At 40.2% G+C, this 122911-nt stretch overlaps 3 protein-coding genes across 3 annotated transcripts in view; 2 read left to right on the top strand and 1 right to left on the bottom strand.

The window, feature by feature from the left end:
• Window positions 1-1670: 1670 nt before the first annotated feature.
• Window positions 1671-50121, top strand: CCDC73 (coiled-coil domain containing 73). The gene is made up of 18 exons (XM_063160558.1): window positions 1671-1805; window positions 8277-8348; window positions 11691-11762; window positions 12530-12565; window positions 14304-14378; window positions 16155-16193; window positions 21366-21501; window positions 22949-23028; window positions 28446-28574; window positions 28932-28991; window positions 31481-31585; window positions 36104-36214; window positions 37726-37857; window positions 40636-40671; window positions 42173-42341; window positions 42695-44224; window positions 46908-47032; window positions 49664-50121. Exons 1-18 carry the CDS (start codon window positions 1674-1676, stop codon window positions 49841-49843), a joined length of 3219 nt encoding a protein of 1072 aa, XP_063016628.1. The 5' UTR covers window positions 1671-1673; the 3' UTR covers window positions 49844-50121.
• Window positions 50122-50633: 512 nt separating this feature from the next.
• On the bottom strand, window positions 50634-65195 carry EIF3M (eukaryotic translation initiation factor 3 subunit M). Its single transcript, XM_063160559.1, has 11 exons — window positions 65076-65195; window positions 63655-63787; window positions 62558-62696; window positions 62073-62196; window positions 61568-61662; window positions 57037-57120; window positions 55664-55763; window positions 55165-55246; window positions 51962-52105; window positions 51353-51413; window positions 50634-50925 (listed from the first exon to the last, which is right to left on the bottom strand). Exons 1-11 carry the CDS (start codon window positions 65115-65117, stop codon window positions 50805-50807), a joined length of 1125 nt encoding a protein of 374 aa, XP_063016629.1. The 5' UTR covers window positions 65118-65195; the 3' UTR covers window positions 50634-50804.
• A 51445-nt stretch (window positions 65196-116640) lies between these two features.
• WT1 (WT1 transcription factor) overlaps window positions 116641-122911 on the top strand; it is a 34794-nt gene continuing 28523 nt past the window's right edge. The window contains exons 1-4 of the mRNA XM_063159489.1: window positions 116641-116778; window positions 116906-117605; window positions 121778-121900; window positions 121981-122083. Coding sequence (XP_063015559.1) covers window positions 116641-116778; window positions 116906-117605; window positions 121778-121900; window positions 121981-122083 — 1064 coding nt within the window. The remainder of the gene's footprint in view (window positions 116779-116905; window positions 117606-121777; window positions 121901-121980; window positions 122084-122911) is intronic.

The following is a 122911-nucleotide window of genomic DNA, read 5'->3' as shown; positions in this document are numbered from 1 at the left end:
CATTTGTTTGTAAAAATCTTACCCTTAGCATGATGAACAGTGAAATCAAATGGCTCTGTGCTTAGTTTATTGTGCATAATATTGGCATTTTTAGTTTTGTAGTTATGATCATCTCCCAGTACTTGATATCAGACGTTTGTGGTAGTTCTTCATGTAGTGGTACAGCATGTATCAGTAAGAAAACATTTTGTCAGTAAGAAAAAATTTTGAAAACTTGAGTGAAAGAAACAAATTTTTTTAATGGGCTTTTGGAAGAGTTGGACTTCTTTTATTCTAAGTTCTTAGGCTAAAGTAGAAATACTAGGTTTTTTTATCCTAATATATTGCTTTTAAAAAACTCCAAACAGCCTCAGTGTACAACGTCTGCAGATTGCCTGCACAATGCGGGATTCATGTTGGCACATTGACACAACAGATTTGTTGCCTGAAGTGCTACATGTTTGTACATGTTTCCTATTCAGGCTTTATTTGCTGCCTCTTCAGAAGTCCTTCAAACATACACATTTTGACACTGACAAAAGAATTTATATACCTCATATTGAACAGCTCAGTATTAGTCATATGTTTTAAAATGAAAGACAAAAATGAACCTGATTGTTTTGGTTTTAGCAAAACCATTGCTTTACGAACAAAATAACTTTTGTGGTGGGGCAGCTAAACAAGGAGTCAATCTATTATCCATGACCAAGCAGCTTAAATGTGATCTATGTTAGAGTTTTATTTAGACAACAGAAGAAAAAGTGGTGAGCCCTGATTTGTAGTTGTTATGGCCCCATGATACAGACCAGGTCTCTGCTCTTCCTGCAGGAATTCCTTCCTAAGGGCTCTGTGGCAGCAGCCAGGTCAGCCATAACTCCTGTGCTCTGCCCCTGCCTCCGTAATTCTTGGTGCAGAAACACAAGGGGGTGTGTCTGGCAGGGATAGCATCGGGTCTTCCAGTGCACTGCTGACAATTCAGTCTCAAGGATTAAAAAATATCATCTGGGAAAAACGGGGGAAATACCTGTGATTGTTACATTTTTGTGATAAAGTGCTGAGTGTTGTGGTCACCTCTGGTGTCTCTAACAAACTTGCTTTGTCTTTGCAGAGACACCTGGGGCTCCTGTTTGTGTAATTCCTTGCTTCACAGCAGTTGATGCAGCTGGCTCAGAGTACAACATTTTGATATAGGATTTGTAGGAAAAGAATGAGAAAGACATCTTGATAAAATTCAGATGCAGAGACTGCAAGCATTACCTTAGGTCCCTGATTTCAGACCAAAGATCTCTTTTTAAAATTGGGCCTGCCTAAATGTAGGCAGCAACTTTTTCATGGCATGATGTGTGTTGCAGCACCTTCATGTCAGTGCAGGGCAGTAACTCTGGGGAAAAAAACTCTACTGCTTCTGTCTGCTCATCAAAGTTTTTGCTTAAAACTTAAACCAAGCCAAGATACAGAGAGGAGAAGCAAAGGAATATTATGAATTACTGATAAATGTTTGCTTTGTTTCTACAGTAGTACACATTACTTTAAAATAAAAATATTGTTAATTACGTAGTATCTATAAGTAGTAGTTTTACTCATTGTAAAAAGATTCTGCCTCCATATTTGAAAGTTTTGCAGTTTGAGTATTCTCTTACAGATAAACTGGGGAGGAAATGCCTGTCTTTATTTTGCAGAAAGGAGCTCAAAGAATGGATGAAGACTTTAAAACACAGGCACTTGAATCTGCTCTTCCAAGTCCATCAGAGACTTTGCTTTCCATTCGACTGTTAGACTTTAAAACGAGTTTATTGGAGGCAATAGAAGAGCTGCGTATCAGAAGGGTAAATTTGTTTATATTGGCTTTGGTCTTTCTTTGCCTTATTTCTGTCTCTCTGTAGGTAATCCTAGAAAATCCTGCATGAGTGTGGCTAGACCTCATGCTGTATTTTAAGTGATTCACCAGCCAGGGTTTTGTGTAAAAATGTATTGGGTGTATTACAGACTTTCCTGTAGACAGCACAAAGGTAACAGGTTTGGATGGGAATGAAAACAACATAAGAAGTTGCTAGAGTTGATAATCAGGCTATTGGAAAAGCTACATTAAATTACTGTATTTCATTATAATTCTTCTCTTTAAGAGCAGTCTTTGGTACAAAATGAAAAGAAGGAATCAAAGTGTTTTCCAAGTCCCCAAGTCTTTCTCGTTTCATAATTGATTTGCCATTTGCCAGAAAATTAGTGATTTTGGTTCTTTGCTTGTGTATTTTGTGGGCAAAGAGCTAGATTAAAACCACAGTATTTCACCACTTTTACATTGCTAAGTCTATGGAACTAGACCCCTACAATAAATAGTGTATTGGGTATTAGGGGTGGGGGTGTTTTGTTTTTGAAATTATCTTGTAGTAGTACCAAGGTAAAATTGCTTCTGTGCTGGTAAAGGCAGCTGTTTTTTCTTGTAGTTAATTTGTCACTTGTATTTTTCTGTGGTTACTTTTTCAGTTGTGTGCGTGTATACATTTCTGTCTATTTCTCCCCTTAGGGTTTCTAAACTGTTATGTGTATTGAAAGACCTAAAGTGTATTTTTTCTTCATCTGATGCATTTGACCTGCTCAAAAGATGCGTATTATTAGTTTTAAAATATTAGTATTGATGACATGCTTGATTTATGCTTATTTTCATCTAAGTGAAATGCTATAATCCTCTCTTTAAAAGCCATAAACAAAAGAATGACTGCCATTAAAAAGGAAAAAAAAAAAGAAAGAGAGAAGGGCTGCATGCAGGTTCTTTATTGGTGTAGTACTGTTAAAGCCCCCATGGTGTGATCCCAGACCTGTGTTACAATGGTCTAGTCTAGTCAAACTATTTTAGTATTAAAAGTAAAGACTGAATACTTTAACTTTATTATTAGACATATTATTATATCTAATAGTTATTATTATTATTGTTATTATTATAATATAATGATCAGAGTATCTTTTGCTTATAAGACTGCTTAGCTGAATTTACATGGTTAACTCAATGTTGCACTTTTAATGCACACGGTCAGAGCCTAAAGTGTTCATGGAGAGCAATGGGATTTCGTAATTTGGCATTTTTTTCCTTTGGGTTTTTATGCTTGCTTTGTGTCTGCTATACTACGAGAGTTTGTGGCTGTGATTTTGTAAAAGTTGTCTCAGAAGGGTGAGTAATTTTTTGCCTTGCAATTGTTTTTAGTTTCAAAATTGATGCAAATGCTAAGAGCCAATTTCATAGTTAAGACATGGTCCTAAGTTTCTAAAGTAGCTGTGCTTTCCTTTACCCTAAAAATTACATACATATGTATATATTTACGTGTTTATTTAGAAATTTAGGTAAAAAAGTAAGCATTTGACAGACAGCCAGATTGAAATCTTGGAGTGTCCATGAATGCATTTTTGATTGGTTTTGATAGTTCAGGGCTCCTTGCTTAGTATGTTTGAAGCTTGGAATATAAACATAGGTAGTCTGAAGAAGCAAGAGTTATTGAGTAATGTGGCTTATGCCTAGTGGCATTCATTTTTATCTTTTCAAGTAGAATTTTGTATGGATGTTTTTGCTTTAAAATACCCCTAGCAAACCCTATCCCCATTTTAGCTATGAATTTCTTGCAAGCTCAAGCACGAGCCTATTTTGTAAATTTTTAATCAGCCCTGAGAGAAAGGTAGTGCATAAACCAAAATACAGGGATGACTTAGAGAATTACAGTGCTTGTCTTGCACTAACATGCTAATTTTTCCATGGTCATGAATGAAACACAAAATCTGTGTCATCTGCTCCATCAGAAAGTGGAGTAAAAGTGAAAATTCTGCAGGTTTCTTACTATTTCTTCCACTTCCTTCCCAGGTTGCTTGTGAGGTTCAGTAGACTGATAACCTGAGGGAGACACTAGAGCCAGTGCCATGGATTTTACTCTCAGCTTTGTCTTTGACCTCTGGCTTGGCCTCAGATGAGATTATTTTACATCTATTTGCTTCTGGTTTTCTTCCTATTCTTGGTCTTGCTTGTCACTTCAACAGGAGACTCTTTGGGACAGGACCTGTTGTGTATTTTGAGTTTATTAAAGTGCCTGGAATGCTTGGTTAAGCTGCAGTACAAATTCAGATTAATAAATTTGTGGATGAAATTATCTGTGTGAAGCTAATAAAAAGCAAACTCTTAAATGCAGAAATATTTTGAGAGATTTGTTGCAATCCTTACTCAATGTCATGATATTGTAGGCAAACTCAAAAATAGTTCAGAAGAGTTGCTCAGAGTAAGGGACTGTTTATCTGTTCCATTTTCCAGAGGAAATCCCAATCCTTGATAGCTGTGCAAGTTTGTTCCTAAAGATTAATTGCTTGAATGATTATACTTGATGCAGTTCTTTTGGCTGTTCACAGGGTCTTTGTTCTCCATAGGAATTGACATAATATGAATGTGCAAGTAATTAAAAGCCACAAAAAATTGTATTTCTCTTTCTCCTGCCCCACAGGGATTACTTCACAACCCAATAGTTGGAGTGTCTTCTGTTTTTTCCAGTTTGCTTTCCCACTCATCCAGCACTGACCACTGATCCTTCTGTGCTGGATATCCCTTCAGTTACTTCCATGTCTGTCAGTCTTGCTCTGGAGTCACCTGAGTGCCTTTTCTTCCTAAGAGCCTTTTCACTGGATTTCATACCTAAGTGTAAATTAGGGAATTTTTTTAGTAAAATGACAGACACAAGGACAGCTGGGTATTGGGAAAAAAAGTAAGTATGTGGGTTTAAGAGAATAAACAGCACTGAATTTCAGATCTCATGACTGTGACATCCTTGGTATTGTTGTTTGAGTCAGCAAGCAGTATGTTAGATCACAATTTCTCTGTGAATAATGTGGCTTTTGGTTAGGAGCTGATTGCTTGCAGTTGGAGAGTGTTCTAAGTATCAATGCAGACCTTTCCAGGAATATATTTTGATAGAAGAGATTAAATATAGAGTAATTTTAACTGTGCAGTGGAGTCAAGGGCAGACCAATGAAATTTACAAAGGGGAAATAGCGGTTGGTACAAATTTTTGTCTCTGCATGTGAAAATGGAAAGTTTTTGAGAATAGATTCCAAATTGGAATCTATATAGGTTGCTATTATTTTTCATAACTATGAAAATCCAACAATGTTTTATCAGAAACTAAAGGTAGAATAATGCTTCTATAAATATCTTCTCTCCTATTAACATTTGTCCTGGAAAGAAAGCTTAAGAACAATATCCATGAGATCTACGAAAAATTGTACTGGTCTGCTTCATTCATGAAGGAATTTCTAATTGTAGTATGAAAGAATCAGAAATTGTAGTTTCTGTGAGTACTGTTTGACCTGCATGAAAACTGGATGTGCAATTTTGTAGGAGGGAGAGTGTAAGTTTAAGAAAGATAATAAAAGTACCTAGCAGCAGTTTTGGCTGCTTGGACATGAGCCGGCTGTACTCTGTTCCTAAATCTGTTCAGGGTCAGGAATCGAGGGGGCTTGACCAATCCACAGCCCATCTTGTAAAACTACAGCCTGAAGCAAACACTTTAAAGAAGGCTTGACACTTTCTAAAGGTTATAACGAGTAAATAAACCATCAAATTACTCCTCTTTTATTGTTATGGTAGTCTTTTTTTATAAAAACACTTAAATCCATGTAGTCCTAAGGCATCGAATAAAAAATGAGCACTTTTAAGGTTTGGTGGGTTTTTGATCCCTCCTCAGAGTTATATACAATATTGTTCTCCTAAGTATAACAAAAACGTTTTTGTTTTATTAAACAGCTGATAGAACTTCTAAAAAAAAAGAAAAAAGTGCTTCACACAAGTTGTAGAAGCTTTCAGTTCAAAATGGGTAAATTATAAATTCCTTTGGAAGATGTAAAAATGATGGATAAGGTTTATAACTGTTGGCGATTTCACGTGAGAACATTTTTATCATGTAATTGTCATTCTCAGTTTAAGTATTTATGATGTTTATTTTCTCAGCCATAGCTACATACATGCACATTTTTGATAGCTTCCAGATACACCTTTATAATTTGGGAGTAAGTTGGAGGAGTGTTGTTCACTTAGAACTTCGCTTCTTATCCTCTTAAGTGTTCAGAGCAAAAGGCCTCACTTAAAATTGAATTTAAGGCCATTTTCTTACCATTTTGAGAAAGACTTTTGCTAATAATATATAATTTTAATAGTATTTGTTGCTTAATAACAGAAAGGATTGAGGATCACACTTTTTAAAAGCTTCTCATTTGGTTTTGTCACTCAAGGGAAATTAGGGAATACATTTTCCTTGAATACTTATAGAATAGTACCAGAAAAAAAAACCAACATTGCAACTATGCAGCACTATTTATTAAAGCAGAACTGGAAATAACTGATAATATTTTAAGTTCTCATTTTATTTTTTTTTTTTTACCATAAGTCATATGAAATCTTTAGGTCTCTTCTCCATCGGTATTCTACCAGTATATACCAGAGAAGTGAAAGCTTAAGGACTTTTCTCTGGTTCTCTGTGAGCAAATTTCAGTTTTAATGCCTATTCAGTATTTTATATGTAAAATTCACATGACAGCTGAGGCATATATTTAGAATCTCTGAAAGAATCTTGAAATGTTTGGGAGCAGCCTCCTGTGGAAAGAAGTGTGCTTCTCCACACACATGTGCTTGAAAACTGTCTGCTAATCAAGAGAGTCAGTTTTGACCCTAAAATACTATGAAAGATGTCAATGTCAAAAAACTATTTTGAATCACTTGGGACATATTTTGCTCTTTTTGGTTTTGTTGATAAGTAGTGAGACTATGAATCAAATATTATACTGAGTAAAAAAGGGTTGTAAAATCTTCAAAACTGTCTTGCATCAATTGTTGAAGTGTTGTAAATATCCTTGAATCAGAAACTTGGAACCCTTACTCATATTGGGCTTCAGAAAAATTGTAGTATATTTTATAGCCAAAAAATTTTGTGTAATCTTCTTCACTTGGGAAGGAGAAAGAGCCTCCATTTGTCCTTTCAGTGAGTCAGGAAAGGTGCTGCTTCATCCAGAGGTGGGATTTTTTTGGTCTTATGGCAAATAATAGTTGTTGATGGTATTGCAATTCAGTATAATTGTACTTAAACCCCAGTATTAAGAGAATGAACCTTTTGAGGTCTTCTTTTATTTTTTATTAAAGAGAGATCCATGGCCTTTTTTTCCCCAACTTGTGACTGTTTTGTAAGGTTCTAACCAATTTTTGAGGTGTGAGTCACTTCAAGAGTACTTAAATTTTTCCAACAATTAAGATGGTGAGATTTAAACTATAGTGAAGGTGAACTTTAAAACAGCATAAAATTTGCATAATATATCAAAATGCACAGTTCAAGTATTGGGAGTATTCTTTTACCCTCATACAGTGAGCTTGGCCCTTGCTGGCCCTCAGTAAATGTTATTAGTTCAAGGATTCATCAAAAAGAAGTCAGGCTTACCTTAAAGTGGTGGCTTTTCCAAGCTGGCCATCAGTGTGCAGAGCAAAGGCAGGAAAGCAGCCTTTGGAAGTTCAGTGGCACATTAGGGCAGCTCTCCAGGTCCTTGGAGGATATTCATTATTTTGACTGTGTGCAGAAAACAGGACAGTGCTGAGTTGCTTATGACATACATCAAAAACCTGAATATTGTTCTTGCGGGAAGTTGTGACTCTTCATAAGGAAACCTTTTGTTCTTCTTTATTTTGAGTACTGGATTTGTGAAGGAAGGCCAGTGCTCATAAAAATTGGACTCCAAAGGGAAAAATTAACTTGAATACCAGAGTGTTTCAGGAAAATTTACATACATATTTAGCAACTGTGATTATCAGAAGATAAGTCTCATTTGTTATCAAAAGTAATAGTTTGGTTCTTGACAAAATGCTTCTGCAAGAACAGAATCTGTAACACTCCCTGTGGATCATGGGGGAAACTCTGGACTTTAGTAATGGTCTTCTCAGATTCTCTGGTAGCTCATCTTTTCAGAAATATGTGTTGATTACTGTTTCAGTTTCTTTTGGTAGGACAGAAGGCTTCTTGGCACAGAAGATAATGATAAATATTTCTCTTTTTCCATAATAACAGAAGTAACCACTGACAAAAACTTTTCAGTTGTCCTAGGAGATGTCACAAAGAATAAAGATTCAGATGCTTTGAGCTGAATATTTAAGTTGCCCCAAAGATTCTGAGTAATTAATTATGATTATCTGTATCATTGACTACAAAGGATTCTTGTAGCACTTTTGCATCTTACTGAACTTCTCTTCATTTCGGTGTTTTGACATTTTTTAAATGTTTGTTTTTAACTAGGAAACAGAAAATAATTATGAAGACCAAATAAACAAAATTGTTATAGAGAAACAGGAGCTTGAATGGCAGAAGGTAACTTTTCTGTGTGCTTGTAGTGTTTTACCTGCTGAGATTTCATTTAAATGTGTTAATATAAATTGTGATTTGTTACAATTCCTCTTTTTAGAACTATTTTTATTTCAGTAGTAGAATGTTCTAGCCAGTAGCTTATTACTTAGTCATGAACATCTGTAGCTTTTATTTTGATTTGGATTGTGCCCAGCTTAGCAATGTTTTTAACAAGAAAATATAACAATATTTGGCATGACTTGCCAATCTTCAGTCAAAAGAGATGGAAATACTGAAGCAGGAAGACATTTAGCTAATCTGAGGCATGTTGACACGTCAGTGTGGGGGAAGATGTGTAGCAGCTTCTCTGTATTCTGCTTGACTTTGGCAAGCGCAAATACCAGTGCAGCAAACAACTCCACTTGCAATCTTCTGGAAGTGGAGATTTTTCCAAAAAGTTATTTCTGAACATGAACTTGTATGTTATCCATACTCAGTGGTAGTCTGTCAGCTTTTAAATGTTGAGAATTCAGCAACATAAGTCTGACATTCTTCTCAGAGTTAGGGCTCCTGAGGTTATGCTTTGCTAGGAAATGCATTCCCTTCTTTAATACAATCAAACCCATGACCCCTGTCACTAGGGCACAAGATAAAAGGCTTCACTCCGTATATTTTACAACCCCAGAAAAAACAATAATTTCAGCTCTATCCTTGATCTTGGGATATTTAACATCTTAGTTGTAAAGGAAGGCTATTTCATCTTGGAGTTCATCCTAGCCATCTTAAATTAATAATCCTAACTCTGTGCTTTTCTTTCTTGAAAGATATATATGTGCACACAGAAACAGGAAACATTTTCTATTTGTAAAAGCAAGAGTGCTTTCAATTTGTAACCCTTCTTTGCTTTTCTTAACCTAGCTTTGCAGTGCTTAATATTCTGGGTTCAAAAGGGAGGATTTCCACCCATTCTAAGACCTTAACAGCAATTGAATTTACCATTCATAAAAGGATGGGACTTACAGGTAGTGAGGTGACCTCTGTTCCTGTACTTTGCACTTAACATTGGCACATGGCAAAGCTGATCAATGAGTGGTAGATTTTGGGAACTTCATGTGAGCAAATTTTCTGGAACTTCAAAGGAACGAGCTAATATGAATATCCAATCTTGGCGACTCCAGTAAGATGAAAATTCTTAGTATTACATTTAAATTGAATTTGTGACCTGATTGTTTCTGAATGCAGAACCATACTGACCACAGCAGTAGTTCAATAAGTAGACATCTTCCTCCGGTTTATCAAAGGTTCTGTTTTACCATTTCCTTCATGGATTTCCCTTCCAGTCAACATTTCTGTCATTCATTTTATTTTACCTTAAATTTAGCTAACTAGTTTGAAATGAAGACATTATTTCAGCTAAGTCATATTACAATATTACAATTTATCTACATTTTATAAATATACTGTGCCTGCTCATGAAAGAAATACTCTCAAGCAGGGAAAACAGAATAACTGGAGAATATATTCCTTTCAATCTAGTGGTTATACTCATCCATTATAATATTAAAATATCAAAGCTGATTTTTTTCATATTTAAAAAAAACCTCTGCATTTTTCTTCAGTCTTACTGCATCACACATACATGCTATATCTGGAAAATTTCTTCCAAGCCTGAATTTCTGACAGAGATAATAGAATCATTTTATCTGATAATCTGTGTGTGAGGCTTGTTAGAAAATGAATATTTGTAGACACTACCCTGTGATTTTGAAAATAAAATACCTCACTTGAATATACAGTACAAAAAAGTAGTATGTTATAAAGAGTTCAGAATTGGGTTTTTTTTCCATTACATCTATGATAAAGTTATATAAAGGATGATTGTTTACTGAAACCAGACTTATACCTACATAATTTATTCCATGATATTGCCTTGAATTCCTGTATTTTGTAGTGCCATCTTAATTTGGCAGTGCTGTGGATATAAAATTTTATTCCTGTGGTGAGCAGAAGTACTGCAGTGGGAGTAGCTGATTTTTTGTGCCTGCAGTACTTTTCTGCCTTGCTGCTTCACATGCCTGTCACTCCCTGGAGAACCTGTCCTTGGACACAGGGCCAACCTCAGGAAAACGTTCCTCAGGACTTCTGTGTGCTTCTGAATCCTCATTTATGTGCTGTGCGTTGTTTGGTGCGCACAAAACAAAACTTCCTCTACTCGTGATGAGTTAAGTAAATGGATATGGAACACCTTATCTCCATGGATCCTTGTCTCTACCAAAAGGCTCTTCTGTACAAGCTCTTGCTTGTACAATATGAAAGCAACACCAGCTTGCTGGAGAAAACAGCAATTTTGGAAGAGACTTTATGTTTAAAAACTCAATTTTTATTAAGGCAGAAGAAGAAATTTGACTCCTTGTGTGTGAAACAGATTTTCAATTTATTTTCTCCCATTCATTCTTTTTAATTGTCTCAATTTATATTTATTATTGTGCAGTCATTAGTGGATTAGTGTGTTTCCTGCTACACACTCATATTTCTAAGCTAAACACTCATCTATATTTTGAGATAGCTGTTCAAGGACAGAGCCACTTAACTATTTTTACCTAATATTTCAGTTTTTAGAACTGAAAAAACCTGATCTTGCATGCATACCTTCCATGGTAAAGGTGAAGTGTCTTATAGAGAAGCATGATGCTTAAAGATGTTGGAGACTTCCATCTTGTAGAGTGTAGTGTTAGCCTATGAGATTATAATATGAAATAATAATACCAAAAAGTACATCTTCACTCATTTTCTTGTTTTTGTGGATGAGAGTAGTGGCAGGCTGTAGGGTGATAGAAGTCTCATACTATTGCCTTACACTTAGTTATTTCTGGCTTCTTTCAGGTAGCTTGTTAAATGACTAAAATCTAACTATGAACAGAATAACAGGTAGTTAATTTTCAATGGGATTCTATTTTTAATGGGTATTAAAATTCTGTTGTAACTACCTGGACCAGTGTCAAGGTTCTGTCCTGAGCTGGTAGTGGATGTGGATTGTTTCTGCAGACTGATGGGATGGGTAGGAGTTGCTCACAGAAGTCCTAGTAAAAGGTCTCTATTCCAGAGGGGAGAATTGTTACCGGTTAAGAATGAAAGAGAAGCTGCTACCAAAAAGACAATTACCAGTTTAAAAAATGCTTTTTTTTTTTTTCTTAGTCTTCAGACTTTTTTAGTCAGTTGTGTCATTCTAGAAATATTTAACAATAAATATTACATATTTATTGTTAAATAAAGATCATAATAAGTCAGCCTTTTCTTGAAATACTTGATATATGATTTGCTCTAAGATAATACTTTACTTACACTGTTGTTATTTCGCATGAGCAGGAAACTCTGCAGCATCGGACTGACACACTGCAACAACAAAACAAAGAAGCTATGGCAGCTTTTAAAAAACAGGTAACAAAATACAGCCTTTGGCTTTGACTGTGGGATTTTAAAATACAGTGGCATCATAGCAAGTTATCAGTTAGTATGAAAATATTTTTCTATTGCGTATAAAATGTTAGAATATACAGCTCAGGACAGAGCTCATTTCCTTTCTTCTGGCCACCCCATTATGTTTGTATTTTTGTAGTTCTTTCCAGATGCCCCTCCTCCTGGCATTTTTCATTTTTATATTTCAAAAACCTCCTGGAGAAGATAATGCTTCTTCTAATACTTTCCTTATTTTGTTTTGCTTTGTTTGGTTTTTCCCCTCTAGTTTAGCATGACCTCTGCAAGGGTAGATTCATAAACCATGGTAAAAGATCTGCCACACAAATTATCCTGCCCAACATTTAAAAGTGTGTTTCACTCTTGTGTTTTATTCTCCATATTACAGTGAGCAAACACAAGAGCTGAGAGACCTTGCAGAGAATGTTCATAGGAGCTGAAACTGTTGCCCATGGTGATGAAGAATTTGTCATTAATACTGCATCACAATTGTGTCACACAAAAAAGAAGCTGACAAGCAATTAGGTCTCTCCCTTGAAAAAATAATTTGAGATTCACAGACTTCTTGTAGAGCTGTAGAGTTCTACAGTTCCTATAGGTAGAAAACCCCAGGAATTGTACTGTGCAGGTTAATATAACTATATTGTCTTGTTGAATTGCATGAATAAAATTATTGCCATGTGCTGCTCTGATTTTTTTGTTTTGGGTTTTTTATGTGACTGACAACCAAGTTACAGGCAAGGATGTTTGCCATGGAAGAAGAAAAGGTACTCTAAATTATTTGTTGTTTGTCATCCAAAGAAGAGCATAAGCAAATGACAATGAAATAAAACATAGCAAACATACCCTAAGTATAAACTAAGTATATTGCAATTACATTATGTTTTTTGCTATGGCCTTTGCAAAAGAAATGTCTTTGTAACTTCGTATTTCTGGTTTTTTGTTTATAGACTCGTGAAGTGTCACTGCTTATGCTAAAAATCAGTTGAGGAAAGAGTGTTCTTTGATAGTTCCATATTGCATTTATTCAAAATTTACTTTATCCTAGAGGGCTGGGGTAAATTGGGATAATCAGCCTTTACAGGTAGTACTGAAAAATAGCATTTTTAGCTGCCTTAGAGAGTCAGATTTTAACAGGGATTTTATTGATTTAGCTGAACTAAAGTTACTAAAGGTTTCCGAAAGTACTTGACCTAAACTGAAATAAGATGAAATTTTAGCCTGAATTTATATGGATTTTGTTTGCTATGTGAGTTTTTATACCAGGCTGAATGCCTAATTCTTCCTTGGAATGAAGGATTTACATTTGGTGTACAATGAACCTGTTTTAAACAGTGAAGTCAGTGGATGTCTGCCTCTGTTGTTTCATTTAAATTTCCCAGCGGTTTAGAGCAGATGAATATGCTGGATGTGGCATAAGAACTGACATAGAATTTTGCAAACTGGTTAAATGGCTTGGAAGTATATATATAAAAAAACTTTATTATTTGCTGCATTGCTATTTATTGCTATTTATTTTATGTTTTCTGGTTGAGTAATTTTCTTGACTGGGAGTTTGGATTTTTTTTTCATTAAGACAATTCATTTGTCCACACATACCCACTTATCCCTCTCTGATTTTTATTTTCAATGATAGGTTCAGAATTAAATTTTATGCTGATTAATTTTTACTTCTATTTCCATTTAATTGAGTAGTACTTTCAGTACTTTATACCAAAGTAACTGAAAGAGTCAATTAAGCTCAGGACAGAGTTGAGAAACCAATTTTTGCACCAATTTAGATGATATGTACTGTGAGTGATCAGGGTGGTTTTGGAGGATTGCACAGTCAGCACTGTATTGGGAATCACTGGAACAGGCAGGGGTGCTTGAATTGGATGTATTTGTGTTTTCTGGCATATTCTCTGCTATTTAGATTCTGGTCTGCATTGGATTGGCTGCAGCCAGTGATTTTTGCCAGATTTAATTCTACTGAAGTCCTTTGGCTTTCTCATGTGCAAATTTTATATGTTTGTCTATGTATGTATTCACACACACACATATGCATATATATATGTATATATATAATGTACTTGCATGTATTTAGTGACTAGCAATAGCAGCTTACAGTTCACTCTTTGTGGACTGAGAAAAATGAGCAGGTTGTTTCTATGAAGATCCTGCAGATAAAAAATGGATTTACCTGATACTTTTTGTTTTAAAATATACTATTTTGTTCTAAATAACGTATTAGTTCTGCCTTTGTCAGGCTTTTCTCTCCCAGAACAGCCAGTTTTAAGACTTGACGAATAGAGTCAGAAGTGGTGAAAATACTCTATTGTGTTTTCACTTTTCTTTTCATAGCAATATTTGTGTGAATGTTAAAATTATTTAGCTGAATTATTCATTAATGGATTGTTCTGTCGTAGCGAGTTACCCTTTATTTTTGTAACATTCTTTTTGATAAATTCTTATTGTAAATGCATTTACTCTGCCCAAATCCTGAAGTACAGCTTTTGTTCAAAGGGAAAATACCAACTTGCTGTAGAAACAAAAGAAAAAGAAATTGATGGACTGAAGGAAACATTAAAAGCCTTACAGGTAAAGTATTGCTTTTGTAAAATCACATTTCTTTGAATGCAGGAGTTTTGGTTTTAGTTTTTTACTAGTAAGAAAATTGTTGGTTTTAAGAGGATCTTTAAGGCCTTATTGCTTAATCTTCCTAGGACACCTCACTTTGTAACACTGAGTTTCTGTTCTAGTCTTCAGTGTCACTACTGCTTTAGGTTAACCTTCCAGCTGATGTTCTTTTCCTCCAGAAGACAACTCAAAAGTCCAAACAGTGTGTGAAATATGCTTTCTTTTCATTTCCACAGTCTTCCTTTTCCTTCATTCTTGTTTTTTTGCTTCACACCTGTCTGGAATCCCTGGTTTTGGACTCGTAAACAGAACTAAGTATTCACCCTGGGCCTCCCTGTTGCAGAGCTCAGGGGTTTCCTCTGTTTCACTGGGAGGTTTCTGTACTTACACTTGATCCGTGGCTTAAAACCAAGGCTAATATATTGAAAATAGATCAGTAGCATTGTAATGCATTGCCAGATTTCAGGTGTTACCAGGAACTAATGATTTTTCTACCCACAACTGAGTGGAATAAAATTGATGTTGAAAACAAAATGGCTGTAATGGATTATTACTATGATTTTGAAACTTGTGATGGTTCCTATTAACATTCTCTTATAATGGAATACATTTACTTGGTAGCAGACTGGGTTTTTTTGTCTCTTACTTAACACTGAATGTATTTTAGGAGCAAAAGAAATTGATTCTCATGGCTGGCCTTCTGAGCAATAGCTCTAAGGATTTTGTTGCCTTGCTCAAACCTTGGCATAGCACAGATGATGTAGAATATCCATCCCTGCATGGTCTGCTGAACATAATATGTGGACAGCAAGAGTAATGAAAGATCCCACTGGCCTTTCTTTTGTAAGACAAACCACAAATTAAAAAAAAATAATCTTAAATGTTGAGTGTTCACAGATCAAGCGTCTGTGTCACAGTACAGTTCAGATCTAGGAAATTCTGCTGTGGCTTGAGGAAGCAGGAGGTCACAATGTGCTCACAGGGAGATTGTTTGGAAATGAGCCTAATACAATAGGGAAGAATTTTTAATTCAGTTCTGTATTCTTCTCTGTAGAGTCAGAACCCTGCCTTAAAATTATTATTCTCTAAGTTTTTTCCTAGAAATAATATCTTCTGTATAAGATTTGTACACTCTGAATTCTTTGACAATACCTTGGGTTTTTTTGTATGCAAATCAAAGTACTCTGTCAGTGGGGTATTAAATAGTGTTGATATCTTCTAATGGCAGCCTTATATTATTAAAGCATGTGAGATTGTTACGTTATATCTTTATATGCTACCATTTAGAATACCTACTAAGATATTTTTGTTATTTTTTCCAACAGGGAACACACTTCTATTCCTGTACGAGTTGAGGGAATACTTTGATTTCTATCTTTATCTTCTTCTCTATTTATTTCTAAGGGTCTAGTTTACAGACTGTGGTCCCTTTGCACGTTGTTTTCATGATGCCTGTCAGAAAACACGAGGATTTATGCACTTTTTCAAAACTCCTCTAGTAACAAATCAGTGTAAAGTGATTTTACATAATTTAAATATTGAAGTAACATTATGAAGTAAAGTGAATCTAATAATACATGAAATTTTGCTATCAGTGATTCAAAACCACCATTACTGTATTGGATGGATTAATAACAAATGCAATTAAGCCATTGTTATAACAATGCTTAATTATGCAGGTTTTTGTCAGAAAAAATGTAAATACCATTTAATGAATAACACTCTCTTGTTTTACAGATTTCAAAATACACTTTACAAAAGAAACTGAATGAAATGGTAAGAAAATAATGAAAATGCAAAAAGAAGGAAGAGCTTTAATGAAAATATATGCTTGGGGTATAATCCACTACCAATTGACTTTAATATGATAATTATTACAAGTAACACAAAGAGGTATCAGCTTCAAATCTGAAAATCGTACAAATGCAATGGTTTTAGATTTTTATAGTGTGATAGCTACTGTCCAGCATGTGGTATTTTTTCCTCACCGAATTAAAGTAGAATTGGTCCATTTTTTCTCTTTATAGATGAAAGATTTTTTAATAGACTGCCATTTAAATAATGTAATTTTATTATTCTGACAGGATCTGGCATTACATATCAAAAAGTAGTAGAGAATTCCTAGAAGTTTTGGTTTTGTTTTTAAGAAAAACTGGTGGTTTTCTTCTCACTCTTTTTTTACTCCTCAGAATTAGTTCTTATCATCAGGTTCCCTGAACAGTTTAGATTTCATCCAGTGCAGCTCTCACTCCCTTTGACACAGGGCATAAATTTACCCAGAGTGACAGCATAGTGGCTCTGAACCCTGTTGTCTGTTTTAGGAAGTGAAAGAGTGAGCCACAGAAACATTGCTAGGCTTGATTGAATAAATGCTGTGAAAATTCTGCTGCTGCTCAACTGGAAAGAATAAAGATAATATTGTCAGACCATTACAAACTGTGATTTTAATTAAGAAGCTCAAAAAAGTAGAGTCCAGTTTAGCTTTAAGTACCATGACATTTGTACTGAAAGTCATCTTCAACGCTACAGTGGTTTAACACAAAATATGGTGAAATTGAATAATGTGCCCTCTGACCTGGGAGATAAGGCTACAAGTTAAAGATCAAAGGCAACATAAAATGTGTTTGGTCTCACTTCACTTTTAACTTGTATTTATTCCTAAAATGCAGCTGATCTAAAAATGTGTTGAAAATATACAGAATAACTGGACTTGTATTTAGGTCATTTTACATATTATCTTTCTTTCATAACTTACAAGCTCAGTCTTCCATCTGAGTGAGAATATTTAAACGACAATACCTTTAAGCTGGAAATGCATCTATGCTGCTTAAAGAAATATAATTTTTATATTCATAAACTTTTCATTAATTGATCATTTGAATATTTTGAAAGCATTTGCTTTGAATCAGAGTATGGTAATCTAAAATGCTATTGAGTGGGGCAGGATGCTGGAAATCCTCTTTTGCATGTAGCACTGAACAGAACATGTACAGTTGGGACTTATTTAGGGAAAATGCTCTGATACGAAATCATGAAAACAAAATACCCCACAAGGTAAACAAAAGTGAAATTTTTCCTGTCATCTTTTGTAGTAGTGGGTGAATGCAGTTTTAGACCAGGTCAAATTCTACCAACTTTACTCCCTGAGTAGTTGCACTGAAATAAGTGGCACATTCAAGGGATCAAAGGAGTAGGTGCCCATGTAGACTCTTGGTCATCACCAATGGCAAAGTGTTTAAAAATCAAATGGGTGAAATTCTGAACCAGTCATTTATCTGAGAGCCATTTCAATTTTGTTAAAGACAAATTAGCTCATTCTCTGGTGTGTATTTTGAGAGTAAGGAGATGTGCTGCTCAGTTTCTATCTGAGAGCCTTAGAAACCCTGCCAGTCAGTGAAGAAGCTTCTGTGTGTGCTGGGGACTGGGTGTGCCTTACTGATGCAGCTGTTTATTCTGGTTTTGTTCCTTTCATTCTGTTCTTTTAGAATGGTATATGCAATGTCAATACTTGACATAAACACCATGTTTTAGGATGCTGTCCAGTTAAGTTTATGCAAAAATTGTAGTGCTGATATAATTCTCACCATATATGCTATAATTTTGAAATAGTGGAAGGTTTTGTTTTGTACTGAAAGGCAGTACAGAGAATTTTTTTGTGTTTTATTATTTGTTTGTCTTTATGATTGTCTTCCCCCCCCCCAATTAAAGTGTTGATTCTTGCATGCAGTGCAGTTGTTTTGCACCTCCCTGCATATGGACAGTAGCACTTATGCAGTCAGGAGGGATTACTACAAAGCCAATTCAGTTGATAGAATACACTTGAGTGTGAGCTCTGTATTGTATTTGTTTTCCTGCTGCTGAATTAGGAAGTAACTGGAGGAAAATGGTCAGGTGTTGGTTTCCTGACAGACCATACACTGGAGAATGCCAGGACTCTCTGCACATGGCATCTGTGCTTGTCTTCTCTTACTGTTTTTATTGGAAACTAAATGTCTGTGAAATCAATGAGTGAAGCTGCAGTCAGATGGTCTAGGTTGATTAAACCCCACCACAAAAAAGAGGGAATTTAGATCCAGATAATCCACATGGTTCCCAGCAGACAGGGAACTGTGTTCCCACCTGAACTGTGCCCAGGAACTGCTGGCACAGGCCAAAATGTGTCAGGGATATTTTAACAACAGTACAGGCGTTTCCTGAGAACTTCCCTGCCACCATTGAGTTTTCTAATACAGGTATAGTTGTCGAATGAAAAAGGAATTACTGCAAAAGAAAAGTTGGTTTGTTCATAATAATCTAAGATAGGATGTTTTTGTTCCCTTTCTGCATATTTTAGGAGTTTGCCTGTAATCATACTATGTTGTTTAGAAACACAGTGAGGAGGCAATGATACAATATAAATTCAACCCAATTATTTTTAAGTAGAAAAATGGTGACAACTGGAGGAACTGTTGTGAAAAAAGATTCCCATTTTGAAGATCTACAGTTGGTAGCCCTTAGCATAATTTTCATGTGATCTTGCCTTTGGTCTCCATGCCATTACATCTTCTTTGTTTCTCTGACACTTTCACCTCCCAGTTACCACCTTCTGCTTCACTGAGTACCTCTGACTCATGACTCCATTTCTAGAATATCTTTGAGATATGAGCCATTCCCTCTTTGTGTTTCTCCAGTCACCCACTTGACCCTGAGCTATTTCTCGGGTCTAGTTCCACCAAGAAATCATTGTGCCTCAACAAGCCATATGGCCACAATCAATTCCACTCCCCATCCCAGCTTATCTTTATTACTGGTGAAGGGCAGGGCAATAATTCCTGTTCTTGCAGTATCAGACATAAGGAAGAAGAACCAAGATTCTGTGGGTCTCACTCCAGCTCCAGGGTCATCCACTCCCTATCCTGCAGTGTCTCCTGGTGTTTCTTGATTGGCTTCTATGGAAGAATGTTTTACAACCTTTTCACTGGGAGGAGACAAATCACATACTCAGGCTTTTATTTCTCTGTGCATTAAGCCTGGAGAGCAGCCTGCCATCAAAAATTCTATTTAGGCAAGTTTTAAGCTCTTAATAAAACTCCTGTAGATGGAGCAGACCAGCCCGATGAAGTAGCAAAGCATATTTCAACTTTTTGAGAGAGGAGAGACTATCACTACTAAAGAAAGGAATTGGGGTAACACTAGGAAAAAATCCATATTAAAAACTACAAAACCCCTCGGGTCTTGCCACAAGCTGTTCAAGTCTCAAATTAGGGCTGTCTCCCTGTTCATCGATCTCTTAGAATAAATATACCTGAGGGAACTACCAGGAAAAACAAAGAAAATCTTTCCTCTTAATGTTTTCGTTAGAAAATTCCCCTCCTAGCATTAGTTAAGCACAGATCTTCAACAGTTAATTTATGATTAGGAAAAACAGAAAGTATAAGAACATTTTCAACCTACATTCCTCACAGTGATTTCTGTAAGTGGTGGTGTTTCTTTACCAGTGCTTCCATTATGACTTTCCATTTGCCGTAGTGTGTTTAATTTCATACCTTATAAAACATGAGAAATTTGTATTGTATATCCTGTTTTGCTAGTCTTATGGTGGTCATTTCATTTGATTACCATCAGCTTTTATTATCCTCTGATGCCTGGACATGTATTGCATTTGTTACTGTGTGGAAATGGAGCCCTGCCAAAGCCAAACAGTCTGGGCCAGATGCATCCTGGTGTAACTTGAATTTACACACAGGAATGAATTTGGCCCAGTTCATTTTAATTGCTGTGTTGCTCTGTAGATTAGAAACAGATTAGGTATCTAAACAAATCGTTGTCCTTTCTGAGGAATTAACTTACCCCATTCTCTTCAGAAAAACTAATTTCAAAATTCACCAAATAGTATCTATAAAACTGTTAACAAAAATACACTATAAAGAAGAACACAAGATCTTACTGTTATAAGGATAACAAAAAAATTGTCGCTGAACAGTTTCCACAAAATGAGAGAGATTGGTAAAATTCATTAAATATATTGCACTTAATTACCACATGGTTTTCTTTGTGGTGTTACTTAGGCTAACATGTGAATAGAAGTAAAATGACGTGTTAGATGCTTACAAAAGTAGTTAGAAACTTTGCCTACAACTATACAAAGTGATTTCATCATATTTTATGATATTAGAACAGTTAGTTGACACTGAGGAAATAAGAATTACTCACTGAAAGGTTATTTATATTTTTCTGGGAAGCATGGGGTGTTAATCTGCATTAGTCTCACTAGTCCAAATCCAAGTCACCTCTATTCTAGAAGTAGTTGACGCACTTGTGATTTTTAGCAAGTGTGTTGAAATTCTTTTATTTAGGTGTGTCAAATGCACAAACTCTCTCCTAATTGCCCTTGGCTGTGCCACTTTTTACAAGCTCATGACTGGAATGGGTGAAGCTGTCAGGAGTCTCTTGGGGTGGCTCAGAGCAGGGTCAGTGGAGCCAGTGTCACAGAGCCATGGCTGTTGATTTTTAGTACCTCCTTGGATAGATTCTGTAGCCTGCCTGTGCAATCTGTTCCAATGTTTGCCCACCCTTACAATGTCTTTCCCCTCAAGTGTAAATGAAATTTCTTGTCTTTCACTTTGTGTCAGTGAAAAGGAGTCTGTCACTAAAAGGAGCCTGGCTGTGGTTTCTTTATTCCTTTGACACACACACCTCCCCTGGAATATACACATTTATGAGCTCCTCTCCAGGCTGAGCTGTCACACGTCCCTCAGCCTCTACTCAAATCTCAGATGCTCAAATCCTTTGATTATCATCATGATTTTGTCTCTCTTCCTGCTATGTGAAGATGGGAAAGGTCATTAGATATGAAACAGACAACTGAAAGATTCTGGGAATGATTTTGCATTTATGCTGTTATATTCAAAAGCAGCTGGAGAGCTACTTACTGTCATTAAATGGGTGCTTCATTTATGTTCCTAACAGGATCAAAAATTGCAGATGCACTTAACAGCAAAAGAGGAGCATCATAAGAAACTGAATGAAGTTGAGAGGTGTTATGCTACTATTGCATCTCGTTTTGGGTTTGTGAAAGGTGTTCATGGCAAGCTGGAGCACAGTGGTATGTATGTCTTAAATACCTTCCAGCACTTGCTTTTGCTGTGCTTTGACAGCACTGAGTTGGAGACACCTGAAAACTCAGAAAAATGGCAGCTACTCTATGCCAAGCATCAAACATCTTGGGAGGTTCCTCAGTGCTCTTTGCTGATCCACTGCTACAGTGTGACCACACAGGGAATTATATTGAGGAACTATCAAACAAAAAAAACACCCCCAAAACACCAAAAAACCTTTTCAATTACTGAATCTCACTAAATTTTTCAGGTTTCTGCCTGAAACCAATTTTTTTTTTCAAATCTAATTTCAATAAAGTGATAACATATTCTATGTATATTTGTGGTATTTCAGTACCTCAAGTTACTTGTGTTCAGTTCTTTAAATTTTAAATCTGGAGCATTATTGGCTAACCAATGTCCTGCTGATTGTACTTCAAAGCAGAGAGTGAGCACATGACTTTTGCTGAAAGAGAGTTTTACTAATTTTGGCCTGCTTGTTGTTCTGGGGGGGTATTCCTAAGTTGTATCAGAAGATAGCTATTACATTCATCAGTATTTTAATTTTTTAAGCACATATTCTCATTCAAAACTGCAAAATTTCTTATGATGCTGTAAGGCTCATGTCCATCATTCCCCATGGACCATCTCTAGCAGAAAAGTAGAGGACATTCTGGGTGTCTGCAGTTCTTGTGTTCAAGTGTGGTGACAGAAAATAATGAGGAAAATATTGAGGAAAATAAAGAAGAAAGATTAGGGATGAAAAAAGAGAAATCAGAAATCAGAAAAGGATAAAGGGGAGCCTGACAGGATGAAAATACAAAGATTGAATAGAGCTGTCTGAAAAAGTACAGGAAGTAAATATCTTCAGCTTTTCATTGTGGAATTTCAAGCAATTTCCTAGTGATATCTTCACCTGTTTAAAGTTTGAGAGAAAATTCCCTCCCTTTTCAGCAGGAATAGAAGTAATTTGTAGAATTTTTTTCTCTGCTAGCCTCTGCTTTTTTTCTGTCTTCCATGGCCTATGTGCACATAACTCTGTATATCTGTTAACTCAGTTATTAATTTGTTCTGTGCCCCATTATGTTCTGTGTTAGTCTGAAAGTAATTAAACTCATCAGAAAATTACAAGAAAATCTTTAAAAAATAAAACCAAGATTAAAAGTCCTACTAAAATGGCATCATAGAATACTAAAAATTAATTTACAGTTAAAAGAGGCAGGCCAACATACAGAGAAGTCTTAACTCATAGTTTGAGGTACAGACAACAGGTACCACCTGGTATAATCCTCCAATATAGTATCAAACTACACAGAAAAAGAAGTTGAATCATATTTGCAGTTTTAGGTTTTTTAAAATGAATTATATGCACATATATTGAAGTTAGAAATCAAATACTTGTTCAAATGTGAAATTATTTGTTAACATGCTTTAACTTTTTTTTTTTTTTTAAAGTGCAGGAAGCCATACAGCACAATAAGAAACTAGCCTCAGTGAATAAAAGACAAGAGACTGAAATAAGTAATCTGAAGGAAGTAAGTACAGTGCACATTTCTGGATGGAGAATGATCCCTGTGGGTCCCTTCCAACTCAGAATATTCTGTGATTCTTTGGGTCTTCCAAAAGCTGCTGATATATTAATAGAAGTAGTGGACAAGGAGCAGAACTGTTTTTCATTCTATGACTAATGGCTAAATTAGCTTCCACAGACACCTCAGTTAAAACTGGAGCTGCTCTGAGAATTTTCTGTAACCTGTGAGGTTTTAATTACCTCCACAGCATCCTTCTTGTTTCCTGCTAATTATTAATAACCTGTGTTCTTCCTGTGCTGTGCTGCCATCCCTTTTCCATCTGTGAGGAAGGTAGCAGTGGTGTTTTCAGTTCAGTAGAGGTACAACATGAAGAGCAGTTGCCATGGTGGCTTGAACACAGGATAAAATGTGTAACTGAATCCCTCAAATGGGAGAGTTTTGTGACAAGGCTGCTGAGACATCAGGTTATAGTTTACAAGGAAGTTGTCACTAAGCTCTTTTCTCCTGCCAATAGTCAGAAACTCCTCTTTGCCAAGTACATTTTTGATTTGCTCTCTTGAACACAGGTAATACTGGGAAAAGTAACATTCTTTCCCCTTTGAGCTGTTTCTTAAGAGCTGACAAGAGAAAAACAAATGGGCATTCAAAAGTCAGAATTGTTCTGTAAACTCAGCATCTTTCCACACCACATCTCTTCTTTATATCTCCTTGTCTTTTTATTTTCCTCCTTTCAATTTTTTTTCTCCTTTAGATTCTGTAATGATTTTATGTAGGGATCAAAAGCATGAGTGTCTCAACTTGGCCTAATGTTAATCCCCAGTTTCCAGATGATTGCTTTGAATTACCATGGAATCTCTGCCAAGTTTGTGAATGTTTTTGGAAACAAAAAAGGGCAAGTGGAGAAGATAATTTGTACATGAGGAAAAGGGACTATGACCATTTATATTTGTGTTATATTGGTTGAAAAACTGATGCTTACCTGTTTACCTTTGTTTGAAAAATGGGATTTGAAGGTACAAAAGTACTTGAAAATTCTCCCTGAATCTACTGTTCTTTCTTTTCTTCTTAAGAGCATGTAGCCTCTTATTGTTAAGGTTCTTTGGAGTATGATTCCACTAAAAGCCAAACTTTAAGTTTATCTTGAAATATAGACATTTTGAGATTTTTAAAAATTTATTTCATTCTTACCTTCTTTAGTGCTTTACTTAATTTTCATATTTATTACATGGAGATATTGCCACAGTAAAAATTAATCAGGAATTCAATTTGGATTTTTTAGTTACATACTAGAATGTAACATGCCAAACCTCAGTGTCAAAATGATCAAGTTTTGAAGTGATCAAAGATTTGAGAACTCTTACCATCAGAAAAGCAGGCTGAAATCCACAGTTACAATGAAGCAGAACACTGGGAAAATTCTCAAATTAATTTCTATATCACAATGAGGTCTTACAGAATTTAAAAATGTTTATTTAGCTACATAATTCAAATGATAGGTTATATATAAAAACTGTACATGTTTATCTGGAATATTTGATGGATGGAAGAGAAACAGAAAAATATTGGAAGGTGTCACTGGGGATAACTTTCCTCTGTAGGAAAGCCATGTTTGTTCAGAGCTGATATCATCATAACTCTGAAGATCTGAGAGCAGCTTTGTCTGTGCATTGTGTGCACTCCAACTGTGCAATTCCTTTAAAAAAAAGGGAAATAATTTGCATGTGACAGAAACTGGAGCATGTGACAGAAACATTTCATCTAAAATGCAACATATCTTTATTGTAGTATATTGTAAATAAAAAAGTGAGGAATTTTAGAAATATTACAGCATCACATTAAATTGGATTTGTGTCTTTGGTGAGAAACCAAGAATAATTAATTACTTAGCATTCTCTGAGGGTAAGTAATTTGAGAGGTAAGAAAACAGAAATGTTTAAGAAAATTTTACTTTATGAAATTTGTGAGTAACATAGGTGTGAGAGAGATATTGAGATATATGTACTCCAGCAGTCAAACATATTATTTGATCCACTCTTTTTTTAGCTCTACTCTTGATTCTTAAGGTTATGAAGAGTTATGAATTTTAAATAAAATACTGTTAGATAAGCAGAAATAGGGGGCCAACTGAAACTTAATCCAGCTTCCTCAGTTCAGCAGGAAATGCCTTTATTGTATTTATTTCTGAATTTCTTACTGGTTTTATCTATTTGACCATTCTTTTCTGAACAATCTGAACTGGGATATTTAGAAGAATTTTGAAAAGGGATTACCAGGCTGTTTTCACTTGCTACATAGCTGAAAGAAGTAATGATATCAACAGCACAATTTGGGACAACTTCTGAAGCTGGTTTTATCTGCCTTGGAGACTTGACTGACCTCTAACAGCTCTGACAACTTCTGGGTTCAAACTTCTTTCCTCTGTAGCCTCAGTGCTGGAATGGGAATGACTATCCATGGTACTAAAATCTTAATTTTGTTGTCAGCTCTTATCACAGCCATTACTTTCACTCAGACCTGCATGATCTCACACATTTGTTCGTAATGGGAATGTGAAGTTAGTGAATACTATTTAACATTTATAGGTAAAAATAAACTAATCTCCAATTTTAATGAAATTGCAAATGTATTATGAAGGTGTTAAATATGTACAGCTGAAAAATTAAGTGAAAATGAGATCTGTTATGCACAGTTTTACTCTTCTGGGATTTCAGGAAAGAAATATTATTTAGAGAGATTGTAATTTTCTCTTGGAATTGCCTGCTTCAAATCCAGTTACTAAATTGTAATGTAATGGACTGTGGCAAAATTTCCTTTCAGTAACATTTGTTTTTGGATCTGAACATTTTGATATTCAGTGTGGTAGGATTTTTTTCAACCACTGTGAAAATGCTTGCATTGATATCTGGCCAAGAAGGAGGTTTCTGTCATTCTGCTGCTTAAAAAACAACTCTACTGCTCAAGACCCAAAAGAGCACAAGAAGGTTGCAGCAATCTGGGAAGAGAGCCAACAGACATGGGTGTAATTTTGAGTACAGGTTAACTTTTCATAGGGTATCAGTCCTGGGAAGTGGTTACATCTGCCTGTGCTGGCTGCTTTTCCAGTCCCACACCATTTCTTTATGCTGGGACATGTATTTATATGGGCTCAAGGGAGAGTGGAATTAATATTTTGTATTGAAAAAACCTAGATTTTATTATAAAAAAAAAGGCCAACTGAAAGCCACAAACTCTAAAGCCCAAAAAAACCACCCCAACCAAAAAAGTGGAAGTTTTAGCTTAGACCAACTTGGAGAAGTAAAGAAGGTTTAAGGAGCAGGACTGGGATTTTGGGACACTCTTGACTTACACTGGCATGAAATGTTTTTCCAGCCATATCCTTAAGCATTGGTTACTAGCAACAGCTCAAGGGAATGGGTTTAAAGCCTTCTCATTCTCTCTCAGCACACCCCAGACCTGATAAAATTATTTTTCACATTCAGCATACTTTCTAGATTTTTGGATACTACTTGTGATTTTAATAATGAGACAAAGCTACTAGAAAAAAAAAAAAAAAAGCAAAGACTTTGGGGTTACATTGTAATTAATTTCAGGGTACAAGAAAACACATGTATGTAGGTAGAAAACAATTTTTAAAATTCTTTTTGCAGCTACAAACCTTGTGATTTCGGTCACCATGTAAATCTTTGCTATTAGTTTAGGTGATTTCATTTGTGGAGATTTTTTTGGGAGTTTGTGTTGTGTTCTGGTTGTTTGTTTTGGTTTTTCTGCCTACAACTTTGTATTAGCATATTTGGATTTGCTTCCAGATGGGTTGTACTTGCCATTACAAAGAAGAAAATACAATAATCTTTTCTGCCTCAAGGGCATGACTTGTGCTTTCCCTATGACAAAATAAGGTTTTTCTGCACACTATAAAGCCTGACTATTGGGAAACAGCTGGCATCAGATCCATGGCAGGCTTTTGCACCTGCTGTGGCACCCAGGCTGTGAGCTGGGCTCTCTGTCCTGTTCATCTGCTGCTCTGTGCTGGCTGCCACCGTGCACCTTTGCTCTTGCACAAAGTTGGAGCTGCTGGCACCTTCTGCCACTTAGAGCAGGAACCTTGCATGGTTCATTCTAGGAAAAGCAGTACAGCTGAGATATGTCTGCATTGCCAGAGATGGGGAAAACCTAACTAGCTTTCAGAATAGAATAATTGTAAAGCATTGCTGGCTTTCAGTTCTCTAATTGATTCTGCAGTTACACTCAGGACTTGCTAGATCATTTCAAATTTATGGCTAAAATTCATGAGAAATAAAGCCTCTAGCAAAAAAATGATTTATTTAAAAGTGCTACCTCTACTTGTATTTTCCATAAAACTTTGTGAATTTCAGTTGCAATGTAATCTTTTTTTCTTCTTTTGTACTGTTCTATGATTTTGTCCAGAACAGTTAAACCACCAGCTTGTGATAATTCTGTGTGTGATAACCGAAATTCCAGTTTTGTGAAGAAAAGTTAAACAGACCAAACTTAGTTGTTAGATAAAACTATGACCACTCTGAATGCTTGGTTCACCACTATGGCATCATGGAGAATTCTTGATGCTATCTGTGAGCAGCATTCATAACCTCTGCTATTTGTCTGAGTAAACGTCAGAGTGCTCAAGGAGAGAGCGATATTAACCAGACTACCTTGCATCAGGATGGGAGGGGAGGGGGAGAGCAGGGCACAATATTTATGGCTCCAGGAACTATAAGTTGTAATTTAATGAGATCAAAGCCTTTGCTGTTTATTTGCTGCACTAGGAGATCTGAATAAACTGGTTACAAAACAGACACCAAAAAAAAAAAAAAAAGCCACAGGATATTTAAAAGAGGATAAAGACTATAAAATCAAAGGCATCATGTTGTAGAAGCTTCTAATATAAAATTAATTTAGCATTCTCTTGAGATTAAGTAATTAATGCTTCAGGAAGAGCAAAGATCCTCCAAATTTATAGCCAGTTCCTGTTTTTACCAGATAATCAGTGTTCTCCCTTTTTTTCCTCCTCATTCCCAAGAATGTACACCGTAGTTACAAAAGTAATTCCTACTGTATATATGGGTAAAGAACCCATAAAACCCATTGGTTTTACCAATACCAACTCAATTTCCACTTCTAATATACCTCTTGGAAGTGGAAGTAATAAAATTATTAAGTAAATATTTCAAAGAGATTAAAATTGGCACAATAACATTTTACCTGTGAAAATAAAGTTTTAGTCACTTGTGACAAGTTTGAAGTTTAGTAAGTCAGTCTTACACATTTCAGTACCTGTAATTTATTCAGGTTTTTCCATACATTGTTTCAAAATGGGGCATGATAGTTTAAAAGATTTGTCTCTGTTTTGAATTGCAATGCCTATGCTGGATGAACTATTTATACGTGTTTCCTGTGTTAAGGAACTGAAGAAAGTAACTACAGACTTGATAAGGTCCAAGGTCACCTCTCAGTACAGGGTGGGAGAAGAAAACATCAATCTTGCATTGAAGGAAAAACAGTTTCAAGAACTGCAACAGAAAATCAGAATGGTATTTTGGATTTTAAACAAATTAAAGTTTTGGTGAATATTTTCTGTTCTTCATTCAGCAAACCTCCTGGCAGTGATCTCTGAGGGATACAGATTAGTGATTCCTTTCTACTATATTGCATATACATTATAATTAAACTGTTTCCACTATAGCCTTTTCTAGGGAAATAAATGTGCTATGAATATCAATATAATTTTGTAGTAAAAAAATGGGTAAGGAGACATTAAAAAATAATTCCATTTCTTTAAATAACCTCATGATGATTCACTATATCACATTAAAACAATATTGTTAAAGAAAATAGACAGTTATTTTAAATGCCTTTTACTGTTCTTCATGCCCTTTTCTTTTTTGTAGGAGACGGCAGTCAGTGAAAAAGTTCAAGAAGAAAACACTCACATCAAAGAAGAAAAGCTGGTGAGTTGATAATACAGCTTCACTATTTAAAAATCTTAAAAATTTAAGAATGTAGGCGCTATATTTCACACTTAGGTTTCTTATTATACTAAGCTAAAAAAAACCAGCTAATTTCACTTTTTACACTTCAGAAATGTTTAATACTGGCCTACGTGGTATCTTACTGCTCTAAAAACTGGTATCTTCAGTTTTTAGAAGTAGTATTACCAGAACAAAGTCCATTGTTTGACACTTTATTCTGAGTCTTACATTTTGTCTTTGAATTCAGATGGGAGAAATTTGGTATTCTCATGAAACACTTACCTACATGTGGGTTCAGTATTAATAAGCAGTAAATAACATGCTGTTCTGCTTTCTGGTTACCTACAATTTATTCTAACATTGCTGGTATTGAAACCAGCTAAAATGGGAATAGTGTGTCAATGGTGCACAAAGGAAATGATGTTCCATTTAGACTATTAAGCCACGCCTTTACATCCCTGAACAGAGTTAGGAGTGTCTTCTCTTGCTGACTCAGGTATATTCCAGAAAAATCCTTTTTAAAAAAAGGCTATGGAGTCAATTATCAAATGTAGCAAAAAACAAAAAAAAAAAGTTCCCTGTAATAACAACATAAGGCACTGCTTTACAGAACATTAAGCATGAAAAGGGTGGTTGGTTTTTTTCCTTTTCTTGAACAGTTGCAGAACTTTCACTCAGGAACAGGTCAGAGAAGTGTATCATTCTTGGTGCCAGGGAGGGACAAAAGCAGTATCTTGCTGCCATGCCCATAGAGCACTCATCCAGCAGCACTCTTCCAATTTATAAAAGACTGCTTGCATTTTGAGCTTGCTTTTAAAAAATACTTGCCAATAAACACATGGAAAAAAATGAGAGACGTAACTCAGGCCTCATTACTCTCCCAGGCCTGAATGCACTAAAAGGATTTCTGTGGAGATGAATGGAGCATAATTTGTGGAGCATATTTGCTGTGTTATCTAAGAGAAGGATTCTGGTTTGCATCTCTCTCCTGTTCTGTGTGAATTGCTAAGTTTTGCTTGGTAGCTTAGTTTGAACTTATGGAGGGGTTTGGTGTAGTCTGGATAGGGCTCTCACGAAGAGATGAGCTTCATGTTTCCTCCAAGTGCTTGGGTTTGGAGACATGGATTTCTGTGTTGTGGAGCACTCATAATTCACCTTGATTAACTGAAATGTTGGCTTCAGTGGTTCTTGGATTTAGGCTAGAAATACCATCTACATTACAGCTGATTTGTACTAAAGTCTAAGAGAAGCAGGCTGGTCTATTGGAGAGAAAACTGTCCTAGATTTAAAAGATGTGGCCAACTCTACTACTGACCTGTTGGATGACACTGACCAAACCATTCCACAGCTCTGCAGTTCAGTCTTCTGGATGTAAAATTGAACTAAAAATAAATTAAGCTTCAGTGAAAAAAATACTGTTTATACATGCTTGAAAAGCAGTGAGAGTATACTAAAATATTGATTTTGTTTTTATTAGATAGCTGTATCTTTGTATCTGTATCAGTAGAACCAGAACTAGTATAATTTGAAAGCACTTTACAAGTATGTCAAAGTACTTTGTTGTAATAATATGTTCCTTTCTCAATGTATTTTGAAGCAACTGAGCACATCTAAGATTTCTTTCTGCCTGAAACTCAGGGTTTTTCCTGTGCATGTATTTTAGTAACTCTGTAAGTGGTCTTGAGGGGGTGATGATTGCCTTGTCTGGGTCATTCACTCCATCTTTCAAACCTTGGAAATGTGTTTTCTAGTGTTCAATAAAAAATGACTTAGTTTCCAGCAGGACTTCATGGCAGCACTCATGGCATCTTCATCAACTCAGATCAGCTCACTTTGGGTGTCTCTTTTTTTACAATTTCCCCTTCATGAAGTAACAATACAGTCTTGAGAAAGGTAACACCAAAGTTTAGACCCTGACAGTAAAATATGATATAGCTGCACTATATGATGAAAAGCTGATGGGTGGTGGTTCACATCTATTAGGATTTAATTCAGGAGATACAGAATAATTTCATGTTAGAGTGATCCATTTATGGAATAATTTCTTTTGGATTTTCCATATTTTTCTAACCTGTGATATGGTAAGATAAATTTATTCTGTTTGTCCTGAAAAGAAATCACAGTAGGCCTGGATTTGATATATTTTATCCAGATTTGCACTGAAGAATGTATAAAGATTGGGTGGATTTCATTTTAACTGTAGGAAAATTTTCTGAAAAAGAATGTTATAATAGTTTATAGTAATGTTAACTTCTCCAAGGTAAAAGGTCAGAAAAATGGGGTGGTGTTCTGATTTCTCCCTACAAGTTTTCCCCAAAGTTGAGGCTGAAGTACCTCTTTTTACAGACATGAATTTGTCAACACTGACAGAATTAGAAAAAATTAATACAAAAGACATAAATTATCTAATGTTTAAACTCCAGAAACAAAATCTTACTCATTATATTTATTCTGTTTGTATTAATAAGGAAATTCTCAGCTCTCTACAGTGCGTGCAGGAGCTGCTTCAGCGAATAACCCAAACGAATGTTAGAATGGAAAGTGAATTAAAAGCACTGAAAGAAGACTATCAGGTCAGATTTTTCTCAATTAGACAAGCTGTTACTATCTGTTATGTATTTTTAAAGTCCAGGGCTGTTAAAGACATCTGTGTGCCTTTCAGAACTTTTGACCTCACTTCCATTGCTCCCTCAGCTCCTTAACTGTCAGCACGAGCCTTGAAGCACAGGCTGTGCTTTCCCTCTTCTCTCCCCAAAGTAAATCATGGTTGCCATTCTCAGCAGCCATTTCTAGAGGGCAAAACCAGAACAGGGTTGCTTTCAAATACCGAAATCAAATTATTTTATGACTTTTGTTTCTTGTAATTTTCATATAGGTACACATTTCTGGGCGACATTTCAAATTTCAGATCTTCATTCATAGCTGGACCTTGTCCTCAGTTCTATTAAAGCAGAGGGCTAAGAAAGAGCATTTTCTTTAGCCCTTTCTTGCTGTGTTTTCTGGCATCATATTTATGCTAGAGGTGGGAAGTAGTCACGCTGGAGAGTGTGGAGTTGCAGCACTCCTCAGTTCCTCTTTGTCTTGGTTTAGGGAAAATTTTGGGAGGAAACTTTTGAGGTGGTCCCTTTAGAAGCAACTTTAAGTGGCCTCTCCTCCCACCAGTTCAGGAGACATCAATTTCCTGTGAGAAAAGTGGAAAAAAATTTGTTTATTTAACAAGCAAAGTACTCACAAACATGAAAAAATGAATAATATTAAACAGTGAAACTTCTCATTGTTTTGAAGAGATGGCAAATTCAGAAAGTCTTTCTGTAATTCAGAGTCCCTTTTGGGGGTGTGTCTTCAGCTTTTCTCAGTCTCTCCGGGGTCGGGTCTGGTGTCCACAGTGTAGCTTGGGGTGTCCTGAACGATGGACTTGGTGTCATTGGACTGAACAGTTCCAAAAAACTACTGGCCTCAGCTAATTAAAAACCCCAACTAATTAAAAGCAAAGGAGAGTTCTGTTCTGTTGTTTGTGCTGCAGGCAACACAGTGGTTGTGGATTCTTTGTTTCCTTTTTCTGCCAAGGTCGGGATTAAATGTGTGAGATGGTATTTCTTATTGGGACTCAGATGTTTATGGGTTCTTATTCTACAGTCTCACAAACTGTGAGTTCTACAGCACTTCACTCTAACAAACTAAAAATGGAGCTGCATCTCCCTCTCTACAAGGCCTTTTAAGGATAAACTGTCCAATTAAGAAATGACACCTAAATTATTTTTACTTTTGACCCAATAACCAACCATTCATAGCCCACATTGTGAACTTTTTATCCAATTACACAAAACCACCCAAACCCAAGGAGAAGGTGAAGAAGGAGGAACAGCCTGCACCCTAAACCCTCCATCTTCCTTTATATATATTACTATATTCTAAAATCTTAAACTATAAGTTTTCTAGCCTGTGACATTACACACTTCTATTCAAACTCCACACCCACAATCCCAATTCTGTCACTCAATTTTGGAAGCTTCTCCACAGCCTCAGGTCAAATGCAGTGTTCCCTTGGGGGTCAGTGCCTGCCAGCACAGAAAGTCTGAAATTCTCAGTAAGCAGGGTTGCAAGTGGGTGAGAAGGATGCAGGGGAGCAAGTGCAGTTTCTGCAGACAACCTGTGTGCTGCTTCTCTCCCCCTTTGCTCTCAGAACCAGTCTTGAAGGTGCAGAACTTACTATCCAGTGTAAACAGAACAGATGACTGGGGATGCAAGCATCATAAAGTCACTTTAGGACACTCTTTCAGCATGTAAAAGCTCAGAACTGTTCAGATTCCTCATTTCAATAGCAGTCAGTGCACTGAAGGTTAAGGTCATATCCATTCCCATCAGATGTACCCTTCAGGTACAACCACTGATAGGACTATTAAAAATTATTATCTACTGTTTGCCTGGACATAACCACAACTGTTCCACTCTTTGAAGCCAAGGTTTTGAACTAGGAGTTCAGTAATTTCAAGTGGAACTTCCAGTGTGGATATATACTCCTGTTTCTAAATAAATGCTTCTATGCTAATTTGAGATAATGCACTTCCCTTAAGACTTTACTCTTAACAGGTGTGAATGGTTTGCCTTCTGCCACATTAGGACTTCTGTATTTTGGTGAAACAAGTAAGGTTGAAGGTGATGTATGTTCTCCATCAGAAAGTGGCTAAAGCCTCCCTAAGAGTTAAAGCAACATTTTAACAAAGATTAACTGAACAACCCTCTGGCTGTAGAATTGCCTAAAGTAGCATGATTTTTCTGTAGCTTCTGTTATTTGTATATTGGGCCCAGTGAAGCAGGATTACTTGCTATTCATATAATCCTGTTTTTTGTTAAAGAAAGAAGGTAATGTGCTTTTCATTTTTTAAGACAATTGGAATTGCTTTTTAGATTAAAACAGAGGCTGGAGATAATTAATATATATATAACCTTACTGGCATAATACAGGAGCCCTTTAGTCCTTTGTGTCAGGACTATTGAATAGCAAGTGTATTTTAAAGTGCTTTTTTCTGATAGCATTTCTGAGCCATTGTTTCCCCTCTCAGATAAAGTTTATAGTATGCCTTAAAGCTCCAGCTAAAACAGTAAATGGTATCTGTGAATCTTCTCTTTGAAGACTGCACATAAATGTGTACAAGTATGGCTTGTTTTCTTCTTGTTAAGGTATAGATGGAGGACAAGTCTCTCTTTTGCAGCCTGTGCAGGCCAAAAATTGATTTCTGTTTGCAATTATGCTAATTCTGATGAGAGCCTGCTCTGATTTGGGTCTGTTTGTATTAGACATTGGGAAGTTGTTACTGTTTTCAATTGTTCTAACTACAGCAGAAACCACTGCTGGTCATCAAAGCTTCAGTGCAGTCCTCAAAGGTAACTCCAGGCATAAATACTTTAGATGAAATGGATGTTACAAGGCATGCCTTGGTTATGCTTATATACAGGGATAAAAAACTGATAAATTGATGTAAATAGACTTGTTTTTCAGTTTGATACAATTACCATGATATTCCTAAGAAATGAGACAATATTAGCTTCTTGTTTGACATTTTTGCAATCATTGCCATGATGTTCCAAGGAATGCTGGCTTCTTATTTTGCATTTTTGCTTTTTTTTAAAATAGGGAGCTGAATATATAACTTATAAAAAAAATTTCTTAAACAGATGACAGAATGCTTGAGAATGCAAGGAATTCAGGTATTCCCCTGTGTGTACAACTGGCTTTAACATGTGATCAGTTCCATACATCTGTAACTTCTGAGATTTTGCCCTAAGAGCTATGCTGTGAATAACTATAATCATCCATCACCAAGGAGGTTGCATTTCAGGTGCAAGTAAAAGCATCCTTGGAGTTAAGAGTAGCTTCATCAAAGACAGGAGGTCTTGAATTTCCGTTTTATACAGCTGGATGAAAGATGCTACATCAGAGTGGGATTATTCAGACAACGTATTGCTGAATTGTCCCATTTTTGGAAATACATAATCTGTCAAAGAAGATCCATTATATTCTCAAGCACAATTTTCCCATGTGTACAAAAGTGCAGGGTAGTTTGAATTTTCCTAGTGTTAGTACCTATAAAATATAATTTTATTAGTAGTGTAGCTAAATTAACATAGACATTTTAAAATTGGTGCTAAGTGAATCAAAAAGTGGACTCATCTTTAGTTAAAAGATTTAGTAAAAAGGAATTGGTTTGGAGCATTGCCTCCATAACATTTTTCAAGTGGCGTTTAAAGAAGCTCAACAGAATCATAAATATGTAGCTGGTCATACAGCTCATACATTAAAGTTATGCTTACATTATGAAATATATTTGTGTCATCTATTTAGCAGGTAATGGAATGCAGGGACTCTTACCTACCATATTGTTTGCTATAAAAATATGATAGGATAAAAATTCCAAGAGTACCTGATATGTGTGTGAAGTTGCTGCTGATTTACACAAGACTCCTTTAATTTAGCACAGGAAAGCTGAAAGAGTTAACCCAAAACTCTTGCAAGTACAGTTATGGTGGTATAAAACTAAATATTACTGTTATTTCAATGCACTCCTATTTCAGTGACCTAATAAAAATAAATTAAAGCATAATCAGATATATACTTCATGTTGCAGTAGATATGTTTTAGAATGTAAAGATTGTGTAGTTTATAAGAGAGGTTAATAAACAATTTAGGACAGAAAAACGGATTATAAAAATATTTTTTTTCCTATCAGTGTGCAGCAGTTTTTTCTTTAAATATAGTGACTCTGGATTATGCTACATTTCATATCTCTCATCTCTGGACTTTATATTACTTTTTCAGCACATTAAAACTTATGCAGTGAAACTGAATAATGGCAAGTGTTTTTATACCCTTTTATAGCCATTTCTTTTTTCATAACCTCCCCCTGTTTCCTGTTAGCTAAACTATAAGCACCTTTCTGTTAATTTATGAAAATTATTGTTGAGATAGCACATTATCACTGATCTGTATGGCACTTGCAGCATGTTAGAAGCAAAGGTCCAAGCAACATAAAACACATCAAAATTCATTAATGTGGTATTGATTATTTTTTGGATAATTAATTTTATTGCAGGCCCTTGAAAGAGATAATGAGCTGCAAAGGGAGAAGGCAAAAGAAAATGAAGAAAAGTTCCTTAATCTTCAGAATGAGCACGAGAAGGCACTAAGAACTTGGAAAAATGATGTAGGTTTATTAAAATAAATGCTTTAGTATTAAAAGTTTTTTGGAATAGTTATCAAGCATTTCAGGTAATCCCTAAAAGCCAAGAAAGTACTGCAGAAATAATGCAATATAAAAACAACTAATTTCTTCTCCAGTGATACAGATACTTCTAGAAATGAATATTTTTTCAAGGTAAATTTATGTTGACTTCTGTGCTCCAAAAGGTCAGTGCTCTTCCTGCAGCTCTGATTTGAAAGGAATTCTTCAGCGGGGACTGAGGGTGAAATGGGATAAGAAAAGGTGTGTCTGCTATGTCCCCCTAGTGAATTCCCCTCTGTGGACACCTAAACAATAGTTTGTCTTCTATATTTGACATTCTTTCTATTACCTCATTGCTTTTCAAGAATACTTTGGCAATTATTTAATCCAAAACAATTAGCAAAACATTGTATCTGTAAAAATTGTCTGCAATAATAAATGCATGTTTGGATGTAGGAAAGATTAATACCACTTCAATAAGAAAGCTCTGCTTAATGTGTGGAAACCAGACTCTTAGCAGCATTTGTTTAATGGTCTGTCTTTTTTATTTCTATGTGCTTGGCACTTGCTGCCAGAAAGGTTTTGATTTTGGTAGATAGATTTCCAGGGAAACTGTAGGGAAATAATGCAAAGTTGTCCTTGTAATCCTGTTGCCTAAGGCTCACTCCTTTGAGTGCAGCCACTGTGGGGATGACTGCAACCATGAGACCACAAAATAGAAGAAGAGAAGAATAGAGAAGATCTGATTTCCCTGATTCCTTGGAGAATTTTATACCATCATTTCCTCTACAGACGTGAGAATTTGCCCTGCTTATTTCTCAGGAATGTTTGCATCTGTTCTGTGCAAGATAATTGTTATTCCTTTTCATATTTCTGCCATGGCTAACTAGAAATTTTGTCTCCTAAAGTAAATAATCAAGGATAAAGTTAACACTAATCCAGAAATCCAGAAATCTTTGTAAATTAAGTGAAAGTATTTCTGTAAAATTGTCCTTCAGTTCTTTTTACAAATTGTAGTTTGGGCCATTCAGTTAGTTCTAAATACAAAAATTTAATTGTTACATATTTTCTGAAGGAGGATTGGATACTTGAGGCTATTTACAGAAGTAAAGGACTAAGCAAATTATTTGCTGTTGTGGTTTCTTGAAATGTAGGTAGAGAATGAATGTTGAATATTTCATTTATCTTTGAGCCAAAAAGGAAGAAAGCTACGAATACAAATCTCACTTTTTTGGAGTATGGCTACAGGTGAAATGGTGAAAAAAAAATTCCCAAACCAGTTAATAAAAGCTATAATCTGTAATGAAAATGTGGTTAAAATTTTGGTTGAATGAAAGAGCTCGATTACTTTGTACAAGGAAATTCCTTAGCATACTTTCTTTTAAGGATGAAGTTTCATTTGCTAAGCTGTTCATGCCTTTGAAAAATGCTGGTTTACCCATTGGAACATGCAGTAAAGTGTCTGTGTGCTCTGTGTACTGCAATTATTACAGGAGGAAAACATGAGAAGAGAAATACACACTATTAAAAATGAGCTGAATTCCCTTAAAGGACTTCATAGACATCTTGAAGATTATCATCCTCCTCCAGGAAATCAGCATTCTGAGCAAGTGGAAAATCTGCAGGTAAGTGTCTTTACTAGCTGCAGTGTGTCGTGTAAAATGCCAGAGAACTGAAGATATGACAGTTTTTCTAATCTTGTCTGTCATGTCCACTCATTCTCCTTTGACATGGCTCAGCCTAAAAATTTATATGACAATGGTATCTAAGTATCACTGAAACTTACTGTACCCAGAGAATGTTCTCCTCTCATCAGAGAGGTGCTTGTATCACAGAAACCTGAGACACTACTTCATTCATAAATTTTTACCTAACAGACAGCAGTTAACTTAAGCCACCTATCTTTACTAAACCCTATTCCACAGACACACTTTCCCTGGGTATTTCTCAAATACTGGGGCAGATCCAATTGGCTTCATATGTATCTAAGTTCCCTGGAGGTGTGGAAGTAGATCCACCTCTACTCAGAGGAACTGATTTCAGCTCCTCTAAAATCTGAAACATGGGACAGATCAGAAGGTTGTTTTTATCTGTACTCAGGTTATCTAAGTGCTTCAGTTTTACTTTAAGAAACACCAACCTTTATGTCACATTGCACATTTAGGAGCCATCAAAGGCACAGCAAGCTCATCGGGTGGTGAGTGCAGGAGGTAAAAGACTTATGCAGTGCAGGCTGAGCCAGAATTGAGCTTGGATTGTTGGCTGAGCCAAATCCATGTTCAGCTCTAGGTGCAGGGCACATATGGGAAGTGAACAAGTGGTTAAGCACACAAAGATGGGCTTTTGGAACAAAAGGAGGAACACATAGCAGCTCTGTTATATCCCATGGTCCCTGCAGCTGTACATACAGATACCACAGATCCATGTTATATCCCCTGCAGCTCTGTGTTATCCCAGGATCAAACTGGATTGCAAATTTGTATTCCAGTCTTCTGTAGAATTGAAAAAATTGGGCAGAGTCAGAAACCATAAGAAAGCTTCCCTGTGCATTGAGTGTGTTCTGTTGTTCAGTTGAGTATTTTCCATTAACTTTAACAAGCAAGTAATGATCTAACTTCAAAGAACGGAAAACTCATTTTCCATGTATACAATCTTGTTTGGAGTGTTAAGAAAATAGAAGGATACTAGGATTGTAAAAACAGCTAACTATTGTAGAACTAGTCCATAATTGTCAGTAAAATGGCAAGCACTAAAAATATTTTAGTGTTACGGGGCTTGCAAGGGTCTTCAGGGTGAAGAGAGAGACAAGAATGTTGACCTCATATTCAGAAGGCTTGATTTATTATTTTATGATATATATTACATTATGACTATACTACAAAGAATAGAAGGAAAGTTCTCAGAAGGCTAGCTAAGCTAAGAATAGAAAAGGAATGAATAAACAAAGGTCTGTGTCTCAGCACAGAGTGAGAGCCAGCTCTGCCGTGAGGGGTCAGTAAATCCAAACATCCACCCGAGACCAATCACCGATGCACCTGTTGCGTTGCACAGCAGCAGATAACCATTGCTTACATCTTGTTGCTGAGGCCACAGCTTCTCAGAAGGGGGAAAATCTTAAAGAAAAGATTTTATGAAAAGATGTCTGTGACATTTTAGGATTTGGAAGAATGTAAAATCAATGTCTTCTCAATGCATGTACATAAGTATGTTTATAGCTAACATACACATACACATGGCTGTGGTCTGGGCTTAATAATGCAAGGGAAATGAGATTTGAAAGGATTATTTCTTGTTCCAAAGCTGAACTCTACAAGGAATGATGCAAATGGTGTATCTTAATAATCACAGTTTCCTTGAATGGAAATGGAATATTGATTTTGTTTAGGATGCAGAATCAAAGTGATTAGGCATTCATGATAAACAGTACTGGTGCTTACTAAGATAGCCTCATGGGTCTGAAAGCAGAAAAGCTTAAAGCATATGCTCATAAATGCAAAAGAAGTCAGATGTCTTCCAAATATACATCTTACACTATCTTATGGCAAATTGCCACACCACTTTGTATTGTACAATCATTAGATTTCTAAAGCTGGGCAGGTTGGACTGAGTGGAACAGTGCCAAGAAACTGAAGCTGCAGCAGATCATATTGGTTATCCTGATTTGTGGAATTTCACCTTGTATCACTAATGAGTCAGCCTCTAGTGACACATAAAAGGGAAAGGTGTTGCCTTGGATTTAGATCTTGACTGTGGTTCCAAGTGTTCTAAGGAAATATGCTTATACTTATTTTTACACCCAGTGCAATCTGAAATCCCTGTGGTTATTTGTGGGGCATGAAATTCAAAATGTACTTAAACTTCTTCACACTGATCACCTCTGGAATAGTAATTAAACAAAAGACATTTTTAAAAGAAAGGTACAATGTCAGACCTCATTACAGACTTGGATTGCAATTTAGTTTAACCTTACCATGCTTCACATTTAGTTTGATATAATTTGTAATTCATCTGTGTACCATTAGAGAATAGGGGTACACCCACCAATGGCTTGCTGGAATTTTTTGTGGGTGTATGTACAGAGAGATCTGGTTTTCAGAAGGGTTTGAATTGCATACTATGAAATAGTCTTTTGAGGGGAAACGGATATTTAGGGATATATGTGTTTCTTAGTTAGATTTTACTAAATCACAGGCAAAAAATTAAAATCCAAGTTTAAAAGTTTTGTTATTTAGGTATTTTAGTTTGTCCATCTTGGACCCATTTTTAAAGGGCTGAATTGAATTTAGTGAAAAGAGCTATTTGAATTTATTGAAAAGTAGGTTTCTTCAACCCATCTGAAAACCTGGAAAGGAAACATGAAACCTTTCTGCCTTTCTATGAACACTTCATCCTGTTTGTTTCAGATGCAGTCCCCAGCTCAGCCCACACCCACAAATGTGGTAAGTTCCACTGCAGTGGCTGTCTTCCTTCTGTAGAAAAGACTAATGTACACAATTATGGAGTGGTGCTTGGTGTTTCTGTCTGAAAAAAAGAGCTCCTGGAAACAACAGATTGTAAGCTAATTACAGATTTCAAGAAAGAAAAAGGAATTTTCTACTATTTGTATTCAATAAGCTTGAAAGTGTGATGCCAGGGCTATATTGACAAAAGAAGCAATTTTAATTAAAAACCTAGAAAAGAAGATGTGCAATATATATAATTTCCAAGTGTGACAGGGAAAATAATGATAAAACATGAGGAAAAGAGAAATTTCAACTAACACTTCAAACTGAGGGTGGAGGAAAATGATTTTAGGACCCTCCTCTATTTACCATGACTCCTCCCTCCCCCAAACCAGGAAAGCTGGGAGCCTCAGGGTGTTCCTGTGAGCTGCAGGAAACTCTTTCCAGCAGATTTGTGTTCTACATCCCTACTCTGCCAGCACTGCAACAGCCCCATTTTTTAGCAGTGCTGCCTCCCTGCCTCCCTCCACTCTGCAATATTCTCTGTCCTCCCCACACACCCAGTGCCCAGGCACAGCCCTTGTAACTCCCTCCCACATCCCAGCCTTCCTTCTGCAACACCTCCAGCCACCCAAGTGTCTTCAGCTCTTCCCCACATCTTTTATGGCCTAAGTTCCCTCCCACATCTGCCTCTTTTATATCCTGTCTTTAGGGCAAGAGCCAGCACGTGCTCCTGTCTTCAGCTGCCAGACAGTTGATGATGATAAAGGATGCGTCTCCTTTTGCTTTTATTTTTGGTGGGATTTTATTTTCTTCACTATTTAGGCCCTAGTTTCCACAGAAGTTCACTGACTGCAGCTTTCAAAACTGAACACAAATACACAATGCAGTAGTAGACAAGTGATTTAGACTTTTAAGTAGACAAATCTTTCAGGCTTCAATTCTTGTTGAATTTTACTCAAATCGAAGTTGAAAAGCTATTTGGGAGGGAATGAGAAACTTAATGTCAGGGATTGTAAATTCAGAAGCCTTGTGAAATGAAGTTAAAAGTCCTGGGCATTTTGCTAGAAAGAAAAGTTGTTTATATGTGCTTGTGCTGTTTTTGTGTGTATGTTGTTTATGTGTTTGGGTGTAAACAGCAATCCTGCAGGATTTTTGCACATGGAATCACTGAGCAGGTCACTGAGTGGGCCAGCAGAGAGAGGAAGTAATCCAACCACCACATGTACAGCTCAAATTCCTTCCACTGAGGAATTCTGTCAAATGTATAACTTTGTGCACTGTAATATAGCAGGACCTGAATTCTTTCCTACTCTTCTAGGGTATTAGTCTGCTTTTTTCTTTTCCTCTGTTTACACTTAGTTTTTGTGCTTCAGGTCTTTGTTTTCCATCAGAATGTAAAATTAATTTTAAATCTCAGTGCTGAACTTTTTACCTAATCAGTGGCTATAGTAAATTACTAAAATACCTATGATTTTTTTGTTCCTTCCTATGCTAGAGTGGTCAAGAACACTCAAAAGACAGTGAAATACACGCTTTTCAGAAAGAACATGAGTTTATGCAGTCTGTAATAAGAAAATATGGTAATTGTGGAAACGAAGAAGAAACTGAAGTAAAAAACACAAGGGACCAGTCTTCAAGCACTGAGGAATTAAAGAGAGATCAAAGTAATAACCTTCCATGGATAATAGAGATAAGTAGTTTTGTTAAGAAAGGCTAAATGTTTTCAGATGTAGCATATGACAAGAGAGGGCTTAAGTCCTGAATTAAATGGTCGTACCTAAAATCTACAGGATGTTAGTATATTCTCTGCTCTCTCAGTTCATAAATATTTTGCAAGTGACCACAGTGCAATACTTACTTTCAGTAGCTTTTTGACAGGCTTGTGTGTGTAATATAAGATATCACTATCGATATCAATGTTGAGTCCACCTCTTTGGAAATTCTGAACTGTAAAAATAAAGCATTACATAACCTCTGGGTTATCAGTCACTAACTAGAGAATGCCCTCACTCTACAGGGTCCCAAGTTCTTGAGAACAGTTTTAAGGATGAAATTAATGTTGCTAGCCCTTGTGAAGCAAAGCAAAGGGAGGCTTCTCCCAGGAGCACCCTCTGCACAGATACTGATTTAATTACCCAAGGACACACCTGGGAAATGCACGGCCCTGGATGCAGAGAGGCAGAAGGAGCAGCACACAGAACATTACCAGATGAAAACAATGCAGATTCAGATCAAAAGGCACAGGACAGCACTGAGCCCTTGGCAGCACACCCCACACAAACAGGGAAGGACTTCTTGGGCAGTGCTGAGACTGTAAGTGCTGACAGGAGAAACAGAGGGCAGGAGGCTGACACCAGCAAGGAAGAACTGTGCAATGCTGCAGGTGAATCAGCTTGTGCCAAGGCAGATGCAAACTCAGACACCAGACAGCACAACAAAAGTGTCCTTACACCTGAAGCACCCAAGGCTGAGTCTGAAGCTGTTCTTTGCACTGAGAAGAGTGCTCTGCATGAGAGAAATACAGACAACCACCAAGCTAAGGAGTTAAGTTTTGGCATCCTACCTTATACTAAAGAGAATTCTCAAGCAGAATACCAAAAATGCAGCTTGCTGAATAGTGACAATTCTGTAGGCAGTGAATTACATAAAACAGAAAAAAACTTCAATCTGAGTGGTTTACATAGAGATAAACTTCCTCTGGAACAGACACACGTAGATGCTGAAGGCAGAAATGATGACAATGCCAGAAACATGAACAGCACTGGTGTTCTGGCAGCTGATACTCAACATCCACCAACTGTTTGTTGTGATAACACAAGTGCTGATGATGCTGCTGCAAAAGAATGCAGAGATAATAAATCTCTTGTAGGTACTTTGAATTTATGCCCCCCAAAAACTGAGAGAGGAGTAAATGCAGATGACAGGCACAGCAATCAACCTGAACAAAGCAGTGCTAAACAAACAGGAAATGCTACAAACACATGGACTTCCAATGCTGAAGCCAAATCTCCAGTAAAGGCTGATCGTCTCGAAATTGCTCGCAAAACCCCCCCAGCAGATAGAGCATGTGCAGATAAACTAATTCCACATAAAAATGTTAGCAGTGGTACTCAGATACACTCCATCAAAACTGGACATTCCCTGGAGATTAATGCTTCAACAAATAACACACTGTTAAAAGAGAAAAAAGACTCACTGAGTGGAACAGTTCCAGGAATGAAGCTTGCTGAGGGTCACCTGAAAGAACCATGCTCTTTACCCATGAGAACATCTGGAAATTTAGTAAACATAAGTGTAAGGTCATCCTTTGATCTTCCAAACTCAGATAAAAAAGCTGAGAAAACTCCACTATACTTGAATTTTTTAGCTCTCAGTTCTTGTTCAAGAATAAATCAAATGAGAGGTCAAGCTACGTGGACTTCAGCTTCCAAGGAGCCTTCCCTTTTGAAAGAGAAACCACCATGCTTAGTGGAAAACACAAACATTATTTCAAACACACAGAGTCAAGATCTCAGTGAAAATGGGGACAGTGGAGAAGCAGGACAAGGTAAGAAAATATAAACATTAATGTTCTGAACCATGTGGTGCTTAGAAAAATTATTAGAAGGTGAAATGTCTATATCTAAACTTAGTGTAGAAAAATGTAAGCCTGACATTTTAGTTATATCATAAAAAGGTGAGATTGCTCTGTTTATGTTATAAATGCAACTAAACAGCTTTAGTTAGCTTGTCAATCAATTCGTTGATTAAATATTTTTTTCTCATATTTCTCTTTGTAAAATAACAGCAGTGCAATGACAAACTGAATTTTGACAGGCATTGCTAACCCTAATGTGGAACATATTCTATCAGGGCTCTGCATGGATCAGAAAAGCATTGAGCAGCTTTTGCAAATTATTCCGTGTTCTCATTTTGCATCAGAATCAGGGTAGATTTTGAGCCAGTAGATGCTTCTTTGAATGGATTTTACAGAAATTTATTTTTTATTTTATTGTACATCTCTAATTTAGATGGACCATTAAAACCATCTGAATGTGCTGAGTGTGTGAAAGGACTTTATATTCTGACTTTATATTCTTTATATTCTGGAAAACATGGAGCTTGAGGTGCTCAAGGAGCATTTTAATCCCCTACTACTGACACTTGGTTATTATTTGTTGAGCAATATTTTGCACATAGAAAAAAGTAAATATGAACTTTATTCCATGGGTTTTTAAATCATTACTGAGATGAGGAAAAACTGTATTTTAGATTTGTTTTGCAGTAAAATGAGCTGGTAGATTACCCCAAAACTGGAGCCCTGGGTGTTTCCCAAAGAGCAGGATCCACAGGACAGGGTGTTTGTGTCTGTAGAGTTTTTGTTGGTGCAGTGTTTTCACCTTTGGTCCTTGAAGATACCAAGAGCAGAATAGACTCCCATCCTTAGTTTTGCAGCCAGTGGCAGACAGAAACCCAGCAGTCTGGTTCCTTTACATTGCTCTGTTATGAATTTAGCTCTATATGTAATATTGTTTCTGTCCTTGGTCTCATGCTTATGGATATTTATGTTCTGATGCACATTTTTTGAAGTTCAGTTTCAGAAATGCTTTTGTGCCTAAACCAGCAGTAGTGGTAGCAAGGTACCAGAATCCTGATGTCAGATGGCACATTATTTCTTTTAATAATGTGAATTTTGGTATCTGTTTCAATAAAATGAATGCCTAGTTCCATGATGTTCTGCATGTATCTTTTCTGTAAGAACAGACAGAGCTATCTAAATTTCTTCCCTGTGAGTTCCTCCTCCTCTTCTCATCAGAAACCTTTCTGTATGCAAAGTGCTGGAAATCCAAGTGACTCAGAGATTCATCCAAAGGAATTGGTGGGCAGCTAACTCCAGTCCCTCAGTTGAGTTTCCTCAGTTGAATTCCAGCAAACCTTCATGATGAGGGTCTTGGTCTGTGTCCCAGATGTGCCTCATGCTGCCAAATTGAGATAGGTCCCTCCTTGAGGCTGCTGCTGTCTGGGAGTGCTGCAGAACCTCCCTGTGAGGGCTCCCACAAGTCACTGCAGCTCCCAGTGATTGTTGTGCTTGGGGTTTGTGCTGTTTTGTTTGCAGACCTGCAGTGGAATCCATGTGGGCACTGGACCTATATTTTAAATCTTTTTATTTATATCCTGTATGCTATACTATATACTGACTGGAACACAACCCATTTAGGCATATGGGAGAGCTAGAGGTGAAGAGAATTGGTGAAAGAGTTTAGTAAATCTATCTGAGGGAATTCCTCTTACTGCCTAACCACAGTGCAGTTTACTATTTATATGCTGGCTCTCAGAAAGCAGAGACTCCACATCAGTAAATGAAGGAAAGAACTGGGAATGGGAAAGATCTTCCTGGCAGATGCTTAAAAAAGAAAAACACATAACCATTTTCCTGTTCCTCCCAAGAGAAAATGTCAGTATTCTGAAATAATTGTTACATGACCATGAGGTAGCTGCATTTTCACAGCAAAACAAGGTTTTACTGTCAATGCAGTGATCCACAGGCATCTGTGCAGTGGCAGAACAGCTCCTGTTTGCATTGTGAGGAACTGTGACAGAATCCTTGTGCTTTCACCTTGCAAGGAATTTGATGTTGGTTGCAGCAGAATCTGCTGCTGCTGCATGAAGCCTCTGAGAGACTGGAGGCTTATACTTGTCTGTAATTAATCTACTCACCTGCCTTTCCTACCTTTAGTAGGTGGCTATTGCCTGACCACCTGAAACATCAGAGCCATTAACACAAAGACTCCTCATTAAAAATAGTTTCTGATTGTCTGAAAAGCTTTGTATTCATGTCTTCTTTTATTACAAGTCACCCTGGAATATCATATTATAATGGCAATAATTATGCATTTTATTATTGTTGTCAGACAGTCAGTTTAAAGTAATAGTGTTTGAAAAAACATATTCAGTTAGAATATTTAGAATACATATACTTACTATAAATCACTTTTCTGTCATTAACCTAATATGTGAAAATGACAGAAAACATTTTTTATCAAAGTAGAAATATACCTCATCTTTATAGAAAAAAATAAATGAAGCATGTGAAAGAAAAAAAATGAAGGGCAAAAGCCTACAACAAAGATCCAGGGATTTAAAACAAAAATATTTGATTTTTTAAGATCAGAGGTAAACCAGTTTAGTCATTCACAATTAGTGCCTGGAGATTAAATTGCAGTTGTTACCATTTCCTTTTTGTCAATCAGGTTCTAGCAGTTTGAACAGAGCTGCCAACACTCTGAATGCCTCCAGTATCCACCAGGGAGAGCCTAGTGAAGAATGGAATGCTACAGCAAAGGCTTTTTATGATTCTTCTTTTCCCACAGAACATGTAAGTCAATTAAAAATATTGCAGACCAGACCTCAGTGAGCTAATTCCACAGATATTTGTACAACTGTACCCATCTGGATACTTTAAGGCTGAGTCAATCTCCGAAATAATATCAAAAGGGCAACAAGACACCATTTTTCACAATTAAGGTTGATAGAAAGCAGCAGGAAAAAGTCACAGCATATGAATCAAACAGATGCTAACCAGTCTGTTTGGGAGGGGAGGAAGAGGCTAGTCTATTGTGTACCCTAATAAAAATCATCACTTACAGTAAAAGTAGAAGTTAAAGTAAAAAAAAAGGGAAAATAGTGGAATGTAAAAGTATAAAAACATTATTTCCTCTATTACTTGATAAGACCATGTCATTTAAAAGAATCCATGGAAGAATAAAAATTCAGCACATCTGTGAATTAGAGCCTATCCATTTATCACACACTGTAGTTATGTGATGCCCTATTTAGAGTAATGTTATTTTATAGGGTAACATTACACAAACCTGTTGTTTCCCAATGCCTCATCACTGCATTTTCAGATGTGTGTTAGACTCTGGAGCTTGAACAGCTCTATTAGAATTTGACCCAATGTTGAATGTATGGTTCAAAAGTGATACAACAATTTACAGCTGCAGCTGACCTTTCCTTTTTAGAAGAGGTTCTAGAGGTATTTTTATTTCTCAGGTATTTAGGGCTGTCTCTGGATGAGGTGTACAATGGTCTCAAGTGGCAGAGTTGGCTGACCAGCAGATAATCAGGTTTTGATGCCATCCACAATCCTTGACATTCACAAGACTGATGTTTGAAATTACACAACTTTCCTGGCTTGGCTTTACTTGTGAATGACACTGAGGTGCATTTTTCACCAAACACAGTGCTGGTATTTACTGTGTGTCTCTTGCTTTTTCTCAGAGGTGGAAACAGGAGCTGAGTGAACTCCACCATGTAACTACTGAAGCTGAAGTAAAGCTGTGTTTCATTATCTGGTTGTGGTTCTGTCTGCTTTGTCACCTCCAAACTAAAGCTCCTGCTCTGCTAGCTAAGAAAAAGCGGAGATGGACAAGAACAGTGCCTTTCTGGTTTCACCTTAGATTTTCTGAATCCTTAATCTACGAAATCTCAGCCTGTAATAGTGCACTCCTTCCTTTCTGTCTTGGTGTCATTCTAATGCCTTCTGTTCTCAACTTTTTGTCATTTTAATGACCAAGATAAACAAGCTGTTGGGAGCTGCTTCCTTTGCTTTGACTAATATGTATGATTGCAACTGGAGCAGACTTAAGCCTTCTACAATTTGGGTAATCTCAATCAGTCACAGTACAATACTCTAAAAGGGGATAAAAATTATAGAAATTCTACAAGTGCACTTATAATTCTAGTAAAAGTATTAAGAACTGATTTAAACATCAGTCTGTCCATGCTTAAGTACCACAGTAAGGATGAATAAGCACTCCCAGGTCAGTTTAAAGATGCAGTTTTCAGCACAGGACAGGTTCAGCCCCACATGCTATTTATTCCATAGGGATTTTCACTAGTGGCTTGCAGTGCAGTATGACCTGTTTGTTGCTGAGGCCTTGGGGAAAAGCATGAGGGAATTAACAGGTTGAAACTTTCACTGCTCAAATGGAGAAGTTATTTCCTCACCACAAGGGAGATGCCAGTCATTACTGACCTGAAGTACCAGTACCTTCAGCCTGCATTGTTACAAATGCAATAGTGAACAATTTGCATTAATTTTATTGTTCATATTTTAAACTTTAAGAAATGCTTATACACTAGTGAAGGTAAGCGTTGGCACAAAATTAATGTGCTAAAATAAAAGTAGGTCTGATAAAGACATAGAAAGGCTGGGGCACAGTTGCCCAATATTTAAAAAATGACTGAGCAGAGGGGGAAGGTCTCCTCTTGTAATCCTTGCACAGGAGCAGAGTCTGAGAGGTGACCTTGCAGCTCACAGAGCCAGTGCTGCAGGGGAGCTGCTGGTGCTGCATGCTGCTCCCCCAAGAGCCACACAATCCCACATTACAGGTGGGAAACTCATCATTCATATGCAAGGGTTTTGCTCATCAGGCAAAAAACCTGTTTCCCTACTGTGTTGCCATCTGTCTTTGATTGGGATAGAAGTAGCTAACAATAATATATCAAAGAGTAATTAAAACTATCAAAAGAACAAAAAGATCTTTAACATAAAAAAAACCAATCTATTACAGACTGTGCATTACTGATGTTTGCTTTCTAATCCATACAGTGAAGTGGAGAGGGAGTTAACACTATAAACTTCATGATTTTGGGTTTTGTTAATCAAATGCTTGCCTAGCAATAGAAATGTCAATTGCAACATTAAACTCTTTAATTAAGCTATTTATTTTGCTAATCTGCATTCTAATAAAAGCTTGTCTTATTTAAATCACACTCTTGATCCAAGTCTTATGTTAAGGTTTGGTTTATAAAAGTGTAATTGTCATTATCAAATTTTCTAAGTCAAATACAAGGCAAACACTTCAAATTAAATGTGTTTTCTCCAATTGATTTATTTTCCTGTTAACATTTCCTCTCTTAATGCTCAACAGAATCCAACAATCTGAACCTCTGTATGTGAATTTCACTGGGTTATCAACTGCTAACATTTGTATCCTGTCAGGTTAAAGAAGGATTTGCTGCTTTTGTCACTCCAGCAAGAAGTGACAAAGCACTCAAAGATGAGGACAGCTGCTCTCTTAGGAACTCCAGTATACAAAACCAAATAGGAGGAATTGAGAAATTACTGAATTTGGAGAGACTTCATTCAGCAAGAAAGAGAAAATATGAAGAAGGCCAGTGAAGATGAGCACCAGGAGATAAGCATGCTTTTAGGCACAGACAGATCACTTCCCTAACCCAGACTGTAGAGGTATTCCTAGAATATGGTATATATGTGTAGTTTCATGTTTATATAACATGTTAACAGTTCTTATGTTCCAAAATGTATCCAATTCCTACTCCTAATGTTTGTTCTGGTTCTGCAATCAAATTCAAGTTATTATTGGCTTTGCTCAAAGTTAAAAAGTTCATCAGTTAATGTTTTTATGTATGTTTTGTAAAATTAAATAATCAACTGTACCCTTCTCCTGCTCCTCAGAAGTTTTGGCTGAAATAGTTCAATTCATTTTCTCTGACAGACTACTCACTCAGTTTTCAGGCAAAATCACCTCCAACTGTTTTGGGATGCAATGGGTTCTGCAAACATTTACAACTATGTCCAGCAGTTCTAAGTGGCAGCAGAATCTTCTGCTCACCTTTATTGCCAAATTATTGAAGTCTATCTGTTGTAGTTTCTGTATCAGTGAGGTCCCTTCCAACACTGAAGGATCAGGTATGACTACAGAAATAAGGCAGCAGGATCTGGTTTCATGAAGCTTCACTTCTGTTGGTTCACATTTCTTCTCCCTTATGTTGAAGGGAAATTTTCTCTTACTTTAGAAATACTTGCACTATTATTTTTCTGACCTCCCTCACTTCCTCCCCACACCTCTTGCAAAGAAAAGTCCCCATACTGTAAAATGAACAAAAGAAACATAACCAATATTGCCAGTTTCTTGTTGCTGATTATGTAAGAAAATCAACAGAAGACATTTTCCCATGTTAGTTTTATTGCCTCTTTTTTTTTTCCTTTCTTGGTGTGGCAGTTTAGAATATTTCGCTTCTTTAGGCCAATTGCATACATTTTTTTGGAAACATTCACAAATTATCAAAGTTTTGAATAAAGTTCATCTATAGCAATATTACTAGGTCAAAAAAAATTCTTAGGTGTCTGAGAGACTGAGGAGACTGTTTTTCACTTGATTCAAATTTTGTTTCCAGGTGTTTAGAGTGTCATACAACTGCTGCCACTGCTGCTTTCCAAAAGTCCGATGTGTGCTGTGACTGGAGAAGTAAAACAAAATTGGGAGAAGGTTACTAGAGATGTCACACTCACCTAATCATTTTTCTACAGCATTACTTTACTCTCATGAGCAAATAGGAAAATTCCAATTTTCTCTCTAGAAAGGGCTTCACTTCACCAGTTAAGAGAATTCTGTAGCCTTCCCAAATATTTAAAGCAACAACAGTCATTAGTATTCCTGTCACTAGTAGGTCATTAAATGAAATGTCCTGGAAAGTAGGACTCTTTCATTAAATAAGCTAATCACATTCAGTGTGAGCTTTAATAAAATTATGATAAATAGCAACTATTTAACTAGCAGCAACTGCTAGGAACAATACCTTGCTTCTGGTTAGAATATTCTACAAATGTAAGTGAAATAATTAGAACACATGAAGTTCTGCAAAATGCCATGTAGAATTGTCTTACCTGACAATGACTTTCCTCTGTGTCTGATCTATTTTGCAGTACACCATCTTTGTCTTTACAGCTGCAAAAAACAATGCTGTTTTGAGCAACGTTTTCATGATAGTGCAAAGGAACTAAACTGCACAAAAATGGTTCAAAATGAGATCAATACAAACGTAAGAACTCAGCAGTTCACCCAATCTGTTTTGCTGATGGTTTTAATGGTCTAGTCGGCAGAAAAACAAAATGATGTAACAATATGAAGGTCCTGCACGAATCCTATTGTTTGGTGCCAATCTATAAAAGCAATATCCTGTACAGATTTTATGAACTTCTCTCCCCTACAAACACATCCTGTTTTAATGACAGCAAACAAAAGCAGATGACAAATTAAACCTGCAAACAATTTATTAGTCCTGTGAAGAATTACAGGAGATACAGTTCCTGTCACTGAGAAGAAAAACACTGGTTAGAACACAACAGTTGGGCCTGTCTTTAAACATGAAGTTGTGCAGCTTTAACTTGTAAAAAGCACAGGAATCAAAATTAATATTGTTAAAATTTAACATTAGCTGAGAAGATTATAAAGGTCTTGTTGATGAGCACTGTGTGCAGAACCACAGTTCTTACCATCAATGACAAAAGCTTCTACATCATCAGCCCCGATCTGGAGTTCCTGCTGCATTGTGTCAAATGAGATTTCTTTATTCTCTACAGCCATTCCCATGAAAGTAAGGAGCCTCATCTTGGCCATATTGTGTTCATGCAACAAGCCTGAGGAAAAGTGGTGATAGTTTAATTAATGATTTAATTGTAGTTCATACAAATAATTTGCTTTTCATGTTATTTTTAATATATATGCATCCAATAATTTAAATTTTTTTTCACATTGAAATATATTCTACTTTGCATTGTCAACAGTGTTTTTGAGGTGAAATACCAAATCCTGCATCTGCTTTGTCTTTTGCTAAAATGGCAAGTTCCATTGTTAATTCATCAAGATTCAGTTGCTTTTAGCAAAAATGTATTATCTACAAAATTTTTGGGTTTTGAGCAGTAAAAACATCACCTAAACAGAATTTGAAGTGGTAAGAGTGCAAGTGAAATTTTCAGTTGCATCACCTGGAAGAACAGCAATGCAACAAAATGGAAAATCCACAGCTGGTTATGCCAGCACTCTTCTTAGAGCCTCACCACTCATTCTCCTGTGGTTTCTGGAAAATGAATCTCACAGTGATTGTTCCTGAGCAGAACACTGTGGTGCCAGAAGAAAGCATTTTGCTACCGAATTTATCTGTCCACAGCAGAAAAGGCATCATGAGGCTCATGTAAGCATCCAGTGTGGCTCAGAAACTTGCTGTTTAAAACCAGCTGAACGGATACTGAGGTCAGGCTACAGCTTTTACATGGCTGCATAAATGCCAACACAAGGAACTGAGCCAAGGCCTTGCATGCCTAAATGAGAGACCATTTTCCTGGAAAAACATCTGGGTCAAGCAAGTTAAGTCACTGAAATGAAACAAGGCATTTCTTAGTGCCAAGGTCCATGAGGTACCACCTAAGATCCAGCAGAAGTTTCTTAAAAATGAGTGTCAATCTTTTTGTTCTAGAACGACATTATAAACATTCCCATAGCTTCAGTAAATATGTAAGTTTGAATTTATAACACCCATACACTAGCAGGGAAGCACATTAGTGCAGGACATCATGTTGTGTTAATTAGCTGTAATTATGATGCAGGTTCCCTATTTGGCACTGATTCAACAAAAACGAGATCACCATAATTCATATGAATGAGGAGCACCAGCAACTATACCTAACTGGGTTTAATGGAACCCTACAAGCATCAAAAAATCAATTAGCACACATTAACCCTAATTAACAAATGCAAATGAGATGCTGATTAACTTTGCGAAGAAGACTGCTGATAATGCCAGATTAACTGTGGCCATGTTAGGGCGATGCAGTTGACACAGATAATGCTACTGCTGGCCTAAGTTGTCAGCATTAATAAAACAACAAATTGTAACAAACTGATGCTGCCTGTGGGAGCCTGCTCTGCACAGCTTTCCTGGGCCACTTCTGACTGGTCCTGGTCCAGGAGGGGTTACAACTACAGCCCATGCTCTACTGCCACTGGAATCCTGTTCTAAACAGCCTTTAAAATTTGGCAAGTTATTTTTTAAAAAATGTCTAAAGTATGGTTTAAATCTGATTTAAATCTCTAAATCTCATTTAGGAATAGGTAATTTTTGAATGCCTCATCTTAAAACTGCATTGTTGTCTAGACCAAACTGCCCTTGTTTATCAAAGCCATGCCTGAGCCACTCAGTTCCCAGCATTTCCATCTGTGCTAACTCCAAATCTCTGCTTGTCCATTGCTCAAAGACACAGAGAGGTTCGGGGCACACCACAGAGAAATCAGCATAAGTGGAAGGTAAGACTGTCTTTCCAAACAGTTGCACAGGTATCTAAGGATTTTACTGAGATTTTATCAATCTTAGATATATTGAAAGTTCACACACTGAATTAATTCATGGAGAGAAGCACAGACACTGGGAGGCACAAGAAACCACAACAACCGAACGTAATACAATTAATGCTACATAGATGTGCAATTGATCTTCCATAAATTTATTCAAATGTTGGTGTAACAGCAATTTCAGCAAATTTCTGTGAACAAGTACCTAAAAGATAAACCCCAAACCCACTTTCCCCTGAGAAAGAAAAGCATAAGATGTCTGCATAAGTAATGTTCAGATACACGTGACTAAAAATACACTTCTCCTGTACAGACACATTTACAAGCTACCAAAAACTTGCTGCTATATTCACCAAAAATCCTACTGGTATTTCCATTATTTTAATACCCAAAGTACCACCATTTTAAAGCTCCGAGAGCAATTATTCTAAGAATTGCATCACACTCCATTAAACAAAATAATGCATGTGTTAAAAAGCTGCACTAAACTCTGTTTTAGCAAAACTATGGCTTTCCTCACATGCATCCAAGGCAGTGTTTAAGTGTCATTTGAAAATCAAAGTTATTAAAAAAATATCATATTTTTATGGAAACATTTATTCATTACCAATATGTCAAAACCTTAATGCAGTAATAAAAAAATCTGCATCATTGAGCAATTTCTGCATTGTCACTGACCCCTGTCCTAAAAAGCTGGAATATAAAAAACGTAATTTTAATGCATGCAATAGCTTATGAACCAGTGCTCCTTTGAAACAGTCAATTACACATCAACGGGGGAGTGTCAAAGTGTTAATTACTACTCCTTTTTTCCACAGTGTGTAAATAAAGAGGGTGCTGACATTAACATTCCATCACATTGCTTCATGTGATGAAACAAATTAACTGGGACAGACTGTGGCTTGCTGGCTCTAATGCATCAGCACAGGCAGACACACACACACACAATTTGCATGCTTTTATCTCACTGCTCAGAGGTATTTGCTGTTACAAAGTTATTCATCATTAAAAAAAATAGGAGATTTATACAAGCTGGTGGTTTCCTCAATGTAGTTGTGATCTTTGGCCTAGCCTGGCGTATGAATGTGTTAAACCTTTCAGGAGGGGAGTTCTAAGAGAAAAAAACAGTGGGTAAAACCACAGTTCTCTTCCAAAGCTATAAACCAGCTTGTTTCCAGAGAACAAACCATGCTTAGATGGCCAGCTCACAGTCTACAAGGTTATCATCTACAAACTTTGATCTGTTTTGAAATTTCCTTGCTTCAATACTTGGATTCAAATTGAATTACTCTGTGGCTTCCACACCTTAAACCATGTAAATAGTCAGAAATGTAATGATCTGAAAACTTACCCAGGGAGTCAATGAAGTCTTTGTTGTTCTGATAAAACTTGACATAGGACGCTAGTTTAGCACTTACAAAAATTGTCAAAAGCTAAAAGATGGAAAACAAACATGAGAACAGTTTAAATATTATCTTGGTTTCCCTCTTTGCAGGCTGGACAGATACTGACAGAAACTATGGGTATTGAACAGAAAAATAAGCTGTTAAGAGCTGAAATTCTGCCTTCTGGCAATAGATGTGGGCAGTCTGTGCTGAGCTTACTTCCTTTCCCCAGACTTAAGATTTGCTACAGAACTCAAGTGAGGGCAGGACTTGTAACTGAGTTTCTGAAACTTTGAAAGAGAAACATTTCACATGCAATTTTAATTTTAAAGACTGTAAAAGAAACAGCACATTGCAGCTCAGGATTACTGACACAGATAACTGTTCTAATGAATTTCAAAAGACACATTAAAACAAAGCAGTCTACTGTTATCAAACCATCTCACTATAAACAAAGTTACTTACATCATGAATAAGTTCTCCTTCCAAAAATTTGACTGGTTTTAAGGCAAGAAGATGATCAAAGAGAAAGGTATTTGGATCCTTCAATGCTCGTACAATACATCTGAGGAGAAAAGGAAGATGCTTGCTTTCAAAGCAGTTCACATCTTTATGACTAAGATCAACTCAATTTGTTCTTCCTTGCTTTCTAGGAAACAAGGGTTTTCAATTATTATTAGAAATAACAAATGTCACATTCCAGTTTTAAACTTCGTTTTACAGATGGAAAAACCAAGGAGCAGGAAGCATTAAAGTAGTTTGTCCAGTATTCCAAATGAAATGTGCCAGGTGGTCAAACCACAGATCACCCTACAGTTTTCATCTATGCATTTATTTCCAGCATAGCCTTTGTTCCTAGGAGGAACAAAGGTACTTCTACTGTGCTCCTAAAATTTCACAGAATTAAGTTGTTTTGGAAGATTTAATTATATTTGAATACGTGACACAAGAGAGAAAAAACCCCAACATCTAACAGTGCAAGGCCCAGGATTTCTCAGCTGCAGCTGCAGCCTAGAAGCAGGAACTGCAAAGAAAGCTTTTCTCAGCAGCACATCAGGAGTCTGGGCTGGCTCTGCCACAGCAGAGAACCCGAGCTCTGCACAGACACAGCCCTGGGCACACGAGTTCTCACAGGGAACAGGCTGCTGTAGGGGAGCCAGGGAAGGTCCCACTGAGGCAGAGACACTCATTTTCCTAAGGAGTCATCCTGCTTTTCCTCCATGGTTAAGTGTAAACAACTCCCTTCAGAACTAATGGTAGTGCACATCTGGCACAACCTAAAGCACTAATTCCTAAGAAAAACCATGATGGTTAGAACATCAAAAGGCTTTTACTCATTTTGGCCAGTGGGGAAAATGCACTGTTATGGATCAGTTTAGTCCCAGCTTGTTCAACAGGTAAGCTTATTTCTGTGCAGTTCACATCCTTTAGACTTGCTCATAGAGAACACAGCAACAATGTTCTTTCTTTGAAAAGAATGCTCACAGTCAGATAATAAAACAGGCAAAAAGTAAAACCATCTGAAATAAAGGATTCCAGTACAGATTTTGAGTGCACAGCTGATGTCAAGTCCTTACCCAAGGCTGATTTCTCTCAGCAGTGACCAGGAACTCTCCTGTGCCCTTGCACACTGGAATAAAGCTGGCTGTGCCTACAAACAGCCAGACCTACAGCAGACTGCAGAGACAAACTCCTGACTGAGTCAGCAAAGCTACACAAGAGGCATGGCAGGGCCCTTGGCCTGCCAGGCCATTTGAACCTCTCAATAGTATGGGGATCAAAATCATTTGGCAATTGAGGAAAAGTTACTTTTAAGGAAACTGGGAAGTCAGTCTTACCTGTGAGCATCAACTCTAGCCTGGGAAGCATTGTCCTCTGTGTAACTTCCCAATAGCTCCACCATCACTTTTGCTGCAGTGTCACTATGGAAAAAAAAATTAAGTTACCTCAGGATTGCTGAAAAAATAGTTCAAACAAGGCACTCAAATATTTAAATAATTCCATTATGATGTTATAGGTCAAATTAAATCACATTTGAAAAAGATGCAGATGATCCCTTTTAATTCTAGTGGAGAGAACAAATTAGCTGGATGTGTTCTTTCAATTCTTGTTCTACAAAATGTTTATCTTCACCCTTCATTTCATTCTCTTAAACTGATGCATTACCTGCTGGTTATGGAAAAAGCTTTCTGAGCTAGGAACAGCTTTATATGGTTCACTAGAATGCTCCTCTAGCGCACATCTGGATTTAATCATTGCGCAATAAGTAGCGCTGCAAAGTTTATTTCAAATGTAAAATGGCATCTCTTAAAGAATATTTATGGTCAGGAAAACGACTGTATAAAAGCTGCTCTCTTCTTTCACAGATTCTCTCTTCAAGTATTCTAAGTGAGAGCTGCTCATTTTATTGATGAAATTATACAGCCAGCAGTGAGACTGGCTGCGGCTGCTGTGAAGCTTCCAGCACTGCTCTGACAGACAGACAGCTTCTGGACAAACAACTCCTTCTCAGAAAGCTGAGCAAACCTACAGCCTTGTCCACCCAGATTATCTTGTAAACAACAGCAAAACTATTGCAAACCTGCTCTGAGATTGTTACTGGGTCATTTTAACAGATTTTGATTTATTTTCACTTCACAGTTTTACCACCATCAAGGCCAGCAACCGCTGATGCAAAATTTACACCAAATTATCCCACATGGTCTAAAAGCACACACAATTTTCCTGAAAACAAAACACTGGGAGAATAAAATTTCCATTTGCATTAGTGACTTAGGCCAATGGCATCACCTGCACAGGGAAGAACAAACCAACACAAGATGCCCAGTATGCTCTGTGCTGTGCCAGAAGTTTAACCCATACAGCAGCATGGGGCTGAATGGTTTTTGCAGTACAAGAACAGTGTCTTTATATGGGTATTTATCTGAAATCTCACCCTACCACTGTCTGACAGCCACTCCATAGGGTGAAGTTTGTTCTCAGAGAATTGACCAGATCTGAGAGATGTGCAGCACAAATATTAAGACATGATGGGCAACACCCAGTATCATACAAAATCTGGATGTACATTTGTCCCCAGGCAGGGGCATTTTCTATAGATCCCAGCATTCCAGAACCATATTCAGGGATATAAGCTTTAGTGAAACATTTGTTTTAAAACTCCAGCATTAAAGAGGTCAGCTTATGTTTTACCCTGGTGACCAATACTGACCTAGATGAACCCATAGTTCTGTATCAGTGAAAATAAAAAAAAATTAATTTAGGCAGCATTTGCATGTAAATCAGTCTGTGACTGACTATGATTTTAGCACTGGTGAAATCTTACCAAAATGAAATGTTCTAGGAGACAAAGGACCACTTTAATACAAGAATGGCAACATACAGATATTTAATCAGAGAGGCTCAGCTCATGTGCTATTCAACCTAATACACAACTCCTTATTTAATGAAAGCTTTTCAGCAGTTGTTCTTGTGCACTTCAGAGCTGTCTTACAGTTTTCTGGCACCTTTTTTCCTCTCTTAATCTTTCCCTTAGCAGCAAAAATTGAAAACTATCATTTAACTAAATTCAAACAGTATTTTCAATTCCCTGCCTTTTTTTTTTTTTTTTTTTAAGTGGGGAAAGAGTGGAATTTTTCACTTCTCTTTCTAGGAAACAACAGAATGCTACAAGACAATTACTCCCAAACTTTGGGTGCTAAATTCTTGTGAACCTCAGCAAATATGGCAGCCTTTACATTCTATTTTATTCATATGGCAGCCTTTATATTCTATGGCAGTCTTGTATTCTATTCAGTGTCAGATTGCTACTTCAAATGAGGCTGTTTAGGCACTAATACTGATCACTATTTTACCACAGCTGCTTGTTAAATGTGTCTCACCTTAGGTGCAAATGTGAACATTTTTTCCAGTAAAACAGCCTGAATAAGTGCTCTTGGCTCCACTTGACAGTTTAGATGCATAACTTGACAAGAAGCCAGTGAGAGCTTAAGAGTGATGGCAGATAAAAGGAACAAAAAAAACACAGCAGAGCATTCAGTAACTTAGTGAGATGCTGGAATTGAGTCCCTCTACATTACATGATATTAAACTGAACTAAAATGAAATGAAACAATAACTCTGCAGGTGCCTGACATGCTGAGCTTTTTGCTACAAGGATTAATGGCCAGACTTGCCAGACCTGTTTGAATTTAACTTGGGCAGGGCCAAAGCTGCTGAATCCTGCCAGAAGAGACCAGCTTTAAACTGCACCAAGGTGGCTGGAAAAGGTTTGATACAAGAAACTTTCACTTGTCACTGCAGGAAAACGGAGACCACACAACCTCTGCACATTTTCTTTTTAGGAGCTACCAATCTATTAATTACCAATACTGGAGATCCACTGGGAGTAAGTCTAATTCGCTACAGAAAACCATCTCTTCTGCCACACTGACCAAAGTTAAAACAGAAATCAAGCAAACAAAAGAATTCAATTGTCTTTAACAATCTAGTTCTTTTCCCATGATTATACATCAACAATAACTGAGGTATGATTTTTATCATGTACTTTTCAGTTCCCACTTATCTTCCCATACTGCTGGATAGAGCAGCATTCCTGAGTGCTACAGCTGGAATGCTGCTGTGAGTTTCCCATACTATTGCAAACACTGCCCACTGATCCAGGAGATTGAACCAGGTCAAAGGTGCCAGGGTCACTTCTTGTTTTCTTTTCTGGAGAGAAGTGCAAGTGCCCTGAAACACTGCCTGGACAACGAGTGCAGGAGTCTTACAGGGTTTGTGGAAGGTTTTATTTGCTGTGTTAAAAAATCACCTATGGTTAGCAAGCAAAAAATCATTCAGTAGCACGGTTACTGGTAGCAGTGGAAACAAACTAGAAGTTTAATCCATTGGTTTGATAGCAAGACTAGCTAAAAATAGTTGGCTATTAAGTTTGGGAATGAAAGCAGTTAAAATATCACAATAAATCAACAGGATGGGAAGTGAGGAAGAGCAGGAATGTCATCAGTGTAATATTTCTGAAACAAGGCAAGCACTAAGCCATGGAAAAGATCTGTGACTAACATTTCTGAACTAATTCTGACCATCTGAAATCTGCCATACAGAACTATTGATGCAAAAGCATTTGAGTGTTACAAACAGGAATTCCCAGTAATGTAGCTCACAGAGTAACTACTCCATGAGGATTAGTCATCCTTAAACTGAGGTTATGATCCTGCTATGCTCATGCAGCATTTCCAGGCTACAATTCCAGCAGGGCACAATAAGCCAACTGTCCTGACAGGTGAAACTCTTCTCCACCTGTGACAGCTTCACACTTGCCTTTTTAAATCCCCAGCAAGGTCATGTCCCCAGGCCAAGCCCCTGTGCAGTCACACAAATGCCACAGCAGCACCAACACACACAGGTACTGGCAGCTGGAGGGGACAGGAACAGAGGCTACAGGACAGAATTTCCTTTTGCAGCACTGCAAGGTTATGCAAATGCTGAAAATGCACACGTACACTGTGGGTCAGCAGTGGAAGGGGCTTGATGCTGCTTCCCTATGAAAATCAAAAAAACCTTGAAAAAGTAACTCAGAAAACAGAGTGGAAGGGCAGGGGGAAGCAACACACACCTCCCACATCACCATTCCAAAGTGCAGGGACAGGTTTAAGAAGTTTTGAGCTGTTGTGGAACTACACCCAAAGCACTGGACAGCAGCCCATCACTGCAGCCCTGGCCAGGGCAGTCAATCCACGGCATCATTTCTGTAAGATAAACTGATGACAGCTCTCAGTTCAGACCTGCATTTGTTTGCAGGCACCATACACACAGGATTACTCTACATGCCAGAAGACAGTGGTCTGCCAAGTTTGTTAGATCAAAGATGCTTCTTATGATCCAGGATAATAATTCAAAATGGCCAAGCAGGTATTCTGTGGACATTAATTTCCATGACTAGTGGAAAGCTCTGTCCTGAAGGTAATGTTTACAGAAAAAGACTGATTCTGTTAGCTATGATTCATAAGCCTTCCCACATCATTAAGTAAGAGATAGCACTGCCATGCACTAAAATGTCAAAAGTGCAATTAAATAATAAACTTGGCATAATGCTACAATGCACTAAGATGATTATTTATAGAAAGGAATAATGTTATTTGGTCTTTGGTTTGCAGCTAATTCACTACTAACTTTAATGTTATTGGGAACACTGGTTTAATGCAAGCAAGAGTGCTTAAAAGTATTTTTTAAAAATCCAGAAGTGTATTTGGATTGAATTATCAGTACAGATTAATTTTTACAAGTCCTGTGAGAAATACTTTCCCTACAGCTCACCTATAGTACATCAAAATACAGAGTTGTCTAGTATGTATGACTTGTCTCTTATACCTTTTCTTGCAGTCCACCAGGACATCATAGAGCAGTCTCAGGAGAGTGTGCTTTTTCTCTGTGGCCAGATTCCAGTCAGAAATCCATTTTCGGACCTAGGCAGAATACAAGTGAAAAAGAAGCATCCAGGAAAAGATTAAAATAGCCACTACAAATCCTCCTCATTTTCTCCCAAGCAGAAAAGGAGTAAAAGTATCTTGCACAAAGGTTTTCTTCTTCTCATGCTCCCATTGCTCCTTGTCCTATCACTATTTGCCCATGTCAAAAGTTGCTCTCCTTCTTTAATGAGCCCCCTTTAAAGTTCTGCAGTAAATGCATCCGGGAGCCTTCTCTTCTCCAGGCTGAACAATCCCAATGCTCTCAGCCTTCCCTCACAAGAGAGGTGTTGCATCTCTCTAATCAGCTTCATGGCAATTTGTAAGAGATGGTCTGTATCAGCTCTGACTAATATTTAGGTGCAGCACAGCTCACACAAAAGCCACAGCTTGAAGGGTCACTTAATTACCTGATCTAGTTCAGTTGGAATGTACTGGATGGCACCACAGGACGAGGCCACTTTGAGAAGGCTGCAGTACACTGTGTACCTCACAGGAGTGTTCTTGTCCATGCCATGGAAGAGATTGCTCAGGCTAAAGCACAAACAACCAACAATGGAGTTACAGACCTTCCAAAAAAACATTCCTGAGTGCATGTCAATGTTCTTTTAACACACAGGCTGGTACAAAGCATCTGGCAGCACCTTACATCCATGAACTGGAACAGCTTCCAGTTTTGTAATCATTTTCGGCAAAGCTGAAAACTATGCATATTAATTTCACTTTGGAACACCCATGGAAAAAAAAAATTGGTACTTCTATTTTATGACAGTGAACAGAAGGTAAAAGACTGCTTCCAGCAACACCCCACACTTTGACTGAAGGACATACAAGAAAATCCTTCCTCTTCAGAGGCAGAATTTCTTTGTCTCACTTTGCCCTGCCCAACACTTACAGCTGCAGTCTGAGAGACGGGCGCTCTCCTTCCCGAAACTTCACCAACTTCTCACACAGGTTTTCAATCAGTGCTTCTTGTTTGTCAGGCTCCAGGATGAGAAGCAGAGAGACAACGCTGTTCATCACACTCTCCACATCTGCATCAACCAAAACATACAGCTGTTGGAAACTGCAAGCAGCAAGCAGTAGCTACCTTGGGCTGGATATACTTTTGATAATAGCAATTCATACTTTTGATAATAGCAATTCATACTTTTGATAGAATTACCACTTTGCATGAGCAAGAATTGTAAAAGAAAGAAAATGCCAAGATGCCAACCTGGATATTCATCAGAATGTACCAGACACTTGGCTCAGTGGGCTTACACCAACAAACCTCCAGGTAAGACAACTTACCCCTCTAAGGCCAACACAGAAGGTGGTGTTTGATATCACCCTTGCTCTGAATTCTGTTTACACACAGGAGAAATCAGAGGAACTCTAGGTTCCACACAGTTGCTTCCTCCTGCACATCCAGGAAACTGCCCACAGTTCTACAGTGAGGACAGTAACACCTAGTGCTCAAGCACAGTAAAACATTTCACCAGGAGCTCAAGGGATACCCAGACCACAGGGAAAATGTGCTCAAGAACACTGAAGTGTATTACAAACCCTCCCCAGCTCCTGTTTAAAGTGTGGTGTTCCATCCTTTCCAAACACAACCACACCAGTTTTGTGTTTTCTTTTCAGTCTGCCCAATTATCAGTTAAGCAAAGAAAAAGAAGAAAATTCATTACATATGGAAAACATTATCTATTCCCCAAAAAGACACCTGAGCATCAAAAGCTCTGTTTTACATACATGTCTCTACACCCTTGTAACAAGCAGAGTCTAGCTCAGCCTCTGACTTCTTCAAAGAGTGCTGGATGTTTGGAGAAAGGAGGGGCAGAGTACATGCAAATATTCCAGGGCAAAGTGGGAAATGTGCACTTCCAGTTTTATGAGGATGCACAGCTTGTGTTTTAGTGCTACACATCTCTAAACTCTGCCAACTGTTACTGCTTGAAAGCACTGATGACAACAAACAGCAAAACCAACGAGACTTAAAATGCAAACCTTTGTCATCCTCCTTCAGGCACACATCACACACTTCAATAATCTGTGCCAAGTCCACATGAAGGCCACCTTCAGCGTTTTCCTCAGAGATTTCTGCTCCTTTGGATTTCAGGTAAGCTCGCAGTTCTGCAGCCTTAAAAAAGAGAAAGACAACACAGAGAAAACAAAGCAGTTGTTTTGCGAATAATAAAGTCAAAGCAATTAAACTTCTTGCAGATTTTTGTTCTGCCAGATACTGAACTTGCTGTTTGGCCAGTGACTGAACAGGTCACAGAGCTGTTTCTCACAGTGTCAATGTGTCACTTAACTGGGTACTGCACTGCAGACCTAATAAGTTTTTATAAGACACTTTCTTCTAAAGTTTTACTCTTTTACTCCCTCTGCAAACATCAAACATCGAAACCATTTAGTTGCTTGTTCACCAGAAAAGAAAAAAGGTATAAACAAAGGGACTTTAAAGAGGGCAGAACTTTGTCTTCACAACTTCACAACAGTTTCTAATCTAATTATAGAACGGTTTGGGTTGGAAGAAACCTTAAAGATCATCTTGTTCCACACCTATGCCACGGGCAAGGAACATCCCACTAAACCGGGTAGAAAGCCCCATTCAGCCCATAATGTCATGAGCTGCTTTACACTGTTAGGACTTAAACAACACCAAGAAAATACCCTTCCCTCAGCAACAGGCCTATTCATGATAACTCAGGGCTTCACCAGCAGAGCTATAACCCTTCACAAACAATCTGACACCATACAACATTTGGCACTTGTGACCAGGAGGCTGCTGTGACATTTACATCTCGTACAGTGTCAAATCATTTTGGAACCAGAAGAAAAAGCTAAATGCCCCGGGACAAACTGCTGTACTGAGGATGTTTCACACCAGCTACTTGATGGAGCTGTACTAGGCATCATGGCAAGTGAAAACTGGGCTGAAGGCTGGTAGTCGTGTGTCTATTTCTTGCACATTTCCAATGTGTACACGCACACACTGTGTATACATAAACATGTATGTACACATACGTACTTCAACGACACTGGCAACAAAGCCAAAGGCATAACAAAGCAGCAGCTCAAACACAGAATTCCCCCTTCCCGTGCCTGCAGTACCGAGAATTCCACACAACCCAAGTAATGCCCATATGTGAACCCGCTTTCTTCTCCTAAATAAAAAGTAGTGCTTAGGAGCCATGAAAACGAAGTGCCACAGACGCGGAACATTAAGAGGGAACTGCAAGCACCGCGTTATCTTTCAGCCACTATATTCAAGTTTCTCTAATCGTCTGCTCGGTCTCTGTAGGGAAGAGCCCGGAAGAGTCCTCGGAGCGCCCGCCGGGGCAGGCCCGGCCCGGGCTGGCTCCCCCGGCACGGCTCGGCCCAGCCCCACGGCCCGGGGCCCATCGCTCGGCGGGGACGCTGACCTGATCCTCCTCGGTGATGTCGATGAAGGCCGGGACGCTCATGGCTCCGAGCACGCCGCGCTCCGGAAAGGCGGAGCGGCTTCCGCCACCGCGCCAGGACGCGCCGCTTCCGCTTCCCGCGCCGGGCGGGCGGGCCCCGCGCTCCGACCGCCCTGGGCCCGACTCGGCTCTGCTCGCTCCGCCCTGCCCTGCCCGGCACGGCCCTGCCCTGCCCTGCCAGCTCCGCTCTACCCGGCACGGCCCTGCCCTGCCCTGCCCGCTCCGCCCTGCCCTGCCCGGCACGGCCCTGCCCTGCCCGCTCCGCCCTGCCCGGCACGGCCCTGCTCGCTCCGCCGGCCTTTCCCAGCGCCGGGTGGGACTCTGGGACTGCCCGGGCTCGGCCGCGGCACCGACACCCGCCCCCCACCACTCCCCTCACACTGACGCCTTCCTCTCTCCGCGTCTAAAAGCCGAAGTGCTTTTTGTCTGGTACTTTTCCCGTGCACCCGTTCGATCACAGCCTTGGAGTAAGGGTAGCAGTTCCCCAGCGGGCCTGGCGCCTTTTCTTTGCTCGAGTTGAGCAACCGAGGAGCTCTCACTCGGTGTCCCCGGTGTGTTCCGCACGTTTTCTGCTCAAGAAGTTTCCTGGTTAGCTCTGGCAGGAACACAGGGTGACTTCCCGAGTGATCAAAACCCACATGGAAAGCCAAGAAAATCATAGAATAGTTAAGGTTGAAAACACCTTTAAAATCACCTGTCCAGCCAGTAACACAGTTAGCAAAGGCTGCTGTACGCAAACCTTGTTTTATAAACCTGACCAAGTCACCACTGAACTAATTTATTGAGTCTAATAACTAGAGCAGGGTTTTTAACACCGGGTTCTGTCTCCACAGCGCTGAGCACAATGTAACTGATAAAGGCCCACACTGCCTTTATTAAATTATATGACTCTGCTTAATTTTAATCAATCCACATGCTTGTATAACTTTTAAATAATGCTTCAACTTTCAATTTTTCCATCATATCAATCATGCCTAATTAGCTTATTCTACTTTGGGCAGTATTTTAAAAATATTATCCCTACTGTAGCTGATTAAATATCTTTTAACCAGGATATTTTGATACTGGCTGATTGATAGTCTTACCAGTGTTTGTATTTCAGACGTCAGCATCCTGGAAGTTATGGACTGATACAGAGATAGGGCTCTCCTCTATGTGTCTGATCTTGAAGGGGATCTGATTTTCAGAGAATGAGTGTTGGAACATTTTTAAAGTGTAGGTGACTTTCTTCTAGTACTGCTTAACACAGTCCTGTGACACTAAAGGTGAGTGGGATCCATCACCCTGGGGGATAGGGCTACATCATGCATTAGATTTTCACACATGTTTAGGACATGTTTCAGGTGCCAAAGCACCTGCCTGGTGCCAGTTTCCATTCTGGAATATTCTGCATGCCTGCAAGCTGCAATGAGTGCCCTACAGATCCCATGCTGTGCCTGAAATAAATTCCTCTGCAGATGCCTGAGCTACCTCAGAGTGTGTAAATGGCCCAAGTCACACAGGGAACTCCCAACCCCAGTGCCTATATTTATTTAGGCAGAGAAGTTTAGTCATGTATTATTCTGAATATATGAAAATGAAATAAAATAACTGTGCATCACATTGAGGAGACACGACATGACTCCAAAGAACTCTGCTGAAATATCCACATATGGTCTGTTGCATGATACTTTATTTGTCCCAGAAGAATTCAGATGATAGATGATGGCTGGGGTTTGAACTTGTGCATCAGGAAGGCCACTTGGAATACAAAGGGGGCAGGCAGTCTGTGTGTTGTGAAACTACCCATGCTAGAGAGGCTGGAGTGGAGGAACGGCTTTCAGTGCCATCGGAATGATGGCATTGCTGTGGAAACGAGGCCCTTGTTTATAGCCCTGTCTACAGTTCAGGAAGCCAGTTCAGAAATAGGGGTTATATATATTAATATATTGATATGATATGATATGATATGATATGATATGATATGATATATAACATAACATAACATAACATAACATAACATAACATAACATAACATAACATAACATAACATAACATAATAATATTATGTTATAATATAACATTATAATACAATATTATAATATAATATTATAATACAATATTATTATATTATATATAACCCTGATGAGGTTAAGGCAGGGCAGCCAGAGGTGCCTGTATATATATATATATGTATATATATATACATTTATACATAAATATATAAACATATATGTTTATATATTCATATATAAATATATAAACATAAGCACAAATATAACTATAACTATAACTATATAACTATAGCTATAACTATAAATAATATAATATAATATAATATAATATAATATAATATAATATAATATAATATAATATAATATAATATAATATAATTGTATTATATAACCCTGATGGGGTTAAGGCAGGGCAGCCAGAGGTGCCTATATATATATATATCTATATCTATATTTATATACATATATAAACATATATATTTGTATATTTATATATTTATATATTTATATATAAATATATAAGCATAAGCACAAATATAAATATATTTAAATGATATCTATAATATAATGCATAGAATATATTATATATTTATATAGAATCTACACATAACATATTATATTATATTATACTATATTATATTATATTATATTATATTATATTATATTATATTATATTATATTATATTATATTATATTATATTATATTATATTATATTATATTATATTATATTATATTATATTATACTATATTATATTATACTATATTATATTATATTATATTATATTATATTATATTATATTATATTATATTATATTATATTATATTATATTATATTATATTATATTATATTATATTATATTATATTATATTATATTATATTATATTATATTATATTATATTATATTATATTATATTATATTATATTATATTATATTATATTATATTATATTATATTATATTATATTATATTATATTATATTATATTATATTATATTATATTATATTATATTATGCCACCGCGGCAGCCTGGCTGTGCGAGGCTCTGTTTGTGTCTGTACAACATGGGCAAGGTCTTATCACCCGAGCGAGACTTAACTGCAGGAGGAAAAAGGAATTTTGGCCGGTACCCACTGTAAATTGTTTTGTTTTGTTTCTGTAGGCAAACCAGAGGGAGAGGTGGAGTCTGAAGAAGTGACGTTCTGTCTTGTGTGCTTTGGACGTGGTGCCTGAAGAAAACAAAGTCTTTCAGGTGACACATCTTAAAAAACATTTTTTTTTTTAATGCAGGCTCTTAGAAACCAGCAGTCAGCTTTTGAAAATAAAGGGTTTAGCATTGGACTCTAGAAGCTGATCCCCTTTCATAAAGGCATTGATGAAAAATATGTCCAATACAGAAAGGAAGCGCAGACCCTGTGATGGCAGAATTATTCATCCTCAGAATCCCTCTTATTATTTATATATTTATTTATTTATGATGAATTTATAGTTTATGTAGTAATTATTTATGTGTTGTTTGTTATTTTATTTAATTATTTATATTTTATGTATATAAATATAAATGTATATTTATTTACATACATTATGTATATATAGATGTTTTATATTTATTTATTATGCATTTATAGTTTATTTAGGCATTATTTACATGTTTTTTGTTGCTTATTTATTTAACTATCTAGATATATTATTATAATATATTATATATATTATATAATTATTAATATATTGTTTTGTTAATATATATTTATTAATATGTTGTTTGTTGCTTATTTAACTATCTAGATATATAATTATTATATTATTATATATTATATAATTATTAATACAATTTTATGTTTTATATTTATTTATTATGCATTTGTACTTTATTTAGGCATTATTTATGTGTTGTTTTTTGCTTATTTATTTAATTATCTGTGTATATATTTATGTATATATAGATGTTTTATATTTATTTATTATGCATTTGTATTTTATTTAGGCATTATTTATGTGTTGTTTGCTGCTTATTTGTTTAATTATTTATATATATTTATTTTTATGTATCTATTTATATGTTTTCTATTTATTTATTATGCATTTATATTTTATTTAGGCATTATTTACATGTTGTTTGTTGTTTATTTCTCTATTTATTTATTGTTACGGTTCTCTCTTCTGCAGGAGAGATGAGAGTTGCCCCGTGTCTCTGGAGAGCCGTGTGATGATGAGTCCCTCATTTCCCCGCCGGTTTTGTGCTCAGTGCCCTCTGGAGGTCTTGGACACGCAGTGACCGGAGCCTGAGCTCTTCAGGGCTCCTTGCATCAAAAGGTCTCCTCCTTTCTTTTTTTTTTTTTTTTCTCCTTTGGGAGAGATATTCTAGCCGACCTAAACACAGTTAAATCAGCTTTTTGTTTGAGTCAGAATTACGACAGATGAGTTACTCAGAAAAGGTAAAAAATAATTCAAAACTTCATCTGAATTGCCAGACAGCCAAACTAAATCTGTTTCATATTTAGAAGCTTTGATTAGCTTTATCAAGGTATCCAAGTGTGTTTCCTACTTATGTTTCTGTTTTCTCCCTAGTTCTCGTTGGGGCTAAAGGGAAAAATAATGCTAAAATACCCCTGAAGCCTCTTCTTGCAAGATATATCAGAGATCTCAGGGGAAGCCTGTTATCCTTATTCTTCCAGCCAAGTTCTGTAGCCAGAGGAACTCTGGATAACTTCAGTAACTATAGTAACTTTTGGGTGCTCATCTCGTTTTCTTGTAATCTGTAAATTCTCCACTTTTGTCCACTTCTTCCCCTAAGTGTATCAGTTAAAATAAATAGCTGCAGTTGCCCTGACCAGCATGCTGTCTTCATTCAAGATTTGTATGAAAAAATTTGGACTTGAAGAAGCAAAATTTGGTATTTCATTATTATTAATAATAATATTGGGTTCTGACGTGGAGTTTTGCCTCTGAAAAGCATTTAGAAATGGAGGTTTTTTTGACTCTTGATACACTTATTTTGCTGCTAGTGTAGCAGGTGTTTTTCTTAACCATTTTTAAGGAGAAATCCTAAGTTTAGAGGAAATGAACACTCAATTATTTAAATTTCCTGAGATTAGAGGAAGAACACTTTGCCAAACAATGCCTCTTCACTTCAAAACCTCTCCCCATAAATTATGTTAGGGGATCTTATTAAAAGTCTTTAAAAATTTCCTATTAAAAATGGTTGATTGCAGTCCAGACCATCACAGCTTTTGTGCTTTCAGTGAAATACCACAGCTGTCGCAAAGAAATATATTGTGAGACAAAAGGTTTTGTTTCCTTAGCCATAAATTATTTTTGTGATATCCGAAGTAAGATAAAACTTTCACTTATGTTTGAGTGAAGGAAGATTCCAGTGATAACTTGTTCACAATCTATAAAAAGAATATAAGAATGTAGATCTAGATAGCAAATTAGAATCAGACTTCCTTTTTGTTTGAGGAAAGCAATTATTTCTGAAGTCAGTGAAGATTATAACCAGGGATAATAGCATAACTTTGCAAAGCACTGTGCCTTTATCTCAGTAGAACCTGAAGTTTAGGCTTTCAAGTCTGACCTTTGAGAGCTCTACAACAGAAACCTTTAGTGTTGGGCAGTTTTTGAACCAAAGTTAAACAATAGGAAGTCGTCTGTTTACTAATTGTATTATATTATATTATGCTATAACTGTAATACATTGCATTACGTTACAATAAAACAAATAAATAGACCTTTTTTGTACTTAAGGAAGCATCAAAAAATCAGATTTGACCTACTTTGTTTTTCTATTACAAATGAATTTTTTGCTGTGAGATTCTGCAGGAACCTACAGGGAACAGGCTGTGAAGTATTTGCTGTCAGGACTGAATTCTGTGTTCACCCAGTCGAGGAGTAGAAGCATATTCCAGGTATGACCTGTGAAAGTAATGAAAATATGAAATTACAGCATGTATACTAAAAATTATTTGTCCAAATATTTTGCCAAGTAAATTTGAACAAAAGATATTTTAGGATATTCACAATTTGCTCATCCATCATTGTCTTATGGATAAAGGTCAAATTTCTCAGCCTCCTCCCCTGCTCGTTATAGAGATTACTGAATAAAGAAATACAGGACAGGTGTTAGAACTCAGAATTGGAGACATTTTAGGTTACATATGGGAAAAACCAATGTGCTTATTCTAATTATCAATAACATTGATAACTAAGCCAGTTCTCCTTACCCAGTGGCATCTCAAGGGTTTACTGGAATTTGTTTATTTGTGTATTTAAATCAGGAGTGTACAAAACAGAAATGCAAGATGGCCTTTTCTTCTGTTGTGCAAAGAGAAGTAGAGTACACAGCCTTGATCCTTTAGTAAGATTCATTACTGTGGCCCCCTACTTTTTTCCTTCTAATTGATTTTTCTTATAAATCAAAATTCATTTACATAATGCTTTTTTCATGTGCTATGCATTCTTTGGGTCACTTAGATTGAAAGAACTATCAAGATAAATAGAAATCAAAATAATCAGCACTTGGGAATGATTTTCTTTGTGAGGGTGAAGAAATCTATTCCATATCCCACATACCTGGGGCAGGGACAGCTATTTGGGGGATCAGGGGTTGTGTGGATGAGATGCCTGGAGCACACAATTCCATACTGCTCCAGCCACTGCCAAAGGGTGTGTGGGGCATGTGGGGGTCAGGGGGGAGCACCTAAAACCTCTGTACCCTTGTAGGGTCTAGCTCTGTGTTCTCACTCATGCTGAATGGCCTTTTCCAAGTAATCCCACTGATGTCAGAGAGACTTTTCTGTAATAAAATGCTGTCTGACAAGAATATGGATATCAGAATCTGGCCCTGCTTTTACTAATTCCATTTTAATGAATACTTAAATGGAATTGTTATTAAAAAAGTCTATTTCCTAATATTCAATAAATCAAAACTATAAAATCAGCTTGCCAGTTGTTGCCACTCCAGTCAAAGCCATTTTCTCTTGTATTGAAAATAATGGTACATACTGTCTCCATTCAGGAGGGATTAATTGTAATACTTTTATCTGCTTCATAAGATTTATTTCTAATAATGAAGAGCAGAGAAAAGTAGGGGAGCTTTAAACTTTTATTGTTTTTATTAAAGAACCATATATTCATGAGATGTTCCACAAACACGGAATTCACTTAATAGAGGCCTGTTTCATGAATGAGCAACTTCAAACCAGAGTTTTAAAAAAGCTTTGTTCATTTCTCTGATCAAATCCATTTAATTTTATAAGAAGGAGCCTTGGGCACCAGGTGATAATGCAGAGATACACATGAGAACCTGCTAAGGTTTTGTAGGCTTTTCATCTGATGAAGATTGTTGCAGCAGTGTTGAGTTGTGCTGCTGGGGAAGCCACGGGAGATCAGCAGCAAAACAAAGCTGGGTCTCCATAGGGTAAAAGTTTTGGGTTTGAGGTGGTTTCTCCCTACAGATGGAAGAGGTCTGATCTGCTGAACTTCCATGGTGACATCCACACTGAGGAGCAGGGGGTATGCTTACGATACTGTTTGACTTCAGTGCACATTAAGCAAATAAAAACCAAAAGCAGTGAAAGGAGGGCAAAAAAGGAACTGAATTCACTTAAGTCAATGATAAACACACTGCTGTATTAAAGCCTGGCAGAAAAATTCCAGAGTATTATTTCCTTGGAATTTGCTAACTCTTTGATTTCCAAATGTTTCACAAGGGTGGGGTGTATTCAGTTCCCTCAAGATGTTCTTCTAGACATCAGGCCAGTTTTGTGATTTTATCCCTTTCCACATGCCAGGTTTCCAGAGTCTCTAGCTTTGATGCAGTCCTGGTGACACCCTGATGTGGGGCTAAGGATGCCAGCTCCTCCATTGCTCTGCAGCAGCCTGCCAGCTTGTTTTTATAAATTATGCATCTTCTCTAACCATAAATATTGTTCCTAAAAGGGATACTGAAATGAAGATAATATGACTTTTCAGTAATAGCTCTTCTAATGTCAGCCATTCTGTTTAAACTGTTCAATTTTCAACAGAATTAAAGATCTATGCAGTATATTCTACCTCCTGCAGACTGCAGTTGTTAAAAGAAAATAAATCACTTAAACAGGGTCATGAGCAACAAAGGCCAATGTAGGTTCAAAGTTTACAGGTCTCTGCATTTATCAGGTAGAAATATGCTACATTTCACTATTTCATAAAATATCCTTTTATGAAAAAGCCATCAATCTTTGCATGGCCTACTAAAACTGATTTCTCAAATGAAAGAAATGAATGATGACACCAAATCAAAAAATCGTTTATGGGTTTATATTTTTGCAAGACCACCATGACTTTCACATACGTTTTCAATTTTGGTAAGGATGTGATTATCATGTGGGTATGTTTTACTCCCACCATTTGTACTAAGGGATCTGTCAGAACTGTGTACCCTTCCTTGAGCAGTTCAGGATTTGTTCAGATTTTTTCATTAATCTATAGTGGTTTTTATCCAGTGATTGTTATCATTTCTGTACGTTATCCACAGGTTTTATGGGTTATATATAGATATATATAAAATCACATCTATCATGGGTGAGCTCACATTTAACTAAGACTGCATTTAAATGACACTGTTATTTCTCAGAGGTTTCTAACATTTCTGTGGAATGATTTTTGCATGATTTCTGATGCACACTCTACAAAACATCATCTTCATTACAGATTTTTAGTTATCCTTCTGGTCTTTCCTTATCTTTGCTATGCTTCCTCCAGGAGTCTCCAAGCTCTTTAACCAAAAGGACAATTTAGATACTTGAAAACATTTATATTTCAGATATTGTAGTACTACAATGTGGTGGTTTGGGGCAGGAACAATACAAGAAATTATTTCTCATCTGGTAATGACAATACAGCAACCAAAATGCTGCACTGGAATAAAGAAAATTGATTTCTGTTCTGGGTAAATGCTGTGGTCTCCCTTTGGGTCTGCACAGAGCAAATGAGCTTTGGCCTTTCCAGGTCTCCAGTGAAAACAAACACAAATAAATGAATAGGATTTATTAAGTATCAGTCTCATAAGAAGAAGAATGCATGGGGAAGTTAGTCCAAACTTTTGTGAAAGAACTTGACGCTTGGGTTTTTAAGGGGAGAATTTTGTTCCTTTTGTATGGAGTTCATTTGGGGAAAAAAATGTCATTCTCACACTGGTTTTGGGCATTTCACTTTTTCCAGTTTATTTAGGAATTATCTTTTTTTAACCATCTCAACCAACCTCACATACAGAGAGAACAAAAAGCATCTTTCAGTGAGCACTTTGCATTACAAAGCAAACATTGTCCCAAAACAAAATCTGTCCTGTCTGATTAGACCAAAAGGTAAACAAAACGTGACCTTAGAGAAAATGTTGCTGTTAGAGCAGGCAAGATAGGAAGTTCTGGATTTTTTTTTTTAAATGAATTTCAGAAGAAATGTACTTACAAGAAATTTCAGGGCTTCTGTCAATGTGCTCCTCAAAGCATCCTGAAAAAACATCACAAAATTCTGTAACAGCTCCCTCAGGTGCCAGAATAATGCCCCCAAATCCACAAACTGGCTCAGGAGAGCTCAGTGTGCTTTGCCTTCACATCTCAGTGCAGAACTCAATGGTTCTTGCAGTCAAGGGCCCGTGGCTGATTCATGCATTAAAAATGCTCCAAGTAGCTGGAAGAATCTGAGGCCATGTGCATAAAATGTAAAGAGCTCATAACCCTGCTGGAGAAGTTGTTCATCACTTAATGGATTCTCTACCTGAGGAAAAGCAGATCAAGAGCTCAGCAGCTTCAGGTGTCAAAAAGGCAGTTTCCATTCGAAGTGGAATGGAAGCATTATCTTAAAAGTATCTTAGAAGCACTTTCCCTCCCTTTGACCCATATAAAATCTGTGGAAACCTTATTAAAAGCCCAAGATATAGCAATATTTTTTCAAATGGCTAAGATAGTCAAATTCCATTCTGGTGACCATCTCCACTGTAAACACTGTGTGTAATCTTAAATTTGATGAGGAAATCTCCAAAGAAAACTTTATTAATGTGTTCTGTAAGTGCCTGCAGTTTTGCAAGTGCATTAGGATGGTCACACAGGAGTGTGTCATGATGTGTCATGTAGTTTGGTATGCTGCATCTGATCCTGGCTGGTGGGGGATCACTTGGAGGATGATGGATGGAGCTCCAAAGCAGCCTGTCAGAACAGCTTGTCCAGGGAAGGCAGGGGAAGAGGAGTGGAAAGGTTCTTCATTGTCTCTTCTCAGCCACTGTTTGACATGCCATGAAATGTAAGCATAATTTCCTTCTCTAATAGAACATTGAATGTTTTTATAATCTGTCATTGATTACCAAAGTGTAATCGTAAGAGGTCTGTAGCTGACCCATTGAATCACACTGTTTTTATGGTGTTTCCAATTACAATTTTATTAAAGAGTGAAAGATGTTCTGTGAGGACTATTGAGAGACATCCATTCCAAAATGAGTGGGAAGCTTGTCTTTGCAATGTTTTAAATTCCATTTCCAAGCCTAGTAAAGCCAGGGATTCCACCAGTTAATTATGTGCTGTTACACTTCAGTTCCATCAGAAATCAGGTATAACACAGACTAATACTGAGTGCCTGTTTTCTCCATATCTTTCCCTGTTAGATGTACCTCTGCTGAACACCCCCTTGATCAACAATGGTTCTCTTCATGGCTGTCTCTGCTCATGTAGAGATCTTTTCAGACTTCCAGTCATTTCTCTGTAGCTCTGCCCTTCTTTGTGCTGAAGGCCCCAGAAGTTGTCTCAAGGCAAAGGTTTTGAAGGATATTCCCCTCTCTAAGGTACCACAAGTACAGTGTGCTGCTATTGTATGAAATACAGGATCTCTGAACCTGAATCAGCCCTAAACCAGGGCAGCTTTCTGCTGCTGAAGAATCCACCTCTCACCAGGAGCTACACTCCCGTTGTTATTCTCCCTTGCTCTTTAATTCTAAAAGCACAGTGATACGTGATATGTATTTCTCCTACTCTGTCCTTAAGGACATACTAATGTGCTGCTGGGTTGGAAATACTTTCTTTAAAAGTACTCAAATGCTGGAAAGCTATTTTTTCAGGATAGCTGCAATTTGAGAACATCTTTTCTTAGGGAAAAGAACAGTTCAGAAACTTCTTAACCATTTAAATGCACTGCGAGGTTTGTAATTAATGTAAATATATTTATATTTATACTTATATTAATTACAATATAATTATATGATCCATGTATTTTAAAGAAATATTGTATATTTTTTATTTTCACTTTCTGAAGAGTCGATTTTTATGATAAATCTTATTTTTTTAAAGAGCTGTGTCTTGCTTACATGACTTGGGCATAGGCACTACTCTTTATATTATTCTTCTTTTTTTTTAAGTTCACTGTATCCTGTTGTCCTTCTTGCCTGAGAAATATCTTCAGGAAGCCATGAGGATCATGGAATCAGGCAATCACAAAATCATCTTCAAGTAAGCTTTGCTTACTTGTTGCTGCTGCTGAACTTGATATTGTTCATAGCAAGGCTAGATGTTGAGGAGTGCTACTGGACAGTTTCAGTTTAGTTCCAATCAACATTTTCCTTTCAAATCTCATATTCCTGATATTAACTTGGCATTCTGAAAAGTGAGTCTTTTTCTGAATAGCCCTGGTCAGGGGTAATTTGCACTGATGAGTAACTTTGATGTAAATAGCACAGAGAGGGATGTTCTTAAAAACTCAGAACTCTGCACTCAAAGAGAGCTTTAATAGAGACAGCCTTAAAAAAAAATAAATCCCTCCAGTTAGCATTTGGCTGGGTTTCCTGTCAGTTGCCTGGTGTATTGGTGGGGTTCTACATTTGGTCTCCCACTTTCCAAACGATGAAGAAAACTGTGCTCAAAGAGCAGTTGTGGGGCTGTGCAGGTTCAGTCAGGCACGGCTTGGAGCAGGAGCCATCAGTTATGTCGCAGCGTGTGTTAGTTTTGTAAGTGTCGTGTGAAGGCTGACAGAGATCACATTTCTGTGTTTTGCTGCTGGGTCCAGCCCATAACCTCCAGAGGTAATGGATCTCTGCAGAACCTCTCTGGAGCAGGTCACCAAACAGTGCAGGATTTCAAGAGCTGATGCACTTTTATTGCTACAATATCCTTGTCATGGAGGTGATGGGGTTTGGGCTGTGGTTTCAGGTATCACTGTGCTTTTACATCTAAGGCTGAGCCCTTTTGGTAAGCTGGATACATTTATTATTTTTTTTAAGAGCTTTTTCTTCTGTTCTTAGAGATGAATTGCTTCTAAGTAATAGACTTCTGAGTGTACAGATTCATAAATGCTGTGCGGGCAGACTAAATGCTGTACTTGCAGAACAGCTGGATTCCAACACTGGCAGTGCTGTAACAGAGGACTCCAGGTCTGAGAAACTCCTGTGAGAAGCATGAGGGATTTATCACAGCATGGCTCAATCACAAACTATATGAGTGTGTAGAAGAGAGTGACACCTACAACCAGCCACAGGCCTGGGCCAACCACAGACTGATCATGCTGTTGGCAAAGTTACATTTTCTCTGAAGGTATGTTGTGAGAACTGTGGTTGCTGCATTTTACTCTTGGAACTTACAAGTGCTTGCTAAATGGACTGGGTCTCTGACCACTGAAGACCCAATATAGCATTATAAAAACCAGAATAATCCAGCCAACTGGATGAAGTCCCCTAAAAAGTCAGTTTATTACCAAAAAAAAAAACCAAAAAAACTCACATAGTTATTTTCCCCCCTTTTTAAAAAAGGAATAGAAGTCTAGGATTAACAGGGAAGTTTTGAAGTCCTGGAATGTGTGTTTTATTGCATGTGTGTTCTGCAGTTCTTTATGCATGCATTTCTCTGTTCATTTCTGGTGCAGCCGAAGGCAAATCTAACCCCACTCTTGCAGCTACAGCAGTGCAATTCCAGTCTCACTAGTGATATTCATGTTCCCTCTGACAGCTGTGGGCTTTACATTTGCATGGCTGTTCTGGCATGATTTGGGAGTGATACCAGGCTTCACAGCAAGGCACTGTGCTAAGTAATCACAGGGTTCTTTAACCCCTGCATCAAATCCAACATCTCACCAATGACTCCTAATTTTCAGGCTTCCTCTGCTGTTTTTTTGCATGGGTTTCCAGATGCAGAAGCTCTGTAATCCTGACAGATTTTTTTATTGTCATATCTGTACTTTGTTTGTTGCAAAGTGAAAGACTGAGCCCTCAAGGGCTGTGTGCTGAGTGTACAAGTCTCCAGACTATTCAGTGGGAATATTCATGCATAGTTCTTTCACTGAGAATAAACATTTATGGTGGCACTGAAACACCTATGATAAGAGTTTTATCTGAAGTATGACAAAATTTGAAAGGTCAGGATCTGGACCCAAATACTTGGAAATACTTAAAGGTTATTTTCTTTTGATTTTTTAAAAATATTTTTTGTTGAAAATAATGTTTTTTCCTGTGCAGTGTAGTAAGGTGAGGCCTATAAAAACTTGCTTCCCTATTTTCGTGTTAAATGTGCATGTTAAGGGTTTTTAATGGCACTGACTCTATTTTATGTGTTCTTTAGAAAATAAGACATGAGGACTTTTAAAAGCTGTTGTTTTTCTTGACTTCACCTTCATTAATCTTATTTAGTTTCTGTAAGAGGCTATTTTGTGAGCTCCACCGATGGGTAATGTTTTCTTTTCCAAAGTTCATGATTCTTCTATTCAAATCACTAATTTTCACTGTTACACTCCAGTGCTTTAGTGCTTCCCAGGCCTCCAGGAATGAGTTTAATTAGCAATGCTGAATAAATTCTGAGACATGATTCATCTTTCTTGTCACTCCAATCTAACTAACGAAATTGCAATTTAAAGATGTGCTTGAAAGCCCTGTGAGAATAGCTTCTCCTGTCCAACTGGGAAAAGACTCAGATGTACATTTGGAAATGAGGATTTTACCTGGCTGCCTGTTTTCAATTTAGCTAAAAGATACAGGATTCAGTCATATGTCCTTGAAGTCTCTGGTATATTGTTTTAAAAATACTGAGCTATGAGCTATACTTGGCACATGCATTCCAAATTAAAGGTCTGCATTCAGGCTTTTTTTAGATGAAGTAATTGACTTGACAAATTTCAAAACTATCCTAGATTTAATATGATTTAATTTTTAATGGGATTTGATTTGTCTCCATATTTTTATGTTTTGAACTGAAAATACAGAAGGGAGAATGTCATTCTCCGGTGATCCTAAGTGTTGCAGTGCAGAGATTCAAGGTTTGCCATGTCCTTTTCTCTGAAGCAGGAGACGGTGTATTTCTGAGACACAGTGGCACGAGGAGAAAATAGGGAGTTCACTCAGGAAAGTGATGTTTATATTTAAACCCTTGTTCCAGCATGTCCCAGCAGGCATTGCCAGCAGCACAGAGAGCAGCAGGATTTTGCCAGGCTCTATCTCCTTCTGTGCACAAGAATCAGCATTTTACACCATTAATGGATGATAGCTCTTCCTCCAAACACCTGTGGGAAGATTTAAATGTAGTTTTCCAGAATTTATAAAAATGGATCAAAAGAGAAACTTGTCCTAGGAGAGCTGTAAAGCCAAATGAAACTGAACTGCCTAAATCTCAGGTTTAATCCTGAGACAACTTGCTCTACTCCAACACATGGAGCACTGTGAATAAAAAATATGGATTGTTTAGCACCTTTCCTATGTAGGCACAAAGAATTTAAGGACCAATTGTGTCTGTAGCCAGTTCCCTGGATTTTGTCAGATTCAGACAGATCCTGAATGTTATTTTAATGTAACCTTAAAAGAACCCCCATGCTATTAATTTTGTATTTATTGCAGTTACACTGACCCTAATGAATTTTTTAAAATTAATTTGACAGATGTCACAAATATTTTCAATGCAGTTTAACATCATTAAATATAACCTTTCCTAGAAAAAAGGTTCTATGAAGTGAACTGGTGCTGGATTCTGGAAAGCCATAGGTGTCACAAAGGACTTAGAACACAAAAAGTTAGGGAGTAATGTTTATGGGGCAATTTTACAAGGTTTTCCCTCCCATGCCTCATCAGTACATCTCACCTAGAAATACAAGCTCTTCTAAAAGGGAATCTATATATTAGTTTAGCTTTTAAGTGTTGTGTATAGCTGTTTATGCCTTCAGAACCAAAATCAGTGACCTTAGGAACTTATTTTCAGATTTTAATTATTTTTTACTCTCTGTAAATTTGCTCACATGTAAAAGCTAACATGGCTAAAGGGAGCCTCTGAATAGGAAGGGTTATTCCACTTCCTTGGAGACATGATCTTGTTTTATGTTGCACCTGATGGACCTAGTTCTGCTTGGAAGAAGGACAAAGAATAAATCATAGTTCCTTACCTTGTATGTGAACCTGTGGAGCAGTGCAAACACACAGTTATAATCCAGGCCATCGGAAATACAAAATGAATGATTTGAGGACTGGATTCTACTGGACTCCAATACTTTATAAACTTTAGAGCATTGGTAGTGTCCCCAACAGGAATATAAACAAAGCAAACCATTCCAAAGGTTTATAGGACTGTACTTGGTGCTCTCTTACTGCCCTAATTTATGATTGTTGGAAATTCACAAGCTGTGAAATGTGTTGGTCGCAGAGCTGATGGCAATAACTTCAGAATATGAATGAGAGCATCTGGGTTGCTATTTACCTTTGTTTCACAAAGTCAGCTTTTTATCTTTGCATCATTTAACCCCAGAAATATGGCTGGGTTCGACAGGCATGTGGAGCCTCCTATGGAACAGAAGATTTTCTTTCTCTAACTTCAGTAATTTCTTCTTTGAAAAAATTTACTTTCAGGTTTCCCACCTTTGGCTGTTCCTCTATAGGAGTGTAAAGCAAATAAAGGTAAATAAGAACAAGCAGTAGCTTTCCTCTGTAAAAGCAAAAAGGCGATAAGACTCAGAAATTCTTTATTTTTTATTCACTTTATAGTGACTTGGGTAAGGTGAAGGCCCAGGCAGCAAGCCTGCATGGCACTCAAATCTCATTTAAACCCCACTTTGCAGACTTTCTTTAGTGCCTATAAATTTTGCTCAGCTTTAGTTACAGATTAATTTCCCTGTGCCCAACTTTCATGCCTTGGAGTTTCAGTTTCCATATTTGTGAAATGGTGGAGAGATGGTTTAGCTTTCTTGAATATTTGTAAGTTGCCATGAGGTTTTCATGGGCAGAAAATTATATTATTGAGTCTTGCTATTGTTCATCAAAAATAGGAATCTGCTGGAGACGGTTACTGTGTGCTAAAACTTCCTTTGTGTTTGATGTCCAGAATTTTGAGACAAAATCAGGGATACCTTGGTGTAATTTAATAGTCTGTGCTATGTGGGAGTTCAAACCAGGTAATGGCTCTGGCTGCTTTGAATCTATGCCACACTAAGTGGTTTTTTTACCAGAAAAAGAGGAAATCTTAACTTCTGTGGCAATTGGTGAATCTGAATCAAGGCACTGATACTTTGTGATAGCCAAACCAGGATCATTCTTTTATTGTGTTGTGACTGGATATGACATCCCAGCCTGCATTTGTCTGCAAAACTTCTTGATACTTTCCTGAATTGATGGGTTGGTATAAACAAAACTTAGAGGCTGTCACCATATCTTATTTTTTGGCCTTACCTGACTTGTGTCAGCTCTGCTGAGATAATAGATGTTTTTTGTGATGAAATTGTATCCATATTTATGGATACAATTTTGACTGCTTGAGTACTACTTTTACTGCCTCCAGGCCCCTTGGTACAACACATAAATATAAAGCATCATATTAAGGAGTGGCCAGCTCTAAAGAAACAGACTGAGGACAAAAAAGATAGAAATAAGATTTTCTTGAAAGAGTGAAGGAGTTTTACATAAAGTGAGGCATGAAACTCTTTCCTTTCACTTCCAGGTGGGTTCTGTCTCATGGCCAGCAGAGAAACCATCTTCCTCCTTCCTTTCTGAGCAGCAGGAATTCTACAGCCAGGAAACAGTAGTGAGCCAGGGCCTGAAAGCCTTAGATCAAAGGAGAGTTTTTCATGTCTGGTGCCTTAACCCAGGCTTGGGTTCAGGTCAAACTGGAGAGAGGTCTTGGACTGTGGCATTCACATTCTCTGAAAAATCCCTTGGTCCGGGATTTTTCTCCTGGAAAGCTGAGAAGCCTCAGAGAAAAACAAAACAATTCTTATCTCATTTGCTTCTCCTGTGTTGTGCTCACATGTGGAATGTGTTTGAAGATTGTTTACCCACAGGTGATTGTTCCACTGGATTCTGCTGTGAGTTGTTTTCACTCATTGTCCAATCAGTGCCAAGCTGTGTCAGGGCTCTGGAGAGAGTCACCAGTTTTCATTATTATCTTTTTAGCATTCTGTAAGTATCCTTTGTGTATTCTTTAGTATAGTATGGTATTCTTTAATATAATATAGTATCATAAAGTAATAAATGAGCTTTCTTAGAATATGGAGTCAGATTCATCCTTCCTGCCTTTGTCACGACATTCCCAGCAAACACAACACTGGACGAGGTCGTGCCCAAACACAAATGGTGTCAGCAAACTGGGAGCCCTGGTGGGGTAATCAAGGGAGAGGACATCACATTGTGCTCTAGTATTTGAGAGGTTAAAGATAAGAGGTAAAGGCTAAGCATTGTCTAGTGCCTTGAAGAACTGCCCCTGAGCATGAATGCAGAGTGACCCATCAGGTGTGTTGTGCTGCAAGCTTCCCTTCTACTGGAGCTGTCCAGCCCTGGCCATGGGGATGGCTTTTCCCAGGTGACCACTACAGATCTCTGCTTTGTGGACAAAATTTTGAAATGAAGAGGAAGGAGGGAGCTGGTGCAACCTGGAGCTCCTCATTCTTTCACTTCAAGCAGGCAAGTTGTTGTGTGTTGACTTCAGGCTGAACAAAAAGAGTTCAAAAAAGAAGAGCTCATTACTTGTTTATATGTCTCTAATGCATTTTGAAGAGCTTATTTACAGAGGTGTCAGTTTGACATTGATAATATATCATACTAAAATGGCAATGAGTTCCTTTGGAAAACTAGTCCTTCTCTCATGCATAACTTCTCTGTCTCTCCTAGAGGTTTGTTTATTTTACACTCTTCTTTTGAGGTTTTGGGTCAAGCCACATGCTGGAGCTTCCTTTCTGCAGTTTAGATGTTGAAAAGCTCTTAAATAAACGATGTGTGAGGAACCATACTAATATTTTCAAGTGTCCTGAATGGCAGAAGGTTTTGAAGAAGGTAAAATATTAAAGACCATAGGTAGAGCCCAGCATTTGGTCTCTCCAAGTAGAGTGCAGATATCATGTGATAAGTCATTGTTTTATCAAGCTTGATTTGATGTGGAGATAGTTGAAATACCTCTGCAATGTGCTGCTGATAAGGATGTGTGTAGTATATACATGATATGTGTATATATACATATACATATATATATATATATATACACATATAGATACACATGTAGATACATATATATATATATATGTATATATACATATATATTTATGTCTTAACCTTTTTGCAAATATCAATTGACAGTGTTCTGTAGGTTTTTTCCCCAGACTGTAAATGGTTATAATTCCACCTTATTTTCTTGGCTGAGAAATTTTTTGTCTGTCACAGGACATCTTGCTCTTATAAAAAAAAGATTTATTTATTTATTTATTTATTTATTTATTTATAGAAATATAAGTATAATATATATAATATGTATTATATATATTCTATTTATTATTTTATATATATATATTATTTTATATATATTTCATTAAAATTGCTGAATTCCTTTTCTTTTGCATGTTGAGACTTTAATTCTATATAGGCTTCATAGCTTAGAGCATACTTTTTCCAACCAGGGTACACTTCTTTTTCAGGGTTTCTGTTTTCAAGAATTTAAAAAATGAGTATTTTACTCAACTGGTGGTTGGGTGATTCTAACTTAGTGTTTCATTACTGCATTATGTTTTTATTTCCTCTGCTGAATGCTAGAACTGGAGTTGCAGAGAAATTCATCCAAGATTTTCTGTCATTTACTGTACAATTAATCTTCTAATAAACTTAGGTAATGTATTTCTAATTTGGATCCCTGTTCACTTGCTTTATCACTGAAAGGGAGAATTCACAAGAGAGGCTCATGTTCATGTCAGAGTTTTCTTCTTCTAAGGTTTCCACAGCCCACTTGGTGGTCCCTGACTATCACTTATGGTTCAAGAGTCTTTCCAAAGCCAGTGACCTTGGGTAGTTCCAAAAAAATCCATTCTAGAGCCTGGAGTCCCATTGGGCCTCTGCTGGTGGAGGAGTGGAGGACACCACGCTGAGCCCCAGCCCTTTCCCTCAGGGCAATATCTGTAACAGCAAATGCAATCTAAGCAGAGATGAGATTAATTTGGATCTCATTGTCAGCTTCATTTTGCCTGCTTTGGCTGAGTCTGCTTGCAGCAGTGGAGAAGCTTGGCTAATAATCTTGCAAATGCTGTATCCTGGAAACTTTCTCTTTCTTTCTTGAAACTTTTTCTGGTTATATGATACCAAATGGGCAAAGCAAAAGCGATTAATTGTACACAACTACAATGCCAGCTTTCCCCCCAAGCCTATTAAAAAAAAATCCTGATGTTGCCAGTCACGAAGTCAGTTTCAATTCTAAGATACAATTTTTATTCATTAAATTCACGGTGACTTTTACTTGGCAATGGGAAATTTGTGATCAAGTCTGAAATTCTTTCCCAGTCAGATGCAAAATGCAGCTGTGGCTTTCTCACAGTGAGGACTGAGTAAACAGTAATGTCCCAGTGCAAACAATAACCACAGTGTAATGCAGTATATCTTGATATTTTGCATAGTAGCTTTTGTAAATATCGAAGGATTTTGTCTGCAGTTCAGAGATAACTTTTGTTCAACAACAGCTGCAGCAGAGCAGCTCAGATTATGCAGCTGCCTTAGAAGAGCCTGGACTAAACTCACCCAGTTGTAATCAGGTTGCAAATTTGTTACCTGGGAGTTGAGAAATGAGCCTGAAAGAGGCAGGAAATTGCTTCAGAGGGGAAACTGAGGTGCAGATGGTGGGGCAGAGAGGACTGGGTGTTGAACATTCAGGATTATCAGCCACAGCAGGCAGGGCTGATTTGTCAGGGTGCAGGCTGGGAGACAGGAAAACCCAAGTCCAACTGCACTTTTTACATTTCGAAGCTGTAAATCTGCGAGCACTTTCAGAAAAAGGATGGCTCTACTTATAATTAGATTTCTCCAAATAAGAAAATTGTCATGTCTGGTCACCAGTCTCGTGCTTTTGGACACATCTGTGTTTACTGCAGATTTAAAAAAAAGCAGCAAAGTAAAATTTTCAATTCCTCCCTGTGAATTTGTTTAGATTAAAATTGAGCAGGCTTTGTATGTAAAAGAAAGGTACAGTCTATCTGAGTTGGAAAAATGATTAATTATTATCAGAAAGGTTATTTTTGTCTTTAGTGGTTGATCTACAAATGGCAAATCTGTCTTGGAGAAAGTAGTTTATTGTGGGCCATAAAGCTGGAATAGCAGTGCTACATTCAGAATCATGGTTTTATCTTAAAGGGACTTCTTCTTATAAATTGGCTTTCTAGAGAAGCTAAGAGGAATACTCCCAGGTGTAAGAATAGTTCACAGAAATTAGAACATCAAGTGTAAACCATATTTTTACATGTGGTGCTGGTGGCAATGACACAAAACCACATTTAAAGAAAAGTGTTTGTGACTTCAGGTTGCAGAGTTGTACATTACACAAACTCTTTTTTGGATGCTCTATTTTTTCCCCTTGTCCCAGCTCCTGAGGTCACACTGGAGTGGACTGAATGTGTTTCTGAATTAGCCACAGTAGCATTTATTAGATTATGTGTAAGGATTTGGCCCATTCTTTTAGAAAGTTCCTCAAATACCCTGAGAAGGTGTGTTTTACTCAAGAAACCAGGAAGGGACTCTATATATGACTTCAACACCTTTAAAATCCAAACTGTTTGTAGCTAGATGATTTTTATCCATTCAGGACCTACCTGGGTTTGTTTAAAAGGATCAGCTTCTGTCTGTGTTATTCAGAGGACTGTGTGACCAAGGTTTAAAGGAGATATTTGGGAGTGCAGTATGTTAGATATTTGGGAAAGCAGTGTGTTGTGCACACCCCCAACCCACTGCCAGTGTGTTTGGGCTAAGAATAAAGGGCGTAGATTCTCTTAAAACACAAATTTTGGAATGTTTTCCTCAGCACTTGCACAGCTCCAGACTGTAAACTGTTTGGGTGGCCTTTCAAACTGTGTGTGCAAACCATAGAGAGTACAGCAGGAGCCATACCTGATCCCTGAGTTATTCATGTTCTTATTTACTAAACAATACCACCTAAAGCAGACAGATTGGGAGCTTAATTTGGAAAGATGTTTGTCCTGAAGCACACTCTGTCCAGTACCCCCAGCAGAGGCACAGCAACAGGGCATGGCAGATAACAGCTGCCTTTGCTGGCCCCACAGAGCACAGGGACTACAAAAGGAGTTGGTGCTATTTCTGTGCAAACAAAAGATGTACCCTGGAAGAAAATGCCTGTGAAATAACAATAACAAAAATAGCTTAAAATCTACTTAAGAGATGCTGGGCCAGTTCCACAAAGACGTAAGTAAACAGAACTTTAAAAACGAGCAGAGCTGTTTAGCAGTGGAGAGATTTTCAAAATGGCACAACTGCAGTCAGCCCTTGCTGTGATGACAAAAATCCTTTCTCTTGCAATACCAGATTTTATATTATATATATATATATAATACTCTTCCAGTATTTTTTATATATATATATATATATATAAATATGTATTCCAAATCAATCTTAAATACCTGCTACAATATGTTACAATGGCCATGTCACCTGGTTGCTTTCAGTCTCTTAATTGCAAACTTGCCCTGAAAACAACTTTTATTTTCTTTATTTTTATTTTATTTTAGAGGAAACGAACAGAGGAAGAAGCCATATGTTTCCACAGGAGGTGTAGCTGTGATCCTCTCTGAGTCCCAGGAGAGCAGAGTATTCCTCCTACCAAAGTTAAAGTTCTGCACACAGTGTGAAAAGGAAAAACAGGTCACTATTAACTACAGAGTGAATTCTTTCTGTTTCCTTCAGAGCAGGAGGCACTAAAGCAGTTTTGCTAAAATGTTGCATGTGAACAGTTCTGCTGAGTTTGAAGGGTGAAACCATTTAACAGGCAAAATAAACAGGTAAGTCTAGAACAAGTAAAACACTGAGCAAATGACCAGAGAAGCATCCATATAAAAGAATTATACACATAAGCAAAGGATTTATCACTTACAGCTTACTTTGACTGGGATCCAAGTGAGTATACCATTCCCATCTGAATCTTTATGTTTAGTTTTGTTTCAAATTCCCTTTTCCAAGCCTGAATAGTGTATTTGGGATGGCTAGTTTTCTAGTATTTTATCATGGGAGCTAAAACAAATTCTGATCCCTTCCTGTGATGAGAAGACTGTACAGATTTTTTAAAAATCAACGTTTTGCATACAGCTTTTATATTTTATATTCAGTGTGATTAAATGTTTGAAAAAAAGTCTTCTCTGAACCAACACTTTGGTTTCCTTTGGTTGGACTGGAAATCTTTCATGTGGTGCTTACTCAGGTCAGCTTTATCTCTGTGTTGATCAATAGTCCATCTCTTAAAACTGAAACACTGGGCTGATAACTGTAATCCTGCTTTTTAGCTTTGATAACGCTTCTAAACTCCAGAGCTGAAGATGCTGGAGAATCTCTAGCACACTGCAAAGATTATTTGCAAGATTAAGTTGACTCTGTACACCTTGGCTTAGAAAGTTTTGTATTCTCTTGTAGAAATACTGAGGAGGAGTTGTTCTAAGCTGTGTTTGTTGAATAATCGTTTTTAGGAGACAAAATTACAGTCAATGAGGAACATGCTGCTCTTTAAATTTTTTTAAATTTAAGCCTTTAACAAGTGAGGATGTATACTCTGAATTTCAAAGGTTTTTAAAGCAACAGGTTATTAAAACATACAACTTTGAAAATACAAGCAAGTTCAAAATCTCTTCAGCTCTGTCTACACCTTTTTTTTTTTCACTTCTCTTTCTATGATACCAATATGAAAGAGTATTTGGTGCCAAACAAGGAATTCTGATATAATCCTGAAGGGAATTCTAGCAGAGATCACTGATAGAAATTAGAGCTTTGATGATATGGCTGGCTGTCCAGTACTTCCAAATAGCTGTACAAAGCAGATGCAAAGAAATCACCACAAAGAGCATCTTTCTATCATTCCCACATTTCTAAAAGCAATGAGATTAACAATTAAAAAACCAAAACAAAACCAAAAACCCAACAGCAAGAAATCCCACAAACAATTCTTATTGCTTTCTCCTGAATTTAGGAAAATGGTCAGCCCCAGCTAACAAGTTCTAGATGAACCTCCTTGGAGGAGGCTGGGCCAGAGGACTTCCAGATGTTCCTTCCAACCTCAACCATCCTGTGATGACCCTGTGAGGACCAGAATATTACTGGCATGTGAGTTGAAATGTTCTGTACATGAAACCAGTCACTCAGTAAAATCTGTTCATTTTTTTACAATGGCTGTAATTCACTTGCCCAATAAACCTGTACTATCATTTTATGTTTGAACACATAGTGGAAACTTACCCAAAACAAGGCTGTTAGTTCAGCCTTCCAAAATAAAGAAGTGGGTTTGTTTGTTTTTAAAAATCCATTTCTAAATTGCTGTAAAGCATAAAAAAGTCACTGGCCCAGGATGTTCTGATGCTGTGTCTGTGCCTGTCCTGTGCTGAGCTGTAGACCAAACACTTGAGTCCTGAGCACGTTGAGTTTTTAGTAAATATTGATCAAAAAACAATGGGGGAAAACAGCAGGAAAAGATGAATACATATATTTTCAGGAAATTGTCTGACCTTGGTTTTGCTAATTGCCACTTCCAGAAGAAAAACATTTTATTCTTTGATTCTAGTCCTTCACTTTGAAGATTATTGTTAGTTGTACATATCAGTCTTTGTTCACTTGTTGATACACACATAAGGTAAAGTTCTTGTTCCTTTAGTATTTCTAAATCCAAATTGTCTAACCTTCCATATTCTCATTAAAAGGCTTTGTATGATTTTTTTCCCATGAAAATTCCAGCTTAGGTTGGATGGCTCTTCTAAGGCAGGGGTTTATTTTCATTTGGCATGCAAAATTTAACAAACACATCATAATTTAGTTAAGTGTTTTTAAAGAGATTCAAGGTTTTGAATGGATGTGCTTAAATTCCTGAGCTGCTGATATCACTGCTGATACCAGGTGAAATTACTTGAGCTCTGGGGAAGGCCTTTGAATTCAGAGACTCAGTAAGAGCCCAGAATTTAACTTTTTGACAGGGGAAAGGAGCATTTTAAACATGCCTCCACTGGGATGGCAGCAGGAGCAGGATAAAGAGCACAGATCCTTAGAGCAGGAGCTGTAAATCTGCTGCTGGAGGGCTGGGAATTGCAGCACTTCTCTGAATTTACTGGAGCAGGGAGGGATCCAGGCAGTCATGGACCTGCCTCTGTTTCTCCTTGCTGAGAAGCAGTCTGGGACAAGCTCTCCCTTTGTCTCTGTTCTCATTTGTTGGGGGAATAAAGGTAAAACTCTCTTTAACTCTCATTCTCAGGTGAGTAATAATATTCCTTTCCTTTTCCTTGTTTGAGAAGGATTTTTATTTTATTTTAATTTAAGGAAAGCATTTGTCCCTCTCCAAAAATTCAAAATGGTTTTCAGGGATGAAGGTGGGGAAAAAAAAGTTGTCCCCACTGCGCTGAAGGGTTTTCTCCCTTGAGTATCCCAAAGGCAGGAGATAAAATACAGCAATTCTTTCTGCAAAAAACAAATGCTGACTCTCAGCAGAGCACAATCTTGGCTTCATCAATCAGGAGCACACAAGGAGCAGCATGAAGCTTACACAATCATACACAGGCTCTGTGCTCACCTCCTCACACCTAAAATGTGCTGCAAAACTTTCTGTTCAGTTCCCTGCTTGTTTGTTTTTAACATTTCTGAGAGCGTATCTGTTCACATTGTAGGATTTCTGTAAAGGTGTTTCAGTTTTGTGAACAGCAAGTGCTGAAATAAATGTGAATTTTATTTTATATTTAATGTTAATTAAATGAAAAAAGGGTGTTTTACAGTGAGGTATCCTCACTCTGCTCTTGCTCAACAAAGTGAAGTGAGGACTCAGCCTCTGTAGTGATTTATAGTGTTTACTTGGTGTCAGATGTAGGTGTGGCTAGCAGGGAAAATTGTTGCAACATATTTTTTCTTTCACAGAGTGGTATTATTTGTAATTAATTGAGACTGAGATTTCTTCAAAGCTGCTCATCATTAGCTTCTGTTTATCCTGCAGTGCCTTTTTTTTTTTTGGTTTTCCCTTGAGAAGTACAGCTGAGTGTCAGTGCATTGCTGAAAATGGCAGGAAAAGGGGCTGGAAAATCCCTGCAGCTGGTAGAGGGGGAAGCAGACACTCCCAAAAATCTCCCTTCTGAGGTTTTATTACTGGTCATGCTCAATAAATGACCTCACCACCCAGTGCATATTGTGAGAGGGTTTACTGGGAAGAAGAGATGCTCTTGGTGCCCTGTAGCTGATTTTTGGGGGATAGAAGTGAGTTAAGTCTTTAGGGTTCCTAAAACTGTGTCATGCACCAGTCTGTGAGAAAAAAGACCAAAATCTTGGAGTGAAAAAGCAGATTAAATCTGTAACTTGTGAGGGCAAGGGAGTGCTGTGTTTCCAAGACATATTGCAGTGGCAGAATTACAGCCATCCTTACTTTATTTTAATTCTGTTTGACAAGAACTGGTGAAATGAATACACAGGCTGGTAAAATACAGGGAACAGTTTGATATGGTTATGAAGCATGCAAGCCTGATGCATATGCTACAAAATACTGCTAGGAATTGAAGAGATGTGCAAAACAACTAGAAAAAACATCTTTAATTTCACAAATAATGTAAATTTTCCACTTCTAAACTCACAGATTTTATAATTTTGCAGGAAATAACAACTCTTTCAATCTGTGTTGTTTTCTGAACACTACTTTTCAGTACTGAATCCTGAGCATTGCCCTAGGGTGAGAGTCAGGCATTTTCCACATCAGTACTGGCTTCTCCCAGACTGGGATACCCAAATGGGGTCTGCAGGGTGAGATGCAGTGGGAGATAAAACAACATTATTATTTGTGTTGTTGATGAGCTGCCTGCTGATGTCTCATGGTAAATATGATTAAGAAACCACAACACAGAGAGGCCGTAGCCTGTTCCCTGTGGGTTTGGGTTTCAAAACACTTGTTTTGTGTCTTTGGCAAAAAAAATGGGGGAGTGGTAGTGGCACTGAATGAGAGGGCAAACTTAGGCTGAAGTATAGTTTCCTTTTGCCAAGAGCAAAGAAATTATAAAAACAAATTCTTGGCTGAAAACTTGAAAGGATAGGTTTGGAATGTTATCTTAAAGGACGTTACAATCCTGGAGCTTCCAGTCATACCCCAGATAAAGCACTTTGTTTATACATTAGCCCATTTCACATACAATGCTTCTATGGGAGATGGGCTGCAGGGATTCATCCTGGCTTTGGAGGACAAAGAGTTTAATTAGAGGGGTTTTTCTTACTGTAATCTGCTGGTTTTATGCATCACACATATCATCTACGTTTTTGCAGCAAGTACCGGTGAAACTGTTCAAACAGATTTCATACTGTTGTTCTGGAATTTGCTGCCTTTCAGGAAGCCAAGAGAAATTTAAGAAATACACAGTTTTTACATCAGTGTGACCTGGAAAATAATCCAGGGCAGAGTTTTTAATAACGCCTTTACCATCCACTTCAGACTTTAATTCGAGCTTTTGTCTTTCTGGTTTGTTTTAAAAAAAATAGAACTTTTGGAGCTGTGAGAATTAAATTGGTGTTGCCATTTCTATACTGATAAATTACCTGAAGCTGGACATTTTCAGCAATATGGGTACCCTCATTGTTGAGTGAGATCACAGTGTGAATAATATTTAGCACAACCAGAAAACCTCACTGCCTTACAGCAAGTGTTGGCACCCCTCTTTGTTGCTGAAAACAAACCACAAAGGGCTGGATTTTGGGTTTGTGGGCTTTGATAACAGAAAAGGGCACAGTTCTGGCTTCCACTGGAGCTGAGAGCAGAACTCCTGCTGTCCACAGCAGCAGCAGGATTTCTCTGTGCAGCAAAGTGTGGGAGAGCTGTAGAAGATCTGTAAATGTTTTTGAAATTCAGCCCTAACTTCGGTTCTCCTACGTGCCAAAGAAAAAATTCGCTTTCTGCCTTGAATGCGTGGCATTTCCACTTCTTTTAATTCTTGTGCCTGCCTTAAGGGCCTACAGAACAGAAGGTGTGGTCTTCTAAAATAACCTTGCATTGTTTTTGTGGGATCCACTTGATGCTTTGCACTTTTGCTTTAGCAGTAAAAGTGACTTCTGCTGATAGCTGGAGTAATTGCTGTGCATGGAATAAAAATGCCTTGGTTTTCTTGCCCTGCTTCTAAAATTTAAGTGTGTTCTTGCAGATCTAAGCTGAAATACAGAGATAAATTTTTGCTCTATGCCATAAAAATGGTTTATATATTTTTCTGATGCTTGAATGTGCAGAAGACACATGTAATCATTATTGAAAGGTAAAAAAGAGAGCGGGGCAGATTTGGAGGCAATGAATTTTATTTTTATATCCCATTCTTTCTCATTGTTTGTTATTTATATAAGCTCTACTAGTCCTTTTTCCAACTCCCCTTTGAATTAATGAGAGCCAGAACAAGTACAAAGAGAGTTTTGTGGAGGCTTAAAAGATGAAACACTCTTTTCAGAGGTGACAAAGCTGTAACTTTAAAATGAGTCCTGCTAAGGGGCCATCTGCTGGTGCAGCAGGTAGGCACTTGCTCTGAGGAGAGGTAGAGCTTTAAGCAAATATCAATAGATGATGGTCCTGTCATGATATTCATTACAATTTTTGCCTTTTTCACATTAGAACATTGTTAGAAATTATGGAGAATTGAATCAAATGCCATTGAAGATTGGGCATTGCCATAGTGATGAACTCGCTTTTGAATTTGACAAACCACACAATTTCAAGATCACCTTGTCCTGTGACTCTTCACCCCTCACTGGTCATTTTTACCATGTCATTACAAACTGGCTACTCCAAAAGTTCTATTTTTGGTTTTCGGCTCCTTTTCTACACTGCTGTGTCAGAAGGTGAGGGGAGGATCTGTTTTTAATGCAGCACACTGGAGGCAGATAGTGATGCTGTTTCAGCTTTGTGCAGTTTGGCAGAAGGAAAGAGCTCCAGGGATCCTTTGCAGTGGTTCAGTTATTAGATATAGGATTATAGGATTAGTGGTGTCTCTAACAAGCACCACTGGTAGCAGCTCAGGGGGAGTCTTCCTCAGAAGATCCTTTGCTGTTGGCATCCCTTTGTTCACAGCACAGGAAGGTTTCAGCCAAAAGTGGGGGCACAAGAAAAGTCAGCGCTTTGTGACTCTTTAGAGAGACAGAAAAATCCACAGGGACTTGAGGAGGCTTTTTGGCTGATCATTACTGATCATTGGAAATTGGTGTGAAGATCTACATGTGATAAATTTGGCAAAACTTCTGGATTCTGTTTCACTTGGCTGTGGGAGTAGAAAGCCTGAGACAACATCAAGTCAGATATGCCCAGTATATTCAGGCTTGCACAGCCAGAAAATAAATGTGTGCTCTTAGCAGTGACTTAATTTTTGTGCCCTATGATGCTGGCTGACATGAGAAGCCTTTCAAAGAATCTTTGTTTCATTTCCATTCTTTCATGTAGAGCAGTGTTATTCTGTGAAGCTATCTAGCTGAACCACATACATGGGGGATGAATTCTTTTTCCTAGAATGTAGCAAAGCTTGTGATCAGCGTAAGTGGAAAAACCCACATTCTTGCTGCCTGCTGGAATGCACAGCTGCATTCCCAGAAGAACCAGCCAGCCCCAAACCCTTCTCCTGTCTTTTCTTCTTTTGTTTGGCCTTGAGTTGGGTGGCTACTTTTTGTTTGTGGATTCCATTTTCATTTCAATTGCATCTCTTTTGTCACACATGTAGGTGCTTGGGTTTGGTTCTTTGCTGGCACTTTCTGAGAAACAAGAGAACAACATTTCCCCTGGGTGTCAGATCCCTGACAGGAGCAGGTAAAAGCAGCACATGTTAAGTGTCCCCACCTCTGCACAGGACATGCAAGTTCCAATAAACATTGGAACAACCCAACAGCTTGGTTTGGAGATAAAATCCTCAGGCTGTTTGTCAAGTTCACGGCTACCAGCAGGGCCTGGCTCTGGAAGGAGAGAGGAGCTGCTGCTTCCCTGGTGCATTTTGGTGTGGAGGCTTGCCTCTAGCAGGGGCAGGGGGACAGCAACCTAGAGGACACAAAAAGGACAGTAAATATTTGTAAAAGAGGATTTAGAGCATGCCTGAGTGCCACACAGAGGCTAAAGGCACAGCACAAGGATCTGAAAGCCTGCAGTTGTTGTTTGCACAAGTCAGTGCTGTCAGTGGAGCTGTAGAATTTTACTCTGTAGCTGCTATCAGTAATTTTTTCCCAAAATTATTCACAGAACTTGAGTTAGGGTAAATTAAAAATAATTCATTGTACTGTCATATTTTCCCCTTTAAGCAGATAAAGTTGTCATTCTTTTCAAATTAAAAGAACTGTGAAAAATAAATGAGGAATCTCTTTTCTGGTGCACTGTGCTGTCACCCACAGAACTGTAGTTTTCCGTTCCATTGTTTGAGTTGCAGAGAAAAACTTATTTGTCTAAACTAAGGTAATTTTTACATCTCTGAAATCTGCAATTTCTCTCACATCCCTCTCCCCCCACTTTTAGGGCATCAAGAGAAAACCAAAAACTGTAAAATAAATCTTCAAATGCTGCAGAAAGCTGAGCATAGCCTTTACTACATACCTTTGCAATTAAAGCTAATTTACTGCCCTGTGAGATGGGGGAAATGTGCAAGGTACTCCTTGGGTAAGCAGAGCACAGTAAGAAAAGCAGAGCTGCTCTGTAAAAGTTATCTGCTTGTATTCAACAATTATCAGGGTCATTCTTACAGCTACATACCGCAGAGCATTAATTAATGGGGCTGCAGCTGGTGGTACCACTTTGGCTGCTTCAGCCCAGCTCTTATTCCATATTTCTCAGGTTCCTATGACCAGTCTTGGACCACATCCCATCACCTTTTTTTTCCCCCCAAAGTACAAAAAGTACTTAAGTCTCTACTGGAAAACTGCCAGGCTTTCATAAAAAGAACAGAGCTGTTGTTTCTTTGCTATTTTTATCTCCTCTGCCAAAAAAGACACCATGTTGCATTGGCAGTTGTATATTTTAAATTTCTTTCTGTGTTAAGCTTCTCAGGTCAGACTCCAGGCTTTCTGCAGCCAGTGGAGCTCCTGCATCTTGCTGACTGCAGCTCTGGGGGCACTGAATTTTAGGCAATGATTCCCACACACAGCAGGACTGAGCTTCTCAATTTCCTTTAAATGTCAGGAGGCACACAAGTTTGGAAAAGAGCTGCTGGGGCAGGTGTATGGAGAAAAGCCTGTGATAAAAAGCTGATTCCAGTCACAGTGTCTTTGGCAAGAGGAGGGTGCAGTTGTGACTAGGCTTGGCAGAGTGGCAAGATTGCCCTGGAATTCCTTTTCCTGGAGCCAGGATCTCAAGGTCTGAAGGACTGGGGTGGATAGAGCAGTTCTGTCCTCCTGTAGTTTGTGTAATCCTGCATGAAAACCGAGTCACTTCATCCCCTCTGGGCCAGGTTTTATTGCTCAGGAGTTCTTGGGATGGAAACTGTGGGCACAGAGTTTGTGGTGATTGGGAGTGGGGCTGTGGCTGATCCCTAGCTGTGAAAAACAGGTGAATGATATTAAAAGTAACAGCCATGGAGTGTCCAGGGGGGTGAGCAATCACACAGAGGGCACACAGGGGCAGGGCATCAAAAGCAGGGCATAAAAGGGTGAAGAACAAAAAAAGCAGAGCTTGCAGCCTCCTGAAGGGCCGTGGTGGTACTCTGCACGGGCTGAAGCCTTCTGGAGTTGTGTGGTGACACTCTGTGGATTGTGGCCATCTCAACTGTGACATCTGCTGTGACAGGAAACAGAATTAAGGTAAATCTATTCTCATTGCTCTATGTCCTTTCAGCATAAAAGGTAATTCCACACAATTCTAATGGAATTTTAAAGGTGAAGTCAGTTGCCAAAAGCACTTAAAAATAAGAATGTATGTAAGCCCAAAACACTTTGTCGATGCTTTTAATTCTGATGAATTGTTATTTAAGATTCTACTTTGGACTGTGAGAGGTAAGATTTCATTGCCAAAATACAATCTGTTCCTGCAAAGACTGACACTTATATTTAAACTTGAATGAATAATATGAGTGGCCTTTGCTGTAATTGCCACAGCCTAATTTGGGATGTGCAGAAAGCCTGTGAGAGTAAAACTTTTTGGAGAGTATTATTAATTCAGACACAGTCTTCAACTCTAAGCTGCCCTGGAAATATTTGCATTTAGTGGTACAGCACCTCAAAGTGTATTTTTACTGTAATGTTACTTATTGTCTCTTAAAAAAAATTTTATATATATATATATATGTTATAGATATAGGTGTGGAAACACAAGAGAAAAGACTGGAAATCACTAGAATAGAGAGAGATGGGGAAAGACTTCAGGAAAGCTCTTCTAGCACAGGAAACACAGTTTGCTGTAAAGTGCTCAGTGGTGAAAAATGTAACCACACTTACTCTCTACTGTTTGAAATATTCCTTTCTCCCTCCTCCCCCTACATTCTCCTGGATCCTCCAAATCCTTGTAACAACAGGTTTTGTTCAGGTCACTTTGATCCTACAGTTCCTACTGCGGAAAGCTTTGTAGTTGAACACCTGCTTTATGTAAGTAAAGATGAACTAACTTTCACACTTAAAAAAAGGCTTTATCATCTTTGGTATTGATGCCAAACAGAGCACAGCTAGAACACTCTTCTTCAGAATGGAGAGGGAACTTTCTGAGAATTTAAAATGATATTGCTGAACATCACATCTTTGGCACTCTTTGCAAAGTGTAGTGATTACAGGGTAGCTGGTGATGCCGTGAAGAGAATTAGCAATTAGAAAATTTGAGGGATAGGAGATACAAAATCTGATACAACTTCGTAGATGCTGCTTTAAATCTTTTCCTGGGACCACACTGTGAGGAAGCAGATCTTTCAGCTTTTAACCCACATGCAAAGCAAACACTCTGGCTTTTATTGCCTTGTTTTATTCAATCTGCTCCATGTTAGCTTCTGTTAATGCAGGATTTGCTTGGAGTTGAGAGAGGGCTCCTTTGTCTTCCCCCCTGTAAATCAGCTAATCCCAAGCCCTGGGCAGCCTGCCTGCCCCACTCACAAGTGCTGAGAGGAGGGATTCTGGAGGGAGCTTGCAGGTTTGGTGTTTTAACTGAGCACTGATTTATGGCTTCTCACTGAGCTCATTGCTTGGCACATGGTGATGGCCAATTTGATGGATTAGGAACTCGAGCAACTCAAGGGCCCTTAACATTTGTAACCAATCATAATCGGCTGGCAGTGACCACAACAAACACCCCACATACTCTTCTTTGGATCTATTTTAAACTAGTTTAGCTTTGTTTGCCTCTTGGAGACCTACTGCTGCCATTAGATACTCTTTGATTTGGTTCCAAGGATGGGTCAGAGTCACATTTTTCTTTGATAAACCTATTTTGGTCCCCTTGTTGATGTATGCTGCTGAGAGTTGCACATTTCTTTTTGGTCTACTATTGCATTACCACATCAAGGAGAGCTGCAGGAGGGTTTTACACAGCATCAGAGGGTGCACTTGGGCCACTTTTGTGTCATCTGAGGATTAACAGCACCTCAGGAATCACCAGGTCATCAGTGTCTGTGAGGTGTGTGAAACAGCATTAGAAAGGCTTTACTGCACTAAATGGGTGGGGAAGAAGCTCTGAATGAGGCAAACTCTATGAATAGACATTGTTCCCATATTGAAAATTAAGCCTAGTTCAGGAATAAAATTGTGAGATCAACTGTAATTCCCAGCCAGGCTGATACTAATGGCAGTGAATGTGTAATAAATACCCTGTGACTTTGATATTGAATTGAAGTTAGGCTTTGAAAGTTGTCTTTGCTGTGTTAAAGGAGTCTTGCTGTACTGCATGGAGATATTTCTATCATATTTACTGTAGGCAGCTCAAACAACAACAGTAAGAATCAATAGTAATCAATAATTATATAGCACTTTTTACCCACTGAAATAACATCTCTTGCCCAGGAAAGTCCTGTTTTATGTAGGAAGACTTGCTCTGAAGGTGGTGATTTATTTTCATTTATGGTATTTCACAAATCCAAGAGTTTATTAGAATGTTGATATGTCTTTGGGGTTTCACTCTTCTCTGTTACATTTTGAATTACTGAAATATAGGTTGAAAATAAGTTGTCTAAATGCTGTTTTTTTCTGTGCCAATGCCTTGGAGCCATGCTGCTGGCTCCCTCTCCATTGGTAGGGGCTGTATAAATGCAGGACAAGTTGCTTCAGACAGAATAAAAATACATTTCTGTGCCATGCAGAGGAAGACAAATACCAGGAAGGCTGTTCTTTTGCTCAGTGCAGCTCTTTCAGAGTGACTTGCATGGATGGATGCTTTTGCTGAGAAGATCCTCTAGCTCAGAATTGTGTGAGCAAAGATCCTGAACTAAAAGTTCAGGAGCATTTTTAGTTCAGGAGAATTGCATGCACACCAGCATGTGCACGCAATACTCCAGAACTAAAAACACATGCTGGGAATGTCAGCACATGCATGCCATGCTCCTGAGCTGAAATCCATGCTGGAAACACCATCCTGTACCTGAAACACTTTTGGGCTCCAACTCCTCTGTTTCCTAGAGCTAAGAATCCTCCTCCCAGAGCACCTCAGATGTGGATGCTTGTATTGGAAAGTGCACATCCTCCTCCTTGCAGATGAAGGGGGGAACCAAGCACACTTTGACTGTGGCCATATGAGCTGCTGCAGCAAGAGCTGGGACCAAGACCTGCTGCCTGGTAACCTACTCACCTCTGCCTTATTCTCAGAAGGGTGGGGATGAAATGAGTTTTCTTCAGATCGCCAAAAATGTCATCAGACTCCAGAGATCTCCAAGCCTAAACTGTCTCCAACGCCTTCTCATGAGTCCAGGGCCTCACCTCTTCCCCTCTGTGCAGCTGCCAAAACCTCTTGCTTCCTTTCACTGACAGCTTCACCAGTGCAGCTGTGTATTTTCAGTGAGTAGCACTAGGAAAATTTGGGGATGGAATATAATTAAATTTTTAAAGCCCACAGGAAAGTTTCTGGTTTGAACATATTAGTCACTCAAGTTCAATTAAAGCTTTGTTTCTAAAGATATTACCTGATGCTACCACAGAAGATCCAGAGAGCTGCAGGATGATCTCTGCTTTGTCATTTATGTCCTGATTTGAATCCATAGGAGAACCACAGTGCTGAAGGCCAGGGACAGATTCATGGAAGGATTTGTGTCAGAACCAATTTGGATCTTGGGAACTTTTGGTTACAGTTGCTGTGCAGAGAGTCAGGGCAGAATTCCCTTCCTGAAGCACAGCAAAATTTCACCTTTCCTTGTCATCTGATGAAGGGAAGGTAAATATTAAAAGCACTTCAGTTGTAAGCTATTCAGCAGAAAAAAAGTAGTGTTTCAAATGCCTTGTAATCCCCTTTATCCTTTCAGGCAGCCCTAGGTGCTGCTGCATAGAGGGAGGTCTGCTGCTGAAGCACCCTCCTGTGGAATCCTGCTGGCTTCCTAAACAAAGGATTCTTTAGCTCATATGTGGCATTTTCATAGCTGGTGTCTCCTCCTGTGTCTGTTTTGAACATAAGGGGAGTTAGTGCTGCATCACGTGAGACACTGATATACTCTGAATTTATTTGCTGGCTGTGGAGTTGTTCAGCCCTGTCAGAGCCCTGGTCTGGACTAAAGGAAGTCTAAGAACACAAGTGCCAGGTGAATGATCTGGGCCTTCTTCACATGTTCAGTTGTAGCTCTGTGCCTGTGTCAGTTCAGATGGAAACCCAATGGGGAAGAATTGCCTCCAGCTCTGACCACCAGCAAAGCAGCTGTGCATTCTCTGGTGTGAAAGGTCACTCCTCCCCACCATGACCACCTTATGGTTTTATCTTTTTTCCTTCCACCACTCATTAGGTGGCACCTAGAGAGCAGAGAAGTGGCAGGCACACTCTGGACAGGAGATGATGGCAGGAGAGTGAGTGCAGCCATCTCCCACAACTGTCTTTAACTTCCCCCCAGAGCTCCTTGCATCTCTCCACACTACTGGAGCAACTCTCCTCTTCAGCAAAGACTTTTTGTTCACTGTTATAGGTCCATGAGAGAGTTTGCATGGTCCTTTCTGCTCCTGCACCTGAACTTTCCCTTAGCTCTGCAGAGCACAGAACCCAAGTGATAAAACTGTTCATGGGCAAATTCTGCTGCTTTCCTCTCTAGGAAGGTGCTGCATGGTACATCTGAACTCGGTGACCAAGACTCTTTTCCTCTCTGCAATGCAATGTGCTTTGGCCACTTGTTCTGAGAATAAGTGGGAGAAAACTCTTTTATTCTGAGAGAGCTGGGCACATACCAGTATTTTTCTTTTTCTCCTATTCCCACATCTCAGCTGCAGTTGAGAAGGAGCCCCCAGAGGTCCTCTGGAAGTCAAATGGGTAACTCAGGGCCAGGTTTTCAGGACAAGCTGTAGGAGATACCTTCAGAGGGTTTAGGCAGACACAGCACTGGCATAGGACAATTTATCAGGAAGATTTCGACTTTCTAGGCCCACCCTGTAGCTGGCAAGGCATGGAAGAATGGTCCAAACTTGTCCCTCCCATGGGTGTTGAACCTGCTCTTTGGGAACCTCAGCCACTACTGGTATTGGAAACAAACCATGGGGAAGTTAAATTCTGCACTTAAAAAAAAAAAAAAAAGCAGAAAAGGCTTTTCAAGAGTTTGTACCACTCCTTCAGGGATTCTTTTCTTAAAGAAATAACAGCTGAGCTGGAGTTTTAAGAGCCAGCTACTGATCTGATAGACACTAAACTCATAATTCTGATAATTCTGTTTCTGTCCTTGTCAAGCACCCTGTTAATGGCTGGGTCTCTGCCCTACCTGGAGCAAAACTGAAGCTGATTTTTGGATATCACTCAGGCTTCATGGCATTCAGGAATGAAGGGTACCATAATAATGCAGCTGGTGTCACAGATCTTGTCACATGGGAAAAATTGAGAGATTGTCCTTGCGAGACTTTATATTCTAGAGTGACCTGGCTACTTTTATAATATCTGGTCAGTTTTTGACAGAGCAAAAAAATTATGTGTAGCTCACAAATACAGGTGTCTGGAGTGGTTTCTGTCAACTGGGCTACTTCTTTTGTGGATGTCACAGGACAACTTTTTATGGGGTCCTTTACAAGAAAGGGAGGAGAATCAGTTTACATCCCCCTTAGAAAAAATGGCATCAAACAACTTCTTCAAAGTCCAGCACATTTCTGTAAGCACAAGTAAAAGCCTAAATGGTTAAATCAATCCCAACTAATTCAGCATTTAGTAAACTTTGTCCTTACTCACACATTCTACTATTCCCAAGCAGAGTAAAATGTAGGGGACAATGGTGCAGATGAAAAGAAACAGAAAATATCCCCCTTAGGAAGGACACAAGTTCTCTGGCATATTTAAAGCAACCTGATGTTTTCACCTCTAGATTGATATCATTATGTATGTTTTCCTTTCCCCATCCATGCCAATGTTTGGTTCAGTTTGCTGAGGATTGATCAAACCTTCTCCCTGCACAAGCCTCCATAGGTGGAGACAGGATCCAAAATGCCAGCAAATCAAGGTTTAGAAAATGCAGTATCAACAGAGCTGTGCAAATAACTCCTTTCAGTGCTTTCTTGGCTGAACTGTAGTGCTGAGAAGCAAGTTGTTCTGTGACAGTGGAACTAATGAATGCTGGCTGCCTGGATTTGAATCCTTGCCTCCCAGCTCTTTGCCCACCCCTCAACCCCTGCTCCCTCCTGTCCCCTGTGATTCCCTCCCCTCCATCCACCTTTGCTTCCCTCCCTTGTCCCCAGCTGACAGCTGGGCTGTGGTAGCAGGGATTGCAGCTGGCCCTGGTGGGGAACTGGCCAGGGGGAGCACGGAACTGCTGAGCTCACTCTGCAGAGCTGCTGTGGCGGGGGCACTGGGGTAGCTCCCTCTCCTGCATGGAGCTGCCAGCTCCTTGAACTTTGTGCTCACTCAGCTTTGCTGGGAATGTCGTGGCTGTGCAGGATTTGGCTGCAACAGGCCCGAGGTTGAGAAGTTATTGGAGAGACAGATGGACTGGCAGTGCAATCACACAAGCCTCATTTCCTAGGGGAGCCTGCCTTCAAGTGCTTTGCTTGAACCAAGATAAAGTGGTTTTGCTTTGTTTTCCAAGACTTGTTAACTGCTTGGATTAGACTAAATATATGTATTAAATGATACTGTAAGCACGTGAGTGCTCTTCTGCTGGTTTATGCCTTGTTTTTTTTTTTAAATAGCAGTGGATTTATTTCTTTACATATTTTATGAGCAAAGCATGGCACAGCTAGCCCTGCCTAGTTTATGTTGGCTTCACATAACTTTTGATGTCATGATGCTGTTTATTTTCTATCCCTCTTCTCTTCCTCTGCCCTTGAAGCATCACCCAAACATTGCTGTCTTTATGGGAGGAATACACCATGTCTTTGAGCACTTGCTGCCTTCTTGAAAGGTTATGCCATTAGTCCAAAGGTATTTTTCTCCTCGCCTTTGCATGGTTCCAAGTGTTTCCGCTTTACCTAATACAGAAGGTCAAAACTTGTAAGGAAATGGCTAAGTACACCTTAAGTACTGATAAACTTTAGAAATGACCAAGTATTGATAAAATTTAGAAATTGCAGGGCCTGGTTTGACATTTCCTTGAACAGACATTGTGTCCAGTCACTCTGTTTGGACAGACACAATGAATACTGGGATAGAGTCTTTTTCCTCATATTACCATATCATATTTAATGATAAAGGTATTTAGTTTTCCTCCTTATGAGCAGAGCAGCCATCAATATTAACAGATGGCTCATCCTCATTTAAAAAAAGGCTCTTAAATTCATATTTTATTCACAAGACCCATTTCATATCAAATGTTTATCTTCTTTTCCTTCATTCATTCTACAATTATGACCAGCACTGCAGGGCATTAAGTACAGAGACACAGCACAATTAGGGTTTCTTTTCTGACCAAGGAGCTCTGTACTGTAATATAGAAAGAACAATAACAAAAATATAGCTTCAGAGGGCTGTCAATGCTATCATCATCTATCTAACTTTAGAGTAGAAAGAGTTGTGCAAACTATAAAAAGGATGCAGCTGGGAAAATTGATCAGTAACTCAGAGTTGTGTTGAAATCCAGGCCCTAATTTCATAGTACCAGAAGTTAAGCTAAGCTGTTAATATTTTCTAATAATCATCTGCTGCTGTTTTTGGAACCCTGGTGGTAGACCAGTGCCATACTGTTCCAAACACCATATAAACACAGAGCAGAGTGAAGATGCTTGCATTTAAGGGTTGTGAATCCTCTTAAAATAAGTCACTGCTTTGAAAACCATCAGTCATGACACTATCAACTATTAATCTACTCAGTAAACTGTATTTTGTCTTTTCATTTATTTTTAAATTTTATCTATTCATCTATTTTTTGTCTATTCATCTATTTTTCATCTACTCATTTCCAGATCTCATTCAGAAACATTTTTCTCCTGTGTATATATTTAATTTTTGTCTTGTATTGAATTTAATGCTTTGTGTAAATCTACTCAAAGAAGTTATACTTTGAGAGAATGATGTGATTGCTCCATTCAGCAGTTGAGTTTTAGTGCATCTGCATTGCCATGCAAAAGGAAGGAGATGATTAGTGAGGCAGTTAAAAAGTTAAAAAAGGAAATGCAAGTGTAGATTAGTAGGTTACAGTGTCTTTCATTATTACTGTACTCAAATCCTGTCTTGACTGTATTAAATGCATCATTGTGACACTGCTGGCTGCTTGGTGCCTGGTAAATGAAGTTCACAGGGCAGGTTCTGCTCAGGGGAATAGCCAAACTTGATGCTAATTGCCAACTTTGTTGCCATGGTTTTGCAGAACAAACATGTCCCTAGCCCCCTGGGCAGGAATCAGGCACAGCACAAAGGTAGCTAATTTAGTGCTCTCAATAGAAATGGGCTGCACAGAAAGCTGTGGTCAGCAAGGGTTTCTAATCCAGTTCCAGTCATTAAGCATCCCTGTGCAGAGAAGTGATCTTAGGGCTTACAAACTGTTAAAAAACACACAGTTCTGTTTGGATTTTCTCTATTACAAATATCAAGCCCATTTGTATTTTCTGTTCTGAAATTTGACAAAGACGAGACAAAGTTTGGCCACGGAATAATTTCTACACATCCATCAGGTGCCCTTGTTAATGTACAGAGGGTGTTGGCTTGGGGACAATGTGTTGTATTTTTTATCCACCTGCTCAGCTCTGCAGTTTTTCCCAGGGGTGCTGAACTTGCGCAATGAAATCAGAGAGTTTTGGTATGTCCTGGCTAAACACTTGTGTCTGCTGGAGATCCCTGTGTTGGAAACAGCAAATGGAACTCCCAATAACAGTGGGTGAGGCACAGAGATAGGAGAGAGCTTGGCTGCTGCTTCTGGAGACAGAGCAGAATGAAGATCTGCATTGAGGTGATGAAGAGCAGGGCACACATGGAAGGCCAGAGCAGTTGGTGAGGGGCTGGGAAGCTCCTGGTGGGCTGCACAGGGAACCACTGTCCTTCAGGGGGATTGTCCTCTTCTGCCAGCTATAGCTGCAATCCCAGCTTCTCCTGTTCTGCTGGCTGCAAAAGCACGTTTGGTAGATGCAAAGAAGATGAAACTGAGGTGATTTTGATGTTTTGACCCACTTTGACAAGATCCCCTGTGGCCTGTGCTTGGAGGGAGTGCTGTGCACAGCCGTGGGTGCTCACAGAATGAAGGGATGCATAAACCTCGTGCCTTCCGCTAACGAGGGCAAAACTGACTCTATCCACTGGCAGCTGTGCGTGTTCTGCCAGCAAACTACACAAAAATACATTTTTAATTAACTTCTTCAGTTATAAAGGCCATTTAAATGACATATGACTTTCAAAACAAGATATTCTGTGGGGCCTGTATATCTCTCCCCACTGCTGTGTTTGCTTTTCCTGCTTTAGCATTTGACATTAATGTCTGTCATTGAACATCTCAACCTTTGTATCTCTCTCATGGGAGACACAGATCAGAGTGTTCAAGCTTTGTAATTTGGTGCTGCTGGCATTTTTGTTCACCACAAATGTTTCTGATGATCCTAATGACATTTCAGCAAGTTTGGGAGGAAAAAAATCATTAAGAGTAGAACAAAAAAAAATATCCCTTGTTGATGTGAAGTGCTCTCTGAATGAGTTCTGGGAAGTTTAAGTTCAGACATGGAATCCAACCTTTCCATTTGCACTAGAAGTGAGGCTATTTGTAGTTACTATTTAAGAGAAGCCCAGTGTTGAAATCTTTAAACAAAAGGTTTTGGGTTTGTTCAGCGGAGGGATGACTATTGATCAAAAATGCATTCTATGTGTTTGCAGTTTACTGAGGCACACTCATTTCCAAGACCAAAACTGCTGTCTTTTTATTTTTACAGTCTTTGTTTGAACTGAGATCCACATTCATTGTTACTGAGCTTTAATAATCCAAGGGTCACTCAAAGGGCTTTTGTTTGAGAGACCTTTCAAGCCAAGCCAAGGCAGCAGTTTAGAGAACGTTTCTTGTTTGTAGACAAAAATATATTAAAACAACCAAGGGAGCTATTACTCTTCCACATAATTATTTTTAATGTCTCATTGGACATGTATGAAATGCCTTTCAGTTCCTGTGGGAGAATTACTTTTTTGCCTTTTGCAGCGTAGCTTTTGTTAAATTTCTGCGCTGCTTTTCCATTGAGCAATGTTCACCCCAGAAGACTTTATAAACACGAACAGCATCTCCAGAAATATGCTTCCAACATAATCCACAGAAATACTTAGAGATTTGTCAGCAGTCATGGGCCTGATACCTTGCATACCTTGTGCCATCTATTTTTTTTCTGGAGAGAACGTGACCCCAGTTCACAGGGGGGAGAAGTCAGAGAACAGCCAAGAGTCCTGCAGGAGGTGAGGCACAGCCATGTGCTGCAGCAGCCCATGGTGAGGGCAGGAGGGCTAAGACTCTCTTCACCCCCTTTTTTCCTGGTAAATAGATGCCAGGAAATCAGACCACCTTGCTGCTTTGGAATAAAAAGGATTGGCACGTGTTCTGTGCTGTGCAGCTCCTTTCAGTTCCCTGGCAAAGACTGAAATGGTGTGTACCCTTCTTTTTTATGACTGGAATGCATTTGTGGGGAGGAAAACAAACACAGAAGCGGGGGAAAGAGGGAAAGAGTAGCATTATGGGAAGACAGAAACCATCCTGCAAAAACAGAATTCTAGTCAAAATATTTGGGCTTGGCTTGGGAAGTGCCCATTTTGTGCCATTTGTGCTCCACAGAGGTCCAGGCTTAGCAGGCATCTGCAGGTGCTTCACTGGGATGTCTCCTCCTGTTGGGTGTCATTGGTCCTTTAAATCTGCCAGTTGCCCTTTTCATTTTGAAAGTTGCTCAGATGTTGGGAGCTCCCACAGATCACATAGTTAGCTGTGTTATTTCTGCAGCCATCACCCTTCTCCTGGGCATGGTGAAACTTTCAGTAATGCCAAATGGACCTTCCATGTCTCATCAGAAAGCTCATTAATGGGTATCTATCTAGGTGATCATACTTGCTAACTGGATATAAGCCCAATTCCAAATCTATAGTGCTCTCAGGTTTCAAAGAGATAAATTACTATGGTCATCACCTTCAGATGACTAAACTTGAAGTCTTTCAAGCTAAGCTTATAAAATTTTAAGTTATGTAGATGAAGCATGATTTGCTTTGTGGAATGATCTTGCCTTGTTTATGGCTAAACCCCACATTCTAGCAGGAAAAGGCTGTGGAAGCTGCCTCTTTGAGCAGGATATGATGATAGATGCAAATTGTTGTAACTCTGTAGCACAGTGATGTTCTAACATCTGAAGCACGAATTGCTCACCAGTAAATGATTTAATTATGTAAAAAGTTGCCTTGACATGAACTGCAGTATACATCTTGGAACAATAATTATGTTGTAGCTCCAGAATATATTGTAAGACTGTAAGGGTGGTATGCACTTCCCAGTATCTGCCTGATGTCACAGTGGCAGAGCACTTCTAAAATATTTTGTACATAAAAATCACTGCAGATATGTACCTAACAACATATTCCTTGAAACAAGGACTGTAAAGCAAACTTGGGGTTATTTTTAATATATCATTATTTGAGGGCTTCCTGTGAAGTTGATCTTTCAGTGTCATCCAAAGTTCCCTGTCCTGATTTGACAATTTTATGGCTTTGAACTCTCACTCAGTTGTTCAAGGTGATTTAATCATTGTGTTGTCTCTATGTGTAGAGACTGCCAAATGTCATTGTTTGTAGAATATCTGTTCAATTTGGAGTGCTTCTATTCAGCAGAAGTGCTGGAAAAATGGGAAGGACTAAATATGTCCTGCCTGAAAAAGGGGGTAGGAAAAGCTTGGATGAAAGACTTTAGTGGTCTACATGTAAATGAAACATGGAAGCATGAGAGAGAGACAGAAGAATTATGTGGAGTTTGGCAGGAGGATGTAATGAGTAATAGATGGAATGATGAAGGGGAAATAAAATCGGCTGGATGAAGAAAAGCTTCCTGACCACGAGATCTTGTTTGATTACTGAGGTTTCCCAGGGGACTTGTGTGATTTGGGAAAAGTTGTACAAGGCTGCTCAGAGCCTCACAAAGCACAGCTCTTAGTCACCTCACAACGTGGCACCCAGGAGTGGATAGTGCTCCTCTCTTCTAACTGTGTTTGAGGTTCCTGGGATTTGCTGGGCAGCCCAGAGCATCTCCTGAGCTCTGTCTGACCTCTGGCTTCTCTTTTAGTTAGGCTTGATAAATAAAATTACAGATCTTGAAGAAAATCTACCTCCTCTGAAGTTGTGGGCTTGATCCTGGTTCTTTGGTGCTAAGGGCAGGAGGCTGCAGGGTTGGATTGAGCTGTCCAAAGTGACAGGAGCTCTGAAGATGCATTAGGTGACAATTGCAAATGTCTTTGTGTATTTCCTCGGAACTCTGAGCCCAAACCTTCCCAATATCTGCATTGATGTTACTGATACACAGTGTTGGAGTGGAGCATGTTGCAAGTGTTAAATACTCTGAAATCTGTATTTGGCCAGAGAACTTATCCAACTGATTCAAGAACTTTCATTCCACGATAAAGCAGATGTAGCTGTTATGGGGTGTTCGTGTTACCCAATCACAAAATTATTTCATTATAGGTCTGGTGTCTGGCTAAAGCTGACTCCAGGAGTTCCTCAGAGAAAAGTTTATCAGATGAAAAATTAAGTGTGCTTGTAGCTGATATCCAACCAATTTGCTGAACTTATTTTGACTTTTGCCCAGATATTCTGAGAGTAGGTTTATAACTGAGAGTCCATTTGGGTTTGAGCATTTTAGGAAAGGAGCATTCAAAAACCCAGAGGCAGTGAAGACCACATGGCTTCTAGAAACTGGGGAGCTCAGATCATGAAGTCACAAAAATGGGTTTAGAGGCTGCTTTCCTGGTGGGTCTCTTCTGCTTGGCCTTTCAGTACATTCCTTGTTCTCAGGCAGCTTCTCAGGCAATGGGACCCATTTCCTCAAAAGCACATAGAAACTGCACAGGCTGCTGCTGCCCAGGGTGAAAGTGAGATCAACTGGGATCAGTGGCATGGACAGTGGGGTGGAGGACACCAAGCTGCCAACAGCACGCTCAGCGTGTGCAGGGATTCATCCAGAGGGACACTGACAGCCTGGAGAGGCTCAGGAGAACCTCATGGAGTTCAGCAGAGCCAAGAGCAAGGTCCTGCACCTGGGCTGGGGCAATCCCAGCACAAACACAGCCTGGGCTATGGATGGATGGATGGATGGATGGATGGATGGATGGATGGATGGATGGATGGATGGATGGATGGATGGATGGATGGATGGATGGATGGATGGATGCAGAGCAGCCCTGAGGAGAAGGGATGAGGGTGTTGGAAGCTCAGCAGGACCTGTCAGTGAGCAGTGAGAGGCCAGAGAGCCAAATGTGCCCAGCAGGGCAGGGAGGGGATCCTGCCCCTCTGCTCTGCTCTGGGGATCCAGAGGAGCTCAGCATCCAGCCCTGGCTCCCCAGCAGTCACAGGGCCCAGAGCTGCTGCACTGAGTGCAGGGGAGGCCATGAGGGGCTCAGGGGGCTGGAGCACCTCTCCTGTGAGGACAGGCTGAGAATTGGGCTTGTTCAGCCTGGAGAGCAGAAGGCTCTGGGGAACCTTCCAGCAGCTTTCCAGTTAGGAGAGAGCTGGAGAGGGACTTTCACAGGACAGGAGGAGCGGGACATGGGGGAATAGCTTCACACTGACAGAGGGCAGGGTTAGATTGGTTATTGGGAAGAAATTCTTTGCTGTGAGGGTAGTGAGGCCCTGGCACACATTGCCCAGAGAAGCTGTGGCTGCCCCATTCCAGTAAGAGTTCAAGGCCAGGGGCTTGGAGCAACCTCATGGGCTGGGAGGTGTCCCTGCCCATGCCAGGAGGTTTGGAATGAGGTGATGACCTTTGTGGCCATTTCCAACCCAAAGCATTCTGTGATTCTAAATATTGCTAAGAACTCGATTTTGAAACTGCACACGATCCAATGTCTGCTTTGCTCCCAGGAACTTTCAGAGTTTTGAACTGTGGAAGCCCTGAATTTGAAACAAATCCCACAGAAATGTGAGATTTTTCATGCCAGTTCATCCACAAATAAATAAAACCAAATTTATTGTGAAGATAGTCCTTCTTTGAAATACCTTCTTATTTGAATTTAATATTTGTTATCTCATGGGTGCATGATTAACTCCATATCAGTAGGCACATAACTTGTACATTCTGAGATCTATCTAATGTCTACAAAAGGAACAAAAATAAATCATTTAGATCTGGAACAGTGATCACAATGGAAGTTTCATTTGCAAAGGATTTATGGGGACTTGAAGTGAGTATTATGTTTTGAATAAATGCACCATTGACCAGTATCAGATTTCCATAGGCTTTATCTTGGTTTTCCTAAGCAACTGCTCATAAACTTTTTAATATCTTGACAAACATGATGGTGCTACTTGCAAATCTGTTCATAGAGCTATTAATCTATGATACTGCAATCTAGAGAAAGGAATCACACTTACTTGCTCATTCCTTTCACTATTTCATTTAAAAAACATAAATAACAAGCTGACAGGCTTCCTTTGTGCTTCTTTCTTTCTGGCTAATATGTGATAAATATATCAGGAAAGGTTTGTCAAGGCATCACAAAGCAGGTCTTGGTTCCGATGTGAACTTTACTGAACTCTACTTTCATGTAATAGGAAGAAAAACAAGAGGTAGATTTGATCAGTCTGCACCCTTGACTCAACAGCTACAGCAAACCCTCAGTGCTTTTAATTCCTGTGTCACAGCAGCGCTCAGATGAATTTAGTGCACTCAAACAGACATAAAATCTGAAGGGAAAGGAATGTCCTTCTCGTGAAGAAGAAATTTGACTTCTGAGGCAAGTTCAACACGTCGGTTCCCTCCCTCCTCTCCTTTCTTCCCCCACCTCTCCCTGCAGCTTTGTCCGTAGCTGTCCCTGCACAGCCCATCTCTGCATGAGCTGTGGGGGCAGCAGAGGCTGCAGATGGACAGTGACAGTCACAGATCTGAAAACAGCGACAGCTACAGCCCGTCTGAACTGTGTCAGGTGCTGGGGCTTCTGTCCCTGCCTGCAGCAGCTCTGAATTGTGTTAGATACTGAGATTTCTGTCCCTGCCTGCAGCAGCTCTGAATTGTGTTAGATACTGAGATTTCTGTCCCTGCCTGCAGCAGCTCTGAATTGTGTTAGATACTGAGATTTCTGTCCCTGCTTGCAGCAGATCTGAACTGTGTCAGGTACTGAGATTTCTGTCCCTGCTTGCAGCAGCTCTGAATTGTGTTAGGTACTGAGATTTCTGTCCCTGCTTGCAGCAGCTCTGAATTGTGTTAGATACTGAGATTTCTGTCCCTGCTTGCAGCAGCTCTCTCTTGGGTTGATGTCCTGAAACCATGGACTTTTCCCACTCAAGCCCACACCAGATATCCCCCACCCACACAAGGGAGAGTTTGCCTGTAAACCTTCAGGTTTGACCAAAAGCCACATTGAGTGGGAAGCCTTGGAATTAAGAACTGGGGAAGAACTCTTGTTTTGGTTGGGGGTACATTTTTGCTGCCTGTTTTTTTCCAGCCATCCGGATGAGTAAAATGAGCTTCCCTGTGGATTGTTGCTGCAATCCACACATAGCAGTAGGTGCAGTCCAGGGAGAGGAGAGACACGCACACCTCCGTGGAGCTGTGGTGACAGAGGACTGGGCTTGCTCTGTTTCTAAGGAAGCCCAAGGGCTGTGCTGGGGGCCTGGGGGCAGGGGAATGTCTGCCCAGGCTGGGAAGGAGCTGTGGGTGTTGGCTGTGCTGTGCTGCTGGCCTGGCAGGAGGGACTTGCCGTGTTGCAACAGCCCTGCCACCCCCTCACAGGTCACATCACTGACACATCACACAGGGCTGTGCTGCAAAATGCAGCCATCTGCCTTTCTCTGCTTACACAAGGTCTCCAAGCACTCCAGAAATGCTGCAGGAGTCCCCCATTGTTCTGGCAAAACTGCTGGCACCTCTTCCACTTCTCTGGGAAAGTATTGAACAGAACCCAGGGGCTTTTGGTTCTCCTCTGCTTTAGGCATTAGGCACATCGTCCCCATTCCTTGTCTTCTACACTCACCAAACACCCTCAGGCAGGGGACATGCTTGGCCTTCCCCACGGTGTGGTACAAGTCCTGAGAACTGACATCCTGTGGTTTCAGTGGGAACACTTACTCTACAGCCTTTCAGTCAGGGGCTAACGTGGATGAGTTCCTCGGAGGTGTGTACAGAGAACAAAACCCAGTGAAAAGGGGTTGAGACCCTCAGCTAAGACAGAGCAGCTGCTGGAGCCCTCTTGTTTCCCACTGAGGAAGCACTGTGATCTCTGCACAGGGCTGCAAAAGGGCTTTGCCAGAACAAAGGGAGATTCGGGTTTCACATTGTTTAAGTGTGTTTGTTAAAGAATTAAGTTGATAGATAAAAGGCATGGATGGTTAGTGTTTAGGATAACGTGTTCATGGCCAGTCTGTGAAGAAAACGGGACAGGACAATTTATCTTCTGTCCCTGTGCTGTAATACCCCACAGTTAGTGAGACCTGAGGCTGTGGGTGCCTTTCCTTGCCTGTGAGGTACCGAGAACACTGCAGTGTTTGTGCACTGCAGCTGGAGCCTTTCTAATTCTTCTGAATGTGTAAATGTTTGGTTTACATTTCCAGTATCTACCTGTGCCCAAAGATGGTGTCCCAGGTGGCTCAAAGAATTCTTTGAACTGGTGTCCACGCCAGGTATTGTTAGTGATGTGTTTGTATATCATTGCATTTAGAGTTCAGTGTGCCTTTACAGTGGGATCTGCATGCTACAACCTGGGAGGAATTAATTCCTCAAGTCTCAGTTACCAGACACCCATTTATAATACGCTGCATTTTAGAACATTTTTATTTTCTCCTGCCGAAATAATAATTGTATTACTTTCAAAGCCATTAGCGGTAATGCCAAGAGCTGAGCGTATTACCTAAGAGCTTTTTTCCCTAAAAATTTCTTTTGTATGTGAGTAAAAAATACCTATAAAATTTCTATGTAATAGTTTTATTATTTATAAATATAAATATAATAAGTACATAAGTACATCCCTGATTATATATCTAATTGTATATTGACAGATTGTTGTATATCGATACCTAAGACTTCAAAAACGTCACATACTCCAGGTCTAAAAGACGTTACCAGCTTTCCATGAACTCCTATTCACCAGAACCCCGGCGAGGGCGGGACGCTCAGGGATGCTTTATGGCCCTATGCAGCTCGCTGATTTATACCGAGCCCCGTCCTAGCAGCACGCTAATAAATTTCCCGGAGCCCGCGTGGTGCTCCCGGCCGCGGGCACCGAGGGGGTGCGGGCCGGGCCCCGCAGGTGCGGGAGAGGCGGAGCGGGGCCGCCCCCGGGTTGAACGCGGGGTCAGGGCCGCCAGTCCCGCCGGGGCCGGCCCGGGCCGGGCCCATCAATTTCCCGTGCTCGGTGCCTGCGTCCCGGCGCGGCACTAATGCGGAACAAATTGAGACATATCCTCTCCGTAATTAGTTCCAGCGTTTCCAAGATTTACGGTACAATAATGGCCCGAGCTCCGCCGGCCGGGCCCGGCCCCGCCGCTCGCCGGGGCCGTGCTGGGAGAGGTCCAGCGGCCCGCGGGGGATGCTCGCATCATCCCCGCAGCCACCGCAGGGATCCCCGCCGTCATCCCCCTGCCTCGGGGGCACCGCAGCGCCCCGCTCCCGTCTGCAGCGCGTCTCTGCTTCTCAAAAATACCCAACAAAACTCTTGCACCCTCAGGGGATAAACAAAATGTCCTCTAGGCAGCGGGAAAGCGTTCCAGTGCCCACGTCAGCCCGCACTGAAGGGCAAGGCTGGTCCCGCCTCGCCGGCTGCCGTGGTGCTCGCAGCTCTCGGCAGCGAGGAATGAGAGATTGGGCCCGCCGTGATGAGTTCCTGCCCCTGTGCCCTCTGCGCTCCTGGAGATGCTTCGCAGCTTTGTTTCTGCGCTTAAATAATCAAACTCCGATCAGCTCCCTGAGTGAAAGGAGACAGATCCCCCTGCGTGCCGTGAGCGCCGTGAGCAGGAGGGGAAGGGCTGGGGATTTATCTCCGTTTCAGTCAGTCTCGCCCACCTCCGAACCGCGGGGGGATCGTTCAGGAGTTCAGTGGGAATTGCCGGTCCCTGAGCTGCTTAGCGCAGCAGAGGGAAACGCCGGCTGGGGAGGAGGGAGGGGCGGCGGCGGTGCTCAGGGTGAAGCAGCTTCCCGAGCCCGCTTTTCTCGGGATCGAGTGGGACTCGCTGGAACAATCCTCCTCCGGCTATTGTTTAACCTTGCAGAGCACAATCGAGGAGTGAGCGTTATCAGAAATTAGCTATGGAACCGCGGGCAATGGAGCCTGTCAGAGTTTTGGATCGGGCCGCGTTTGGAGGGGACAGGGCAAAATGTTCCGCACCGCCTGGCTCTGGAAAGCGACAAAGGAGGAGCTGTCCCCTGAGCTGCCATCTCCTCGGCCATCGCTTTCAGCTGGGCACCCAAACCCCTCGATGCAGCACAGGGCTGAGCTGAGCCGAGCCGAGCCGAGCCGAGCCGGCAGCTCCGGGGTCCAGCCAGGCTCGCCAGCAGCCGCGGGGAGGAAGGATGCGCTAATGGCCAAGGGGTCGTGTTGTTTCACTGCTGGAAAGTGAGAGAGGAGGAGGTTTGGAAGGACTTGGGCAGTTCTTCCTCCCAGGTGGTGTAATGCAGAGCTAAGCGATCAAGAAAACATTTTTTTTTTCCTTTTCACGATGATTTATCAAGCTAGGTTATTTCAAGAAAATAGAAAACCCCTGTGCTAGCTCGAAAAACAGCCCTCTAAGGGAAACGCATTTCTGTTTGCTCCTAGAGAGCTCTAGTTTTTATGGGAAATTAAATACCCCGCTTAGGCTGGCCAAAGACTTCCATTCCTATATGTAAGGTGTCCATCGCAGAGCCGGAGATCATAGAACCAATCATAAAATCGTTTGGGTTGTGAAAGACCTTTAAGGTACCGAGTTCCACCAACCTGGTGTGTCGGTCCGTCGCGGAAAGGAGCCGAGCCAGCAGCAGCCCCTGTCCCGATCCCGCAGGGCAGGGGTGCCCGCGGTGTGCGGGAGCCCCGGTGCGGCCAGAGCGGGAGGCAGAGCCCGAGCCCGCGGGCAGCAAGGTCAGCGCGATGTCCCCGCATTCACAAGCGCCGTGTCTGAGTTTGCCGCGGGCTCTGAGGTGGCACGTCCTCCTGTGAACTTGGAGGATATTAATTATCAGCAAAAATAACGAACAGATATTTCGCCCTTATGTTACGCGCGGAGTTTTGTAATAAATAGATGTATGCGCCAAAAGAGAGATTTTTAAAGAGAATTCAATGAAATAGTGAAAAAATAATTTCACTAACAACAAAACCCCGACCGTTATGACTAATTACTTTTAAGAGAAAATGAAATTATACTCGGCTGCTCCAATAACGACCTATTTTAATTTCTTTTGTTGTAGCATTTACCCTTTGAATCTTAAAAACATCTCTCCGACGCTGACGATGCCGGCGGCAACCTTGGATGCCGCGAGGGGTAGGAAATCACCGGGAACACAAGGGGCTCGGCGTGTCCTGCGGCAGGTGAGCCTTCCCGGCGCCTCTGTCGCTGCTGTCGCCGCAGGGGAGAGGGTGAGGGTGCGCGGGGGTGACCCCGGTTTGCGGTTGTGACAACGCGCACGGGACGGGGCCGGTGTGAGAACCCCGCAGCCCCGGGTGATGGATTATCTCGGTAATCCATGGGTAGCTCTGCAGGAGGGCGGCAGGATTCCCCTCCTCGCCCTCGGAGAGAGCGCGTCCTGCCCGCGGCAGGCACGGCGGGGCTCTGGGCAGTGGGGCTGGGTGCGCTCCCGAGCCCTGCCGTGTGTCCTGGCAGCGAGGACCGTCCGGGATAGCGTGTCCCTTCCGGCCGCCGCCCCCGGGATGGAGGAGCCGCTGTCGGGAGGCTGGGGAGGAAGGAGAGGCTCCGGGGCTCCCCGGGAGCAGCGCCAGGTGAATGTCCCACAAGCAGGTTACTCACAGCGCTGCTGTCCTCCCCCGCCCGCCCAGCCGCTTCCTTCCCCTCGCACTCAGGCAGCTCCGAGGGACGGGGCTGGGGCCGGGCACACGCCGGTCCCGGGGTCCTTGTAAAGGGCTCCCAGCTCTCCCCTGGCCCGGCCCGGGGTGCGGGGGCCCGGGCAGGCGGCTCTCGGGAGCTCCTGGAGCCGCTGGTTGCTCCCGCAGCGGGAGAGGCACCTGGAAAGGCACTTTCCCCTCTCGGGAACGGGGTCCGCCCGGCGCGGCTCGTGTCACCTCCCCTGGTTCCTGCAAGGGCGGAGGCTTCTCCGCGCGGTCCCCGGGGCCTGGGGCTCGCCGCCCTCGGGAATCCCCACGGACACGCACGGAGCTGGCGGGGGAAGTCAGCCAGCACGTACTTACTGGCCACCTGGACCCCTCTGACATTCCCGCCAGCCTCTCCCAAAGCGGAGGGACGTTAGGGCGAGATTTAGTGGCGCTTGCACCAGGAGAAGGGTGGGAGTGATGTGTAGGGGAGATATATTCTCCCCCAGCCGCCTCTCCCCCTCCATCCCCGGCCCGGCCGTGCCTCCCCTCCCTCCCCCCGCGCGTCTGCTCCGGCCGGGTTCAGCAGAGCGGGCTGTGGGCAGCCCCTCGGCGGAGGTTGTGTGAATGGAGGATCGGCGTGGCTGACTCCTCCTCCCCTGCAAGCGCCTCTATTTGAGCTTTGCAAACTTGAGGGCGAGCAGGCATCCGAGGTGAGGCGTGCGCGGCGGCTGTGCCCCCCTAGCTCGGACAGGCGGACGTTCGTACGGACAGACAGACGCGCAGACACACGCACACCGCGCTGCGAGCGGGTGCAAGCCCGGAGGCGATCCTGGAGAACAACCTTTCCCTGTCGCTGCTGCCGGCTCCCGCAGGGCTGGACCCGGGGAGCTGCGTCGCGGAGCAAACTTCCCCCAAAGGGCTGAGCTCGCCGGCCTGGTGCCTGCAGCCGGAGCCGGCCTCCGGCTTGGCGGGCAGGGGCCAGGTGTCCTGGAACAAGTGCGGCCCGGGGGGAGACTGGCTGCCCGGCGGCCGGCAGAAGGTCTGCGAGCAGATGGGCTCCGACGTGCGAGACCTGAACGCGCTGCTGCCCTCCGTGCCCTCCCTGCCGGGCAACAGCAACTGCACCATGCCCGTGAGCAGCGCGGCGCAGTGGGCGCCCGTGCTGGACTTTCCCCCGGGGGCCTCCTACGGCTCGCTGGGGCCGCACTCCTTCATCAAGCAGGAGCCGAGCTGGAACGGGTCGGACCCGCACGAGGAGCAGTACCTGAGCGCCTTCACCGTCCACTTCTCCGGCCAGTTCACGGGCACGGCCGGCGCCTGCCGCTACGGGCCCTTCGGCGCCCCGCCGCCCAGCCAGCCGCCCTCGGGCCAGGCTCGGATGTTCCCCAACGGGCCCTACCTGCCCAACTGCTTGGAGAGCCAGCAAGCCATCCGCAACCAGGGTAAGGGCCGCGCTGCCGGCATCGGGGGGCGGCCCCCGAGGAGCCCGCTCAGCCCCGCAGGGCCGCGCCTGATGGAAACCCCGAGCCCGGTGTTTGTCCGAGCCGGGTTTAGGCGAGGCGGCCCCGCCGTGCCTCCCTTCCCTCCCTGTGCGGCGGCCACGTCGCTCCCTTTAGGAGCTTTAGGAGCTTTAGGAGCCGGGAGTTGCTCGGCCCCCACCCCTCCTGCGGGGCAGCGGATGCAGCGGGGGCTCTGCCAGGCGGACTGGAGCCCCCCGGCCCCCTCCCCGGCCTGGAGCAGCCTCTCGCCTTCGCAAAGGTTTGTTTGGGCCGGAGACGGCACAAGTCCTGCAATGGAGCTGGGGCCCGCGGCCCAAGAGAATTCCCGCTGCGTATCTCGGGGCTCATGGGGTGGTGGCGGGGGTAAAGCTCCAAACTTCGTCCTGAATCCGAAAAGCGCTCTGTTTTCAAGCCCCTTGTCGAATTAACCTCGGAAGCCATGAGTATTCCCGGGCTGGAATGCTCAAGCGGGGATGCCTCGTCCTTTCTTGTCCGCATCTCCGCGGCCGGGAGCGGCTGTGCCGTAACTGCCCGCGGTGCCCTGCGAGGCTCCCGAGGGTTGAGCGGCCGGGCAATGGGTCACCCGCGTGTGGCGCCGGGGGCAGACCTCATCCTTCTTCTTCCAGTGCCTGCAGTGTAAACATTTGCGCCAGGGAGAAAGGAAAAGGGGCCAGAGACCTTTCGGGTGTCGCTCGTCCTCGTTCAGCTGGCCCCGGAGCGAGCGGGGTGTGCCGGGCTCGGCCCGCACTGCCCGGCCGAGGGCAGCGGGGCAGCCGAGCCTCCGGACACCGGGATGGGCAGAGAGTGCCAGAGGGACCCTGCCCGAGCGGGATGACCCGGGCCAGGGTCTCTGTGCTTCTAAGATGGGCCTCCCCGCACCCAGCTCGGGGTTGCTGTGCCCCGCGGGGGCAATCGCGTACCCACGGAGGGGCTGGGACACACCGTCCGGGAGGGCCCGGGGGGTTCGGGCTGCGGGGCGAGGGGCAGAGCAGCGGCCGAGGCCCGGGCGATGTTTGCATCGAGAGGCAGGGGCTGTTCGGCGCACACCTGCCCCGGACAGGGGTTGTTCCCCGGGCAGGGGCTGTTGGGCACACACCTGCCCCGGACAGGGGCTGTTCCCCGGGCAGGGGTTGTTCAGAGCACACCTGCCCCGGGCAGGGGTTGTTCGGTGCACACCGAGCCCGGGTTGTTCAGTTCGGCACACACCTGCCCCGGGCAGGGGTTGTTGGGCACACACCTGCCCCGGGCAGGGGTTGTTCGGCGCACACCTGCCCCGGGCAGGGGTTGTTCGGCACACACCGAGCCCGGGTTGTTCAGTTGGGCACACATCTGCCCCGGGCAGGGGTTGTTGGGCACACAGCTGCCCCGGGCAGGGGTTGTTCGGCACACACCTGCCCCGGGCAGGGGTTGTTGGGCACACACCTGCCCCGGGCAGGGGCTGTTTGGCACACACCGAGCCCGGGTTGTTCAGTTGGGCACACACCTGCCCCGGGCAGTACCGGGTCGCGGTCCCGGTGCCACCGCGCTGCTGCCCTCGGCTCCCGGCCCCTGCTCCACGTAGCAAACTGCAGAGAGGGGTTCCTGGGCCTTGCTGCCGGCCGGGAAAATGGGCGGCATCCCTGGAGCTGGGGAGAGGCTCGGCCCTGCCGAGGCCCCGGAGCCGCTGCGAGCCCCGCGGGGTCCCAGCTCCAGCTGCGGGATGGGAGGGGAGCGGCCCGGAGCCGGGACGGGGACTCTGACCGGGAAAGATGTATTTCGAAAGACAGATGAAAAGATTTTAGACCTTGCAGGGGATTCATAATCGCTGGGCGGAAATAGGGACGAGAAAGCGGAGAGAAGGGCGAGGGAGATAAATTCGAGCTGGCGAGGGACAAAAATAGCTGCGAGCCCGCTCCATCCTGGCGTGCGCGTTTCCCCAGCCCGGGGAGAAACCGAGCCTGTAATGGCCCAAGCCACGGAGCCCACGCTGGGCTCTCATCGGGCAGGCACGGCACCTGGGCTCAGCCACAGCTGTGTTCGGTGACACACACACAGAGGGCTCCTACGGCAAGGAGAAATTCGGCAAAGAGTGTTTGCTTATTTTCCTTTTTTTTTTTTTTTTTTTTTTTTTTTTTTTTTTTTTTTTTTTTTTTTTTTTTTTTTCTTCTGGTGTATGGATAAAATGTTCCTGCTTTGGCTCTCCTCAAGGTTGAACTTTTTTTTTTTTTTTTTCTTTAGAGGTTCCTCCGACCGTGGGAAAGACGCTACCTTGGCTCTGTGATGACATTTCTGCCAAGTCTGGGATGGGATGGGGTGGGGGATAGGAAGCTAAGGCTTTGAAACCTCTGCCCAATTTCCCTCTTCTCGTTTGCCTGCCTCTTTCATCCAGCTGGGCTCCTCCAACAACTGGATGCCTCCAGCGGGCCCCGTTCTCCACCAGATGTACAACTTTCAATTATTTTCAGCACATTTTAATCAGGCCTAGTTCTGATAACGCCCTAATTAAAGAGACCTCACTATCGGCAGCTCGGTTCAGAACTCAACTTTCTTATCACATTCCTGAAGCTTTGGGTCAGGCAACACCGGAAAATGCGGCCAAAACCTCGTCCTGCTCCGAGCTGAGTTTTGAAGGTCACCGAAACTCTGTGGCGGGCCAAAAGTAACGTAGAAAGTGTCAGTGTTTTCTGAAAGCGAAAAAAGAGACGGAGGGAAACGGGGAAAAGGGAGGTGAAGGCTGAGCCTCTAGCCTGAGGGCTGAGGGAGGAGATAAGGAGCGAGAAGCAGCTGTGGGATGGGAGCCCGCTGGGTGCCGGCCTGTCATCGCTGCCCGGCGAAAGGAGCTCTGCTCCCGGGGTCAGCGCCATGCGAGGCACATCTGGCCGGTCCCGCTCCCATCCCAGCCCCGCGGCCTCCGGGCCGACTGAAAATCGCCGCCAAGGTGAAGGTTTTAAAGCCTTCTGGAGGATTTTCATTCCTCCGCTCCTCCCGCTCAGCCGCGCGGGTTAATGGAGTCCCGTCATGTCCCTGGCCCCAGCCTGGCCGCGGAGAGAATAGAACGGAGAAGCAACATCCGAATCGCTTTGCAGCCTCTCGGTTTCATTCTCTCCGAAAGCCGCTGTGATCGCGGATCGTTCCTGAAGCGCAGACCTGCCCAGCGCCGAGCATGCGGCACCGAAAGGGAGCCCCAAAACAGCCCCGAGTGCTCCCTCTCGAGCGGCAAAACCCCAAAATCCCTCTGCAGCCACACGCCCCATCCAGACGGGTCCGTGAGGGATGCCCGAGCTGGAAAAAGCGGGTTAAGGGAGAGGAGAGTGACGGAGAAAAGCACTCGTAGTCCCTCTGCTTTCTTTCCCCTGCCCGCGTCGGACTTTTTGTTTTGTTTTGGTTGGGGTTTTTTGTTTTGCTTGGTCTTGTTGTTTTTTTTTTTTTTTGGTTTTTTTTTGGTGTTTTTTTTTTTTTTTAAGAGTGACTCTCGGAGGAGGTTGGTTCTCGGGGTAAATGCTGATGAGCCGAGAAGCCGCTGAGATAATATTACTTTGTAATTACTTTTTTAGCTGAAGTTGTTTAGCCAGCTCCAAGTCATTAATGAAAGTTGGTGTCCAAGCACCTGATTTACGATTCTGTGCCGGCCCGGGGTCAGCAGAGGTGGTCTCTTTCCATCTGAATCTGCTCGGTGTAGGAAACAAAATAGGCTGTTTATTATTTTGGAAGAGCAATTTTCGCTGAAAGGAGGAGTTTTATTTTTGCACGTAATATTCCGCCTCTTTATTGCAGACTCTTCAGAAAGCCGCCCTTAACAAAATAAAAAAGAAGCGCGCAAAATTAAAGGCTGACTTCTAAATTGGAAGCGCCAGATGACTACACCGAGCAGATGGGAATCTTCCACTTTTAATACGAGCAACAATTAACGAAAACATCCTTTTTATTACCGAGACCGAGCTGTTCTCTTTAAACACGAACGAGACTTCCGACTTTGCGCGCCTGGCCGCGGGCTCGGCACGGCTCTGCCCGCACAGAGAGAGATGTGCGGGCGGTGGCACAGGGGACAGAGGGGCTCAGGGGGCCTGGCCCTGTCCTTGTGCGTCCCCAGGGGGATCGGAGGGACCCCGCTAACCCCGCTGTGCTCTCTCCGCCAGGTTACAGCACCGTGGCCTTTGACGGCACCCCCAGCTACGGGCACACGCCGTCCCACCCCGCCGCCCAGTTCACCAACCATTCCTTCAAACACGAGGACCCCATCAGCCAGCAGCCCTCCCTAGGTAATTTCTGCCTCCCGAGGAGCCCTGGCACGGAGCCCCGTTGAGCCGCAAGGGTTAACTCAGTGCCGCTCTCTCCGCAGGGGACCAGCAGTACTCGGTGCCTCCGCCGGTGTACGGCTGTCACACGCCGACCGACAGCTGCACGGGCAGCCAGGCGCTGCTCCTCCGGACGCCCTACAACAGGTACCTCGGCCGGCGGGGAGCTGGGCTCGCCCTCCTCCTTGTGCGCGGGTTGCTGCTGCGACGCGCTCTCTCTCCCCTGCATGCCGTTCGAACAGCTTTTCCTTTATGCTGGGAAACGGATTTAGTCTTCCCTTCTCAAAAAAAAACAAACAAACAAACAAAAAAAAAAACAACAACCCCCCCCCCAAAAACCCCCAAAAACCCAAAACACCCCCAAAAAACCAAACCAAAACTAACAAACCCAACAAAAAAAAAAAAAAATCCCCAAAAGCACCTCCCCCCCCAAAAAAAACCCCAACCCACCAATAACAACCAAACCCCAAAAAAGAAGATTCACATGTAAAAAAACCCAAACGGTACCAAGGCAAAACCGCCCCAAACAAACAAACAAGCAAAAAGCTAACAAAACCAAGGAAACCAACAAAAATACCCCCAGAAAATCGATATCCCCAAACCCGCACAAAACGAAAAAAGGATGCCGCGCCCTCCGTGGCGGGCCCCGCTGCGTCCCGCAGGTTTCCCGGCCGGCCGGCAGAGCATCCCCGCTGCAGGTGCCGGGAGGGGGGAAACGGGAGCCGGGCTCGCTCCCCGCACTCCCCGGGCCCGATGAATTTGGGGCTTGCCCTTCCCGAGGCCGGGAAGGTGTGGGAGTGCTGGCTGGAGAGCAGCAGCCATGGGCACAGCGCGGTGCAGGCAACCAAAACTCAGCTCCGACCGAGAGTTTCGTCCTACGGGCCAAGAGCCGTGCCGATGGCTCCCAGGAGGGGTGGGAGCCGGCCTGCAGGGAGGTTATTTATTGAAATCGGGGCAATAAACCTATGGGATTTC

The sequence above is a fragment of the Melospiza melodia genome, chromosome 6, assembly GCF_035770615.1.
Source record: "Melospiza melodia melodia isolate bMelMel2 chromosome 6, bMelMel2.pri, whole genome shotgun sequence".
In the NCBI taxonomy this organism is placed as follows: domain Eukaryota; kingdom Metazoa; phylum Chordata; class Aves; order Passeriformes; family Passerellidae; genus Melospiza; species Melospiza melodia.
This window is presented reverse-complemented; position numbering and strand designations above follow the sequence as displayed.

Coding starts and splice junctions, on each gene's coding strand:
- CCDC73 (XM_063160558.1), top strand. CDS start 1,674: ATGGATGAAGACTTTAAAACACAGGCACTTGAATCTGCTCTTCCAAGT. Junction 12,566..14,303: donor TTGCCATGGAAGAAGAAAAG/GTACTCTAAATT, acceptor TTTTGTTCAAAG/GGAAAATACCAACTTGCTGT. Junction 23,029..28,445: donor AAATAAGTAATCTGAAGGAA/GTAAGTACAGTG, acceptor TCCTGTGTTAAG/GAACTGAAGAAAGTAACTAC.
- EIF3M (XM_063160559.1), bottom strand. CDS start 65,117: ATGAGCGTCCCGGCCTTCATCGACATCACCGAGGAGGATCAG. Junction 62,697..63,654: donor CCTGAAGGAGGATGACAAAG/GTTTGCATTTTA, acceptor TGGTTGATGCAG/ATGTGGAGAGTGTGATGAAC. Junction 55,247..55,663: donor AAGGAGAACTTATTCATGAT/GTAAGTAACTTT, acceptor TCCATCTTTTAG/CTTTTGACAATTTTTGTAAG.